The sequence below is a fragment of the Grampus griseus genome (assembly GCF_964374135.1).
Source record: "Grampus griseus genome assembly, chromosome: 6".
Lineage (NCBI taxonomy): Eukaryota > Metazoa > Chordata > Mammalia > Artiodactyla > Delphinidae > Grampus > Grampus griseus.
The window spans coordinates 62,780,277-62,924,455 of NC_139000.1; the positions used below are offsets into that span (position 1 = coordinate 62,780,277).

Here is a 144,179-nt window from a genome sequence, read left to right on the forward strand (position 1 = left end):
ACCAGTCTAACCTCTATGCTGCTGCCAGGGTGGTCTTTCTAACATGCAAATCTGATCACACCATTCCTTGGCTTAAAATTCTTCAGTAGCTCCCATAACCATGTTTCCCAAACTAGTCTCTCCCTTAGAGATTCTGAGTCATTAGATCAGAGCCAGGGCTTATGGTCCTGTATTTTAATGAGAGCCATAGGTGAGTCTTATAATTAAGCAAGGTAACATTAATCCACAGAATTAAATCTCAACTTTTTGCATAGCATGTAAGTCTACCTCATCTCTCCTGCCTTCTATCCCCAGAACACTTCAGTACACACACACACACACACACACACACACACACACACACACACACTGCAGTCAACTTTTAATTACACTGAGTCACACAGAATGCCCCCAAAGTGCCATAAATGCTGTGTTCTCTTACACCTCAACACCTTTGCACATGTTGCTACCACTGCCTATCATGCAGTCTCTAGGTTATGAAACTAGTCCCGCAAGTCTCAGGACTAGCTCTTACCTCATCTATGAGGACTTTTCTGATTTCCTCAATCAGATTTAAGGATACCTTCTATTATAGTCCCATGAGTTTTGTGTATACCCCCCATTATAACATTTTAGCATCCCCATCATTGCATTCTGTTTAAATGTGTATTGACTCACTAGACTGGGGGATTTGAGAGAAAAGAAACTTTTACCTTTTATCCATAACACTTTACACAGAGCCTAGTATTAAATGAATATTTAGGGCATTACCAAATAAATGACGGAAAGCCATGTTAAGTAGAAAGGACTGGCTTGGGCCCTAGCTCCATTCTGTCAATCACTAATTGTCTCATCACAGAACAAGTAACACACCCTCTCAGAATCTCAGCTTCCTCATATATAAAAAGGACAAGTTAACACATGATTTCTATTGGCCTATTTTTTTTAACATTTTTTATGGAAAAGTTCAAACATATACAAAAGTAGAAAGAATGGTATAATGAATCCCCTTGTACTCACACCTAGCTTCAATCACTGACACATAGCCAACATTTTTTCTTTATACCTCCAGCTACTTCTCCCTCTTCAGATTATAGGCAAATTCCAGATATCATATCATTAAAGCCATAAATATTTCACTATGTATCTCCAACAATAAAAACTAAACTTTGAATATCTTTAACACCATGCCATAATCTTATGATTCATCTTGGTAGATCAAATTTATGGTCATAATTCTTCACATACATCTCCTTATTAGAATTATTCATCCATACCCTTGCCTTGGCCTCATGTATATCCCCACTCCTTGAATTTGGGTTTGGCTATATGAATTGCTTTCATCAAAGAGATGTTAGCGGACATGACTCAAGCCAATCTTGAAGTGTTCTTGCACATTTGGGCTCATCCTTACATGTTCTTGCTTTTTGGACAAGAACATGCCTCTGATAACTACTGGTTCAAGGAGGATAAGAAACATGTGGAGAAATTTTGAACCCAGCTTGAAGCTTGGAGCCACCCCAACAAACTCCTAAATTTACAGCCTACAGCAAAGCTATCCCAGACGATTCGCAGACATGTGAGCAAGAAATAAATGCCTATTGCTGTGTGACACTGATATTCTGTGGTTGTTATTCAGAAAAACCTGAAACAACAAGTTAAGATTAACAGTATTTCCTTAATATCAAATATACAGTATGTTAACCCAATTATTTGTTTGTGTAGAATTCTTTATATCTTTAGAGGTAGAACTGACATACAACAAAATGCATAAATCTTAAGTATATTATTAAATGAGCTTTGACAAATAGAATATAACTCTGCAATTCAAAACTCTGTCAAGGTAGAAATATTATGATCTCTGAAGAAAGTTCCCTCATGCCCCATCCCAATCTACTCCCACCCATCATCTACCCCTTCAGATAACCACTGTTCTAATTTTCTTTTTGCCTGTTCTAGAAATTCATTGAAACAGAATCTTACAGTATGTACACTTTTTTTTTTAAGGCTTATTTAACTCACCATAATGTCTTTGAGATTCACCCTTATTGTTGTGTGTATCAGTAATTTGTTCCTTTTTATTGATAAGTACTATTCCAAGTTATTTATATACCACAGTTTGCTTATCCACTATTGATGTACACCTGGCCTGTATCCATTTTGGGCTCTGATGAATAAAGCTTCTACGACCAAGTCTTGTTGTTTTTCACTTATCCTGGGAAAAGACTTAGTTGTGGAATAATTGAATCATAGGTTAAGTATATCTTTATTTTTATAAGAAACTGCAATTCCTCTTTCCAAAGTGGTTATATCATTTGACACTCCCACTAACAGTTTATAGAGTTTTGGTTTCTGCATACCCTTGACAACATCTGATATTGCCAGTCTTTTAATTTTGACCTTTCTGATAGATTTGTAGTGGTATTTTATTGTAGTATTCACTTGCTCCTCTCATTCCCCTGATGATACTGACTGCTTTTTGAATGTTTTTTTGGTCATTCATATATCTTCTTTTGCGAAGTGTCTGCTCAAATTGCCCATTTAAGGACTGTTAGAATGCACTCAAATTTAAAGATCATCAACTTAAAATAATAATGTATATATGTATATATAGGTTGGTATATATGAACTTCATGGTAACCACAAACTAAAAACCTTTAATAGATACACACACACAAAAGAAAGGAATCCAAACATAACACTAAAGATAGTCATCCAATCACAAGGGAAGAGAGCAAAAAGAAGAAGAAACAAAAAAGAACTATAAACACAACCAGAAAACAATTAACAAAATGGCAGTAAGTACATACCTGTCAATAATTAATTTTAAATGGACCAAATTCTTCAATCAAAAGACAGAGTGACTGAAAGAGTTAAAAAACAAGACACATCTATATGCTGCCTTTAAGAGACTGACTTCAGATCTTAAGGCACACACAGACTGAAAGTGACAGGATGGAAACAATTCTTTCATCCAAATGGGAATGAAAAGCAGGCTGGGGTAGCAATACTTATATCAGACAAAATAGACTTTAAAACAAAGACTAACAAGAGAGAAAGAGGAACATAACATAATGATAAAGTGATCAATTCAACAAGAAGATATAAAAATTATAAATACACATGTATCCAACATGGGATCATCTGAATATATAATGCAAATATTAACAAACATTAAGGGAGAAATTGACAGTAACACAATAATACTAGAAGACTTTAACACTCGATTTACATCAGTGGAGAGATCAACAAGAAAGAAAATCAATAAGGAAACAATGGTCTTAAACAACACATTAGACCAGAGAGACTTAATAAATATAGAAAACTTCTTTCAAAAGCAGAATACACATTCTTTTCAAGTGCACATGGAACATTCTCCAGAACAGATCACATGCTAGGCTACAAAACAAGTCTCAATAAGTTTAAGAAGATTGAAATCATATCAAGCACCTTCTCCAACCACAACATTATGAGACTAGAAATCACCTATAAGAAAAAGACTGCAAAAACACAAACATGTGGAGGTTAAACAATATGTTACTAAACAATCAATGGTTCACTAAAGAAATCAAAGAAAAATTTAAAAATACCTGGAGGGACTTCCCTGGTGGTGCAGTTGTTAAGAATCCACCTGCCAATGCAGGGGACATGGGTTTGAGCCCTGGTCCGGGAAGATCCCACATGCCACAGAGCAACTAAGACTGTGCACCACAGCTACTGAGCCTGTGCTCTAAAGCCCATGAGCCACAACTACTGAAGCCTGTGCACCTACAGCCCCTGCTCCGTCACAAGAGAAACCACCGCTCACCACAATTAGAGAAAGCCTGCGCACAGCAACAAAGACCCAACACAGCCATAAATAAATAAATAAACATTTTAAATACCTGGAGACAAATGAAAATGGAAGCATAATGATCCAAAACTATATGGGCTGAAGCAAAAGTAGTCCTAAGAGGGAAGTTTATAGCCATATAAGCCTACCTCAAGAAATAAGAAAAATCGCAAACAATCTAACTTCAAACCCAAAGGAATTATAAAAAGAAGAACAAAGCTCAAAATTAATAGAAGGAAAGAAATCATAAAGATCAGAGCAGAAATAAATGAAATAGACACACACAAAAATAGAGATCAATGAAATGAAGAGCTGGTCTTTAAAAAAAAGGAAAATTGATAAACTGATAGGCAGATTCATCAAGAAAGAAAGAGAGGGTCCAAACAAATCAGAAATCAAAGAGAAATTAAACCAACACCACAGAAATGCAAAGGATCATTAAAAATTACCATGAACAATTACATAGCAAGAAAATGTACACCCTAGAAAAAAAAGAATAAATTCCTAGAAATGTAAAATCTTCCAAGACTGAATCAGGAAGAAATAGAAAATATGAATGGACAAATTACCAGTTAGGAAATTGAATCAGATTTTAAAACTCCCAACAAACAAAAGTCCAGGAACAGATGGTTTCATAGATGAAATCTACCAAACATTTAAAGAAGAGATACTACTGATTCTCCTCAAACTATTCCCCAAAAATTGAAGAGAAAGGAATGCTTCTGAACTCATTCTATGAGGACAGCACCACCCTGATACCAAAACTAGACAAAGACACCACAAAAAAAGAAAATTACAAGGCAATATCACAGATGAACACAGATGCAAAAATCCTCAAAAAAGTATTAGCAAACTGAATTCAACACTATATTTAAAGATCATACACCATGAGCAAGTGGGACTTACTGCAGGAATGCAAGGATGTTTCAATATTTGCAAAATCAATGTGATCCATCACATTAACAAATTGAAGAATAAAAACCATATGATCATCTCAATAGACGCAGAAAAAGCTTTTGACAAAATTCAACATCCATTTATGATAGCTCTTCACAAAGTGTGTATAGAGCGAACATACCTTGACATAATAAAGGCCATATATGACAAACCCAGAGCTAACATCATACTCAACAGTGAAAAGCTACAAGCTTTTTCTCTAATATCAGGAATAAGACAAGGATGCCCACTCTCACTACTTTTATTCAACATCATATTGGAAGTCCTAGACAGAGCAATTAGGTAAGGGGAAAAAAAAGTAAAAGGAATCCAAATTGGAAAAGAACAAGTAAAACTCTCACCGTATGCAGATGATATGATACTATATATAGAAAATCCTAAAGATCCCACCAAAACACTATTAGGAAAAAAGAATTTAGTAAAATTGCAGGACACAAAATTAATATACAAAAGTCTATTGTGTTTCTACACTACAGTGCACTGTCAGAGAAATTAACAGTGCACTGTCAGAGAAATTAAGTTAATTTCATTTACAATTGCATCAAAATAGTAAATAATAAATAAAATAAATAATAAAAAACAATACATAAAATAATAAAATACCTGGGAATAAATCTAACCAAGGAGGTAAAATCCTATCAAAATAGCAATAGTATTCTTCACAAAAATGCAACAAATAATTCCAAAAGTCATATGGAAACACAACAGACCCAGAATAGCCAAAACAATCTTTAAAAAGAAGAACAAAGCTGGAGGCATCACTCTTCCCAATTTCAAGCTATACTACAAAGGTATAATCATCAGAACAATATGGTACTGGCCTAAAAACAGACACATGGATCAATGAAGCAGAATAGAGAACCCAAAAATGAACCCACACTTATATGGTCAATTAATCTTTGACAAAGGAGACAAGAATATATGACAGGGAGAAGACAGCCTCTTCAATAAATGGTGTAGGGAAAACTGGACAGCTATGTGCAAAAGAATCAGACTGGACTATTTTAAGATGCCATATATAAGATATGGAAGCAAACTAAGGGTCCACCAATAGATGAATGGATAAACAAGATGTGTATCTATCTATCTGTCTATCTATCTACCTACCTATCTACCTATCTATCTATAATGGAGTATTATTCAGCCATAAAAAGAATGAAATCTTGCCATTTGTGGACAACTTGGATGGGCCTAGAGGGTTTTTTCTAAGTGAAATAAATCAGAGAAAGGCAAATACTCTATGATTGTACTTACATGTGGAATCTAAAAAACAAAACAAATGAACAAACAACAAAACAGAAACAGACTCATACACTCAGAGAACAAACTGGTGGTTTCCAGAGGCAGGGGTTGGGGAGATGAGTAAGATCAACAGGCACAAACTTCCAGTTATAAGTCACAGGATGTAATGTACAGCAGACGGAATACTGTCAATAATACTGTATTATAACAACTTTGTATGGTGATAGATGGTAACTAGCCTTATTGAGGTGGTCATTTTGTAATGTATAAAAATAGCGAATTGCTGTGTTGTGCACTTGAAACTAGCATAATATTGTAAGTCCATTGTATTTCTATAAACAAGGAAAAATTGTTTGCTAATTTATTATCAGGGTGATTGTATTTTATTATAGAGTTGTAGTTCTTTATAAATCTTATATACAAGTCCTGTGTCAGGTATATATTTTTAAGTATTTTATTTAATTCTGAACTATATTCAGATATTAATAGTTTAATTTTAAAATTAAACTATTTATTTTGAGTTAATTTTCTTCCCAAATGGTAACCTTTTGAAATCTATGGCACAAAATCACAACCAGAATACTGAGGCCCATAAAGTCAAAAAAAGCTAATGAAAAAATAAAGAGAAATTCTAAAAATATATTCAAATAATCCTCCAAAAGCTGGAAAGAAGGAATAAAGGAAAAAATGGAATAGAAAATTAACATGAAAAAGGTAGACCTGAAGCCAGTCACATCAATAATTACATTACATTTAATTGACTACACACGTTAATTATCCTAGCAAGTTTCCTGAAGGAATTGAGAAGCTGGTTCTAAACTATATATACTTATAAAAGACCTAGAATGGGCAAATCTTTAAAAGAAAAACAAAATTGGAATCCTGACACTATCTGACTTTAGGACTTACTTTAAAGCTGCACTAAATGAAAGCAGTATGGTATAGATCTATCCTTAGACCAATAGGACAGAATTCAGAAGTAGACTCAGACTTACACAATCAACTGATTTTTTAACAAATTTACCAAGGTAATTCAATGCGGAAGGTTGCTTTTCTCAAAAAAAGAAAAAAAAAGTTTTTTCGCATGAGGAAAAAAATGAAAATGAAGCCCTTTTCTTTTTGCAACACATACAAGAAATAACTTGAAATGTATCAGAGACCAAATAACAAGAGCTAAAATCAAAGTTTCTAAAGGGAAAAAAAGGAGAAAGTCTTTGTGACACTAGGTGAAATAAATATTTCTTAAACATATTACAAAGAGCACAAACTATAAAATAAAGAAAATGATTAAATGAACTTCTTCCAAATTCAAAACATGTGCTCTTTGAAAAACAAGATTAAGAAAGCAAAAACAAGACCCATACTGGGAAAAAATATTTACAAAACATATATATGACATAAGTTTGTACCTAGAATATACAGAGAAAACTTACAACTCAATAATAAGACAATCCTATGAAACTTATGAATTTTTTAATGGGCAAAAGATTTGAACAGACCTTTTACAAAAAAAGATAAACAAATAACAATTAAATACATGAAAAGATACTTAACACCATTAAGCATTATAGAAACACAAATTCAAACCACAATGAAATACCACTACTCATCACTAGAAATACAAAAACTAAGAAGACAAGACAATTCCAAGTGTTGACAAGGATACAGAGCAACTAGGACTCTCGTAGCATGATGGTTCCATATGCACAGTGAGTGAGGGTCCTTGGAAAACAGTTTGGCAGTATCTTATACAATTAAATATACACTTACCTATGTCCCAGCCTCTCCCATCATAGACATTTATCCAAGACAAATGAACAAATATGTCAAGAAAATTCATGGACATGGGTGTTCATAGCAGCCTTATAAATAACCAAAGACTAGAAACCATACAAATGTCATTCAACTGGTACATAAAGAAATTATGGCATATCCTTATAATGGAAAAGATTCAGCAATAAAAAGGAACAAACTACAGGTACATGCACCAACATGAATGAATTACAGAAGCATTATACTAAATGAAAGAAGACAGACATGAAGGTGATATAGTGCAGATCAGCTGTTGCCTGTAGCCAGGGTTTGAGGAAGGTAACTGACTGCAAAAGAGGTAAGAGAAAGCATTTTGAAGTCATGGAAGATACTTGATTGTGCCAATATCAAACTGCACATTGAAAGTGGGGCAATTTTATTACATATAAATTATACTTTGAAAAACTAAGAAAATACATACAGGGGAAACATTGAATCAGACAATATCAACACTAAAATCTCCTAATTCTGAAACTATTTTGTTTTTTTATTGTATGGGAAAAAATAATGAATGGGTGACTGAGCATGAGCCCCACCCATCCCTTCTCTTTACTAGAAATAAATGAATCAGTCTGGATGGGGTATTCATCAAAAATGATGCCATGCTAAAATGGAGCATAAGAGGAGTACAAATTAAAGTTATTTATATCTAAAAATTCCTTCCAAAGCTTCAGATGATTCACAAAGAGAAAGTTGACACAAGCATGTGAAATTCAATAGATATTTAGGCCTGGTTTTTCCATTCTAGTTCCCTTTATTTTGGAAGTGGGAAGTGGTTTATCACATCTTTAGCCACTCTCAAACACAGTACACACTCCTTTCCCCCAAGTACCACCTTGACCGGTATTGGAAAGTCATCAGTGACAATGTCATTATAACTCTTTCATCATTATTATGTCCTTGCCTCATTCATCTGAAAAAACTGACTCCGTGCTGCGTGACAGGGATAATGTGAAGAGGAATGTTTGGGAGTTATCCACGTAAACAAGAAAATATAAATTGATATAGGGGAGATATATATATATGTATACTTTTATACAAAATATTAACCATATATGCCAGTCTTTACTGGACACTATCTGTGGAACACAGCTGTAGCCGCTTCATAAAAATTATCCCATTTAATGTTCTCAATAAACCTAAAGATTTATATTATTATCCCCATTTTACAGATGAGGAAATGGAGGATAAAAAAGTAAGAAACTTGTGCAAGCTGTGCATAAATGCTATGTTCTCTCTACTAAGCATGTGTTGTCTATTCTACATATTATAAGAATACCAAAAATAGATAAATGAATAAATAGATAATAAGCGGTATTGTTCCTGCCTTTAAGCAGCTGACAATCTTATAGTCTAAGAACTCAGAATAGGTACTATGACTGGCTTAGAGCATAAACAACACACTGAGTGTATGTGTATGAATATACATACGCATATGTAACAGGTGGGTACACGGACAGACACGTCTAAAGAGACAGCTAAAGGCACCATTTAAAATAGAATACCCACAATTCAAAATTAGATGTTCAAATTAGAAGTTTCTCTTCTCAAGGAATCTTTCTGAGTTGCCAGGCATATAGCCAAAATCTGATGGCAAATACCTTTGCTTTATTTTCAAAGTTTTCATTTTACTTCTTCTGTTATAAACTCCTTAAAGATAGGTGCAGTGCCATATAAGTACTTTGAAGTCCCCACAACGTCTTATCGAAGCTCACGTGAAAATATTGTCTAAATGCTAACTGAGTACATGGGCAGGTTTTTAAGAAACAAAAATGGTCATTTGGGTTCTGATTCTTAGTAACCCCTATTTATTTTAATCTAACGTTGGTGTCCTCTTGTCCCTAACACCTATATTCTAATTAAATTCACACTAAAGTTTCAAATTCATAAAAGAGAATACAGCATGCTTGTCACACAAGTGGCTTCAGGGAGAATCATTTCAACCTGAACACTAATAGACTAGCCTGGGGTCCAGGAAAAGAAACAAAAAGTAAGGAAAAAAGTATTCCACTTCCCCAGACTGCTGTTTTTAGGGAAGTACTTCCAAACTGAGGTTTGCTTCTTATCCACCCATCACTTCTGTACTTTGTTTTGACTGTGAACTCTTAGTCAAATCATTAACCTCCCAGAATCCCAATTTTCCCATCTGCAAAGTGTAGGTAATTACAGTAATCCTAATTTTGCTGGGCTGTTGCGCGGTTTATCTGTGGCAATATGTGTGAAGAAAAATGAAAAAGTCTCAAATATCTTACGAACATTTACCTGTTCTGAGAATGTGCATTTAAACAGCATTGCTACAGCCGAGCTCATGGAGGATAAATGGAGGACATTAGCTTATGTGAAATCTAAGTCTCCCTGATTCTTCCCTTTAAGAAGCCTAAAAGTTGGGTGATCCAGCAGGAGAGGAAAGTGACACTCAACATGAGGATGGAGTGAGATGCAAAGATAGGAAGAGAGTGGAAACAGGGAGAGCATGGGGAGAGAGACTGTTTAATGTTTGAAACTAGTGCCAAGCTAAATTAGAAACATGAGTCTGCATACCTGTAACTTACCTCATCGGTATATAATCTGTAACCTGAGATCCCCTCACAGAGAAGTAAAAATAGCAAGGCTCTTCAGAGCCTGGGGCTCTGCTGAGTGGGGGAGGGCAGGCACGGGGAAGGACAAAGGGACCAGAAAGAGAATGTCAATCCTCTGGTACGGAGAACTCCTCCTTCTCTATCCCCTGGGTGATGGCAGGGGGAAAGTAGCCAAGAGAGGGAGCATCAAGGACAGAACAAGGCAACCTTCAGGGGGAGAGGAGGTCGTGCTGCTCTGGCGTCCCCCGTTTCTGTCACAGGCGCTATGACATTTCCTCAAAGTGAAGTGTCACTGAAGTCCCAAGCCTGCCTGTCCTGCCTTCATCCAGGAGAGTAAACTAGTCTCCAAGAGGTAAGTGCTGGTGCAGGCGCAGAGCGCACCAGGCTGCCTCTCCAGGCATGGAGGTGGCTCCTAGCAGGGTGGAACCAGCCATTGGCTCAATGGTTGCCCCACCTTCCAGGAGTACTTATTCCCTCACTGGGTGAGTGAGCTTGAACAGCCCCAGCGAAAATTGTGTTCCCGGCCTTCAGTTTAGGGTCTGGACTCTCTCACACCAACTGTATGCCACATTTTGTCATCAACTGCACAAGGATTTGAGGAAAGCTTTGTCCTTAGTTAGCTCCTATTATATGGAGAAAGTAACTGAGTAGCAGGGAGATGAAGCTAATTTTTAATTAATCACATTAAAAATTAGCACCTGGGAATGCCGTTCCACACTTTTTGGAATGATCATATATTGTATACTATTAAAAGCATGAAAACACACTACAGAATTCCTAATGCTGATTCAACCTTACTTACATTTTTTAAGAAACAGTATCACAGAAGATGTTAGATCTCAGGATGGTCCCAGAATTTCAAACCCTCTAAAAAATTAAAGCCAAACCAAAATATTAAAGTACATAATCTATGCCCTTTGGCTAAGCAAATTTCACTCTGATATTTCAAATATGTTTTAGGCTTACTTTGTAAAATCTGTCTGTTCACGTAAACGGGCTTTGTTCATCCACTTTGCGAACTCAACTCATCTTCCTGTTGCCATTTGAAGAGAAGGTAGAACCTTGGTTTCAATCTTCCTCTTGTGCATAAATAGAGTTATCAAAGCTTTATTTACTTTGAAGAATTCACACAGAAGGGCTGTGAGCTCTCCCTGGCTCCCTTAGAAGAAATATCAGGGAACAGCTGGACAGAGTAAAAAGAGAGAGAACCATACCCACCTGGCCTGGAATGCTGGCTCTGCCTCACAAGCTCTATAACCCCCAGAGAGTTAAATTACATTGTGAACTGCATTCAGTTACTTCTCTTGTAAAAATGGAAAGAGTAGTGCCTACCTCATTTGGTGATTTTAACGATTTAGTAAAGTGGCATTTGTAAAAGGCCCTAGAGCTACATTATACAATAGAAAGATACTACAAGCCATCTACATGATTTTAAACTTTCTAGTAGCCACATTTTTTTTTAAGGGGAACTGTAATGACAACAAATTTTATTTAATTCAATATATTTGAAATATCATTTGAGGACCTAATCATTAGAAAACTTTACGTCAATGAGGTATTTTATATTCATTTTCCTATTAAGTCTTTCAAAGCCAGTGTGTCTTTTATACTTACCACACATCTTAATTGAGACACTAAATTCTAATAGAAAATGCCTCATCTATATTTATATTTCTTTAAACTTACATTTGAAAAAGCAGATTCACATACCTAAGTTGTTCCAAAAGTGATTAAAAGTTTTCCAAAATTGAATCAGGTATCAGTGTTTTAAATTTAAAACAATTAAAATTAAATAAAATGAGAAAGTCAGTTTCTCAGTCATACCAGCCCGCTTTCAAGTGGTCAATACCCACATGAAACTAGTGGCTACTGCACTGGACTATGAAACCATAAAGTAATGTCCAGCACTTAGTAGGTAGTCAATGAATGAAACATTTTCATCTATCCACTAATATCTGATTTCGATGTTTTCTCAGCACTGAAGTTTCAACTCTGAGAGCGGTATAAGCAACATCTATAACTGGCTTCCCTAGTTTGAGAGTGGATTCCCTAGGTTGAGGAAGACTGAGGTGGCATAATTTCTATTCGTCATCCCACGTATTACCAAAACGGTCTTCTGGAACTGCAGCCATTAAGTTGCCCTAGTTTTTTGCTGCATTTCAGTTAGCCTTACCACTCCTGCTATACCGTCCTGGCTTCCCATATCTCAAGTGGCAAATAATACCAATGTCTCCATGGCATGTAAAACATGAACACACAAGAGAGAGAATCAACCAGACACCACCAAACACCCCTGCTTTGGAAATTCATGAACTCCGGGCTAAAAAAAAGTATCCATGTGCCACTGAAGGGAATCCATAACTCACTTTTTAAAAAACACTCCACGTTAGAATTTCACAAAGAACTTTTTGAATGTCACAACTATTAGTCGGAAGCTGTCCATCCCATGGATACATGTCTCACTTTTAAGAATGCAGGCTGCTAAAAAGACTAAGTCCATTCTTCTTTATTCCTCAAGGATATAGAAATCTGAGAAACAGAAACAGAAGATTCAACAGTTTGGCCAGATCATCAGCTCACTCTGTAAGTCTGTGGTTCTTACAAGGGCTTTGTACCTCAAGTCTTAAGGACCATGACACTTTCCTCAGATCTCCTGAAAAGATACAGAGCTCTCAGATGTTCAAAACTACATGGCACCATGGTTCGTATCTTCCTAGATGCAATGAATATCTGCTGTTGCTGCCTGCCCAGCAACCCTTCCCCCCCATGCCTCTGGTACCATCTCCCTGATAGTACTCGGGAGGAATGAACCTTCCACTGGCTGTAGCCTTGTGGGACTCTCAACTTGTTTCATCCTCCCTGCCAACAAGTATGTGTTTAACTCAAATTAAACCAACCAGGCTCTCTATCCTTGAAATCTAAATCTTAAGCAAACTGTCACAAGGATGTTATAAAGGATGTTACGAGGATGTTCAAATGGCTAGCGCTCTTTTATTCTGACATGTTGACATTTTGACTTTAAAGAGATTCCCCAGAAATTTTGCCACTAGATCCCAAGAGCTTTTGTGCTGCTTCTCCTTTCCAAAGACTGGTCTTAGTCTTGGACTTTTTCTTGAATCCCACAGTCCTCTAGCCTTCAATAAATTCTTTCCTTTTGTTTCTGAAGTTACCCACAGTTATTTTGTTGCTTGGACTCAATGATTCCTAACTGAAATAACAGGTAACATTCTGTTATCAAATAGGAAGTCTCTCAGGCCCAGGCTTGCTTGGCCAAAATGAACTTCCTGTTCTTTCTCCAATCATGCAGACAGGGAGATGCCCATTAACGAGCTCATGAAGTTGAGTAATAATTTCAGACAACTGCTTTTCAGTCTCCCAAAGCCCTGATTAGAATCCTTTATTTGTCTTCAACTCAGGCGAACTTTGCCATGAAGATGAGATCCTTGAAGGACGTGAGGAGAATCTTCACAGTATTCTGACCTGAGAAAAACCCTTCAGACTGATTCTAACTGATATCATTGTAAAATACAGCCACATTGAAAAGTCAAGCAAAACTAAACTAGATCCCAAGCAAATATTTTTCCATTTTTAGGGCATATTGTCTTCATATGGAACTCCTCACTCATGTTTCACCTCCCTGCTACTGTTCGTTTTTCATTATCAAGTCGTACAGCCTTTTATATTTCTACCTCAGTAGTTACTTTGGGAGGTCATAGAGCTTTAAGCTGTCTATACCATCTGAAACCAACAAAACCGTACAATAAAATGGAATATTGTCTACCAGCAAAACATTTACTGGCTTCTTTACAGAGAATACAGAGACACTGTTAATGATGGAAAGATATTTGTGTGCTCAGAGAAATACAGGCCTAATTGTTCTACGAAGCATAGCAGAAAACCACTGCCAGAAGTTATACACAGTACAGGGTACAAGCTAGATTTTGTCTGTCTACTTTACCAAAGATCATTATAAAATTAAATCTCATAATTCTATAGCTACCCCCTGCTTGCATTTACGTTTCTTCAGGAATGTTTATTTTTCCTCTGTAGCATTAGTACCAGCACCCCTATTTCAAGCACCTATGTTGATCTGGAGATCAAGCCACAGATCCTTCTCCTTCCTCATTAACTGAAGAGTTGCCTGGGATCAACCACGTTTTACCACATTCTTCCAATTTATTATCCATGTTTTCATAATAAATACTCATTTGGAAGTTCCATAAATTCTTTCAAGTCATTCAGGTCCCATTTGAAATCCTAATGTTATAATTTGCAGAGCTGAAGCCCAGGGGCCTATAACGGTGACTCGAATAACAGTTGGATGGTAAGAGCTGCACAGACTCAACTTAGGCAAGGAAGAGTCCTGCCCAGTAAGTCTCCCATTACCTTCATGCATCTCATGCATTAACCCCATTCTTGGGGACTAATGTGGAATGAACTTTTTATATTAGGAAAAAAAAACCATTATGGAATAGTCTATCTAAAGCACTTTGTAGAAAGATAAAGTACTTAGGTATTCACTTTGGAAAAAGGAGTAGTTACTTCATTATTACTTGTTAAAAATGGTGAAGGGTTGGACTTCCCTGGTGGTATAGTGGTTAAGAATCTGCCTGCCAATGCAGGGGACATGGGTTCGAGCCCTGGTCCAGGAAGATCACACGTGCTGCAGAGCAACTAAGCCCGTGTGCCACAACTACTGAGTCCACATGCCACAGCTACTGAGCCCACACACTGCACCAAGAGAAGCCACCGCGATGAGAAGCCCGCGCACCACAACGAAGAGGAGCCCCTGCTCACCGCAACTAGAGAAAGCCCGCACGCAGCAACAAAGACCCAATGCAGCCAAAAATAGATTAATTTTTAAAAATTGGTCAAGGGTCTGAGATTTTGCTCTTCTTGCAAGCTAACAAATTAGCCTGCCACAGTTTTAGGGATGGTGGCAGAAGACACAAGACTGACTCTGACTGAGTCAGAAACAAAGAATTTTATTATTTGTAGCAAACATCAAATGTCAAGAACAATATATTTGCAACAGTCCCCCTTACCCCCAAGTATCACAGAATGACACAGATGGGCCCGCTGGGCTGCATTACAGAAAAGGAACACTGACCTTAGGGAACTCACATGTTTTATAATGGGCAATAGGCATACTTGCCCTCCAGGCATGCTCTGGAGGTAACATCATCTTTATCATACTGAAACATGCCCTTCACTCAAGAGGGAGATACTGTGTCTTCTGAGGCTTTTCACTATATAAACATCTTTGTAAATAGGGTTCAGAGTCAAGGCAATCAGTGCCTCTGTGCATAAGACGTGCAGAAACACAAGAGACCCAAGAGAGGACTGTGTCCTCATGTTACCGACCTATATCCAATTTTCTGAAAATTTTAGAGACTGTTTTTAAAGTGTGACCAAAATTGCCAATACCTATTTAACCTTAGTTCTCAAAGAGAGACCCATAACTTAGTCTTCCCACTCCAAGCATCATGATCTGAGATATAATTGTCAGAAGGACCCATCTGACTCAGGAATCTCTCCTTAAGGATAGCTGCAAATCTTTTTATTTCCTTTGAGATGTTAAATGTGTTCTGGTGAATGACTGACCCTACCCTGTTGAATTAACTTTATATATGATTTACTAAAAATGTAGGTATACTTGCCATTTACTCTGAGAATAGCATGGTACTCACTGTGGTGAACACTTCATACACATTACTTTTTTAAACCTTTATAAAGATCTCAGTGTTATCTCCACTGTTGATATGTAAAAAAGCCTCAATAAGTAAATCACCCAATGTAACTAGTAAATGACAAGATTGGGATTTGAACAGAGGTCTGGCCAGCCCAATTTGAGTACTTATCTACCTCTCCAAATAGCTACTTAGTGCTTAAATGTATGTGGATACATGGGGAAAGAAATCATAAAAGCATCAATATAATGAGAATCTGTTATTAACTATCAATCCTATCTTTCTAAGGTATTGGTAAAACTCTTAATTGGAAGCAACTCTGTCATATCTTAGTTCTGCAGCTCAAGACTGAGCTGTAATTAATGATCCTTACTTAAACTCATTTCTATACCCTCAGGGCTGCAATGAGATTCCACCAAAAAGGTTTGCCCAGTCAAAAGTGCTACGATACCTTATACGCTGGAATAAAAATTAGTCTCCGTTTGATCACTGGCCAGAATCAACTTGCTGATTTTTCTTGAATAGTACAGATATGATAATAGTCCAGTGATAAAATTAGAGTTTGTGTTTTATGTCACATGTTAATCATCTTCAGCCTACAAATCTACATCCCTTCTGATCTCTACAGGTTCCTTGGAAGTAATTAATTTTTTGTCCAAGGTTACATATCCAATCAAAAGTTACCGTTGCATTGGAAATTGAGAATGGAGTAGGAGACAACATCGCAGTATGATTCTTCATCAAAAAAATTTAATAGAAACTGGTTCCATACCTTGATCAAACAGGGAGAGGAGCCATTAAACTCATCTATTATTGTTACACCAAATCATGCTGACTCAAGGTCAGCAGGAACAAACACACACCCCTCCAGGCAAAAACTGAAGACTATTGTTTCAAAGGACGAGGCCTGAGCTTTGATAAGAGAAGAAATATTCTCTCATCAACACAGATGGTCTTCCCTTCCAGAAGAGAAAATGTTTACCTTTGAGAAAATATTTGATAGCTCCACTAATAAGGAAACCACCATGTCCCTGTTGGAAAGTTTGAAAAGAAACTTGAATTTGTATCTATGTTTACCCTCGCTCATCGGACTGAAGTCCACCCTTCCATGCTCTGCTCCCACTTCGGGGGACAGCAAGAAGTAACGCCTTTCTGGCTAAAGCCCCGGGTACTCACAAAGGGGAAAGATTTTGTGCTATGGAAGAAGTGGCAAATTTCTCTAGGGAGCTGCTGGAGCTGTCAGTGTGAGAGACTTGCAAAGGGGGCATGTGGAGTTTGAGTACCAACCACAAGGCAGGAGAGCCTGGTGCGGAATGTAGGGAACTCTCAGAGAGCCAACTCCTTGCAGAGACCTAAGGCTTAGGGAGTTTTCCTTTCAGGTAGAAAATTGAGTCTGCTAGATGTATAACCTTTGTTTCTCCGACATTATAATGTTCCTCTGAAATTAGTCTAGACTTTCAGTAAGTAATCTTGCATGTGCCTGTGAATTCTAACCAATGAGACTTTGAGATTGAAATAATAGGACTCCCCCCCATTTCCTCCTACACTTAAATGTAGAAGGCGATTGTACCCCTCAGAGGGCCCAAAGTCACACGCAACAGCTAGTAAGGACCCTGGATCCTGCAATCATGTTCTGCAGGGAACAGCATGTGATTATTCCCAAGTCTAGTAAAGGCATCTTTGGCAAGAGGGCTCACTGACCTCTAGGCTACATCTGCAAGTCTCAAAATTTAGCTTTGAAAGTGCTTTGTGTAACTGTTATTGCTGTAATCCTTTCTGTGTGTTTGCCATTGCATTTATTTCTGCTAATGTTGGACTTGCAAAGTGGTGAAACCCAGAAATGATGGGAAATAAATGCCCCTTCTTCCAAAAGAAGACACTTTATAGATCCATTTGCCTTTGCCAGGAAGAAAATTGCGTGTGTTTTACAAAACTAGGATGAATCAATAAAGGAAATAATTAAGAAGAAGATGTGTCAACAAGGGACTACTATTTAAGGTCTCTTGTTAGATGCTTTATTTATGTGAATTTAATAGTTCAACCACACATTTGTGTTTCAAACTGGAGTACTAAACAAAAGAACAGAGGTTCAGCAATTTTCGATGATGTACTCAAACTCATATAACTATTTAGGGAAGACCTAGGATTTAAACTGAGGTCTGAGCTGAAATGCCACGCTAGTTCTACAACCGCTTGCATGTATTTTGTAAACTGTAGGCGTAAAATATCTCATGAAGGTGGGCTTTCATGAATTTGTCTTTGGAGAGTTTTTCAGGAAACAGAGAAGAGAAATTTGGAGCTGGCTTGACAAGGGAATAAAATGATTTCTGACAGATATATAGCTATCCCATCCTCCCTCCAGATAAGGGAGTGCTTGAAATCCATAGTAAATACCTTTAAAAAAAAAAATTCCAGATCATGGCCAGCTTTGTTCTCAAGCAAACCTTTCCCTACTAAAAGAACCCCAGGGGCTTGTCAGGTGACCTGACATTTCTAACCCAGGACGGATAAAGTCAGCAGAATATAGGGCCAGAGACAGGCGTGAGAGTGTCTCAGCAGTATTGTTCCTAGATCTTTTCACCAGGCATGGAAGGTGTCACCCAGCCCTAGAGCTAGCAATATTTAATTACTAGCCACCAGGGCTCTGGGGATCATTAACGTACAAATAATTGTTCAGATGTGCATGTCAACAGCCAAGTGGTGAAAACCAGACGTGATGGGAAACCGGAAGACCATGAACAAGGTTCCTAAATAAAAGCATTGAGGGAGGGTGGGAGATGGGTGGACGGCTGGCAGTCCGCGGGAGAAGCCAGGAGCGCACAGTTATTTTCTCGTTTTCCCAGTGTGCAACTTAAGATGTCAGCGGAACACTGCCCATTCTCCCCAGGATCTCTGCTCTATTCGCTGTGGACTTTCCAGGGGCTGAGGCCAGAGATCAGGGAGGTTTTTAAGGAGCCGTGATGGTTACCAGCCAAGGCTCCACTCTGGTCTGGAAAGCAGTTTCCGGAGAGGTTTTCTCCAATGGTTCCACGGAAAAATTATGGATCCCTAGCGTATCATGTTCTCAAAACAATTGGTAAGGGGATTATGACATGTGCATACAATGAAATGTTTCACCTGATCTCAAGCCTTTAGTTTATTTATTGACTGGTTACTATGTGCCAGGTATTCGGCTAGGTGCTCCTTGTGCTACATAAAAATATCTCACCTTCACACACACACACACATACACACACACAACCAAAAACAAACCCTCAAGGGGCTATTACTATTCTCATTTTATGCACAAGGAAACTGAGTCTCAGAGAGATTAAGAACCAAAAAAAAGAACCAGTTAGTGGTGTGACTGGGTTTCAAACCCATGTTAGTTTGATTCCAAAGCCAGTGCATGTTCCATTACACCAACAGCTTCTTGCTAGTGGGGACTTGCAGGGGGACACGGGGGTTGCTGGAATTATTTTTAAGTTTTGTATTAAAATTCTTTAACCCAAAGAAATGTATAAATGCATCTGTAGTTATGCATTTTCAAGCACCAGTGATCAGAGAGTATTTTCAAAACGAGTAAGGAATATTCTCGAGAGCCGCAGGGATGAAGCCAGCCAGGTCTGGGGACTGAATCTCTTAGTGGATTAGCTGCACCCAGAAGGTAACGAGCCTTGGGCCAAGTATTTGCACATAGAGAAAAATAGATCTTTTGACTTAAAAGTCTGACACCAGCCCTCTCTTAAAGGAGGGTGGCAAGGCCCTACTCCGGAGACCTTTGAGCCTCTTCCACTCAGTTGCTGTGGGCTCCCCCTGACTGAGCCAACTCCCACCCTATCTGTTTCCTCCCAGGAATGAGTGGAGGTCCTGGGTCTGGCCTCGGGGGACGCAGCCGCTCCACGTCCTTGCCTAAACTGTGTTCCAAGCAAATCCTAGAACTGGTGTCTCAAGGAGCAGCTGCCCTTTTCTCCTTTGTGTAGCCGGTGTCACAGAAGGATCAGAAGTCCTTTCAGAGATGAACTTGGCCTTACTGTCCATTTGTTCCGGTCACACCAGCCATCTCTCCAAGTCCCAAACGTACCTCACAGCTTAATTCCTCAGCCTTTGTACACACTGTTTCTTTCCACTCAGTGCCCAAATGCTCTGTCTCCACTGAGTGAAAAGCAAATGCATTCATTTTCCTTTTAAGCATCAAACTGTCCATTTTCCCACTGCTGGATTGGTGAGCTTGGCTTGGAGCTATGACCCAAGCCTAGTCCTTGGGACCCACCACAGGGGAGAGTCAGGAAAAAACTCCAGAAGACTGCAATCAAATTGGATGAAAAAAAGGAGAAAATACCTTTCTATCTACTGTTACACTCTGTGGTGGGGAAAAATAGGATGATTTAATTTGGGGATTGAATTTTCTCTGATAACCAGGGACTGGGGATCCTTTTCCAGCTGGCTTCATGAACATGTATCAAACCTAGCAATGTAGCAGCTTGAGGTCTTCTCATTAATTTACATGCAAGTTTTTACTAGGAAATTTATTACTTCAACCTATTGCTTTATAGCCTTAACATTTTTAGGAATCATATCTGGAAAGGATGTATAAGTGTTATAATATGGGTGAATAGTACACAGAATGCTCAAAATTTTAAATAACAGCTAAAATTATTTAGCACTTACTACATGCCAGACACTGTTCTATACACTTCAAAGAGTAATTTGTTTATTCCTCCCAACAACCTATGAGGCGGGTGCTGTAAATATCCCCATGCTGTAGTTTAGGGAGCTGAGCAACAGAGAGGTTAAATGTGTGCCCCAAGGCCATGGCCAGCTGGGATTCCAAGCCGGGTGCCCAGGCCTTAGAGTTCTTATTCTTAGCATTACCTACCTCAAGTCTTTAATTTTTAGATCCTCCAACATTAAACTACAATTAGTTTCACTTCTGCTAGCATGCCATAAGGTCTGATAATGACAGAGTAAGTATTAAAAACAAGAAGAACAGACTGAGTAAGGTTTACTTGTTCATGCATCGGCTCTGTAAGTCGGTTAACATTTACCCACTGGCAGTTCCATGCCGAGTATGAGAGAGACAAAAATGACAAGACTCAATTCTGGTTGCAAGAAACTCAGCCAAGTGGGGGAACTACCAGAATTCTGAAGTTTATAACCAATTGCTTCACTCCTCTTCCTCTTTTCTTGCCTCCCTCCTACCTTCAAGCCCATCTGACTTTAACATGACTCCAGGAACATAACATTGTGAGCACAGCTGGAAAAATATCACTTGATGGAAAAAGAACCCAATTGCTTTTACACTATCAACTCTAATGCAGATTCTCATCCAAACACACACTTATTTACGTGCTGGGCTCATTGGTACTGGATTTGCACTGAATATTCTATTCACAGTAACTTGCAAGACAGGCATCACCAGCTATCATTTTTCAGAGAAGGTAACTCTGGGAAGCTCAGGTGAGTTGGATGGCTTTCTGAGGCCACAATAAGTCACAGAGCCAGGAGTCACCTGACACTAAAATCCCAACTCTTTCCACCAGGCTGTCATGCCTCTTCTTTACACATCTGTGCGTATCCAGTCTTTTCTCCTGAATATGGTTTTGGCTTTGAACGTCGGCTTCCTTTCCTTCCGTGGTCAGACTGAACAAACTCCTGTGGTACAGCATGTATAACATTGGACTCAACTGACCTGGAAGGAAACCGTAGCCTCCTTTGCCAGCCTCCTCGTGGAGGCTGGAGCCAGCCTGAAACAGCCGGATCCCTTCTTCTCTCATCTGAGACTCACCCGGGCCCGCGTCGAGATTTCCAGAGCCAAGTGTACCTCCCAAGCAGCAGGCAGCCTCAGCCAGACCTGAGTCTATGTGAGAAGCATGTGCCTCTGCGTGTGAGAGAACGGGGAACGATCCTTCTGCCCCCAGCATGGGGTTTGGTCCCATATCCTCTGGACTCTTGAACTCAGGACCACCACACAGCTCAGGCTGGCTCCCTGAGCATCCTGTCCCCCTCCTCCACAGAATGTCCTTGCGGCCACAAGCTCCCTCTCGGAGGGGCCGGGGCCAGGGAAGATGGTGTGGGCCAACCCACCACACCCCTTCCCCTCTCAGGTAGAGCAACGCAGCCTGGATTTCCTGTTTGGACTGCTCACTACATATTCCCACGTCATTCCGTATTTCAATAGCTTTTATCTAACCCTGGAAGGCACTCAGAAAACCTTATCCTTGTTCAAGCTCCCCACTTAAATATGAAAGGATTGGGCCGTAATCTTCTTTGGTCTGAAATTCTGCCCTTCGATCATATTCTTTATAGCATTTAGCCTAATAATCAAGCTGGAAGCATCAGAGTCTAGCTTGGAACATCCAAAATGAATGACCACCTCTACAAGGGAGAAAGGGAGGGGCTGCTCGTTGCAAGAAGAGTGAGAAATGACCCTGGTCCACTGTACCTTGAACTTGAATCCTGAAAACTGAATTCTGCTTTTCACCATGACCTGGGTCTCCCTCTGCAAGACTGAGTTTCAGAGATATGCTGATTCGTTTCTGTGAGTTTGTGCTTTTACACACGCGCACACACACACAACACCCTAAATCTTCTCAAAGAGTGGAAAAACATGACATTTCTTAAGTGTGCCTGATTGTTGTATGTACTTCAAATACATTGTCTCAATAAACCTTCAGAATGACACAATTATCCCCATATTAAAAATGAAGAATCTGCACCTAAGCAACATCAACTAACTCACCCACATAATAAACACATATACCCAAAATAAGAGTTGGGACTGAGGATTTAAACAGAAGCATGTGCTTTTGACCACCATGGAGTTTTGCCAGTGCAGCTACAAAACAGAATGACTTGCTCAAAGTGGCAAGTACAGTGGAAAAGTACAAGGGAATTGACATTTGCTAAGGACCTACTATGCATCTGGCACTGTCTTCAACCTTCGATTGGCTTCAAATAATCCATGCTTGCAGGATAAGGTGTTACTGTATCCAGGTGGCAGCTGCCCCTAAGGTTTTGTGACATGCTAGGAAAGGGGAGATTTAGGGTTCAAACCAGGTCCGTCTGATTCCCAAGTTAGTTCCTCGTGATGAAGGATGCTGTGACTAATTTCAAAGCTGACTTTAGGCTGAGGTAGTTTATTAGGTGGAAGGCTCTCTCTGCTTCCATATTTCTTCCACACTGACATCAGGGATGCAGTCATAGGAGACAGGCTCTCCCTTATGTTTCTATGACAAATGACTAAATTATGAATTTCTTGAGAGTATGCATCATCTCCTCAACAACTCCTAGTATACTGTCTGAAGCTAAAATGAGCTCAAATATTGGATGGATGAATAAATGAATATGTATTTCTGGACATATTAACATTTTCTATCCCAATACCTGTATGCAAATTTTCATTAAGTGGTCCCCTCAATTACCTGTATCAAATTCATCTCATGTACTAGTATAATTGATTTATCAACACATCCCAGACCTCTTGAATCAGAATCTCTGAACTGAATCTCACGAATGGCTGCATTTTAAGAGGTGATGATTCCAAAGCATATGAAGTTTGTAACCTTTGTTGTGGAACAAATTAGCTTAGCAAACATCTCCTTTGGAAAACAGGAGGCTGGAGTAAACCCCAGGCCTCTATACCTTGGACTGGTCTTACAAAGGTGTAAAGGAGAGCAGAAAGGGGAACCTCTATGTCAACATCTAACCTGTGCCCAAGCTGATCAGCAGGTTGGACATTGGTAAATTGCCTTGATGTAGTTTTAAATCGTTTTCAACCTTAATTGATACTTTGTTTTTAAGTAAATCGTGATTCTTATGAAAAGAATACATATATATAATTTTTAAAGTCAGATTGTGCTAATAGTCTTGTAAAAAGACACTTAGTCCCCTCTACTTCGTGTCTTCCACATCCTTCTCCCAGAGGTGACTACTTCTAAAGTTTTAAACTTTTTTTTTAATGTATCCCTATTTCTCTAGAACCACATGTATTAACTCACATACCTCAATTCCATCATATTTAGACTTTGTTAGTCCTATTTTAATAACTGAGGAGTTTATACTGTCTCTTCCCCTCCCCCTTAGAGTCATGTCACAGTATTTTCATTAATAGATAATGTGAATATTGTTCAGTGCTCAGTCATGTAGCAGACTATGGTTATACATCTTTTCTTCTATAGCTCTTTGTTTTTCCTGGGATTAACAATTCCCTCATTTGAAAAAAATTCTATGTGTCCATTCAACTCTCTAGTTAAATCTCCCCTTACCTACTAAGATCTTTGAAATATGTCATTTAATTTTTCATGTGATCAAGTCCCTTATGTAATTTATCACTTTAATTTTTTTTAATATAGATAATCCTACTTGGATTCTCCATCCACCTGCTCCAACCTATATATGTTGCTCTTTAGACTTTCGCTCCTATTATTTTGTAACTTCCTTTTGCAAATTTCCTTCCCTTCTGACAATCTCTATTGGATCCTACTTCTGGTATTTTTTTCTTTCCTGATTTATTCTTGTTTTAGTGGAAAACATCCTCGAGTAACTTACTGAGAAAGAGTATATTGGAATGAAAATGGTTTAGAGCTTGCACGTCTGAAAACACCTTTAATCTACCATCACATTTGATTTGCAGTTTTTATGAGCAAAACATTATAAATTGAAGATCACTTACTTCCAAATTTTGAAGTATTATTGACCTCTCTTCCAATAACGCTGTTGAGAAGTCAACCGCCATTCTCCTAGCAATCTGATTCCTCATCCATTTTATGTGTGAATCTACTTTCTATTCTTTGGAAATTTTTAGATGCTTGTTTTGGTTTGACTGCGTCTCGGGATGGAAATTCAGAGGGTTCTGTCAGTTGGAAGATATTTGCTCTTTGGGTTTCTTGTTTTCCTTCTTTGGCATTGTTCTTTTTCATATTTTTGCCCTTTTTTCATCATTTATATTAGATTTATCCTCTAATTTCCTTACTCGTTCTCCTTGTGTCCGTCTGTTTTGTTTCATTTCTGAATAACATAATTATACAAATATTTTTCAGTGAGGGTTTTATTTAAGCCATTATATTTTTAATTCCCAAGAGCTCCACATGATTCTCAGATTATCTTTTTATAAAACACACTGTTCCAGATTGCAGATATCGCCTATCCAGTTCTACGATTATGTTTTTCCTTATTCTTTCTTGTTGATTTGAGGGAAAAAAGAGTTAGAAATCTTTCTACTGCAAAATTTTAAACGAATCTCTTCATTCTATAGGTGCTAAGTTTAAAAAGTTACATTTTACATGCCTATTTTTCACACGTATGATCAAATAGAGTTTCACAAAATGCCCTAGGAGGAAAGCAAGAACCCAGTTTGTTATTAGCGTGGAAAGTTGAAGTGATTCTAGTTGGGTGGAGCTGGCAGTAGACACCAGGTGTCCTGAATCCCAGTTTAAGGCCTTACCGTAATTAGAAAAATGGTTCCCAAAGTTTATTCATCATTACAGTTACCTAGAGCTTAACAAAATCCTAGGCCTCACATCAGATCCACAGAATCAAGAATCCTTTAGTGTGAGACCCAGATATTTGTAATTTATTTTAAAGAAGTCTCCCAGAGGACTACAAGGCCAAGTTGACAAACTACTGCCTGGCTATAGTGTTGTATCCTCAAACCTTCTCAGGTGATGGTGACTAAGCCTTTTCATCTGTTTCTCAGAATAATATTCCCTCAAGACTAGCTCGTTTGCAATTTGGAACAAAAGGGAAGGATTACAGCTATGCCAAAGTTCTATTGCATCATTTCTTGGATGTGCCCATAAAACTGCAGTCTCCTTTGCCTTATATTCTATTTGTCATAGACTGAGAATAAAGGTCTTTATCTGGTACAACTACATTTTATTTTTCCTTATCCAGCCTCATCCAATGCCACTGTTTTCTATTTTGACCCATAAGGCTCCTCCAACTCAAATGAAGAACATATATTCTGTACTCCAGGCTGACCGTCTTCCTGCCTTCACCCCACCATGACATGGGCTATCACATGCCCTTGTCTTTCCACATATTCCAACAATAAATGGTGTGGTGTTCATGTCCTATTCCCTGTGCTTTATCTTTCCAAAAACTCCATGATAATATGTGGGATAGATGAGGGTAAGGAGCTCCCACGTAACATACAGTTTGATCTCAAGTACCCCATTTTCAGCTTGTTCTATCCCCTCACCCCACACAAAGCTCCCCAGCTATTTTTACACGCCTCCAGCATGACATTCACCAAGAGTGTCTCTGCCTCCTTCATTCTTATCACAGTCACTGGGAGTCAACAGCCTTAAAACAACCGTCACACTCCAAATTCATATTTGTTAAGGGAGACTAACCCTAATGCAACAGCCTGACACTCATTTTATTCCCTCAGCCTTGAACTGCTGGGAAAATTAAGACATTATGTTACTAGTCTAATCTTGAACTTCCAACATAAATAAAATGTGACAGCAGATATCACTGTTGAGAATCAGATCCTTAGTTACTTAGGACAATACTCTAACAGGGAATTTGCCGGGAAAAAAAAAAAATATATATATATGCTTTTAGGCAATAGATCTGTCCTTTCTTCTCATTGCAAACAGAGCCGATGTAACATAATGTCAGCCCCTCACCTACTCCCCAGGCAAAACTCCAAGGCTGTAGAGTCAAAGTTGTCATCGTATGATAATTCATAACTGAATTACACTTTCCTTTGCCACACATAAAAAGGGGCAAAGGTGGAAAATCAGCTGCGTTTAGAAGTAAAAAGGGTTACTGCCGTATTGTAGGGAGTTAGAATTAGAGAAGGGTTTTCACTAAATGACACTTTCCACGACCAATTTAGAGTCAGTAATACCAGATAGTATTTGTAAGGCCACGGCCTCTCAAAAAGCATTCGAAAGAAATTGCCTGAAGTGTCTATATGTGCATAATTGTTTATTCTCAGAAACGCAGCCCAATCCTCTACACATATACTGGGATATCACTGTTTGCAGGCACACACAAGCCTGGGGGCAGCCAAAAATAAAACATACAGTTCCCTGTGTAGGTAATATTCTATGGCTAAGAAACCTCCAGAACATGTCGAAACGTTCTCGCCCTGGAGAACAGAGATCTTAGGAGGGCATGGGCATGTAACCTAGAGGTCATAGACAAGAATACTAAGAGCTTGGAGGAGTAATGGAGACTGCCTAAAAGTGCCTTAAAGATCAAGGTCCCCATGAGACGGCTGCCATGGGTCAACCTTTGGGCCACACACTTGAATAAAGAGGTAAAAATTATTAGGAAGTAAGCCCCAGACTCAGCTTGTCCTCTCGATGTCACCATCTCTGGTACCATGTAATTACTAAAACCTGGTTCAACTGTGCATAATTATGAAAATCTACTTAAAGCACAGGGCAGGTGTGAATTCCTGAAGATGTGCACAGTTCATACCAACCAGGAACCAGAGGTCACATGGGAATCTGAATGAGTATTGAGGCCTATGGAATTCGGCCGCTGTTAATCATTTGCATACCCAAACCCCCAAAGTAATAAGTAACAGCTGATGTGTGCATAGCATTTCATAACACTACCCCACTTGATCCTCACTTCTATGTGGTCTGAACAAGGGACTATCAGTTCCATTTCACAGACGGGAAAGCTAAAGGAATTATCCGCGATCACATAGCTGACAGCCGAGATTCCAAGCTACGTTCTCTGACCTCAGAACTAAAGTGTTTTGTTTTCTTTTTTAATCAACAAGGAAAAATTTGATTTTAAACAATTCTAAATTTTTTCATGCCTTCCCTCACATCTCCACTCCACACCCTTTCACGATAATGTTTCACATGAGAATTTAACTGTTTAATATTTCAGGCTAGAGGAGACCATCCATTCACTTGAATCCCAGCAGCACTAACACTGCATTAAGTCATCTGCAAAAGCGACCAGTGTTGTGCACTGGCTGAGGCCTCCCTCTTTGCTGTACGTTGGTGTGAAATTCTGCAAGAGGTGACATCCTACAGAATGCAGAGTGTTACAACTTTCCCCCACCATGGGTTCCAACCCCACGCTCTGACTGCTTTATACAGAAAGCAAACGCAGGGGCTGACCTCCGTTAATGTGCAACCCCCATTCTAACCACCTCTGACAGAAAGTGGCCTTGGGGTGCCCTGCCTGAAATAAATAGGGTTGGATCAACGCATTGGGCTCTTCTGGCACCACAAAACCAGAGACGTTCCTCCCCCAGTGATTCCCTGTGCAGCATTGAAAGTATGGATCTTGGATGCTGTTTCAGAAGGAACCACGAGCCATTTATTCTCAGTCTGAAATTGGCAGCCTTTCTATTTTGGGGAATTTTTAATAGGACTAGCAGGGGAACCAACATTAGGGCTTATTCTCTCAGTGTGGGGTTAGATGTGTAACGCATATGTTTGCCCTGAGGACCCTAAACCACGTACTATAAAACTTTGTTAAAATGCCTTTCTCCTCAACTATTAACATTTTCCTGTGTACACTGTTCGTTTCGAACAGTCCCGGCCAAAAGCTCATAGCGCTATGTTCCCTCACAGATCGTTACTTTTGTGCTAATTAATTAGTCAATCCAGTATCTCAGATGTGAAATTCCAAGCTCCAGTTACTCAATTTGGCTGAAAATCTGTTTTTCTAATTATTGACTACTTTCTGCTACTTTAAGTCCACCACCTAAGTTCTTGGACAGAGCCAGCTTGGGGGGCTGGGGAGGTCTCCAGGGGCAACGCCGTCCTCGTTGAATGGGGGAGTGGGAGGAAGGCCTTGCAGCTGTCAGAGTCACTGAGGATTTGGGAGGAAGCAGGAGGGAGAAAAAAAAAGATTTGCCGGACAGACTTAGGAGAAACACTCAGACCTTTTGACAAAATTTCAGGGAGGTGTAATGCTCTGAAATTACGCACTGACGCTCTTAATGGCAAGGCAGTCTTCAAAAGGTACCTGTCAAGGGAGTAACGATTTAGACTCATCTGGAAAAAATCTGCATATGTATCGGTGTTGTGTTCTTCTGCCTTTGAGTGGTTTCATTTTATTTCTGAATTCCTGAAGCGGACTGAATTTTTATTACTAATTTGACAGGAATTCAGGCGGATTGTTTTCTCATTACTCCCAGTATTTACAATTTACATTGCATATTTGATTGTTTACATTTGGGGATATGCATGTACACACACACACACACACACACACACACACATATGTATATATTCGTATATACATACGGGAGAGATTTTGAACTCTGCCCAAGATGTAATTCAGTGCACTGTCCACAGAAGGAGATTTGACGTGGCACAATGGGCAGTGATTTGTGAAAAATCAAGCTGTAGCATGTTTTTACCCCACTAAGCTGAACAATAATAAACTACCTAACTGTCACCTAAAAAACAAACAAATACAAACAGATATGTATCAGTAAAAATCAGGGGTCTATGAGGAGATATATGTACATAATAAATGTGGGAGATAAACATTTATCTCTCCTATGTTATTTTATATATAGCCCATGTTTATTATATAAATATAATTATAATTACAGTAGTGATGTTATATATACATACATATAGCTATATATTCTTGTATTTCTTCTCTGATTATGTTAATTTTATGAGGATAACAGAGAACAGGAAAGGTCACTAATGTTCCTTGAGCACAAACCATGCTGCAGGCACTGGACAGCATGTCCTGTGTATGCTGTTTCATTGTGACTTTCTAACAACCAAAGAAGTAAAAATCATTATCCCTCAGTGACAGATGGCAAGCTCAGAGGTTACATAATGTGTCTAAGGTCAGCTTCCTAGAATGTGGTAGAGATAAGACTTGAACTCAGCTCTGTCCTGAGAAACACCCAGGCTCTCCCCTCTAACAAATGTTTCTTGGAAAAAAACAGTTGCACAGCACACATATGCACACAGAGTTTGTTCTTAAAATTTCACTTTTAATTCTTATTATGGATGTTGATGTATAACACTCAAAGACCAGTCTCTGAGTACACACAAAAGCATCACTGCCAGAAGGTGTTTTTACAGTGGTCAAATGGGGGAGGCCATTCCTTAGCAGCAGCCAGTTGTAAGTCAGGACTTAAAAATTAAACAGAAGGACATCCTGGAGCAATAAAGAAGGGGAATAGAGGACAGAAGCACCACAGTCGGAACAAGAACAGTTAGGGACCAAAGCCATGGAACTGCCGTGCTTCAGGCATTTTTTCTGGGGACTCCATCTCCCTTAGTGCCTGGTGCCCTCCCTGGCACACATTAACTCACCACTTGTCAGGAGGGTCTCGAGCTCCAGAGATGTCCTAAGTTCACAATACAACCCTACAGCCACCAATTCTCTAATAACAGGAGAGTGGAATCTATTAGTGACAATACCTAGCAAAAAGCTAACCTCTTCTCCCTCACTTGCAGATGAGTTCTTTAGCTTTCAATAGAACTTAGAAAGCTCTAGACCACAAAGATAACTGTTAGCTGTTTTAGGCATCATGATAGAAATTCTCTCATCATTTGCATTTTAAGTGTTTCCCAAAGTTTAATGATGCTTGTACCACCAGTATGATTTTGCCCTATTCTATTACAGGTTTAGTATTTTTATTTAGTTTTTTAATATTGACCCCTATTTTTTGCTGATGTGTATTTCTTTTGTTTTGTTGGTTTTTTTTTTTTCCCTTTGTTAGGTGAGAGCTGAGTGGTTTATTGAATTGTCTCAGCTGAGTGGGGTAAGATCACGCTCATTTTATTTTTCATAAATCACTGCCCATTGTGCTAAATCAAATCTCCCAATCCTGTCGACTGAGGCCTGAATCACATCTTGAGATTTCAGGATCTTCCTGGCACACTTGGTTATTAAAGTTATCATTTTCCATTTGCAGTTATGAGTTATTATCTAGTTTAACACTTCCTTTTCCATCCCACCTAAACATGTTGGTTCACCCACTGCAACCCCAAGTGGGCTGCTTCGGGGACCTTGTGGGCTCTTCCACTCTCCTCACCCATCCTCGACCTTGTTGGCCCAGGGGTGAGGCTGGGGTCCGTGATCTGCTCTGGGACACATCCTTCACTTTCCATCTTCAAGGCTTAGTTCCTCTCAAGGTTGGATGTCTCTATCCTCTGGCTGTTGTCAGTCTGGATACAGGGCCAAGAAACTCCAACTTGTCCTCCTCCAAATCTATGCAGCTCTGGGCTCCAACAGAACACCGCACGGCAGAACCCCTTCCACTATTTTCCCCCAACACTTCAGTGGTTTTAGGATATTTACTATGCTGTGCAACCATCACCGCTCTATATGTTTGTTTGAAAAGAAAGCCTTATATCACAACTGAATCTTCTTTAATATACTGTCATCGTTAGAAGGCAACAGTAGACAAATGTTACAAGACCATATTATTCGGTTCTTGCTAAATAGTGCTTCCCATCAAAGGCCTTGGGCTTCAGGTCTGCTCAGTTTGCTGAAGAGAGAAGTCATCGAGGGTTATATTGATGTTGAAGACATATCAGTAGCAGACAGATTTTCCCCTTTCTCATGAATTGTCAAAAGGGTCCAAAGTGAAATATTTTTTCCGAATATGTGATTCAATACGAGTATTATTCAATGTTCGGTCCACTTAAAAATCACTGATGACACGTGTTGCACACTATGGGAGACGTTGTGCCCGGTATTTCCTGCTGTGGGTAAGCCTGGTCTTCCCTTTGTCAGGATCCCTGTACCTCCCTAGTTTTCTTTAGCACTTTTCATGTTTGATTCTTTACAATTACACCCTTGTGGGCTACACAGTGAAGCCCACATGGAGAGTCACTGAGAAACCCAGCTCACAACCAGAACCAAGGCCTCTGACGTACGGTCCCGTCAGGTTATCCCAGCATCTCTAGCCATTCCAACCATGGTCCCAGTCATCATGGCACAGTGATGAGCTGACCATCCCTGCTATTTCTGAATTACTGGCCCATAAAACTGTAACAAAAGAGTTATCGATTTTTGGCAATAGAATTCGGGGTAATTTGTTCCACAAAAGTAGATAACAGAATGACAGATTCATAGGGTGACCATTTGCCCCAGTTTGTTCAAGCAGTCCCAGGATACATGTGTCATCCCGACACCATTAGGAATAGTGCTGGTCTTACCCTCCAAAGTATCCCCATTTGGATAATTTTACGTTCACCATTCTCAAGTGCCATGTTTGGAACTTGAACCACGGTCTTGCCAAATTCTTTTGTCTTATAATATCTTAAACTCTACACAACAGGAGGAAGAGACACAAGCAGAATGTTGCCTATAACTGAGCATACGCATCACTTTTGAGCTTTCATGATTCTTTAAGCAGGCATGTAAGAAGCAAAAGCGTTAAAGGGAGATGTAAAGAAAACTTCAAATGGCAGCAGTGAAAAGGCAACATACTAGAATTTTGTTTACACTCTGATATTGGAGAACAAAGAGGCACGAGGAAGAGAAGTCAGACAACATTTTTAAGATCTACAGGACTGAAGGACAAATCAAGAGCTCAAAGATGAAGTACAGTGTTGTTCATACTTCCTAAGAGCTATTGTTTCTTCCATGTATCTATATAGCTGGCACAACCGCATACATTATTTCGTTTAATCCTCGCAACAACACTATGGTGGTTGGTATTATTATGATCCCTATTTTACATATGGGAAAACTGAGGCTTAGAAATGTTAAGTAATTGGCATAAATATCCAATGCTGATAAAGAGCCAGCTTGCCTACCCAGCAAGTCTGATTCCAGAGCCTGTTCTCTTAGCGTTTAGCATGAAATACCTCTCTGCTAAAATATAACCTAGAAAAATGAATTTGTAAGCACATAAAATATCACAAGATACTTGATAAAATATTTATTATTTTCTGAAGAACATGAATCCACATTTTCAGATTAATTTATTTCCTTTAGATGACTCTAGTTATTGTATTCTGACAAGTTTTGCATGCATTGCAAAATCAAACGTCATTAGGTCTCTTGTCTGTGGTAACATCAATTTTGAGATGCTTGACACTTTACCAATAAGTTAAGAACATTTTATTTAGATTATATACTAATTATAGCTGTGTATTACACCACCTAGAATGTACATTATTCATAAGAGGCCACATCAGTGTCTCATACAGTTCTTCAGGGGTTGGTTCTCTCAGCCTGACACTTCACAACCTTTTTTTTAACTTGAAAAAACATTCTTCTGATATTCCCTGTGATACTGAAAGTGATACAGAAATCATATTTGAGTCTTAAAATGACACAGATGGAAGACTAAACGGCTCTAAGGCAAATGCTCAGGAACTGAATATTTGAAATAAACATATTTGCACATATATGCAGTGTTTTATTCAACTATATGACTCACCTCAGGAGAAAGGGGAATGGCTACAACTCCTGGAAAAAAGGTTCACTAGTAATTCACAGGAAGAAACTCAGTCTCAATACCTTTCCTCCATGGGGAGAAGGAGTTCACCTTGAGCTCAAATCTAGATAACACTCTTCCCAGGAAAAAGGACCCAGTACACATCTCCTTTCGTTGCTATAACATGGGGCAGGACTCTTCCTTTGGCCAGAACAAAAGAGGAGAGGACAGAGCACTTCCATTAGAGAAAGACAGACAACTTCAGGCTGTACGGATAGAAAAAGCAGCCAGACATTCTGCAGAGGATTACAGTTGCATAATAATAGCCAATATCAAGATAGAGTGACTTCCATAGCCATGCTCACTTCTAAGTACCTGAAATATACTAACCCTTTTAATCCTCTTTACTAAGTGTTAGGGATGATTTCCATCCCCATTTTGCAGAAAAGTTAAATAAATTGCCCAAAATCACAGAGCCGAGATTTGAACCTACCCTGTCTGTGTTCATAACCACAACATCATGCTACTTGTCAGGGGAAAAAAATGCGTCTATTTTAAGTGAACTTTGAACAAAATATGAAAGCCCAGTGGACAAAGCCAGAGAACATAAACCAGGTAAAATATTTAGGGGATCAGCAGATCCTAAATGAGGAAAAAGAGAGATCTGGATGAAAAAGAACACCACCATCCTCTTACCTTGTATAAGAGTTTTGAAAAAATCTCCTAGTTCAGAGGTAAGGTGGAAGGCAGAAGGAGGGGAGAGGGATAGACATTGAGAGAGAAGGGCTGGAGGGGGCGGAGTAGACATTAGAAATAAATACCAGGACCTCACAGAATAGAATTTACAACGGCCCCTGTAGAATTATGTTTCAGTAAACCATATTTTGTGTCATCCATAATCCCATTACTCTCAATAAATCCTTTTGTTTTCTGAGTAAAATGCTGAGTTACAATTCCATTATTTCAGATATTTATCCTGGGCAGACCCATATGGCTATTGGCAGTCAAAATTGGAGTGCTTAAGTGTTCAGCAGGGCCCATTAGGGAATGTGGCCTTCACAGAGACTAATTCTCTCTCTGCTTGTGCTCTGTATTTTAGAGAGGGATTCAGAAAGATCTCCATATCACAATAGCTAAAGCTTAATACAAGCCAACAACTAAAGCCTGGGGGCTGGGGGTGGGGGGAGAATAATCATTTTATTTGTAGGGATAGACACGATAATTAAGTTGCAAAGAACTCAGAGGTGCCAGGAGAGAACTCTCAACCTCATCAACAATGATTCAACAGAACCCACAAAGAAGCAAAAAGAATCAGGTTTTCTAAGCAGAACAGGAGGCTACAGAGTAACAGTCTACAAATGTGAGAGCAAACATTATGCCTTAACTTGGTGACATTCAAGTTCAGGGTGAATTCCTGACTCCAGGTTTTGTAAAGCACTGAAATGTGTTCCAAAAACAGGTAAGCATCCCCAAGTCAGTGATTTTTTTCTATTTCATCTTTTGAAATAACGAATACACTGGCCCAGGGTGATTTGAAGGCAATCTTCCCTTGAGACTGGGACTTGGGGAGCTGGTGTTTCAGGGTCCTGTGATGCTGACCATCGTGGGACCGGCTTCTCTAGAAGCACAGCAAGTGTTGGCAGGCACGGCTGCACCCTCCGTCCCTCCATGGGCCATGATTATCAGAACCCACAACAGTGCCAAGAGCAGATTTTTTTTTTTTTTCTGTTGCCACTGGAGTAGGGTCCTGTATCCCACACATGTAAACTAGGATTAATTAGGACTTTTATTTAGAAAAGAAAAAGTTCGCTCTTAAGGGGAAAGATTCTGAAGGACCTCCCTCAATACTATATAGCAAAAAACACAGAACACACCATCTGAACCCTGCTTGGGAAATTTAAATAAGGAGCTTTAGAAACATAACGTGATTTGGCAAGAGCCTGGTTTGAATGTGGTTGTGAGGTTCCGCTAGCAACATATGCTTTTACTAAGCTGCACTGTGCCTTTCTTTCGCAGCCTGCACTTTCCAAACGTTACTTTCTTTATTTTCTACGATTATCATCCTGAACCCGAACCAGAGTACTAAACTCTGAATATAAAACGATCCTATCATGAAATTAGAGTGCATCCTGAGGAAGAGAGGGGGGAAAAGACCTTTAAATGTGACCCCTTTCTCTTCTCTCCACCCCTTCTAAATACACTCACAAAAACTAGAGCAGTGGAGGGGAGAAGGAAGGGGGAGAAGTCTGCTTATGATTATGAACTGAACTTTGAACCGTTCCTATTGTTCCTGCCAAGGATTTTTGAATGCTAATGTAAAAAGATATATATAAAGTTAGATCTGCTAAGGTATTTTAAGAGTCTACGGTAATGCACCAACCTTTTTTTCTTAGCCTCATTGTTAAAGATAATATGCCTTTCTAACAAAAATGCTTTCAAGATGTAACCATATTTTGAAATGAGTATCATAATACATCCTTTGCAAGCCTGGAATTTGGAAACAAAGAACTTGCTTCAATCCATTTTTTGTTGTTTTTTTTTTTCTCCCTACCTGACAAGCAGGGTGACAAGGCTGCTGGAGGGCGTTTAGACATGTCCCCAGTCTCACTTGCTTCTTTTTTTCTCCTCTTTCTTCATCATGTGGGCCCTGACAACTTTTCTTTCTGAAGCCACATAAATTAACTAGGGTTAATACTATCGGCTCTCGTCCTAGCTCCAAAACAAGCCAAGATAAGACAGGATCCTCCAGTTGACAGACTTGCAGTGTCTCTGCAGAACCAGTAATGCCATCAACTCTCCCTGCTTTCCTCCATGAAATAAAAGCTGCGAGAGCCTAGGCTTTCTGCCCTTTTCCTCCCTTTTACTTAGTTAAAGGGGTATTTTCGGATTATGTACGAAGGAAAAATAAGCCAAATGTGTAGTCGCCTCTGTTGTTAATTCCCATTCTGTTTCTCAAATGCTTCTAGTATTGGAGTATCACCTCCCACGAAAGTCAGCCTCTGCATGGCAAGTCCTGACTGAAGGGACTTTGCCGGTTGAAATGGTTTTTAAACATGGGTGAGCTGATAGTTCCCCGATGAAGTCTGGGTCAGCAAAAATAATTTGTGATTTTTCAAGTAGGTACATAGAGAGGGACAACCACAGAAGAAGGGAGATGTGTCTCAGTTTGTGAAGTAAATGATACATCAATATACCCATCTGATCAGGGGGGATAATCAGTGATGACTCACTGACAGGAGGGATGTAAACGTTCCTGGGAAAGGACTCAGGGACACAGACACTTCCCAATATATTTTAGTTGAATCTGGATCTCAGATCAGACTTTAAGAACCAGATTTCCATATGGGCCTTAAGAAAAACTTGGTTTGATTTTCCTAAAAGAGGTTTCGGTTAAGATTTCAGGCCTTCGGAGGACAACTTAAGGATCTAGTTTATTCACAGAGAGTATTAGTCACGCTAAAAACTTTCCATTGTCAACACCCTTCAGGCCTCTAGAAAGAAGAACACTGTTATGAATTGCAAAGCCTACCAATCTTCTCCAGCAGTGTACTACATCGCATTAGGGGAAACCTGATCTCAAATAGAATAAATCTCTCTTACTTCCAGTAGACATAGGGACTTACATAAGGGGAATTTCTAAACAAAATCATTTTAGGGTCTTGGCGTTTTTCTCCTATATTCTGCCTAATTATTGGTGGTATCTAGGTTCCAATAAAAAGCCCCTGCCATGGAAAGCATATGAGCCCCTCTTCTTCTTCCAGCCAGACTCAAAACACCGGCAATATTATTCTAACTTTGTGGAATTTAGCAAAACCACTGCATTACCAGACAGTTATGTATGCAATAGTGTCTAATTGGCTAACTTCAGGAATAATAGAAAACTGTGATAGTCACATTCTGATGAAATCTGGATAAATGTGGCTTGAATCAGGCTATATGATGACCCTAAATTTAAAATTTAAAAACAAAAAGCAAAATGAGTAGTTACAGACTTTCTTCTTTCTTTTATTTTCTGTGGACATTAAAAACAAAACAAAAACCTGCTCAGCTTTTCACTACTCTGAAATGGTATAGATTAGAGAAGATTTTGGACGTTTTGAATTTAAGGCAAAAATAATCCTGTTAAAATATATTAAATATATTAAGTAATTTCCATACATGACCAAACTTCATTATCAAAATACCAAAATAACGATGGAATAAGTACAAATGGTAACCCCATATTACACATAAGGACACCAAGGCTTAGAAAGGTTGAGTGGTCAGTCAAAGATATACAACTAGTCATTGAGAGTGACCTGAAAATCATATGTGTGTGTGTTTGAGAGAGAGAGAGAAGAGGTTGAGGGAGAGAAGAGGTTGAGAGAGAGGCTCTTGCTCTTCTCTACTTTGCTGTTAGCACCATCTATAAAACATTAAATCTTTGAGGGATTATAACCCTGGGCTTGCAAACCACTCCCAACATCACTTAATTAATCCCCACCCCCTAATTGATAGGGTGTTATAATTTATGATAGCATTTTCCACAGTACCTTCCTGGAGGAAAGGAACAGAGAAGAAACAACAGCAACAATGACGACAACAAAAACCAAAAACCAACTCTGAGAGCAGAGGAATCCATCACCAGAGGGAACCATCAGAGACAAGAACAGGGTGCACTGCCTTGGTGTTCCCTCCTTAGCAGGGCCTCAACTCCCACTGTGAATTCCACATTCCTCAGGGTGGAAGAGAAAAGAGTTTTCTTTTTCTCTTTGAGATAGCATCATTTTCTCCAGAGAAATGGACCTTTGGTAGACACTTGGTCAGCATTCCAGCCAACCATGATGAGGAAAAACAATCAGCTATAACAAAATAAAAATAGAATGTGTCAAGAGATAAGAAGGTGTCTGGTTTGAACTTCTGACTCGCTTTTTTACCCTATCGCAGTGTGATCTGTTCCAAGTACTGAGAGCAGTGTGTTGAATGTCCAACTGAAGTCAGTCTTCACACATCACTACATCTGAAAATGGCAGGGGAAGCAGTTAAAGAAGAAGTAAGAAAAGGAATGAGATGGCACAGGCACAAGGTATAACGCTGCTGTATTTGCTGAGATCCTACTCTGTGCAATACATGGCATCTTATAAAAGAAAAGTGGGTTTGGGAGCTAGTGAGAAATAGGCGCCAATCCCAGTGTTAAGATCTCGTACATGTGTCCCATTGGGTACGTTATGTCACCTTTGAATATCAGTTTCTAACGTCAAAAATGGGGAATGAGAATCCCTAATTTGAAGAAGTGTCAGATGGGAAAAAATTTCCCTTTCTTTGTGTGGGGAAATCTGATGGTTGTCACCAACATCCATCACCCCCCTCTTCCATGGTAACTGAGTTGGATTGTAGCTACTCGGCTAGAAACTAAATTTCCCAATGACCCTGGCAGGGAGGTGTGGCCATGTCACTGAGTTCTTGCCAGTGGAATGTGGGTGAAAATGATGTGTGTTTCGTCCCAGCTTCATCCATAAAATTTGCACGCATACTCCAACCACCGTTTCATCTTCCTGCTGGGTGGCATTGCATGGCACAAAGTAACCCTGAGGATGACGAAGTAGGTCATCCCGGAATGAGAGCCCAACAAGGAGGGCTGCTGAACTGTAACATTTTCCAAGGACAGTTTTGAGCAACAACAACAAAATGAAGAGGTTATATTCCTTAACATATTAAATTATAACTGAGTCTGTTTTTACAGTAGCTAATCCTAACTAATATACTACAGGTTGTAGTACATACAACCTCATTCCTGTCTTGAGGACCTTGCAGTTTAGTTGAGCATTTAAGATGGACCCCAAAACAGTATGTGGACAAGGGTAAGCTAGTGGTATGGAAAAGACAACGCTCTTTGTTAAACACATGATTCCATTTTTCCTTTGGCCACCAAGCATTTCTACATTTCCTAGCTCTCTTTATACTTCCATGGGACAATGTGACTAGTTATAGCCAACAGAATGTGAGATCAAGTCACGTATGCCAGTTCCAAGTCGGACTCCACAAATGCCCAATGAAATCCTTGCACTGACACTTCTTGCTCTACTAACTGGAGAAAGTCCATCAGAGGCCTCTGAGGTGACCTAAAGGACGTGGTAGTGGAAGGATCCTACCTCCTCATGGAGGTATGCAACCCAACAGAGCCAAGAAAGTCGGTGCTGGACCTCACCTCAAGGAGAAATAATCTTTCCAACATGATAAGCCAGGGAGATGTGTTTGTTACAGCCATCAGCCTATCCTGACCAATACAATGATGTAAATAAGTGATGAGAAAAAGAAAATCCATTGGGTTTAGGAATGATCAGAGAAAGTTTCTTTAGGAGTTAGTATTGGAGCTCATGTAGTTAAGCAGAAAGGAGGGAGGAGGATAGATGGTGAGTACAGTTACTGGGTTCAGATTTTATTGTGGTAATTGTCCCAGGTTCTCCAGGCCAAAAGCTTACTGGGTAAAGCATTTTCCATTTAACTTCTCAGAAGTTTTTAAGGCAAGAAACCCTTCTTTTCTAATGAAGTCTCATATAAGATCTTAATATTTCAAGAGATACTGGTGGCGTCACTAGTACTGAAGTGAGGACAGGACTCTCTCTGGTAGTTCTGCCTTCTGTGGACACTTTCTTGGATACTTTCTTGGAATATTTCAACTAACCACATGCCCCTGAATCATTCCTGTGGAACCCTCAAATGCTGAGGAAGAGAGCTTGCCCACCACTGTATCAGACCACATTCAGATATGATCTAATAGTCTTCCTCTAACTCTTCATGGGGAATTACAGCGTGAAGTAGATTATAAAGAGCACAGTGGCAAACTCTGGGGTTGACCAGGAGGCCAATCCAATTACCCAGAGGAGACCAGCCTAAGACAACCTCATCAACAGAAGTTAATCTACTTGAATTACCTAATCTTTTTATTTCTGTACTGTGTGCTTTTGCTTTTTAGAGTTAAATTCTGCAAGGCTTTTCTATGAGAATAATCATTTCAAAACCAAGTTGAAGTCCTCTCAGAAACAGCTGTTTTTAACAGGTCTGTTATAAAATAACCAAGTCCTGGGGGTGTAAGGTACAGAATGGCAACTGTAACTGATCAACTGTACTACATACTTGAATGTTGCTAAGAGGACAGATATTAAAAGTTTTTACTACAAAGAAAAAAATTCTATAACCACGTGTGGTGAAGGATGTTAAATAGACTTATCATGCTGGTTATTTCACAATATATACAAATATCAGATCATTATGTTGTACAACTGATATGATGTTATATGTCAATTATACTACAATTTTTTAAAAGCCAGTCTAGAAATGGAATATATGAACACAGTAGGGAGAGGAATTATTTGATTTATGTTTGCTTCTTACTCTTTATTCTGAATTTTCTGAAAATGCGATTACTACAATCCCCTGTGTTTGCATAGAACATTCCAGTTAACCAGGTGGATTTTCATTTACTGGTTAAACTGATTCCATGAGGTATGTAAAACAGTGGAGGAAACCAAGGTGAAGTCAGTAAATGCTGCAGGTAGAACAGGAACCTAGAGCTCTCTGTGTTTATTCAACTCAGCGGTTCTGCTTCCACAAGAAAGGATGGGCACTTTCCCATCTCCACAATGATGTTTTCTTTTTTCGTTTTTGCTTTTGTTTTTCCTCATCTCACTTTTCTGTGATTTGAGCAATCTAGAAGCAAATATTCCTATTACGGCAGAATACAATAATACATCATTGATCTCAGAAATGACACCATTATGAGAAAGTGTGTCATTCCTGTATTCTCAAGGAAGGGAAAGTTACATGATAAATATTTTGGCAAGCAGCAAAAAATTTAGCATTTCAAAAGCAAAGCTTCTGTTCCCTAAAATTCATTTATAGGGACCTCTTTATTGCCTATGGCATGTAAATAAATTATATCTTTTTTCATATTAACGATAATAATAGTTGCTGTCTATTAGTTGCCTACTCTTCGTGAAGCTAGACATTAACCACCAAGCCTTACAACAACTCCAGAATTAAGTATTAATATCCCTGACTTACAGGTGGAGCAATTGAGGTTTGGCGAGACTCTCTCTTTTCCAGCTCTACCCAGCCGCTAAGCAGTGAAGTTGGTATTCAAACATATCTCATCTTTATTCCAAGAATTATACACCTTCCACTGAACCACAGTTGCCACATTTTTTTCCACTCAGGGAGAAATAGGTTTTACAGGTGCTCACCCAGCTCATTTGCAAAACACATAGTAATATTTTCTGTAAAACAAGCAGAACGTAGACCTGTGCTGTTGCTGTGAAAATGGAGTGAAATACAAGCTCTCTCATCTGTCAATGTCAGAGTGATGACCAGAGGCCCAAATGTGAATGCTGAGAAACAAAACAGTTATTCCTAGCATCCTCTGCTGATGTGTTCTTGCCGTAAGTCCTCCCACACTGCCTCTAGTAGTTTTTAATATCCTGAAGTTTCTTAAGAGTGAATCACACTCTTTTTAGAGTGTAGAGTTCTTGGCTATACCTCCAGGAGGGACTGCACTGGGTGAATGACCCACAAATGTCCTCAAGTTGAGACTGGCTCTTCGTCTCATCAATCCATGACACATTTGATTCGTTCTGGTTTCAACTTTTCCATTTCACCAAAATTTGGTTCCTCTCTCTTAGAGACCTTCATCATAGCCCCACCCAATCTAACTCACACCAAACCCTCCCACTGGGTTTGAGGATTTAATGTTTACCTACGGGCCCTATTTCAAAAGCTATATATGTTGATAGAAAAATTCAGTAGCTTCTCACACCTGGAATTTAAGCGTGAACGGTTGAGGGTAGACTCTCATGGATGGGGTTCTTTGGACGGCACTGGAATTAGGGGCTTTTATTTGTACCTGCCTTCAATGGATGGTTTGTAAATTTCAAAGGTAATGTTTTATAGGTAGTTAGGCCCCCTAAGACTCTGAGAGAAACCAATTCCTTTCCCCAGAGAAATGCACACACACCCAAATTTTTGGCAATATTTTCAGGGGACTCACAGAACTACTGAGGTTTCGAATCCTAGGTTAAGATTACTTGCTTTTAAAGGGTAGAGAAGATAAAACAACTCCCATTCCCCTTCTTACATTGACATGAAGCCAACGAGTTAGAATTTTTTTAAAAGAGTGACCTACAAATGCGCCATTTATATGATGTGATGCCACAGAGCAGAGAGAAATGAGAGCACCCCTACCTTCAGCCACTCCAAACAGCCACATTGAGGACCTGGGCACATATCCTTCTATGCTGGAAGCCTTACAAACCAATTCAGAAGGCAATGGTCTGGCACGTTTAGAGAACTATTCATTCATTCATTCGTTCGTTCCTTCCTTCCTTCCACAGATCAAGTAATGTTTACTAAGTGCCCATGCACCAGGCTAAGGCAATACACTGAGGATTAAGATGAGATGAGAAAGCCCCTGATAAACTCTCTTGTCAACCCCTTTCCTTCTCCACTTTGTGCCCAGCCTTACTTTCCCCTCCTAGAACTTTCAGAGCCAAATACTTGTCAAATGAAACAAGGACAGTCTTGAAGCTTGAAGATTTTTCACATATGGATAAGATAAAAAAAAATGTCGGGGGTGTTATTCCTTACCCTATAACCCACTGCATCTAGAAAGGTACCATGGAGAGAGCTAAAAAAACGGAGTTGAACCTATGAAGTTAGAGGTGGGTGTGACTATCAGGGAGGACAGTAGCTCTTATAAGCCTCGATGAGAAAGAGGAAGCTGACCTAGCTTATCACACCTAGATGCAGATCTGATGATAGTCGGTGATTATTTCAAGTAGCTTAGTTTTCAATAACAGCAGCACCAACTGTTCTACAATTTATGGGACACTTACTATATGGACGGCACTGTGCTAAGTAAGTGCTTTACATAAATCATCTAATGTACTGTTTATAACAATCACGAGTAATAGACAAGGATTCTCTGTGTCTTAGAGCATTTAAACAGGTTTGCCAAGATAGTAAAGATACAAGATTTAGAACAGAAACCCAAACTCAGTGCTGTTGGACCCAGAGTCAGTGCTCTCAACCATTGCAGTATTTTTCTGCTCTCAGCAGAGCCCAGGGGGAATACTACATCAATCAGATACATTTTTAAAAATTATGAATAGAGTATGGAAGAAGAGTAGACAAAATTATGAGTTACCTCTTCAGTGTATGAATCCATGCATGTGTGTAAGCAAGAGGGAGTAAGGGAATGATTTTGGTGAACTGAACTGAATACCACCAAAGCTGTTAACATCTATAGGTGAGGAGAGACAGAGAAGAAGTGACACAAAGGAGCACAGGGATTGCTGCACACACGCACACACACACACACACACACACATCACTTTATTAATCTCACAACTGTGCTGATAACACCCCCTTAAAAGGATAAAAGTTGTGGGTATCCTAATAGCCATGAAAAAGGCCATTTTGAGACTCCTCTGAAGTATTTGGTCAACTCTAAGGTTAAGGACACTCCATCCATGTTGTCAAGCTATAGCAGAGATAGAGTGACTATCTTCAACTTAAGGACAAAACTTCTAGATGAAAGCACTTTTCAAATGTCCTCTAGTAACACAAATACACACATAATCACACATACAGTTTCCCTTCACAGTTGGATAAAAGCCAATCTTTCCTGTACATTCTTTAGAAAAACATCAATAAGTAATATTTAGACCTGGTAAGAGTCCTCTGTCAAGAAATGTTCCAGAAATCCTGGAATGTTGGAGAACAGTGTTCACAACTAGATTTGAGACAAAGGAAACATTTTGCTTAAGGGAAGCCAAGTGTTGTATGTCTTGAAATATACTTGTTGATAATGGGTTCTGATGCACCAGATAGAAAAGAAAATTGTCGTCAGCAGATTTTGCCCTTTCTCACTCCAACTCCCATCCCTGGGCCCCTGCAAACCCTTGGGAAAGGCTTAATTCCATACACACTGTTTTAACTTCATAACATATTTCTTATTTCCTTAGCCTAAAACTCAGGTCATAAATTACTGATTGTGCCTCTTTAAGTCTCTCCCCCTTCTCATTACCACTGTGCATATCACATTACTGTGGAAACTAAGGAACTAGTGAGAAGTTGGGGGAAACTATTCAGTTTATGCCAGAGTTCAAACAAAGCTACTAATCACTGGCAAACCCCTTCAGGAGTGACAATGGTAATGAAGTGATTTCTTAGGGAATTCCTTAGGAAAGAGCAAGTCACAAAAAAAGAAAAAAGGAAAAAAATCAAATGGCAGAGCCTTAGATCCTCCCTGTGCAAACCAAGGGGCCCCTGCCATGTGTGGGATTCCTCATTTGTCAGAGAGGTGGCAAAGGGTTCCAATCAAAGGCCTTGGTTTTTTCTTTCCATTTCCTAAACTAAAATATAATCAGTAACACTTAATTAACATTTTTTGTCAATGTCTTTCCTCAATCCTAAGGGTAAAGTTATAAGCTTCTCAACTTCCCTAAGCACTGTTAATGCCATGTGTACCAAGTTGGAAAGTAGTAACTCTTTGTTTGGATGTAATAAGTGAGTTATTGCACATTAAATAATGTGCTTATTAAATAATAAGCATCAAAATGCTCATTAAAGCCTTAATAAGCATTTAAATGCTTAATGCTTATAAAGCCTACTTAAGGGATAACAAGTCATATCAATTGCATCGCATTTAACCCTCAGTAATTATGTCATTTGTAATCGATTGCCTTTTTCATCAGTCCTATTATTATATTCTGTAGCTGGTTTCTATTACATAAATGTTTGTCCTCAATAAATATGTTTTAATATGCAGTTGTATTTATACTCCATGAAACAACAGTCAATTAATCTAAGTTGAATACTCATTTGGGAACTTAAACTCGAAGTCCTGCCAAACATTCTGTAAGCATGATTCATGTCAAGTTGAATGACAAAAGGTGTGCGATGTGCTAAAAAGTACGTATTACAGTAACTCCATTTCACGGGAAGGTTGTGGAGTAAGTTTTCTTATTTTTAAATCTGGTGACATTTCAGAGGAGGAAAATACATTTCTTAAGACTTCAGGAGGATATCCCTATAGGTTCCCTATATGCTACTTAGCAAGGATGCATCACTAAAACAAGAATGCTTTGGCTTATTATTTTTGGTTCTCCTACAACCAAACTAGACAAAGCTACTTTATAATAGCACAGAAAGAGAATGGCTTTTTTTTTTTTTGGTAGTTTTGACACATGAGATTTTTGGACAGCATCGTTTTACGTAGAGTTAGAGGTAAAATATCAAATTTCATTTAACAAAATTTGTTAACCAAAGGTAAAAGTATATGGTTCATTTTTCAAAACTGTTAGACTAAATTGACTGGCAAAACAGATTCATCAGAAAGCAGTTTTTCTGGTAACTAGTCTGACTTTTCTCAGGCTGTCCTAGGAAATTAAAAACTAGAAGGAGCAGAAGACATTAAAAGAAAGAAAAAGAAAAGAAACAAAGAACAGTATCTAATTTTTATTTTTCATCAGATAATCAAAGCCCCCTTTGTGCTGCACTCTGAAGAAGTTCAGGACATTACGAGATGAGGAATGTTCTAGAATTACTGAACCAAAAAAAAAAGGCCGAGATATTCCTGTGGGGAACATACTTTAAGTTCATTTGATATGTATCATACATACATCGACTTAAACCAATTACATGCAACTGATGGCAAAACTGGCCTGTGGGGGACTTTGAAAGAGGGGACCATGTGACCAGGGAACATGACCTGACCACAGAAAGGTTTGCCCAGGTGGGAAAACACACAAGCACACTAAGATCTGGGAGGAGCAGAGGTTCTCGGGCAGATCATTTTACTCTTGGAAGCCCGTTTTTAATATTTGATGGCATTTCTGAAATCCCTCAGTGCATGTTAATATTGCTTTTCAACACATATTTTTTAAATGTCTAGAACCATCAAATAACGTTCAGTGATTTTCGTGAGGTCATGTTAAGGTTAGCATAGAAAGAGGACCACCCACACAGCCAAACTGGCATGTCTCTCTTCAATTTTCATTGTCAAAAGGACAAAGGAACTGTTTTAATGAAGTGTTTCTCAGTTGTCTTTTGTTTCATATTTTACACAGGAAAAAGGAAAATGTTTCCTTAGTTCAGGTCATCTGAATCATATTTCCAAGGGGACAGGCATTTTCAGGACAGTAAGTACTAAATTATTAATAACTTTCAATAAATTAAACTATAGTCGGGATTTTATTTTTCTTCCTTGGAAACATTTAGCCTTCAGAGGACTTAATTGTTCTTCAAGATAAAACGACAGTTGCTTCTCAACTATATAAGGCAATTGGGCATATGTCAGTTACAAAATAGTGACAAGATAATATGGTACAACATACTTCAGCAAGAAACTCCATTTAACCAATGAATGCAAATGTATTCTAACTTTCTGCCTCGTGTCAACTAATCCAACTTGCAAAACTGGACAAGCTCTCTGTTAGTGGTTTGAAGACCATAACAACCCTTGTTATAATCCAATGCCATCTTCCCGCATATAAAGTGAAGGAGACAAATGAGGCAGTTATCCTGATAATCAGAGGCCAAAAAAATGAACTGGTACCACAATGGTCTACATGTTTTATGTGAACATGTTTAGGCTCTAGTATTCTTCAGTTAAGTTCCTGTTCCTATTTACTTTTCATCACGGATATTACCCAGAGTCGTATCTGTGCAAAATGAATCCAATAGTCTGTACTATCCAAGTTACACGTACTCAAATGGATGGAATTAGATCATACGTACAAAGAACACAACTCCGATTTGCCCATCTTTCTCAATTCTGTAGGGAGGCAATTTTAAGAGTTTTCTCAAGAGCTGGGGATTTCTCTCAAATCCTGCCTAGAGGAGTATCATTTAAAAAAAAAAAAAAAGACCAAACAGGGGCAGTAATTAAGATAGAGAACTGCTAACTTTTGAGGTTTCAGGAATCAAAAGAAGAAACAGTTTTGGACTGGGGCCTTTTTCTTACTCTCCAAATTCTCTCAAAATGTACTATGTCAGTAGTGGTCCACCTATAAAATCAGCCATGCTTAGAAGCCTCTAGGAGTAGAGAACGAAGGGAAAACTGCATTTATTCTTCCCTTCTACAGCTCAACCAAATTTTATTTCTGTGCTATTGTTTCAGAATACGCTTGCAACCAGTTTTTCCCAACTCCCCCCTCATTTCCCTTTCATGCCTATAACTCAACACCATCAGAAAGTATCCCTTTCGGTACTGAAATTTTGAAACGCTTTCAGCTATAAGCAAAGCTGCGTACTTAGAACGAAGAGCTACAAGTATGAAGCGGCAGCATATAAAATCGTGCTGGGGTGGGTGTGTAGAAATAGGATAGAGGAAAGGTCAGCCTTTTCAGGCATTTCACATAGGGATTCCATTCCCTCGATCCTGTGTGAAAGCTATTCCTGGCCTTTCTCACTAGGATGATTAGAGCAAGGAATGTCGCTTCATTTGTCTTACCTCCAGTACCACCTTAGTTCTAGGACTAGAAGCTTAATGTTTGATGAATGAATGAACAAAAGAATGAATAGAATATAGCAAATAACAAGAAAAAAGACGAAGACACAAGTAGAACAAGAGGAGATGGAGCAAGACAGTAGAGCTCATTGTTCCTACAAGATCAGGGCCACACTCCCTGAGAACATGAGCCAGTTTTCTTGACAACCGGGCCGTAATGCAGAGTTTCTACCGACAAAAGATAAGCACTGCTTCCCTCTCGCTTCTTCTCCTACTTCCCTTCCCTTCTTTCCTAACTAGGGAAGTTTGTAAAAGTATGTTACTGCACAGACCACTGGGCAAACGGCCAACTGTCCTCTAGGGAAAGGCAAACTTGATTCTTCTTTTAAATGGATACTGATTTTATGGCCCTAGGTGACAGTAATCAGAGAATACACGTTGAACTTGAACACTCTCAGACATGTCCAAAATTTTTGCACTGTATCATGTGGATCTTTTCAACCTGAAATTTTCAAGTCAATATAATTATATGAGCCCTAGTGTCAAAATATTAAGATTATAGAGACATGTACCACAGGGCCCATATCTGCAAAGTCCTCTCCGACTTCCTTCAGCTCTGCTATAATCCCCCCTCTTCTGAATTCCAGAAGCACTTGATCCACATTCTCTGATAGCCTTACCACTTTCCACTTGGTATTACTGTTATTTAGGTGCAAGTCTCATCACCTCAACTACAGCCAAGCTAATTGAGGGCAATGTCGCCCACAAATTCTTCTTAGTGCCTTATTCCCTTGCTCTTTGCCATTAGAAGGCCCTCACATTTTTTGGGTTGTTTATACACAAATGAGGAAATCTAATTGTAGTTCAGTTCAACCGTTGGTCAAAGAGCTTCACAAATACTTTACAGTTCAAGATGTATTAGAATTAACCCTAACAGTTACCTTTCCTCGAGCGCTCATTTTGCACTCCACGGTATGCGACGCACTTCGTTTGCATTTCCCCATTTTACCCTCCACTGGAACGCTGTCAGGTAATGCAATGCTCTTTATAATTGAGGATGCTCAGTCTTAAAGGATAAAGTAATTCTCACAAGTTCACCCTGCTAGGGAATTAGCAAAACTGGGTTTGAACCCAGACCACGTGGCTCTAAATTCCATGCTCATGGTCGTTGCGGAACCCCACCTCCTCTTCAGTAGAGTGAGGCCTTCCAGGCCCTTCTTCCAAGAGTCCTTTCTTAGAAAGAACCTGGGCACAGCTTACACACAAACTAGCCAGCTGCTATGATCTGAAAAAGCAGCAAACTTGTTCCTCCCCCAAAGCAACAAGTTCTTTAAAGCCTCTGATAGCTCCTCCTCTGCAGCAGAAGTGCCAGGACTTTTGAAGGGAGAGTGACAGTAAGTCAGGTTTAAACCCAGGGTGACCTGGAAGCCCAGATTGACTGCAGGCTCCTGTGATACCCAAAAGCCTATTGTGCTGTAAAGTTATCGTCTGGGAAGTTGAGTTTTTGTTTTTGTACAGGAAAAGGACTTCAAAGCCTCTGTTCCTGCTGGAATAGATCTTTCGTAACTCAATTTACCCAGATTTATTTTTCATGAGGTAGGAACTTTTTCTTCCAGGGAGATTATTTTTCACCATTTCCTTGTAAGTCATTTTCTTGAAGAAAAAAAATGCAATTAAACATTCAAGGCCTTGAGCTAGTATGTAAAAGAATTCATGCTTAAGTGAGGGTGATCTGCATTTAGGATCAGGGTTACTATTGAAGCACAACAGGTATGAATTATTACCCAATCTTTCATGCTCTAACATGTCTTTCTGCTTAATTGGAGCAGTAAGTCCTAGGATTCACTGGGGTTTTTTCCTGACTGACGTCACCCTTCATTCTTGAAGCGAGATACTTACAAAGAAATACTCAAAACAACAATGGAATATTCATTCATGTGTACCAACTTATCTCCAGGTGTTACTTAGGCAATGTGCAGCCCTGGGAATCTTCTTTGTCCTGAAAATGCCCTGTGAGCTGCCATTACTTTTTCCTTCTGGCACTTTCTGGTGCTTCAGGTGAACGAAATACCTGAGGTACAGGGATTTGGTGAAATTTAGAGGTTCAGATTTGTTTTGGTACCATGGGGTGTGGTCCTTTTTTCACTCTCCCTCTTGCCTGCTGACTTTACTCTCACTCCCAGGAAACACCTAGACTCTCCGGCTTTTGGATCACAACTGTTCATTTTTTTAAAGTCCTTTCTGGACTCAGACCAGAGTCTGAAGTGTTCTCTCTTTAGGCATTTGAGGAGTAAGAGGTTTTGTTCCCTGCTAAAGGTCGTTGGGATACTGGTGAACACATGGGGTAAGCATTTGGGGTCTGGGGTTCCTTGGGACAAGGTCTACAAGAACATTACCCAAAGCAGCAACACAATCTGCCTGGATATAAAACATGACTCTCAGGAACTGCGTGAACACCAAAGGAAAGACGATCTCCTCATAAAATGAATGATGTCATAATTTTTTTGATGTTTACTATGTGCCGGTCACTATCCCAGGGGCCTTATTTGTGTTACCTCATTTAATCCCTGGAAGAACACCTTGAGAAGAAGACTCTTGTTGTTCTCATTTCATAGATCGCTTAAGTCATCTGCCAAGGTCACACGAGTAGGAAGTGTGGAGCAAGAATTCAAAAACCCAAGGAGAGTTGATGTTGTGTTAGAAGTATTACCTCTCTGATCCCTTCCATTCATGGTTTGGTCGGCTCGCTGAAAGAAGGAAGGAAACAGACGAAGTGGAATATGCAGCTTCCTCGTTACTTACTTCCCAGTTTTCCTTCTCTCTTTTTTAAGTTTAGAAACAGTCTCCTCCCTATTCCCTGCCCCCCGATGGCCTAGAATCCCTTCTATTGAAAGGATGTACATTTTGTTTTTATGAGGACTAGAAATTGTCTGATAGCCAAGAAATAATAGGAGGTCATCTGTGCCTCGGATCTCCCTTGATGAGGTACCAAGTGACTGTCAGACAAGACTCAATGGCTCCTCATGACATCAGTGAGAGACCAGAAGTGCTGAACAATGCTGTGCTGCCAGTCTTGCTGGGAAGGATGATCCGATTTTGAGGGCCAGGAGGGCACTTTTTGAAAGGTTAACCAACCAGTCAGCCACTTGTTTAAAAAAAACAACTCAGGAATAAATCAACCCGCAAGTATTATCAGAATCCTAGTAAGTACCAAGTACAGTTTTGGTCTTTAGGAGACAAGAAGGGAACATATCAAGGAAGGAAGCAGAAAGGGGAGGAGAGGAAGGCAAGAAGGAAGCAAGGAATGGGAGACAGAAGGGAGGAAAAGAGGGAGGGGACCCCCAGCAGCATCCTCTTTTCCGCTCATGACTCTTTGAGAAGAATTCTTAAGAAATCCTTCATTATCCTTAAATATTCTGTCTTGATATTATAGATTTCCATATTTCTTTGGCTTATTACTAATGAAGAGAAGTAGAAAACAGGTACAGTTAGCCTTTCATCTTTAAAGATCACTGTAGTTATGTTCCTGGACCCTTGTGTACTGGCTAAATGACCCCAGGCTGCTTCGAAAACCCTGTTTACTAAAGTTTTATAAAGTCTTTCTATGTTTTTTCAGTGATCTTCTTAACACATAGTGTGATTCTTTCCTTCTGTGGGTGTTTTCACTATTGACCCAGATTATATCCCAGGGAATCTGACTTAGGAGGCATAAATGAAAAAACATCTCTCCTATACAAGGACATGGAATGCAATTTGAAATTCGACAATTATTTTGTGCTCTCTTGTCCTATGACAAAAACGTCAATATTCTTCTATTTACTCTCCTTTCGCAGAAACCTTTTCTCTAAGGTTCAGTTTAAAAATACTAATCTGCTGACAGGAGTCTAAAACTGAGACTGATTGGTAAGCCATATAGTCTCATGAAACTTGGATTTCACCAAGGAGGATCCCTGTTCCTGTTTGCTTAAGACAATCCCAGTTTACCTCTGTGATCCTGGTGTACTAATTAATGGCACCTCCTCTCACTCCCAAACTTGTTCCAGTTTGGATAACAAATTTCATGGCTACCTAGAACTTAAATCTGAACATATGCATAGGAGAAACACATTTCATATTGCAGTAGAAAATATGGGTGCCTTGGACTCAGTACTTCTTGTACAATCTTACACAAGTTATTACCGCTCTGAGCCTTGGTGTCAGTGTTATAAACTGGGAGATAAAAGTATCCCTTTAAAATACTGTGTGAAGATCCAAAAAGACAAGGTCTATGAAAGTGCTTTATAGATTGTAAAGCTCTCACAATTGTTGGCAATCGTTATTGTTCTAATCTAGTTTTCCATAAATTATACGGAAGAAAGAACCAAGAAACCACAAAACCTGCAGATCTGGGGAAATATGACTTCATAAGATAGGTAAATCTGTCTTGAGACGGGAACAAGAGAAAAACACTTCTACGTTCAACTTCTCACCCATCTTGGCACTCAGAAACTAACATTAATAAACACATACAAATTTGTTGAATGTTGTCCAGGCTATGTATTTTGTCTTTTATAATTGATAACATCTTTATTCTTAAGAGAGTGCTTTAATTCCGTTTTACAGATTAGGGAACTACGGCTAAATCAAGAGCTTTTATCAAGATGACATTTCTAAGAAGAAGCAGAGTTGTATCCTGATCCCCTTCATAATGCATATCTGGAGGGAGCTTATCTGACTAAACCCTATCTCTGTGATGTGGTAACATTTGATTTCTTGATTGCTCTTGTATTCAGAGACCTAAGGTATTGGTAAATTTAAATTAATCTGAAAGAATCAAGTCGAGGTGATCCCATTACTACCTTCTAGGTATTTGCACTAGGTCATATCTTTTTGTTTGTTTTTTTGGTTTTTGTTTTGTTTTTTTACAGTACGCGGGCCTCTCACTGTTGTGGCCTCTCCCGTTGCGGAGCACAGGCTCCGGACGCGCAGGCTCAGCGGCCATGGCTCACGGGTCCAGCCGTTCCGCGGCATGTGGGATCCTCCCGGACCGGGGCACGAACCCGTGTCCCCTGCATCGGCAGGCGGACTCTCAACCACTGCGCCACCAGGGAAGCCCCACTAGGTCATATTTTGATAATAAATGTAATCAACGGTGCTATTTAGGGTACTTGATAGAACAGATTTTTATTTCTTCTCATATGCCATGAAGATTTTAATGGTATGGGATGTTGGGGCCACAGGAGTCGATTTCACTAATGCCAAAGAAATAAGCCCATCTACTTAATTTTGCATTAGGAAAGCTCAATGTGTTTTGTGTTTCTTCTCCTGTTCAAACAAGTTAGCAGATAGGTGCCCTATTGGTTTTCTGAAGGGGTCACTTCTTTGTCACAATCCAACACTGCAAGACATTGTGATCCTCTTTTATCCAGTTGGTGCTGCTAGGAACCTCTAAGCAGTAAGTGAGCCAAAACGATAACGGTCCAACTTGTTCTATTCTGGTCAGCGGGCCAAACTTAAGTCAGCTGTTCAACTTGCTTTAAAAACAAAAGGTAAACAAACAAAACAAAATGAAAAGACTTGAAGATCATGAAAATAGCCTCCTTTCCAAGCTTTTTAAATTATTTATTTTGAACTCTAAGGGGTTTTTTGTTATTTTATTTTGGTTATGAATTTTTTCTGCTCAAGAAGAGAGTATATTTGGCTCCCGGTCCCAGAAAAGAGAGGAATTTTTGGCACTGAATCATGACAACAACATAGTTTTCTAGTTCAGGCCTACCCATTCTCTAGATTAGAGAGACATTTATTTTTAAAGCAAATCTCGATCCTTTGTAATGAGAGGTGGTAATACTGCCTGATAAAGAATCAGTTTGAGGATTAACCCACTAAGCAAGTGGCTTATGGTGAGTAAACTGGCAACCTGGAAATATATGAGAATCTTATCATTTATATGTAGTGCTTTTCTGCCATCAGTGTTGAGTTGACAGGAATCAAAAAGTGGAAAATATACACAAATATTGGCTCTGGGGACTTAAACCAGCAATGCCACTGGGAGTAATCCTAGAATCCCTTTGCCTCTTCACTCTCTAAAGCTCTTCTACAAGTTCTGTTGATTTTACCTTAGAAGTGATGTTTGAATCCATCCCTGTCTTATCCATTCTTCCTGGCACTCCTCACCAGCACTTAGAAATCACTGTTGCACCTTCCAAATGGCTCACCACACGCTAGTTTCACCAACCCTTGGTCCCATGGTTTGCCAAACCATTTTTAGCTGTAGAAACCCTTGGTTAACCTAAAATTTTAGGTGAATGTTCAATATGGGAAACAGAAAAGGAGATGCTTTGTTTGAAGGAAGTTTGGGAGAACCTGTACCACAGGGTAGTTTGAAAGTCAAAGCTCTACTCCAATTCGTTTTCTAATCTTAGTGTCCATCAAGAATCATCTGAGAGGCACAACATACACATTCCCAAGGGGTCTGTTCAATAGGGCTGGGGTTACACTCAGGAATATGAATTTTAACAAACATCCCCAGGTGATTCTGATGCCTCTGGTTTCATAACCATTTTTGAGGAGTACTACCAATTCTGTCCATCTTCTTATATTGATCATGTTACTTAAAGAATCCCACTGGCTTCCCAAATATTAACTAGCAAGCAACATATGAGGCTAGACCCTTCAAAATCTGATCTCCACCTACCTCCAGAACTCTCTCTGAGCATAGCTCCACTGGCCCAGATTTCTCATTCTTCCTTGAGCACAGCTTGCCCTTTCATACCTTTGTTCCTTTATACAGTCAGTTTCTACCACCGCCTGCCCTTTTCATACCTTGTTCCTTTATATATTCACTTTCCTCTACCTGAGATATTCCTATCTGATAATTCCTTTAAGGCCCAGTATAAATATTGTTTTTTATAAACCCTTTCCTGATCCTTCCATTTCCAGAGTTAATCAATCACTTCCTCTTCTGGGATATTCAATTTATGGTAGCCCTTTTCACTTTGTATCAGAAAAAAACAACCTATTTTGTTAAATAAGTTTTTCTCTCTTCCACCAGACTATGGGATCCCTGAAGCCAAAAGACATCATCTTAATCATCTGCATTTCCATGGCACAGCAAAATCCTGGTACATGGTAGGAGATCAACAAATATTTACCAAGTTAATTAAGTGATCCTTTGCATCATACAGTAGAATAGTAGATAAAGCAGTGGACATGAGTTCCAAAGATCTGAGTTGCTTTGTTCTTCTGCAACTTACTAGTTTTGTGAGCACAAGAAAATGACTTTATGCTAATAGATTTGACAACTTAGATGAAATAGATAATTTTCTTTAAAATCACAACATTCCCAAACTGACAATTAAGAAACAGGAAAAATGTGTGTATATTAATTGCCTTATATCTGTCTATCTATCTCTCTATCTATGAATGAATACACTTATATCTGGCAAGGAAATTGCACTTGTAATATTTTTTTAAACATTCTCAAGGAAAATTTCAAGCCAGGATGGTTTTGCTAGTGAATTACATCAAAGATTTGAGGAAGAAATAATACCAATCTTACACAAATTTTTTCAGAAAATAGTTTTGGGGAATACTGCCTAACTTGTATTACCCATAGTATTACCCTGATACCAACACCTGATTTAAAAAGTTATGACAACAAAACTAAAGCCTAATCGAATGAAATATACACAAAAACCCTTAGTAACATATTAGGACATCAAACCCAGCAATATATAAAAAAGGTAGTATATTATGCCCAGGTAAGGTTTGTCCCAAGAAAGCAAGATTAGTATACACTCTATCAATAAAATGTACACTTTTAAAATAGTAAAGAAAAAAACCATATGATCACTCAATAGATGTACATAAAGCATTTGGCAAAATTCAATGCCAATCAACATTAAAAACTCTCAAAACTAAAATAGGAAATCTTTCTCAATTTGATATAATAATATCAGCAAAAACCTATGGCTAGTATAACTAATGATAAATATTGAACAATTTTCCATCAAGATTAAGAAAAAGGCAAAATTGTCTCTTCTGACTACTTCTATTCAACATCGTACCAGCAGGTAAGGAAGAGAACAATGGTAGGAACAAAGAGATGAATCAAGATATGCAAAATGTTTATAAACACTAAAGCTGGGTGACAACTGTTTATGACAATTATGTTATTCACTCTACTTTTACATATGGAATTTTCCATAGTCGAAAAAATGTCTCTCTGTAAAAGGACTAGCTTTCTCTGTTCTGTTCACTACTCTACATTGCCTTCATAAAGGCTTGAGCTGGGGTTTGAATGATGGAGAAGGCCAAGAAGAAAGAAAGGAAGGATAGGGCTAGGAACAGAAGAGAAATGAGAACAGATTTTCCATAAGGTAAAGGTAGATGCTTTTTTTGAAGAAGAGGATATGAGTTGTGGAAGAGAGGGGAAGATGTAGAGTATGTTTGGAAAAGTTGGGTTGAAGTCAATCATTAATAACCTTGAAAGTCAAACAAAGAACAATCCAACTTCTTGTTCACCTTAATCTGCCACTGAAGTCTTTAGGGAGAACCTTCAAAGGCCTAAGGAACAATTTAGCTCAAATACCACCACAACAAATATCACTAGAACAAAAACAAACACACAAACCTCTTCCCAAAAAGAGACTAGTTTTGTGGCAAAAAACAAATTAATACCTCATCTGTTACAAGCAATTCTTGATTCAACAATATTTCAGCATAACCAAAATTTGGCCCTCCTTTGGAGTTTACTGTTTTGGTGACTTGTGGAAGATATAATAATGTCAGCTCCTATAGATTCTGAATTCACCAGGATTGCGTACGAGAGACAAACTGTTGTAGACTAGAGACTGAATTCCATGACCTCCTTGCCATAAACTTAGGCAGTTATTTAATGTCTTCTTGTGTGTAAATAGAAATGATAATGCCTCCCACAAAGTTTGGTGTCTTTAAATGAAGTAAAGAAACATAGGGAAAGGTAACATAAGGGACTTAGCACAGTGCCTGGTACAGAGAAATGTTTTCTTTAACTTTGACTCAGTGTCCAGTAATCTAACCCATTGTCACATCTCAGAAGCTGCCTGCCATAATGAATAATACGGAAGTTTGATGGCAAAACACCCCATTGACCCTCCCCACTTGCTTTCCCTCTTTTGAAATGTCCCCCACCGCTTAAATGCCCATTGTAGTCAACCAAGAAAGGCCAAATAAACCTGAAGCCCAATTAGAAAGTTTTCCCCACTTCCAAAATCCTACCCTAGTAGAATGCTTGCCAATCAAAGACTACCTCAGTACTTCTTTTGATTCTATATAATGTTCTTTCCCTTTTAACACCTTTCTACACCTGCTGGAACAAAAGTGACTACAAATGGGTTCCCTTGATGCAAGTTTATGAGTAAATAGCCATCGTGAATTTTGTCCCAGACATAGTTTTGTCTCTGACACATTGCCTTCCCCTGGCTCTGAAAACAGGGGCTGATCAAACTGAGCACCGTACGGTGAAGTGTGGTCTCTACCCAAAGAGGTTCTGGAGCTTGTTTGACACTGTACACTAAATGTGTTCCCACACCTTAAAGCATCATAGTGGTCATTAGGATATTAAAGGCTTTTGTTTAAGCTGATGTATTCTAAGTTTCTTCCACACCAGGGAATCCTTTCTTCTCTCCCACATAATGCTGTAGTCAACTAATCACCAACCTCTTCATTCTGGGGTCACTGTCACACGGCTTAATAATGTACCCAGAGGCTACTAACTAGCTCGTTAGAGTAACATGGGTACAAACAAAGGATAAGTTAATAGAGGAGAGAAAGAAGGAAAACGGTGGGGGGAGTCAATGGAATGACAGACAGCTAGGGCATATGTGGGAAGAAATAATATATTAGAAGAAATCATGTAAGTCTTTCCAAAATCCTAGTAGGTTCAGGGATACTGCATTGGAATCACTGAAATGTCAATTATTTTAGTCCAGCAGAAGTTGAACTCCTTCCCCTATTCTTTGTTTTAAACTAGTTTTTGGTCATCCTTTAGGCCTATGTGAGGATAAATTTCAAATTAGGGCTTTAAAGTTGCCTGGCTTTGAAGAGCACTTAAGCTTACAAAAGAAATAAATTGCAGTGTCAAGCTAAAGAAATAAATTGCAGTGTTAAGCTAAATAGATGATTTATTGACACTTTTTCAGAACTACTTTAGGTTATTTTTTGTGGGATGTATCCAAATGGAATAGCACCAAGGTATTTATATAGGCTCCGATTTCTACACAACTCCAATATCTGACATGAAGTATTTGTATGCCATATAACCTTGCCCTCTGAAGGGGTGTTTGGTCATCCTTTAAACTGAAAGTTGATCAGTATCTGGATATTTGAGGAGTTACCCTTCTATCCAGCTTCTTGCGTGGCTGGAGGCAAACAGGCAGACAATTACTTTGCATTGCTCTTCTTTGCACCCATTAAGGAGGCCGGATAGCTGCCATGCTTAGAGGTGAGTATAAGCAAGGATCTCTCCTGATTCCATGTGTACTCAAGGTCTTGCCCAACAGAAATGTCCACGTTACTCCATTCAGGGTCACTGTGCCTCTCTGCGCAAGTACTTTCCTGTACAAGGCGCTAAACTGGAGGGCAAGAGGTGGGGCAAACCAGATCACCTTCTTGACAAGTCATCCGCCCGTGGGGCTGTGTAGGCCCAAATTCAATTTTTTCCCAGTTTGCACAAAAGTGCCATCCAAATGAGCAGCAGCACAGATTCCCTTCATTCATTCACTCAGTATTTTCTGAAGACATGTTGAGTATAAGGCACTGTTCTAGATACTGGAAAAGATGTAAAGATGAAACAATGCCGTCTAGGGAGACTGAGCACGTACAGAAATATAAAGTAAAAGAGGACCGAAGAAGTAAAAATGAATTCTTAGGAGTGGGCCTTGGACATAATATGTCTCTTCTCCTAACTTTGATCATCTCTTTCTCTTTTCTGTCTCTTAATTATTAACATTAGGGATCAAGAGCTGGTCTCAACCTACCTGGTCTTGCCCCCTCTTCTGCCACGTTTATAGCATGCTAGAGCTTATCTATCATACGTTTGTCCCGCAACAGAGACTCTCTCCTGTCTTGTGACCTAGACCAGTGGTCTGCAAACTTTTCCTGTAAATGACCAGACGGTAAATATTTTAGGCTCTATGGGACAGCTACTACTTAACTCTGTAGTTATAGGCAGAAGTAGTCATGGACAATACATAAACAAAGGAGCACAGCTGTGTTCCAGTAAGACTTTGTTTATGGACACTAAACTTCAATTTCATGTAATTTTTAACAGGTTTTAACGTATTATTCCTCTTTGAATTTTTTTAACAATTTAAAAATGTGAAAACCATTCTTAACTCATGGGTGATACTAAAACAGGCAACAGGCTGCCTCCTAGCCCAGAGTATATGTAGGGGACAGAGCAGTCCTGAGCTATAGGGATGCAAGCAAGTAAAGCAAAGAAGAAAGGAAGAGTTATGGATAGAACTCTGTCATTTGTAAGCCTGCTGGGAAGTTAAATCTTAGAACATCCTTGTACTGAGCTCAGGGGATTTTTACATATACAGAACTGGCATGGTACAACAGGCGAACTTCATGTGAAGGCAGACAACTCTTTTCATAAAAGAGGTTCTAGGTTAGTGAGAATACTAGCTATTCACCAAAACTCTGTTTCCTTTTCTTTACGGTCAAGCAGGTAGAACGCATCTCCCAGCCACACTTGCAGTTAGCTGTGGCCGCATAACTGGTTGTCACAAAGGAACGTGAGCCAAGGTAAATTGAGTCACACTTTAAAGGAGGTTCTCGCTTCCCTCATCTACCAGCTGAATGTCACTTGGTAGATGAAAATGGGGCTTCAGTTGATGATGGAGATGTAAGTTTGAAGGAGTCTTGGTCCCTCAGGGAAGACACAGAGAAGAGCTACTCACTGAGCAGGAGAAACTACCTGAAACCAATATAAGAGCTGGCAATAAACTTTTGCATTTCATCAATTATGTATGCAAATTTAGTCCGTTACAGCAGCTAGCACTACCGTAATTTAGTGTCAAGTGTGGGCCCACGTCTTATTAACCTTTGCGCTTTCAGCATCTGTCTCAGGGCTTGGTACGTAATTGTTGTTGACTAAGTGACTGAGAAAGCATTGCCATGTTGTATTCTCCTATCCCCCACTGAGCTCCCTTTATCTCCTCTCCTGAATGGTACCATTGCCCTCATGATGCCACTTAGCCGCCCAAGTTTTCTGCATCGTACTAACCCCTCCAGTCTTACCAAAGTAATGTTCTCGGAACAACATTTTTATTTCTTTTTTTTCTAAAAACGTATGCTTATTCAGCTAAACAGAGCTGTTAAGCTCTTTCATGCTAAGGTATAAATGACTAAAATGGTTTACTGTGTGATTAATATTCACAGAATACAAAATATGTATTCAAATTTTTAAAAAGGGAAAATTATGCCTTATTATGAAAAACAATCACTGAATTTTTTTTATATCAATGAAGGATTCAAAGAGCTGTATTTTGTGACTCACAATATAGATGACTGTTTCCCACCTAAAGAGACAGGATGCAATCACTGGAAGAAGTAAAGACCTGTAATATGCCTACAGTAGCCAAAGGACAAAAAACTTATTATCAGGTTTCCACTGTCCACAGATCCTTAGGGTACTCTCCACTCTTCATTTTCGTAGACGTGAAATTTTAGATTTTGAAAGGATGTGGATGTCATCAGGCCCAACCTCTCACCTTGAGGGACATACATGTTGCCATGATCAATAATATAATCCTTTACATAGTCAAAGAATTCTATCCCCCATCTTCTCTTCACCGGGCTAAGTATCCCCAATTCCTATAGGAATTTTTTGCAAATATATTTTAATCCATTAATCTTTTTCATTTGTCCTCCAGTTGTTCGCTCTTTCTCAGATTACAAGGTTCAAAAAGGGACATGAGATTCTAAAGAAAGACATAAGCAAGGAGGCCAGCCAGCCAGGCCTATGTATAGACAGAGTTGAAAGCTGCCAGCCTGGTTTGATTTGAGATGCAGAAAAGCTCCCGGCTCTGCTCCCCTCCAGCCCCACTCACCCAGCCAAAAATAGCTCCCCAGTCTCGCCTGCCAAAGCTGATTTTCCCATCACCCAGGGGCCTCTGGGAAAGGGGCAGAGGAAAGGCAGCTGCTGTCTCTTAAGAAAATGTCCTTGGCTCTATGCTGGAGACCTTATATACATTATTTCATTTAAACTGTACAAGTATTTTAAGATGTTATTAGCGCATATAATATAAAGAGGGCAATAAGTAGCCAGGGAAAGATAAGAACATAAGCTCTCCAGTCAGACATTGGTTTGAAGTGTAGCTCCAACATTTACTGGCTGTCAGATTGTAGCTAATTTGTTTCCCCCCTCAAAGGCTCAGTCCTGACCTACACTGACTACTAAACCTACCACATAGGATGTTATGATAAAAAAAATGAGATAATCTATATGCACAGCCCAGTTCCCACCTCCTGACAAATACTCAGTATATCTGAGCCACTGTTAGTATCATCCCTACTTTAGAGATAAGGAAATTGAGAGTCGGAGACATTAAATCATTTGTCTCAGGCCACAGAGCCAGGAAGTAGGAAAGACAGAATCTGAACCGAACTCTGCCTCCACGGCTTGTGTTCTTTCCACTAGTGTTTCCAAAAGACCTCTCGTAAGTTCATCTGAGTTTCCTGTGAGAACTCACCTAACAAGATGTTCTGCTAGCCCAAGTTTAGACTGTCCGACTTAGGAACCCAAGTATGTAGCCTTGATATGATATTAGTAAGCAAGTAAACAGATAAGCCTCCAGGATTGGAGAGAATGAGTCAGAAGACAAGTTTCCAAGAAAATGTGGCTTCAAGAGAGGGGGGAGCAAAAGGGCATGAGGGAGCTGAATGGTGCAGGACCACTGGGCAGGGACACTGGGAACATTAGATAACTGAGCACCAAAGGCAGGGTCGGGCAGACAGACTTCTCTTAAGTCACAAAGGTTCAGACAGGAACTTGGGAGTTTCCCAGAGTCCACACTCTGACCCTGACCTGCCTCTGAAAGCATCTCCAATTTTCAAATTGATACAGGAGAAAAGTCTTAGGTCCTTAGCCCAGGAAAATGAAGACAAAAGGGCAGCCTGAAGGTGAGGTTACCTTGTTCGCTTTCTTAGTGTTAGTTGTCAAACTAGAATCCCTACCTTGAGTTGATATTTGTTTCAGGCGTTGTACTTACTATACAATGTCTATTCATTCAAAATATAGTGATGAAATTTTTGACTCCCAATCTGGACCTGCAGAACTCAAATCCTGGTTGCTTCATTCATAGCTGTGTGATTCTGGGCAAGTTACTCTATCCTCTGTGTCCCAGTTTCCTCATCCATTAAATGGGGCTGATAAGCGTAACTGTTCCATAGGACTGAGTGAGTTTTCAGCAAGTTCAAGTATATAAGATGTTCAACAGATTTTAGCTGTTACTATTCTCTCATTTAATCCTCACACTGAGTCAGGAAACTGAGACTGATGGTGGTCCAGGGGCATGCTCAAGCTTTCCCCAGCGGGCAATTAGAGGGATGAGAACCCAAAGAGAGAACTTAAGTATAGTCGTCTTCTATCTTACTAAGCTGCTTCTGTTACAGGAAAAGATGTAACGTGTAGGAAACCTCTCAGTCTCTTTCCAAATAATCTGAAATTTCATTATGTTGTCATACAGTCAAGGCTGGGAGTCCAGGGCTTGTCTTTACCCAACAGCTAAATGGCCATTCACATGTGGCCAAATGCTCTCATTAGTGACCAAGAGTCAAAACATCAGCCTGCTTGCTCATAATACAGAAAAAAATGGATTAAAAAAATGGGGAGGGCAGAGGTACTAAGATACACTGGGCACATTGTTTTCTGAGTTGCGACTTCTAACGGCAGTGCCGCACCACGATGATGAAGACATCACCACGATCTGTCTCCCTCTTCCCCACTGCTTAGGAACTCGAGTGGTGGATGGGCCCTGGCTAAGATAATAAATGGTGCCCCTTCAGATGCATCACTTTCAAGTTTCTGGAGGGGTCACTGTGTAGCCAAGGGAATGGCTATGAAAGCAAGGAGATGGATAAAAGGAACCAGCACAGCTCTACATAAGAATGTTAGCTGCTTTGTGAAAGAAGCTGCCTTACAAATTATGGGCAGTTTCTCTTCCTCCCTATTACTTAACAATTGTTCTCAAAATGTGTGTGTGTGTGTGTGTGTGTGTGTGTTCCAACAGCCATTGGCTGGACGTAAATAAGCATGCAACCATGTCTGTAACTATACTGGTGGGGATACCTGGAGAAGGTGCGTGCTTGCAGAGGCCACAGTCATCTCACCCTTCGGGAAAACATGGAGCGCCAATGGCCACACTAAACTGTTCCATGTAACATCTGGAGCATTACTCTGGACAAACTGGACAGATTAGGTCAGAGTTCAGGAGGTATTAACTTTACACACACGAAAGGAACATTTTCACTGGTCAAAACTTGACTATCAGCCACGGCATGTGGTTCAGTTACATATATTGCTAGGATAATGGAGATGAATCCTGGGGTGAGATTAATCCCATTAAACAGGAAGCAGCGTTTCCCAAGTGGTAGACAGTAGTGATTAGAAAAAAAGTGCTTCCGTTGTAGAGAAATGTGGGCCTGTGCACATAAGATTTACTTTAGCCACTGGAGTGCACCCCTGCCAGACCTTCCATTAAAGGATTTGATAACAAGAGGCTACCCTTGGACCAGAGGAAAACTCATGTTCAGTGTAACTTTGAATGTCTCTTTGTATAATCAAATTTCCTTTATTTTCTCCCAGAAAATCATTATAAACCTCAAGATGTCTATCTCTTCAGGAGATGTGGAAAGATGAGAGTGAAAGTACAGCTCAGTTTGAATGCGAGACACTGGACTCTCCCAAACATTCTAGGCTTCTAATCCCTACTGGCAAGAAGAAATAAAGTCAGGCGAGTCAAAGCACATTTCTACTGACCAAAATAAATGGTCAAATATTTTCTCTCTTCAGTTTTCTCTGGAACTTCAGGGCTTCTCTGGGATCGGCCCATTCATTGACAACACTGTCCCTCACTAACCTCTGGCGGGCACTGGACTTCATTAAAAAGGGAGGAGAGATGAAAAGCAGGGCTGGAGGTGGGGGGAGAGTTTTCTTAAAGGGTCTTCTTCACACAATGTAAAGATGAGATCAAACTTGCCAAGTCTTACCCTTTGGCAAAATCAAGTGAATGCATTCAGTTAGAATTCAGCCTCTTAGATGAGGGGGCCAGCCATGATGGCTCTGCCTACCCAGTTACGTGGCTCCGTTTTTGAAAAGCCCCAGAGAAATTTGCCTCAGAGAAATGTTCAGTGTTTCTTTGGTGCTGCTTTTCTCTGAAACACAGAGGTTTAACCCAACCCACAGTTCTGTGCCTCTATAAATATTCAACCCACTTCCTAGGAGACCCTCGGTCAGAAGTTCTCACTTAGTGCAAGCCGGGACGAGGAGCAAAGAGATGCCAAGTGCAGGGGGAGTGAACCCCTTAACTAAATGGTGGCGAGAGAAATGAGCAGTATAGCCTTGGTAGTGGAGGAAAGCAGGCATCTCCGGCTACCGTACTGGCCTCCGCAGTGACACATCATCACCTACGTGATCATCTGAAACCCTGAAAATAAAGCTGACCAACTTGGGGTTTGCCTAAGGGCCACAGACCCAGAAGTCCAGCCAAGGTCAACATAGGCTGGTAACTATGGAGGCCACAGGCATGAGCAGGAATAAGGACATCCACTGTCTACCCAGCATCCAACGTCACAGACCTAACGCCCAAACCTCCACATCTGTCTGGCTTGAGCTGAGCTTGGAAATAAAGGATTTAAAAGATCATAAATCATCTTCCCCAGACTGGAGGTTACACAGGGCAATTCCTAGATGAGCTTATGTGTTGAGAACACTCTGGAACATTTCACAAAAGTATGTGGCCAGAAATATGCTCCCATGACATCTTGGGTACATGATTTTGGGGACACGTTGCATTGTATTTTCACATGCCTGTCTTTCCAATTTGTCAAGAAGATTCTTTAGAACAAGAGCCATGTCTTAAATATCTCTATATCAACATGCCTGCGATAGAGCCTGACACATTCTAGGAACCCAATATATGTTTATCAAATGGATGGATGAATGAATGTTCAATTTTACAGCAGTGCTGAAAAGATGTCCTATCTTGACAGTAAATACTATGCATTGCTTTCCTTTTTCTTTAAAGATATGGAGAGTTCTGACCCCAAATAAAAGACATGATATGTACTTATTACATTCCAGCCTAAGATCCACATTTGGTACTAAGTATATTGACAGTGAAGAAAAATGCAGAAAGAAAATAAATAAAATACTCCTTGCCAGGACACACCAGCCATGAATGAAGAATATCATCCCATCTTGCTACAATAAACATTTCAGCTCCTCCTGTGAGGGCTCCTATATGGCTTCCTGTTTGGGGGAGAGTATAATAAGTGGTATGTGGTTAAGCAATGTCCTCAAAGGATCTGAAAGAGCTCTGAGTAATACAAGCCTCAATAGGTCTTCAAGAGCTTTTAAAAGAGAAAAACATTCTCTCCGACTTTCCAAACAACTGACTTTCCGAGAGTCAGTACTTTCTGAACACAGTGAACACTGACTGATAGGTGATAAGAGGAAACACAAAAATGTGACAAGAACACTATAGAATAAGGCATGAAGGATGCTAAGGGTAGGAACACAAAATCATACAGTGAGAAGAATGTGTTGCTTTCAGTTCAGATCAGGTAAAATAGGTTCATGGCAAAAAGAAGAAAAAACAACCCTAAAAACAAAGAATCCAGGAGAACGAATAAGCAGTTTGGAGATTCAGATTTTATAGTTAAGAAATTTCAGGAATGCTAGCCAAGTAGAGATAAGAGAGTGCCAGGGAAAAGTAATACCCAGTGAAAGCAAAAAGAAAAACCAGGCATTTTACTTTGCCTCCCCATACTGAAGTTTTTGTAGAACTTTAAAAAGCATATTGAAGGAAAATCATACTGTTTCCTTCATTATGTAATTTTAGATAGCTTACACTCACTGAAAGCAGTATCTGGAGGCATTACGTTAGAAAAGTCCATAGTAGAAATTTCAAAAGAAAATTTTTAAATGACCAGTGAGTTTGGCAATGGCTACAGAAAGAAAAAACACTTCAGCCCTAAAGCTGAAGTATTTATCGAACTACAATGATATCAGTGTATATTTGAGATAATAGGAACCAAATATGTTAAGGAACATGTTCACATTTCTGTGGTATTGACCCTTTGAGGATTTTGGAAAAAAAATATTGTAAGGATTATTCGAGATTGTTTTAATTTCTTCCTTAATATTTAATAGAGTCAAGCAAATGGTCCATGGTTCCTACTTTCCCAAGCATGTAATTACGTACTTCTCTGTGGACTTGAATTAGTGGAGATTGATTGCTTTACTGTTCATATCAACAATGTTAACCAAACCTGTTTCAAATTTTAACACAGCCGCTCTAATCAAGGCTGACTGCATGAATTACGCAAAATACAAAATGGAGACTAAGTTACAATATGAATAAGTTTCAGGGTTCCAATCGATAACACAGTGATTATAGTTAATAATACTGTATGTATACCTGAAATTCGTTAAGAGAGTCAATTGTAAGTGTTCACACCACACATACAAAAAAGGTAACTGTGAGGTGATGCATGTGTTAATTAACTTGATTGTGGTAATCACTTTCCAACGTATGTGTATACTAAATCATCATGTCATACACTTTTTAAAAATCATGTTGTATAAATATGTACAATTTTTATTTGTCAATTGTAACTCAGTACAGCCGGGGAGGGGAACAGTATAAAACTGAAAATGCTTTTATATTAAATGACTGAAGTTCACATTCTATTACCAATACTATCAACAGAGTAATCAGAAAAATAATCAGAGATATTTAATGTGGTTTAAAACTTGAGGTATTCAAAAGAAATTTGCATGGCTATTATAGAATAAATGCCAATAACGTGTGGGCAAATGGGACTAGGCTCAGTTTTTCCGTAATCCTCTTTGTTTTCAGCAAAAATTAACCCAGACTAAATCTCCTGGATTAGTGGTGGTAAAAGGTGGTAAAAACAATACCAGAAAACAAGAAGAGAGAAATAGAGTAGAATTAAGAACAAACCAAAAAAATCCCTGAAGAGAATGTGATTTAGAAGTCTGACACTTTCTGGATAGCAAATAGGTTATAATCTTGACTAAATGTTGTGTTGTGTTTTTAGCATCTTTTATCAGAACATCCAAAAGAAAGGACTGAAGTTTATGCACTCATACATTAGTCGCATGAGAAAACTATTTGAGTATTGTCATCCCTCTTTTATAATTGAAAAAACTTACATATGGAGATTATTATGAGGATTACCTATGTCATAAAAAAAGTGGTCTCAGTCTTGAGACAATTTTTGAGTCAATGATTGTATAAACATGTTTTATTTACCTTTTTAATTGATAATGTCAGGCAAATGCCCTACACATCTTTTATTTAAAATATTCTGCATCTAAGAACAAATCTAGATAGCATTTGAAGCTAGTATTATTAGAGGTATTAGACACTCTTCCTGGGCTTCTTCAATTCCTTTTAGTATTACCAAACAAACACCAGTAATGTCTCTGTCTTGAGGAGGCTGAATTTGAATAGAAAATTACTAGCTTTATTATAATCACTTAGAGACTTTTAAATTAAGCTGTCAATATTTTCAATAATGTATTTCACTCTTATTTTAAAATTCTAGTTAGATAAGCACTTCCTTTCTCCATTTGCTCAGCTATTGCTAATTCAACATAGTCATTGAATAGGGTATCATGCTTCCCCCAAATAAGCAAGCATTAAAGACACAATCCACAGGCAAGAGCTCATTATTGATGGCTTGCTTAGTCCTTGGAATCGATCACATTTAAAGCAGCAATTTAACCTGATAACCCTCATCAGCTTAACTACCTCCATCACTTATTCTAAAACTATTCCTATCCTCATACCACTGCAACTTGCCCCAAATTTTTTTAGAAATCTGACCCTATGACCCAGCTTTTTTCTGTAGGCTGACACCCACTGAAATTCCCATGCAAAGAAATGTCTTTGTACTTAGACTGTTCCAGGAGAAAGTTCCCAGGATACAGCTTTGTCATAATATATCTGATATAGATTAACACCAATATAATTTAAGGAAATTTCACATATTTTGGTATGTGTTTGTACTAGCTGTAATTTTTCACTTTGATTTCTCCATGTACACCTTTATGAAGGGAGGACACGAGTTTCAATTAAACTGTTTTAGGCATCATGTTGATATTAGGAGGATAGTTTATATCAGAATTCTTAAGAATTCAACTTATATATTTCGGTAGAAAAAAAACACTGGACTTAGTGTATAGAGTCTTAAATTTGAGCTCTTATCACTAGACCCATTCTGGGTCTCAATTTCTACGTATTTTAAATGAGTGGATTGACTTAAATGTCTCTGAAGTCTCCTCTAAGTCCAACATCCTGAGATCATTTAAGATTTTGATGAGATGGAATGATTTCGTTTTTAAACTGGTGATCATGAACTCTTCCCTTGAGCCCCCGCTTTCGGAGAGTTTGTTTTCCTTATATAGTTAAGTTCTTTCATTTGTTGAGAAAAGAAATAGTATATACAGGACACTTGATATTCCAAAATGCATGGCTACCTGATTTTTTTTCTTGCCAATATGTTTGGTTATGGTCACATAAAAAATAAGTACATAAGTGCATGCACTTAAGTTAATTGGAGTATAATTGTTTTACAATGTTGTGTTAGTCTCTGCTGTACAATGAAGTGAATCAGCTATATGTATACATACATCCCCTCCCTCTTGGACCTCGCTCCCACCCCCCACCCCATCCCACCCATCTAGGTCATCACAGAGCACCGAGATGAGCTCCCTGTGCTATACAGCACGTTCCCACTAGCTGTCTATTTTACACACGGTAGTGTATTTATGTCAGGCACCTGGGACACAACTATCACTTAAAAGACTCAGGTTGTAAAATGAACTATCTAATAGCCTAAATGAAGCTTCTTATAAACTGCTCTCCCTCTTTCTCTGTAGACACTATTGATGCCATCTGAGACCTAGCTAAGTGCCTGGGCACATAAAAATCATAGTGTGTGTGGATTGACTCCACTGTTTTCTCAAAATCTGGGGTTCACACCTTCCTAACCAACTTCAGAAATAACTTATCACTGAGTTCTGCTAATAAGTAACTCAATTTCCTAAAGTCAGTGGTGAGGAATTAGTCAGCTTTGGCTGGGAGAGAAGAAGGTGGGGAGGAAGGGGAGAGGAAGAGGAAGAAGAGAAAGGGAAAGGAAGAAAGAAGAATAAAAATAATTCCAATCTTGTGCATTGCTGGTGGGAATGTAAAATGGTATGGCCTTTGTGGAAAACAGTACGCCAGTTCCTTAAAATTTTACATCATAAAATTGCCATATGATCCAACAACTCTATTTCTGGGTATATACCCAAAAGACTTGAAAGCAGGGACCTGAACAGTATTAGTGCACCAGTGTTCATCACAGCATTATTCACAGTAGCTGAAAGATAGAAACAACCCAAACGTCCATGAACAAATAAATGGGTAGACATCCACTGCAGAGATATGGTACATCCCCACAACAGAGTATCACTCAGACTTTAAAAAGGGAAATTCTGACACATGCTAAAACATGGATGAACCTTGAAGACAGACTTAGTGAAATAAGCCACTCACAACAGGACACATTTTATATGATTCCACTTATATGAGGTACCTAGAGCAGTCAAATTCATGGAGACTGAAAATAGAAGGGTGGTTTCCAGGGGTTGAGAGGAGGGAGGAATGGGAAGTTACTGTTTAATGGGTACAAAGCTTAGTTTGGGAAGATGGAAAAGTTCAGGAGAGGAATGTGATGGTTGCACAACAATATGAATATACCTAATGCTGCAGAACTGTATACCTAAAAATGGTTAAAACGGTAAATTTTATGTTATGTGTATTTTACCACAATAGAAAATTACTCACTGCAGTGTCAAAGTTTTCTTTTTATTCATTTTTATTCCCCTCATCTGGGAAAGTTGAATACACGCTCTACTTCAGTGTTGCCCCATGCCAGGAATTGCCGAAAAATAAACTTGATGTTCCAAGCAATTCCTCCATGGTTTAAAGAGATGAAGGAAAAAAACCAACTGGTTTAAAAGCAGTCATAGAATCTTCCACATGAGTCCCATGAATAGACTCAGTGCACACATTTAACATGCAATAAAAACAGGCACCAGACCAAACCAATGCTCACGATGGAATGGACATGTTCATTGTTAAGGTTGTTGCCAATTCCATAGGAATTTGTGGACTCAGAAGACGGTTAGATCCCCAAAAAAAAATAAAAGAGAGAGAACCTGAGACCAGGATTAGAAGTGAATGAAGTAGAATGACAATGAGATAATGAAGAAATTGAAATTTGAAATTCTGCTGCAAAGTGGTCCTGGATAGAATTCAATAGAATTCAAGCAATTATTCAGCTAAACTGAAGAGAAAAAGAATTTCCACCATGCTATTAAGAATAAAGGCATTGTGGAGATAAATTATCCAGATTGCCTTTCATATTGATTAAATTGACTTATTGAGTATGAAACTCTGCTCAATTTGTCCAAAGCCAAAGACTAATAAGATGGTAGGATGTCAGAGGAGAAGGAACCATACATCTCATCTTATTCCATCACAACATGTGGGAGATAAGAGAGCTGACAGAGTTTAAATGATCTGCTTAAAAATAGAGAGCAGAGTCCAAATAAAACCCAAAGTCTTTGAATCTCCTAGCTACTTCATTCCACATTACACAACATTAGTTAAGTAATTGCACAGAAAGAAGATGAATATCACGAGAATAAAAATCATGTTCACAAAAGAGGAATGCAGTTGCTTCATTTAGTCAGTTATCATTTTGAAACCATAATGTTAAATAGGTTTAACCACAAAGTAGATAGTTCTAAAAAGTAGTATAATGCAGCAAAGAAGAAACGAAATGATGTTAGATATGTATCCATAAATGCTAATCTCTAAACGCAGACTTTTTGAAGATTCATAGTTTTCCAATGCTGATATTTTATACCCTTTGTTTAAAAATCAATTGGAAAGGAAGGCATAATGAAGCCTTTACTGTCTGTGATTCTGATTTTTACACTTAGGAACATTTATTGGAAACATACCATCAAAACAAATCATATGTTTTAAAATCTTATCTGTAAGATAAGATTTTAAAGCTATAAATTAGCAGACAAGCCAAGGCACCCATTTCTAAGTCATTCTAATAACATTTCCCCATTTCCCTAAAACACATAAGCAGAGTATGGAGAAAGCATTTGAGTGAACCAATGAGTGTGTGATTGTGTGTATGACCTCTCAACTCTGCATGATGTATTTTTCAGACGTTTGATAACGCCTATTACAGCTATAAATTCACCTGACAAGGAAAATGAGACTACTTGAGAGAATAATCATTTTACTCCAAACACTTAAAACAGTAGAAGGTCCAAGTTGATCAGGTGATATCAAAGAGAGCAAAGCACTCTAGCGGGCTTTACTCCCAATGTTAGTATAATCGTCACATTTATCTGTGGCTCCTCACTGAGGTGGGGCAAAGGCATGGCATCTTCCACTGTCAAATCTGAAAGGTGCTTCAACACTGTCATCATCACCTTTATTTTACAAAAGGAGAGAAAATTCACAGCTTCACAGCTAATTAGTAACAGCTCAAGAACCAAAATCTAGTCCTTCTGACTCCCAAGAGAGATTCCGTATTTTCCCTATATATCTCGCTTTCTTATTTTAAAAAAATGGCTCCAACAGTCTTGCAAGTTGGATGATATTTTTTCACCATAGGCAAATTCTTTAAAATTTTTACTTAATAGAAAATTGGGCAAAAATCAGATACAGATTTTTGTGTGTGTATTAAAACCTTTTCTATGGCGTGGAAAAGTATAATATCAAAAAGTCTGATAGATGAGATCTGACTCCATCTGCCATGTTGGGACTGAAGCCTTTCACCTTACATAGACGATGGATATTTAGAAAATGTGGATGTTTGAATCAAATGTCTCTTAACCCTAAAAGATCTGCTGTTAACTAGAATTCATTGAGGACTAGCTTGAGCAGTTGAACTGGGATATATTAATTTCTGACATTAATGCTTTCTTCTCAGAGAGGTTTCCATCTGTTTCTCTCCCTTGATTCTGTTCTGTAGTTCATTAGCTCCAGTACTGCCTCCAAGACTTTTCCCCCATCATACAATGCTCTACCTTTGTACCTTCTTCTCTTCCCATTCTACTGTTGAAAACAAGCTTACAAAGAATGTTTTTAATCTTCCAAGGACCTTCCAACAGTAGGATCTTCCTCATTTGTGAGGTTGCGTTCAAACCACTACCACTCATACTGCTCATCCAGGTTCCCGCCTAATGCCACTGCTGTCCCTTCACAATTTCTCCCCTGGACACAAGCCACTGCTTCCCAAGCAAACCACTTTCAGCCAGGACAAGCAACAATGGGGCCAACAGACAGACCCAAACACTTGTCTGTTAGTAGAGCTAAGACATCAGCCATGTCAGGAGATGCAGCGAGTTAGAAAACCCATGTAGGTTATTACTTACGGAGGCAGGGGGCAGGGCTGATAGGAATGTTTTTGAGTGCCTAACACGTACCAGGTCCATAGTCTTGACAACAACTCTGTCAATAGATATTTTCTTTATTTTACAGTTTAGAAACTGAGGCTCAGAGGTTCTCGAGTGTCCAGTTTGGGTCCGTCTCTTTAAACAGAGCTAGCGCACCCCCTGAAAATGGCAAAAGACTTGCATAGCATTTCATTTTAGGTTAAGGTTCCCACAAGCAAAATTAGAACCACCTTCTGCCATTCATCAAGATGCCCTGCTCCCCTTCATCTCACCTCTTGCCTCTCCTGATTCTGACCTCCCTTTGGCTTCATTCTTCCACTAAAGATGTTCATCACAGGCTCCCTTGTCTGTCAATATTTTCTGGCTACACCATCCTGGACATTCTTTCATAGGCAAGTGATACAATGGCGAATAATGATTCACATCCCACCTTTCACAGATGTGTCATGAAACCGCCCTACCTGTTAGCTAATGCATATTGAACTCCCTTGACTTTGTTTTCTTATATATAAACCCCACTATGAAGGAGATGTAACTCTGAAAAACAACTTTTTAAAAGACCACATGCAGGGTCTTCAAAAACTGTTTTACGTACTTCTAAAATTTTAAATAACTTAGCTTGTAGACATGGGAGCAAAAGATAAATGGAATTTAAAGCAAATTCATTCAATTTGATAATTCTTCTGAACAATTATGTATAACACTATTTTTTCCACTACTATAAAAAAATGGGATCTGCTATAAATGTGCAGGTACATTGACTGAAGAAGTTGTTTTCTGCATTTATTTCTAGATGAGTTCAAATTATTTCTGTCTTCCCTAAAATCTTGGTTATTGACTAAGTTTTAAAAATAGAACAGAGACTTTATGAAAACAAAATATTCAAATAGGCAGTAAAGATATTGTTCATATTTATACATCCACAACTCACACTGCCTAAAATATAGACTAAACTGAGGGTCCATCTTGCAGCTGTTTCAAATAGGCTGAGGGAAATGTGTTATTGCAGGTAAAGAGGATGGGTAGCGATTTCTATATTGATAAACAAAATTGTTGACGGAGACTGACAGTCACCAGGTGAGGGAAAAAGTGCAATAATTTTAAACTATCAATGAATATATATGTATACTCATTAAATATGCAAATATTTTTGGATATCGCAAATATAATTGGATGTGAAGATACATGCACGGCATGCCTCCAATCCTAAAAGCATAGCAATAAGATCAGGTTGAACCACATAAAACAGTCATTGCAAAGACCAAAACTTATTGAATACCATGCTTATATTAATAAATTAATGAATAAATACGTGGAGAAGGAAAACTTTCTCTTACTGTACAACATCAACCAATAAAGGAAGGCAGAATGATAGGGTTAGAAAATCATCACTGGATGGGTGAAGTTTGATGAGGACCAAGATACTTACATGGTTTTGAAGTATCTCTCCACAAATTCCTAATTATTAAAGACAAAATGATAACTGTAGAGAAACTTAGTTCCATCCTAATCAATGAGGAAAAGTAACATCACTGACATCACTGACACTAGGACAAACCGACATCACCTGCCAACTGATAGGATGCACTGAGAAGGGCAAAACATCACTTCTGTGGTATTTCTTACAAAAAGCATAACCTGAATCTAATCATAAGGAAACTTCAGACACACCAAAATTGAGAATCATTCTACAAAACAACTGGCCTGAACTCTTAAAATATGACAAGGTCAGGGAGGACAAAGAAAGGCTAAATAACCATTCCAAATTAAAGTAGACTACAGAGATATAAATAGAGCATGACTCTGGATTGGATCCTATGCCAGGAAAAATTTGTTATAAAAGATATTGAGACAATTGATAACATATGAATTCAGACTGTGAATTAAATAAAAACATTGTATCAATGTTAAATTTTCTGATTTTATAATGGTACTGTGGTTTCATAAGAGAATGTCCTTGTTCCTAAAAAATAAAAACTATAGTATTTAGAGACAGAAGGGCAAAATGTCCCCAACTGACTCTTAAATAATTCAGAAACATGAATATATGTGAATATATAGAGAAAATGGTAAAGGAAATAGGGCTGAATGTAAACAATTCATGATTATATGTCAAAAGAAGTTACATCAGGACGAAGTGGGAGAGTGGCATTGACATATATACACTACCAAATGTAAAATAGATAGCTAGTGGGAAGCAGCTGCATAGCACATGGAGATCAGCTCGGTGCTTTGTGACCACCTAGAGGGGTGGGATAGGGAGTTTGGGAGGGAGACGCAAGAGGGAGGGGATATATGTATACATATAGCTGATTCACTTTGTTATACAACAGAAACTAACACAACATTGTAAAGTAATTATACTCCAATGAAGATGTTAAAAAAAAAAAGAAGTTACAAAGAAGTTTTCAAAAGTTGAACTACCCATAATATCATACGGCTCAGTCCTATATAGAGATGTTTATCAACATAACCAGTCAACTAGAAACTGTAAGTTAGGAACTAGAAATTTATTAAGGTAATACAATTAAAAGTATCAAGAGGTCAGTATGTGAACCTGGATTAAATTCAAATCAATACATAATCATGCTGAATATATTGTCAATAGTTGACATTTCACAGAAGATATTACATTCTTGAGATCATATTCTTTCAATAGCTTTTTGGCCCAAGACACAACACAGGAAATTATTTGTGTCGGTCGAGTGGGACATCCCCAAATGAGCAGTCACGTCACCGCTGATATTGCATCTCACTTCTTAATTGAGCTCATGGCATGGAAAAGTAATTCATCTCCCTGAATATGTTTCATAAGAAAAACAGAACTCTTTAAATTCTTTTCCAAGTAGTCCTGGAGCAATAGTAAATTCTGTATCCAAAATTTAAAATGAGCTTTTTACAATTTTCAGTCCCACCATCAAAATGTACTCAGTGAATTATTGAATTATTTTCATGAAACTAGAGGTCAAATAATGTCCAAAAATTTTTTTAAATAAAGCAAAAATTATAATCACCCATAAGCTCAGCTTGCAAAGATAATGTCACTGCTAAAATTTTGGTATGTTTCATGCCAGCACCAATCCATCCATCTCCCCATCTTTCTGTTTTTATGTGCAAGATAAATGTATTGTAGACACAGTTTGTACACTGCTATTTTTCCAAATATAAGCATTTTTAAAATTTTTATATTCCTGTCATGCCCACACAAATGGAAGGTGGAGCATTATTTCCAGGACACAGAAAAGCAGCTGATCAATGGTGATGTTTAAGGACCTTTCTCAAGTTTTGTTCACCACCGGAAAGTCCTAAATTGAAAGTCAATGTTAAGACTACAAAAGAACCATGAGGTTCTTCTTCCTTTTTCTCCTCCCAGCAAGGCCACACTGAGAACTGACCTGCACAGTTACGGAATGCACTGTAACTCTGTATTGGGGCTTCTACCCTCCCTGTGTGGCATCTCTTGGCCCATAATCTCAATAACCCAGGAAGGCTAAAGTTATAGTTTCTATGATACATTTTTTTTCCTCTGGATAAAGCTAGCTGACCTATACAAGCATCCCTCCCATTCCACTTGCCCTGGTTCCATTAGCACTCACCACTAAACAAACAGCCCACACCACCATTGACCTTAGCTTTCTTTCCAGCAGCCCCTTCTTTCCGTATCTCAAACACCGGGCCCTTTTCTCTAGCCATTGCTGCTTGAACATACCCACTGTTCTCCCATATCCCCCTCTTCAAGTCATTCTGTGCCCGCAGAATGTCCTTGGTCTCTTCTCTGTAAGTTGGAATTAGATAAATCACTCTACTTTCATTGCCTCTCCTCACCCTCCCAATCAGAATTATTTTCCCTCCTCTGCTCTCCCAGAGCACTGCTGTATCTCAATTAACGCGTTTATTCTTTCAAGCTATTGTTATAAGTGTTTTGGTGTTGCTGTTGTTTGGGTTTTTTTTTTTGTTTGGTTTGGTTCTCGGGTTTTTGTTTTGTGTGTTTTTTTTGTTGTTGTTGTTTTCTTAATGCTTCAGTCTCCCTAGAGAGAAAACTTCTCATGTTCCGTCTTTGCCGTTTCCATGGAAATTTTAAAATAGCATCCTCATCATATTAAATGTTTATGTAATGAATGAGCTGATGAACTAAAATAGGAAAATATTAAAAGGCTTTGGACCAAATAAACAGAGCAAACTATAGAAAATCTGGTGCCCTATGGCTAATTACTGAGTACGAAAAATGGCTGAGTTAATTGTGCAACTTTAGATTTTCAGAGGAAGATAAGCCTCAGTATATATTTTCTTCAAAATTACAAATATTTCTAGAAATAATCTTGGCCCAGGAGATATCAACCTATTCAAAGTTTTGTATTAGCTCTACTACCATTTATATTTTTTACTTTGCAATTCTCCTTTTCAGGAATGGCTATATAACGTGCAAAATAAAATCTTGGTGCCCTTTGTTTAGAACTATTAAGAGCTTCAGGATGGTGAGAGCAGAGCATTAAACCAAGCGGAAAGCTTCTCTAAGCGAAGGGACCTGTTGGTCTGCACATGTCACAGCCCATGTAGCCAGCACCGTCTGTATAAAATGTCTGCAGTTTTTCTTGCTTTCTATTCAGCTAAAAAAGAAGATTCTCACACAAAGTGAACACTGATTTCCTAATAAACTCACAAAAAAATGGAACAGAAAGAAGCGTCCAGAATTTTAAAATTCTTCTAGACCTATTATCCAAATTTCTTTCCTGACCTGTGCACAGAACATCCGGATTATGTATTTAGATCTACTTTTCAGTTACTCTTTTCCAGGCTCTCAATCACGCCACAAAATACTTGCAAACTTTTTCCAAAGGGAAGATGAGGGATGCTTTATTACATTCCAGCCTCAGTTGATGAATGTTTTCCTTTTTTGTTGTGAAACCTGTCCATCTAAGTTTTTGCTAAATTCGGGGGTGGCAGGGAATGGGCTTTCTCACATCATCTCAGGCTCCAACACAAGAAAATCCCTTTTGTAAAAAATTCAAATGTACAGAATGGACTCTGGCTTTATAAGACCCATTATTTTTCAAAGCATTTCATCTGAGTACAGCCTGCAACCTGAGCCTTTCAGTGGGGGTGGGAGATGGGGAAAGAGGGAGAGGGAACCCCAGGCCAATAGGAGAGCCCGTCCGAGGTATGCTGGGTTATAATTAATGGCGTGAGGTTACAACTTGCAGCTGACATCGGTTACAGTAAAAGGTCAGCCTCCTGCAGCAATTTGCATTTACTGATTTGGAAGGGAGTCACCGCAGTCTTCCCTTCCCCCCACTCCCTCGGGTTGCCTGTCGAGCTGATCCCTTTTGCATTCCTTTCTTTATTCCACCAAAGATTCTTTTTCACCCTTTACACAAACGCACACCCACACCCATACCCACACCCTCACCCACTCTCTCCCACAGATGCATGTGGGTTCAGAGACAGAGGACACTCCCACGGTTTGTACAGTCAGGGAAACCATGGTTTTTGGAGGCTGCTGCCAAAACCAAATCCAACCTTCTGCCAAGTCCCCTTCCTCTTCAGTGACATTTGAAAGGACAAAGAGAGCAAGTGAGAATAGGCCTTATTTCCAGGGAATAGGACATTCGCTGTGGAGAAAAGAGCAATTTGGGTGTCGAAATCATTTTCTCTGAAGTTCTCAAAGCCTTGACAAATCTCTACCTCTGGTGGAAGTGAACAGGGGCAGTGAAGGTGGAAGAGATTGTGAGGAAACAGGCAGCTGGAGAAATCCCAGAGCCTTACGCTGCCAGGGCTGGGGCACACATGTTCCGGGGGAGCTGGGTCTCTAGGATAGCAGGGGTTTCTCTCATCACATGAGGCTTGCCTCAGCAGGCTCCCCTCCCCTCTAAAATCAATCCTACTCCATGATAGAACGGGCTTGCAGGCCTCAGTCTCCTGTGCTGCCCTTCATTCCCACCCCACTCCCCCACGGGGTGCCCTGCCACCTACAGCTCCCCAGGGCACCTTCTTAAAGCCCTGATTAGTCCCATCATCCATCCTGATGTGTCCTGAGATTCAATCATTTATGCACCATTCTTCATGACTTCTGCTCAGTTATCATGGATATCATTATTTACTTGTTATTTTTCTTTTACTGACATGCTTTTTAACTTAAATTCATGCATTTTTAACAGAAATTCTCATCACTATGAACTGGAAACCAGTATCACTTGCAAACAATAGAAGAGAATATTAAAATAAATACTAGATTAGAACAATAAAAAAAGCATTCATTCGAGGACCTCCAAAAGCCATCTTGCTTTACACCCCTCTTTGGGAAGCACTATTTTTATCTGGGCCTACTTGAGCCAACCGGCTAATCTAATCAATTTGAGATGAGGTATATCTATCACCTGGGTCTTTACCTAGCATCCTTCTCAAATAACAGCTTCATATTCCTGGATGCCTTCATGGTCAGTCCAGAGGAGAAAAGTAGAAAAGTCAGAATTCTCAGAATTAAGCCATTTAGCTCCTATGACTGGTAACCCTCCTCCTCTCTTCACCAAGCTTTAAAGACTTAGAAAAGAAAGGAGGAAGGGAAGTAGGGAGGGATGGAAAGAAGGAGGGAGGGATGGATCTCAAATGCTGAGCCAGGTCAATGGGAAGTACCTTTTGGATCTTATTTTCTGCCAAACCCACTTGTTTTTTTTCTTTTCCATTATGGTTTATTATAGGATATTGAATATAGTTCTCTGTGCTATAGAGTAGGATCATGTTGTTTATCCATTCTGTATATAATAGTTTACATCTGCTGACCCTAAACTCCCAATCCATCCCCTGCCCCTTGGCAACCACAAGTCTGTTCTCTACGTCTGTGAGTCTGTTTCTGTTTCATAGAGATGTTCATTTGTGTCATATTTTAGATTCCACATCTAAGTGCAAATCCACTTGTTAGTAAGGACCCTCTCTATACAACCTGCCCATAAATATAGGGCTTTTCATTTATTCCATATGTATTTATGGTGTTCAAGTGAGGATTTGAGCCTGCTGTCCAGGATCTCACTAGAAACTCAGAATGAGAACTCATAGATTAGCAGAGAAAGAACTGGACTTAGGAAATCCCAAACCCCTTTGGTCTGTCAAATCTGATGACCTTCATAGGTGAAAAAAAGACCATTTCAAAGTTCAATTCACAATTCACATGGCCATCTTTAGATATGAAATTCAAGTCCCCAGCCCAGCACCCAGCTTCTCAGTACAATGGTGGTCAACACAGATACCGAGAACAGCCCATCCCAGCTCTGAGCATTCAGACCCTATCAGCACAGGGGGATCTGCCTGATGGATGGCTCACGGTCAGGAAAGGTGGCTACACACATGGATGGGATACACAAGGTGGCTCATAAAACTTATGAGCCATGTTCTGAGCTGTGACCTGGGTGAAGGATGGTTCAGCTTCAGTGGAGTGATAATTGAAAACAATTAAGTGTCGCTGGAGAGGTGGCAGAGTTCAGCTCAGACTTCAGGGGTATACAAACTCAGTCTGGGAGAGGGCCAGGAACCTAAGGCCCATGTCTTATTTACTTACGGAAAGAAAAAGATGGTTGAGCTATGGACAACCGTGCGTATTGATCCATTGATGCCACTCACTGGGCCTCATCTAATAGGGTCTGAAAAACCTCGTTGCCCTCCCATATTTCCAAAGGTGCTGGGCTGCCTGCCTGTGAGAGGCACACCCTGGGGTTCCTTCACTGTATCCCCAGACAATCCCTAGGCAAAAGAAAAGAGAACCAGTCACATCCATTCCTGCGTTACTTTCTCTGATTTCTTGGCTATCATCTTAAGGAAAAGGGCCCAAGGGTACAGGGTAAAGGACAGAAGAAAATGGTCTGGAGGAGAAAGAATGGAGAGAGACGGTATGTAAGGACAGACAGTTCTAGGTAGAAACACAAGAGGCATGGGATTCTGGGGGATAGGGTGGAACCAAGCCAGGAGAAGGCAAGGGATGGGTGCTGCTTTAGGATCAGAGCCAACATAAACCATATATCACCTTGATTTCTTAGGGAACTTAGGGAATAATACTCAGAAAGCGGTTGCAGCACCTAGTAGGTGGTCAATAAATGGTGGCCCCTCTGACAATCACTTATGATTACCATTTCAGTACTCTAAATATTACAACCTACTCGACAAGTTTGAGTCCCTCTTTTAACTCTAACTATAGTCTTTCTTTGGGGGTGAAATAACAACTGTCATCACACCATCCCCTCCAGAATGAGATAAAGAAGATGAAGGCCTGACTTAAGATTAAATATGCCAAAAGTCTCTGTAGAAAGCAAGAAACTAGGGATTCTGGATACTGTACTCTGGGTACTGTATACTGGGTATTGTACTGTACCCAGTACTGGATACTGGGCTCTGTACTGCTTGCACTCCCGAGGGAAAACAAGAGCAAAGATTTCACACATGGTGTTAGTTATTCTCCATCACCACCTACTTAGAGTTTAAGGTGGGTGGGGGAGGTGACGAAGTTTCTATATCACAGCCATCAGGTTATACTGTATGTTGTATTCCTTCCAAGGGAAGCAAAGGTAAGAATTTATCCAGCCCCACCCCAGACACCTCAAAGGACTTCAAAGGTTTTTTAAAACTATCAACAGAGAATAGAACCTTTGTTTTATAAGCATAAATGAATTTCCTTCTGAAATAAATAGGAACAGTCTTACAAGGGGAAAGTATATACAATATGAATAGTATCTAATATTCACTCATTTCACTTTTGACCCATTTCCTATATGCCTGTTGGAGTGATTCATCCAAAATGAAAACACAATCACCTCACAGCCTTGATGAACACTTCCGTACACTTCATAGCTCTTCTAAGGCCAAAACCCTTCACCAGGCGCTTCATGATCCAGGCCCTGTCCATCTCATCAGTTGCATCTCACCCCCTTCACCCAACACTCACTGGGCCAGATTAGGACACTGGGAGCAGGCAGGCCCGTCCCACAGGACCTGCATCTCTCTCCAGTTCACTGTGCCCCTGCACCTGACCTCACTGCAGTAGGTAAGCCTTCTAGAACCCCCACTCCTGGTCAGGTCCTCCTAAAGCCACCTTGTACTTCTCCCTTCATAGCATGTACCCCAAGTCAAAGTAACTAATTACAAAATTAATTATTGAATGCTTATCTTCTCCTGATAAAATACCCATTAGTGCTGGGATGGTGTTTGTCTTATCACCATTTTCCCAGAGCCTGGAAGAGTGTCTGGCAGATAAAGTCACTATTTATTGAGCACTTACTATGTGCTAGGCACTGTTTTAAGAGCTTACATGCACTAACTCAAGTAACCCTAGCCACAGCCTTATGAGTTAGGTGTCATTATTATCCCTATGTTATACCTGAGAAACAGCAAGGCATAGGGAGACTAAGAAGTTTGCCAAAGGCCGTGCAGCTTTGTGTGGTGGAGGTGAAACTGGAACCCAGACAGACTGACTTAAGACTTCTATTTTCTTAATTATAATTCCACATTACCACATAGTTGGCATTCAGTATTTGTTAAAATTTGTTAAATTGGTCTGTCCATTTGGCAAGCCAAGCTCCTATAGCCAGGCACTGTACATGATATGGAGCAGAGAGTAGCAAGAAAGACACAAAGAACCCACATTAGGTTTGCAATTTCGTTCTTAGGTCTCTGGATTCACACCTTCCTTCTACTTTTTCATCCCTGATGGTCCTTCTTATCCTTCAAGCACAGTTCAACAGTTACCACCTCTGTGTGGTATTCATTAACTATGTCACAGATCTGTCCCAGGATTTATGCCTTTGGAGAGTTTTGTTAAATGAGTACCATATTTATTTCTGAGCTTCATCCCAACTTGCAACATTAATAATAAATGAAAAGGAGGAACAGGAGTGGAATGGTGATTTGTATTCATTTTCCGAGAAAAAGTATCTTTACTCGGGAACTCTTTCTAGTGCCCTAAAACTCTAAGTGACATTGGACCACACTTGGGCAAATTTGAACAAGCACTTGCTGAAGATAAAAAAAAAACAATGTCATTTTACCTCCATTCAGCAGAAGCTGAGAAAATTCAGTTCAACTATAATTTTATGACAGCATTTCTAAGGCTGGAGTCCTGACCCAGCATAGGATGAGTACTTGCCAATCTGAAGTAGTAATTTTTTCTTTGCCAATAGTTTGCAATATTTTTAAAAGCTGAAAAATTATGAAACCTCTTCACCAAAAAGTGGATTATAGTTGTAAACACAAACACATGTGCCCTCACGCAGATTCAGTTTTGCCTTCAATTGGAGGGAGTTTATAAACTTGAGGGACATTTGTGGATCGAGAGAGTCCCAAATGAAAAATTTCGGATCTAGAGGCATACACGGTTACAGTGTCTCCTAGACCAGCGCTGGTCAAAATTTAATAAGCAAATGAATTAATGAATTGACTCAACAGATGAACTTGTTAAAAATGAAGATTTTGATTCAGGAAGTCAGAGTTGGTATCTGAGATTCTGCATTTCTAACAAGCTTCCAAGTTAGATCACTGCTACTGCTCCACAGACCACACGTTGATTAGCAAGGCCCGAGACAATCTCTTAAACATCTATTTGAGACTTTTGTTAAGATTGGAGGGTAGTTAGTGTGAAATTGAGCTCTATGCTGAGTAGCTATAGTCTAAGCTGCCAGGAGCATTAATTGAAAAGAGATTCATTTGCTTTAGACTAGGCTTGCTAGAAGCACCAAAAACATGACTTGATTTCTTGCTTTATGAAGATTTCTTACTTCTGCACAGAAGTGGCCTTCAGGACAGTCTGCATACACGGCCAACATTGTCCTCAAGAAGCCTTTGGATTTGCCAGAATACTTGAGTACAGAAAACAAGGGTTTTCTGTCATAAGATACGGTTTTCAAACTATTTGTGGCAACTATCACCACCATTCTTCATACGAAATCTTTGATAGACCCCAAATCAATAAAATAAATTGAAATGAATAAGGCAAGGACGTCCTGTCTCACCACTCCTATGAAACACTGTACTCAAAGTCTTAGCTAATGCAATAAGGAAATAAACTGATGATACCAAATGCTGGTGAAATATGGAACTCTCAATGCTGGTGAGGATGCAACATGGTACACCTTTATTTCTTAAATCACCTTCACCCATTTCATTACCTCCCATTCCTCTCCCATTTATTGCAACCACCAATCTGTTCTATTTATGAATTTGGTGGGGTTTTTTTAGACATTATTAACTTTTCACGTACTGCTAGAAATTGTAGGGAGCAGGCACCAGCAGCTTAAAGTGGTGAAATAAAGGAAAGGAGGAAAAAAAGGAGAGGAAAAAACTTTGCAAGACAGCCGGGAAGTTTATTACAAAACTAAGCATACTCTACGGTATGATCCAGCAATCGTGCTCCTTAGTATTTTCCCAAAGGAGTTGAAACTTACGTCCACAGAAAACCTTGGACATGGATGTTTATTGTAGGGTTGTTCATAATTGCCAAACTTTGGAGGAAACCAAGTTGTCCTTCGTAGGTGATTCGGTAAGCTGTGGTACATCCACATAACACAATGGAAAAGTATTCAGTGCCAAAAAGAAATGAGCTATCAACTCATAAAAAGACATGAAGGAGCTTTCAATTCATATTAAAAGTGAAAGCAACCAATCTCAAAAGATGACATATGGTATGATTCCAACTATATGACATTCTAGAAAAAGCAAACCTACAGAGGCAGTAAAAAGAGCAATGGTTTCTGGGGGTTGAGGGGTGCAGGATGAATAGGCAGCGCACAGAGGATTTTTAGGATGGAAAGACTTCTCTGTATGATGCTATAATGGTGGATACATGTCATTATATGTCTGTTCAAACCCATAGAACGCACACAAGAGTGAACAATCACCTAAACTATGGACTTCAGGTGATTACAATGTGTCAGCGTAGGTCCATCGATTGGAACAAATGGACCACACAGGTGGGCGATGTTGATAATGGGAGAGGCTATGCATGCGGGCGGGGGCAGAGGGTACATGGGAAATCTCTGTACCTTCCCTTCGATTTTGCTGTGAACCTAAAACTGTGCTAAAAACTAAATTTTTACAAATAAATAAATTGGAAAATACAACTGCTGTTGTTGTAAGCTGGGAGAATGTGGAGAGGGGAAGCCAGAGTCCTCCCTTTCTGGAAACACCTCCCCACCCAGCCATACTGGTACCTCTGACGTGCCTCTTAAAAAACTCTCCAGTTCGCTATGAATGCACCTTGAAAAACATCCCAAAATCAGTTGGAAAGAATGATTTGGATCTATGTTCCTAGCAGGTCACTTCAACAGACAGCTTCTGAAGGTTTGGCCTGGATGCCAATGCATTCACTTCAGGGATTAAAGAGTTAAACAACTCCAGAATTGAGAGGTCCTTCCCACTCCTGCTCTGACAGTCTATGATTCCATTCTTCTCTAGCTTAATTAGGTCTGGGCGTTTAAATACAGCATTAAACATTTTGATATTTGTCCATCCTTCCATCTCCCAAGATAAAGAAGCTGTTTTGTTAGGGGACTCTCACCAGCCAGAAATCACTGGTAATGAGTCTGATAATTATATTCCTGCTGCTGAGAACCCAGACCTGCCCATTCTTTTCCCCACTTTCAATTCCGGTGTGCGTTTTTTGTGTGTGTGTTTTTTGAGACAGTATTAACTTTTCACCTAACTGCTGGACATTACAAGCAGCAAACAGCAGCAGCTAAAAGTCGTGAAACAAAGCAAAGGAGAAAAGAAAGCAGGGAAATGCTCTGCTGCTGAGGGTTTTTTTTTTAAGGGAGGGAGACAAAGATTGTGTATTTCATAACAGAGAGCATTACCACGCGGTAGCCACACACAATGAAAACCTCGTATTTCATTAAAATGAAAACGCTCACTCAAGGCCTCCGTTACTCATTTCTGGAAAGAATGGCAAAACTTCAAGTCTGAAAAGATTCAAGTAGCTACAATCAAACTTTCCCTGGTAGCAGCTGATAGCACAGCACTTCCCAGAAATCCATTTTGGAGACTGTACAGCTCAGATCTTTTCAGGACTCTTAGAGGCTGAACTCTGCACAAAAGGGGTACCAGCACAGAAAGCCACAGGATACCTCCTGCTATAAGAGTCTGGTCCCTATTTCAGGGCGAAAACCGGTGGGGGACGCGGTGGGTGAGTAAAGAGGGAACTACCATCACGCAAAGGTCGAAGTCGCAATACCTCCATCCTCCCACTCAAAAACAACAACAACAAAAAAGGACCAGGGCCAAGCCGCCCCAAAGCCTACGCACCGTGCTCAGCTTCTCCGTCACCCAGAAGACCGGCATTCAGAGGCGGAGGTAGAGATGTCAGGTAGCAAACAGCAAACCTCCTGCCAGTTCCTCATTTAAGCTAGAGGACAGGCACCTGGCCTTCATTAGCGTTGCTGCTGTAGTTAATGCGTTGCAGGTGTGAAAGTGTGTGGCTGAAATCTGACAAAACACCTGTCTTTTGTGGCATCATTAGATGCTCCTAGTGTGGGACACGACCCCCTCGGGTGTGCTTTCCCCTGCCTTGAAAGCCACAGTAAGCATTGTCCTGTAATTACAAAATCAGAGTCATCATTGCTGGGAAGAATTCCTTAACAAATTATACCTAATTAGTCTGAAATTACCTTTAATTCATGGTGAAACCATAGGCTTAACTGGGTTCTATAACACCTTCCTTTTTATCTTTATGCAAATATGATTATACACTATCAAACTGGCACCACCAGGCATAAAAAATAGCGGCAGCTACTTCTTTGGTTACTAAATGGGAACTGGACGGGTGCCATTGATCATGTTTTCTGGAATGCTGCATCAAAAAAATAATAATAATATCAGCCTGTTCCTTCCCTGCGAACCCCAGTCTTCTCTCCCACCCACGGGCTCCTAACTGAAAGCTGTGAGATTGATCTCCCTTGCCCAACCCCCCTGCACCTCCTCACCACATTTTCTGCAGACACATGTGTGCATCTCGCTGTCACCCAATTTTTTAGAATGTCATTAAGTGTCAAAACATGTCTCATTTTACTTCTGATCGCAGCATCTTGTCGTGTGGCTTCTTCAGTCCCCATTATTCCCATCTCAGGGCTTCACACATCTTTTGATTCAAAGCTCTTGGGTTCATGTACTTTGGCTTCAAAGGTTACTTGCATGGGTAGCATTGATCTAAGAGCTTTACTTGGACTCCCCTATTTAATCCTTGCTACAAACCTAGACACTAGGACTACTATTATCATCCTCATTTTGCAGATGAGAAAACTGAGGCATAGAGAGCTTATGTATCTTGCATGAGGTCCGACAGCCAGGAGAACCAAAACCCGGATTCTCATCCAAGCCATCTGTCTCTAGTTTGCCCTTATCCACTATAATATGCATTCCCACTGATGCCCATGGTCTCTAATTGACCCTCATCATTTCCAACTCTCCTATGACACATCTAAACACCGCACTGTAGGGATACTTTTCCAGTTAGTTGGCATGGAAAGGTATAAAGTATCATCCTCATCAGAGGAAAAAAATCATGGCTACCTTCTCATTTGGTTCCATACAATTTGTTTAGTCACTGTATTCCTTCCTCTACCTCCCATGAAAGCGTTATCAGAACCAAAGTTATGTTTTCTGTTTCTATCAAAACCGAACAATGCTGGGTGGTATCACTGGTATATATACAACAGAGAGCATTACAAATTTATAGCCCATGTGTGTATACATATATATATGCACGCATCTTTTAATTGGATCATACTTGGGTAACTTTTGCTGTAGTATGAGGATGTTTGAGATGCTTTCTCAAATTAAACCAGAGTTTAATTCTTCAGACAGCAATTAAAAATATGAAATGCTTTTATCGATTTTAAAGTCTGCTTTTTCTTCTTCCATTCTCTGGATAAATTCCTTGGAAAGTCAGCATTGGCTTTCAAACAGTCATTCCTATCCTACAAACAATGACAGCCCATATTATTCCTGACTTAAACCCAACCCCAGGTTCTCTGAAGACTGTTAGCTTGAAAAAAGAAACCCAGACCACATCTAAGTTATTTTCCAACAAGCTATGCTTTTGCAAGTAAAAAAGAGATTAATTTCTTGAACAATTTCAGGCGTGGTATGCAAACCCAAACACACGTCAGGTGCGGACATCGTACCAGGCACCTCTGTAGGAGGTCTTGACATTCCCCTGGAATGCAGTGGTGAACTGGTTAAAAAAATAATTACAACAGGACTAGCAATAAGGTTTTGGCTGAATACTACTTTTGTTCAGTATCAATCAATTAAAATAAAAGCATTTGCTTGATGGTTGCTCATAACAGATATCCAGACCCATCTGTGGCTATTTTATTTATGGCATTGCTGCTCTTAGCCAACAAGCTGGCTAAAACTCAGATTTTAAAATCTTAATCAGAATCCAAACGTTGTCTTCTTATTTAACGCCTTCATTCAAGTTCATGTTACTGCCATGCAGAAAATGGAATCTGCTTTTTGGAGGCTGACCCCAACTCCTGCACCATGGTAATATACACAGCCGGCCCACAGCTGCGGGATGAGCTGTATTTCTTCACAGTATTTTTATTAGGCTGATTCCCACAAGTTTAAGAACATTGTAATCGGAGACAGTTCAGGGTCACATTAGACTGAGCCCAATAAAATAAGAGGTGGAAACTAAACTCCTAACTCCTTTCCATGAAGTTTAGAATTTTCAACTCCTTTTAAAGCAGAGGATGTCCCTTTCCACGTCTTTCAAGTTTTGTAAACACTGCAAGTGCTACTGGCTTCCTTTTAATCAGTAAGGGCCACCAGCTTTTGTTCATTATTCTTAATTATTAGACCCTCCACAGGAGAACATTACTGCTGGAAATTTATCTTAGTAATGATGCAACTTGATTGTCAATGGTGTAATCTCCTCCTCCTTTCTTCCCACTCTTAATTTTTATGACCAGCTATAACCTTCACACTTTGGTGTGCCATGTTTTTTCCCAAAATAATTTTCTGTGACACTAGGTAACAATTTGGAATTCCTATAACCATGACAGTACTTGATGCCGAAACATCCAGTTGGAAAAGGGGGGAATTTGGTCCAACATCTGGATGTTTGAGCTGCATTAGGCCAAACATCTGGATGTTCCCAAATATTTTTTTTCCTAATTTTTGGAAACTTCCACAGATTTTCCCTCATGTAGACAAAACACCCAGATGATTAACTGAGTGTCTCTCTTTTCTTCTCAGTGTTTGGCCACTAAATGTTCTTTGACTCCTCTAGGTAGGGATAACCATCTAGCCGCTTCACAGGCCATTACTACACCAAAATAAGGGGGAAAACATTATCCTGTCGCTCCAAGACAAATCTTAATCGCTTTTCAATAATTTTTAATAACTTTTCAAGAGTTCCACTACTCCTAAACACAAATTACCTCCAGAATGAAAATCTTGCATTAAAAATAAAATTCTTCACAGTCCAGTATATCCTAAAATCTAGGAAGAAAAGAGTTCAAGTGTTGGTCTCAAAGAAGGAAGTTTCTTATCCAGTTTTCCCACCTCACAAAAGTTTTTTGTTGCCATTAAAAGTAATTTTTGAGGCTCCCATCTCTGTATTCCTTTCCCAAGAATGCTCATTGGGCCCCCACCAATTGCCTTGTATCCAGAGACTGACAAAGCTAGTCTAGGAGGTGGGCATATAAAGTATTTAACACTCTGGTTAGATGAAGTTAACTCAACATTGCACCAATATGTAAACTAAAGAAAATGAAATCAAAGAAACAAAAAAACCAGGCTCTAACCCAAAAGCTGGTTATGTGAACTCTCTCTGAAATTGTTTATAAACATTTACATAAATATGCATCTTGTGTGGAGGAAGAAGAGGGCCTAGAGATTTCTTCAACCCCTCAAGGACTGTTTTTCCATGAGCACCTTCGCCTTAATGGTCATAGTTTCAGTATTTTCTAAAATTATTTGTGAGTTGGGAGAATAGATGCCACTGATTGTACAGATTTTATTCCCGCAGTTGGACTGTATTGAAAGATAACATGAAAAGAATCCAAAGACACTGTATATGTAGTCACCCACAGCATTCATTCCCTCTTGGCCATGGTTTGGTAGACAGCAAGAAGTTGTTATCCACTCAGACTTGTGAAGGACAAGGAGTTTAGCTTAAGGAGTCAGAGTCATCTCTGGGAAACAGATGGCAGGAAATATAACTGGGCCCCACAAGGGATTCGAACGAGGACCTGCAGAGCCCAGAGGCCCAAGGGAGGCACTCTTCTCCTCCCTGTCCTCCTGGGACCACATGGGGTCATTCATCTCTCTGACCTCTGCATCCGTCTTCGTCTTATCTCTCTGTGGCTTGGTTTCTTCACATATAAAATGAGGAAAATGGTAGCATCTACCTTAAAGGTTCAACATGTCTATGAATGAGTTCATTCATATAGGGAGCTTAGAAGAACGCCTGTCACATAATAAGCACACAATAAATGGCATACATTGTTGTTATTATCAATTATTCCCTTTGCAAACCAACTCTCCTGCTTCCTCGTGCAAATGACTGCTGAATGGCCACACTCCAATGACAGCCCCCAGCTCCCCAGGTTTGTCTGTCTGTCTGATCCTTATTCTCACAGTTAACTCACTGGTGCTTCCAAATCCCAATTTGAAATTCTCAGGAGAGAGGGTCTAAATAGCCTAGCTTGGGGCAGGTGTGTACCTTTGGCCCCATCAGCTGTTGCCTGACTTCAGATACAAAGGTGCCCACTCACGCATTCATGAGCAACCTGGACGAGGTCCTAGGGAAAGGAAAGTGAAGCAGGGAGAAAACAGAGGGCATTCCTAATGCAGTTATCAAAAATTTAAACATATTCATCATGTCTTTTTAGTCTAAACTTAGAATATATAGTTGAGCATAAAGAAAAAAAATTTTAATCTCTAATCCTTACTCAGGAAAAAATAGATTTGTAATATTTTGGTATATATTTTCTCATACTTTTTAATACGTATATTAATACTTTTTTTTTTTTTTTTTTTTTTTTGCGGTACGCGGGCCTCTCACCGCTGTGGCCTCTCCAGTTGCAGAGCACAGGCTCCAGACACGCAGGCTCAGCGGCCATGGCTCACGGGCCCAGCCTCACCGCGGCATGTGGGATCTTCCCAGACCAGGGCACGAACCCGTGTCCCCTGCATCGGCAGGTGGACTCTCAACCACTGTGCCACCAGGGAAGCCCTATTAATACTTTTTACAAACATAAAAATTATGCTCTGCACTTTGTAGTCATGTTTTCCACTTAATAACATGCTGTGGACATTTTCCATGTTGCTAAGTGTTTCTCCACAATATTTTTATTAGTGGCAGGATAGGATTTGATTAAATAAATATAAAATATAGTATAATACAATAGCCTGTTGAACATTTTGATTATTTCCATTTTATAACTTGTAACTCCTGCTCTAATATAGCTTCTTCAGCATAAACCATTGTACATATCATTTTCTTTAATTTTTTCTTTTCTCTTTTTTATCTCATCCAGTTCTCCCTCATCCAACCCAACACCTCTAGTAACCACAAATCTGGTCTCTTTTTCTGTGAGATTGATTCTCTTTTCTTTGTTTTTGTAAGTGTAATTGACCTACAACACTGTATTATTTCCTGTTATACAACATAATGGTTTGATAATTCTATACATTACAATATGATGACCAGGAATAAGTCTAGCTACCATGTGTATTCTTTATTTTTAATTAAATGGTCATTTAATGTTCTGTTTTTCTTTATATTGGATTGCAGGGGTCCCCAGTCCGCAGCCTCTTAGGAGCTGGGTCACACAGCAGGAGGTGAGCGGCGAGCCAGCAAGCGAAGCTTTGTCTGCCGCTCCCGATTGTGCCCCGTCGCTCACATTACTGCCTGAACCATCCCTCCCCCACCCCCCGTCCATGGAAAAATTTTCTTCCACAAAACTGGTCCCTGGTGCCAAAAAGATTGGGGACCGCTGATCTACGAGTTTATTTTCTTTCTTTTTTCAAAGAAACACCTCTTGGATTTATCTATCAGTCTATCAGTCATTAGGCTGGCTTCAATGAGGGTCAAGCTGAATGAGTTAAAGGTAAAAGTCAAGAACATAGTAAGATTCAGGATATGAGGAGGCTGTCTGTTGAGTATTTTATTCTTTTTTTTATATGAATTAATGGTCTGTTCTTCTGGTTCCATCAGAATTTCTGAAACTGCAGTTACTCTACCAGAGGGAAAATTTCAAGGCTATGTCATCTACCCACTTATAGAGTGCAAAGGTCAATATATGACCAATAAATCAGTATTGTCAATTTTATTACTTGGATATTTATTCATTCATTCATTCATTTATTCTGCCTGTTCCATGTCTCAGTAGAAAGGAGAGGCCTAATAGAGATTCTTACTACTACTGGACCTCATCATTTCTCCTTGTTTTTTGACATTTTCTGCATTATCTATTTCCATTAGATAGAAATAGAATCCATTATAAATTCATTGCAGATTGAAAATTCAAATACTTACACTGACTTTCCTTTTCCTATGTATTATTAGTTGCCATCAGTTCTCCTCAGTCATATACCAATATTGCTAACGCTGTTTTTTCTGTCTGACTTGCCCAAGATACTGTTCCATTTATACTAATCAGAAATGATCAGTTTTGCTAAAAGAAGAATTTCCAGACAAGTTCAATCCTGACTTCCATGGGAATAGAGAAAGGACTGCGAGTTAAAGATGTTATTTAACTCATGAGGGACCCAGACAATGTCATAACCAGTTCAAAGAGGATCTGAAAAACAGATCTACTTATGGATCAGGAATATTGACATAAATGTATAAATGGAGGCAAAGTGGTTTTGGGGGGGAACTAGTAAGGCAGTTAGACTGACCAGATCAGGACAGAATTTGCATGCTTATAGACAAGAATTAATTTGCGTTGCTATCAGTTACCTACAGCTTACAGTTGTAAAATAACTCAAAGGAAATTCTAGGCTAGAATTAGACAAACTGGAAGGGTGTGCTGTCTGGAGACAAGGCACAGTTTTCCATTAAAGCACATGATTCCCTACAGGTTTTCTGCTTCTGCCACTTTTGATGCTTTCTGTTTTTCCCATCCTCCCTTGATGTTTTATTTGCTTTCTTGTTTATTCAGGTTATGTTTCTCCCTCTCTCCACTCTAGATATTTATAAGAAATTAACCTCCCACTTGTACATTTTTCAACTGTATATATAAATTTATTTTCCTCTAATTATTAGCTTTAGATAGAAGTAGATTCCTTAGATGAGAAGATGACAACTTTCACTTCTTCCTACCATTTTTTGTGGTATAATCCAGGATTTGAGGTCTAGTTTCTTGCTTTCAAATAGTCATTCTTACTTTAAAATGTTTGTATTTTAAGAATTGTTAACATTTTATTGTTTCCTTAATTTACCATTGTTAAGATCAATATTTTTATGATAATAGCCCTCATCTTTCTGCATTTCATTACTTCTCTATTCTTGAGTATGCGTCTGTTATTCATCTCTTAGTTGTTAGGAAAACTTTGTGTACACGTAATTCATGCCTTGTAAGTCACTGTATATCCAATGAAGTGTTTCTGTTACTTTTGTATGTGAATAAAACCTAGCTATGGTATAGAAATCTTCTGTTACATTTGTTTTTCCCCTTTAAAACTCTTAGGAAATCACTTCATAGTCTTATGGTGCTTCTTACCACAGAGGAAAAATCTGAGGCTGGATGTCTTGACTTCTTTTTTCTTCCGCAGATTGCCAGTCTTTTCTGTCTAGATGCATGTCAGACTTTTTTCTTTTCAGCTTGAAGTTTAAGACTTTCATCAGAACACATCTATTTGTTGTTGAACTATTTTCATTAATATTTCCTGGAATTTGTTGAGCTCATTCCATTTGGAAAACCAGAACTGTATTCACTAGCTCAGCCAACTGTTATTTTGTTTTTTAAATATTTCTTCCCTTCTACTTATTCTGACATCCCCTTTAGGAACACTTACTCTCTATAAGTGGGATCTCAGTAACATACCCTCCAAATTATTTACCTCATCTCTGATTCTCCTTATTTCTCTGTCATGTATCTCTGAATTCTGGGAGATTTTTATCAAGCAAATATTCAATACCGTTGATTAAATTTATGATGGTTTTATTTGTACCCTTATTGCCTTTTTAAATGCTGTTCTTAAATGTCTACTTTAAAATAGTTATTTTTGCCTTGTAACTCATTTTAAATTTCTGCTTGTCTCTCAGATCAGCTCCAATTTCAAATCTGTTTATTGTATTAACATCTCATCTTACAGATTTTATTTTATGGAACCCATGTTTTTTTATTATTTGCAAGATAAAAAATAGTTATTAAAACATATATCTCTTTCCTTTAATAATTTTTAAAATATGCTTTTCTGTATGAATAGTATGATACTAGCTGTGTGTTTGTGTGTGTGTGTGTTGTGTGTGTGTGTGTGTGTGTGTGTGTGTGTGTGTGTGTGTGTATGATATGTATTCAAAAAACTGAAACCTAAGACCGGAGGAAAAGAACAAAATGAACCAGCAAGATAATTTTGTACCCTACAACCCTAGAAAGTCTCATAAATTGATTATTCCAGGTACTTCAAAAAACAGAATTATAAGGGAAAGTTAAAAACAGAAGAAAGGGTTGAAAATCTCTGCCACAGGTGTCTTCTGACATGCCATGTATTCAGCCGAGAACCTTATCCTACCCTAAAGGACCCTCCCTGGGGAGACTATGTCCCCAGAGAGACAAAAAACACTGAGAATCCAGAGTCAGAGAACTCAGGCATAGCTGAGGGTGAAGATGAGATCTCATTCTGAAAATGGGATTGAGGATCCGAACAAACAATACATGTTAAGCTATAAGACCACCAATACCCAGGCAAGAAACTGAGGCTTCCTCCTAGAAATGGTTCCCTAAAAAAGAGATTCAGATAGTGACACTTAGAGGTGACCAGCCCACAGGCCCTGCCCCGTACACAAGAATTCCAATCTTCATTTTAAATATGAACATACAGCCAAAGTACACCACACATTTGAGAAAAGCCTCGAACAGGAAAGATTGGCCAAAATAAACAAATAAAATATACCGGGAGGAAACAAAGACAATGCAGCAAGCAGAAAAAGTTTTAAAATTAAAAAAAGAGAACAGGGCTTCCCTGGTGGTGCAGTGGTTGAGAGTCTGCCTGCCAATGCAGGGGACACAGGTTTGAGCCCTGGTCTGGGAAGATCCCATGTGCCTCAGAGCAACTGGGCCCATGAGCCACAACTACTGAGCCTGCGCGTGCCACAACTACTGAGCCTGGGCATCTGGAGCCCGTGCTCCGCAACAAGAGAGGCCGCAACAGTGAGAGGCCCGCGCACAGCGATGAAGAGTGGCCCCCGCTCGCTGCAACTAGAGAAAGACCTCACACAGAAACGAAGACCCAACACAGCCAAAAATAAATAAATAAATTTATTTTAAAAAAAGAAAACAGTATTATTAGCCTCAAAGTAATCAGGGAAGATTTTTGCATCATGAAACAAAAACATGCAGGTATTTTAGAAGGGAACTTTCAGAGAATAATTAACTAAAAATGTAAAAAAAAAAAAAGGGAAGATAACCGAGAAAATGTCCAGAAAGTAAATCAAACACTCAAGGAAATATAGGAAATAAGGAGGAAAAAAAATTAGTAAAATGAGAGAAGGGGTCCCAGAGGTCCAACATCAAGATAATAGTAATTTCACAAGGTGGAAAATTTTTAAATGATAAAGAACAAGAAATTAGCACAGAAACAATACAATAAAACGTGCTGTCTCTGAAGAAAATAGGTTTCTAGATTATGAAAGTCCAAGTGTCCCATAAAGAATAGACCCACTACATAGAATATCTTTGCGAAATTCAGGATACCATGAAGAAAGAGAACAGCCCAAAGGTCCCACCCAAAAATAGCAGGTCACTTCAGAAGGATGGTAAGTAAGAATGACATTTGGCTTAGCAACACCCAGAGCTAAATGATAAAGGAGCAAGGTCTTCCAAATTCTGTCAGCAATTATTTCCGAGTCAGAACCCTAATTCCAGCCAAATTATAAACCAAATGTCAAAGCCAAATAAAGATAGGTTCAGGCGGTCTGGGTCTCAAAATACGCTCTCCCATGCTTTTGAGAGAAGCCATTCGTGGATGTGCACCATCAACACACAGACGTAAACCACGAAAAAGGAAAACATGGAAATCAGGAAACTGGAGGTCCCATACGGTTAGAAACTATGGGAAATCCAGAAAAACGGTAGAGCCCAGGATTAGAACTGTGCAGGAAACCTAGATGGGGGCGGAGTGGAGTGGCCGGGAGCTCTGTGCCAGAACTATTTGACTGTAATAAGGAGATTTACTTTTAATTTGGAGAATTTAGTGATGAATTAGTTATACATACATAGATACTAAGCAAACAAACAGAAAGGAGGCATTTATTACCTCCAGCCAAAACAAAAAGTCGTGCAAGAAAGGAAATGATACAAAAGTGGCTCAGCTGTGAACATTATTTACATACTCATAACAGTGTGCATGCTGGTTAAGAAAGGGTTGATATGATTATAATGAGAGATGTAGGGGAAATAACTTATTTTCTATAATAGGGAATAATATCTAAACCTTAAAAATAAACAGCATAATGTGGTGGTTACATTTGGAGACAGCTACTAAGAGTTACAAGCGATTGCCTTAGAGGAATGAGAATTGGCAATGAGGAACTGGAGAGGGGATTTATAAATCTTTAAACTATTACTAAATACATTACTTCGATAAAAATTTAAATTTACAATAAAGAAAAGCTAAAAGGAACACAGTCAAAATATTTAAGATTCAGATTATTCAGATTTAAGATTCAGATTAAACTCTATGCTCATTTCTTTATGATTCAGAATTATTTACGGGATCCATTTTTTTCCTAGTTTCTCATATTTGAAACAGTAAGAAGCCTATTCAGGGCTGGTATTTCACTCAGAAATAGGGTGGGAAATTCTTCTTGGCTTTCAGTTCGAGGAGACCTTTCAGACTTCAAGGTGATGGGCTTGAAGGTCATAGGAACAGAGATGAGGTCCGGAAAGGCTCGTAGGATGGGGGAAGGGTTTCAACACAGACGATGTCTTCGACATTCCTAGTATAGCTGCTGTTCCAAGGTTAGACCACCTGTGGGGCTGCATCCTTCCAGGAACATGAATGATCTCCTTGACTGTTCAAGGGGAGTTTCTTTACCATTTTTGTCAGCCCTCTGCTTCCAGTGCCCTGAAGATCCCAGGCCCCGTTCTCACAAGCAGCTCACACCACATTAAGGAAGGAATGTGCTCCCTCCAGAAGCTGCTTCTCTAGACTACTACCCCTGCCAAAGCTGGCATTTTGATACATGAATCTGCAGGTCAGATTTCTCCATGAAGCTCCCTGCTGCATCAGTTAAGATCATTTCAGCCTCAGGAAATGACTTTTCCAGAGCTGCTCCAGCAGTGCTTCTAGAAGCTTCTGCTCAGTTCATCCAGCCATCCAAAATTCTCACCTCAATTCTGCTGACAGTGGGTGGGAAAGAGGCTCCAATTGCTGCTTTCTTCATCATCTTACACCATTCTCTGTCTCCAGTCAGGTTTCTCCAAGTTCTACCATTGTCCCTAAGGTTCAAGATTTCTTCTTCTTGCTTCTCACAAAGCCACAAAACTCTCTTGCACATAGTATTCTACCTTGCAGGGAGATCCTTTTTTTTAAATTTTTTTTGACCTCCATTAAATCCAGTAGGAATTTCTCATGGTTTCTGGCATTTGAATAGCTCTATTTCTAGCTGTCAGTGCTGAGGAACATTTTTTCATGATTTTTTAAATTTAAAATATTAAAATTTTAAAATATTAATGTCAGCATAAATTAGGAGACAGTAAGCATCTGTTAGAATTAGATTCCATTGAGTTACAGAAAACCCAAAACAAGGTTACTTAAACAACACAAAACAAGATTCCTCCCTCACATGAAGTCAGGAGGTAGGCATCTGAGATGATACAATGGCTCTTTTCATCTCATGGCTCTGCCATCATCCCTAGGAAGTTGTGCTTCTACTCATGATCCAAAATGGGTGCTAGGACTCCACACATCAAATCTGTGTTCCAGGCAGGAAAATGGAGAAAGAAGCAAGGAACTTTGTGAAAACTCCCTTTAAAGTACACCTTCTAAGCAGCATCCAATTCTGCTTACATCTTATTGGCCTGGGTTTACCCAAGTGGCTTCACTAAGCTTCCAGAGAAGTTGAAAATATTAGAGTCATGAAAATTCCTTACAGATGAAATTGAAAATAGTGGTTCTGAGGAAGTTAAGTGTATTGCATAAAAAATTTTTTTTTAATAAACTACATGACCTTCTGGTATTCACAGGCTTTGACCTATTAGGAGAATAAACCACAGAATAAAATCAGATAATATAAAGAGAAGCAGAAAGAAGGGGAGGAAAATGTGTTGTTTCCACAAGAAAACTAAGCTTTCATTCTCTGGGTCTCTCCATAACTGAATTTGGGTATATTCATACAAGAACAAAATGGCAACTCCTAAATAAGTATAATGTCAGAATAAGCAATCATAGTTCGCTCAATATATATTTAGATTAGTATATTACTTAATTTCCGTCAAACCCAATTCTCAACACTGTAATAATTTCTTACAACTTAACACCTCCCAGGTTGGAGCAAAAATCCTAGCACCAGTAAAAGACTAGTAAATAAATAATAACTAAAGAATTGAGTAAATGGAAATTTTACATGTATATATGTGTATACATACACACAAAAGTATATATATAAAACTCTGTTGACATAATGACTTTAATAAAACATTTTTGCCATGTGCTAGTTATCAAGTGTTTATGAAGCTTCTGTTGTATGCAGAGTATAGTTGATGGATAGTAACAAAATATAAGAAAATAGAATACACGGTTAATGCTATTCTGAATCTTAAAACCTGTGGAGTACCTTAAAAGCAATGTCAGGAGGCAAATAATGTCACCAGTCCTATCTCCTACCACCAAATCTCTGAGATGAGTGCCAACAGGCAGGCATAAACCAACATATTATACAGTTCAATGGAAATAAAGAAGGTACAGAAAATGTAAAGTCTACTTATTAATCTCTGACCACTTTTGGTCAGAGTCCATAGATTCTGATCAACTTGAGCCTCATAGTGTAACCTATCTGCAATGGCCTTTTCATGCTGCCCACAGTGGTAGGAACTTTTCTTATTATGATTAGGCTCTCAGCATCACAAGATGTTTACAGTTGTTCCCAGTGAAAGCAAACGATAAAGCTTCACAACATAAAGTTATTTCTAAAGAAAGTCTTCTCCTGCCCTTGGTTTATACTTCCTTGTACTCTTGCCACAGTGTCTAGTTCTACACTAATCCCGACAACATCCCAGAGAGCTCAGGACTTGAACTTCATCTTTGACCCCCACGACCTCAGCTCTGTGATGAACCTTATAGAGTCACAGTCTCCTTTCTGCCAGTTGAAAGAGGTAGAGGACACAGTTAGGAACTGAGACACCAGGACAAATGAGCAAGGGAGCCTGAGTCATCATCCTTTTCACACATGGCCCCTACGAGCAGCACCTTTGTCTGACCCACAGGACAACCCAAGTGCAACCTAAGAGTCAACCACACTCTAGAAATGGTTTCTGCGATTCCTGCAGCCTGATACTTTGATTGCATTGTGGTTGCTCTAAAAGCCCTAATGCAGACTGTGGATTCTTCTCTTTACTATGTGGTTTGAAGCTGGGCAGAGGGGAGGAGATGTTGGAAAGAAAAATTGCCCAGTGCACCATGACAGCTGTATAATTAGGCAAGGCAGGCTGGTGCTTATGGCATTTGTCATTCAACAATTGTTCATATTCCAGGTTCTCTAGCCAGGTGTTCTGAACAATGAGGTGATGATAATGTCTTCATGTGACCTGAGCCTGGAGAACATTCAAGTGCAAATAGACCAGGCGGAATCCCTGGTGGAGTAAGACGAGGACTGCCTTATTTTCTTAGTGTTCACCAGCTGATTTGCTATAAAGACAGAATGGGGTTTGTTAGCAACTTTTGAACATTACTAAAAAACCTATTCAACAAAAGGAGAGCTCAAGCAGAGATTTGTGATTTTTTTGTCTCCAAAATTTGGAATTCAAGATGTGTGATTCTATTTGTGAAAAGAGGGACGTAATGCCACCTAATAAAGAAGGGCTGAAAGGGGGAGCTGGTTCATGAAGAGTTCATGAAGCTGTCTTCGTTTCTCCTGGCTTCCATTTACCCAGACAAAGGAGAATCTCTTCCATTTTTAAAGAGATAAGATGGTTATCTCTTATGGTTAACTTATGGTTATTTTGTTAAACTGTTAAATACTATCAAAAATGTTTATTTCTAACCAGTGCTTATTTCCTCTTCTAGCTGTACACAGAGGTGGCAAGCAAAGGTAAAAGTCACCAGGAGGCTTTCTTAAGCCTTCTGCCTCCATCCCGCCCCTCCTCCATGACATTTCAGGCTTCTGACGATGCTCTATGTTAGTCCATCTTGAGCCATTATCTCCTAGGACACTAAGTGCACCAAGAAGAAATTATTCCCTCAGTTTCTCACAGCTACATTTCGCTTAATTCATGTCTGTACTTCACCTCCCCCTTGCCTTAAACCATATTGCTTTTTGAACTTATCTTCAATTTGTTTCCTTCCATGATACTCTACCTTTTCATGGCCTACTGGTTGGAATCAAGGTTATTTTTCTCTCATTTTTCTTCTTTTACTTTCAGTATCCCTCATCATGTATTCATGCTCTGGACTTCACTGGATACCTTGTAGTAATGCCATACGGTAAGTCCCCTACACACGAACTTTCAAGCTGTAAACTTTCAAAGATGCGAACGTGTGTTCACGTGTCCAATCATGCAAGTGAGTTCATATGTCTGGCATACACTGTCACATGCATGCATCCTCTACAAGTGGTTGTGCTTCTGTGTACTTTATAGTACTGTATAGAGTTCAGTCGTACAGTATCTTTATTTCAAGCTAGATCTGCAAGAGGACGACTTCATTGAACTCCTTGCTGTGCAACACGAGGAGCTTACTAATGAAGACCTGATGGAACTGGAGGCCCAGAGAAAGGACGAAGAGAGGCAAGAGGAAGAAGTAACTGAAGAACCAAAGAGATTCACGATGCAGGAAACGGCAAGGGGGGTTTCTTTGTTTGAGGAGGCACTGTTAGTTTTTGAGGCACAGGACCTGAATATAGAATGGTACATGAAGGTTGCACCAGACATTCAGAATGCAATCCAGTGCTACTGTGTCATCTATGACAAGAAAAAAAGAGCTACTACCCAGACATCACTGGATCTTTTTTTTTTTTTTTTTTTTTTTGCGGTACGCAGGCCTCTCACTGTTGTGGCCTCTCCCGTTGCGGAGCACAGGCTCCGGACGCGCAGGCTCAGCGGCCATGGCTCACGGGCCCAGCCGCCCTGCGGCATGTGGGATCTTCCCGGACCGGGACACGAACCCGTGTCCCCTGCATCGGCAGGCGGACTCTCAACCACTGCGCCACACTGGATCATTTTTTTAAGAGGGTGGATTGAATTGAATGCAGCAAGGGACCAGAACCTGTGCCACGAACGTCAGGCGTGGGTGAAACTGCAGCCTGCCCTCCGTCCCCTATTGCTGACGATCCTTCAGCTCCACCATCTCCCACCTCCTCTCCCTCCTCCAGTCAGTAGCTCTTCTTGCCTGTTCACTCGATGCCAGCCCTTGTACGCCAGCTGTTGTACTGTACGGCTGTACTTTTCAAGGTACTGTACTGTAAGATTAAAAATGTTTTATTTTTTGTGCTTGTTTTTTATGTATTATTTGTGTGGAAAGCATTATAAACCTATTACAATACAGTACTACAGAGCTGATTGTGTTAGTTGGATATCTAGGCTAATTTTGTTGGACTTATGAACAAATTGGACTTACGAACATGCTCTTGGAACAGAACTCATTTGTATGTAGGGGACTTACTGTATTTAATGATATCTACAGATCCAATACACCGTAAGCTTTTAGGATTTTAACCTGCAATTAATTCCTATATTGAGAATGAACCCAGCTCACCCTCTTCTCTAAAAATTGTCTCTTCTCGGGCTTCCCTGGTGGCGCAGTGGTTGAGAGTCCGCCTGCCGATGCAGGGGACATGGGTTCATGCCCCAGTCCAGGAAGATCCCACATGCCACAGAGCGGCTAGGCCCATGAGCCATGGCCGCTGAGCCTGCGTGTCCGGAGCCTGTGCTCCGCAACGGGAGAGGCCACAACAGTGAGAGGCCTGCGTACCGCAAAAAAAAAAAAAAAAAAAAAAAAAATTGTCTCTTCTCCACCCTCAGTGATAATCTCACACAGTCTTATTTTTACTACATGACCCCTCCCTCTCTCCTCCTCTATCCCCCCCATGGCTGGTGGGCATGGGAGCCAAGGCTGTCGATCAGATTCTCTCACCAGGGAATATGGAAGGACACAAAGGATGGTGGAAAATCTGAGACAGTATCTGGAACTAGCTTATGTGAATTTGGGAGCTGTGGAGTAGTAATTCACATAAAGAAGCAGAAATAGCCTGTTGAAAGAGAAATGGGAAAATGTGAATACATAATAAGCAAAAAGAGGCATGTGGCCTCAGAGAGAGCAAGGAAAGACCAGAAGACAGCTGACCTGACCACCTTCCAGTTCTTCCTCCAATCTTTCCAGGGCCACTTGTCCTACATTTATGTTCTAGGAGATTCCCCTCTGATCTAATCATCATTTCTAAGGTTTTCTTCATTCTACTTAAGCTAATTTGAGGTGGGATTCTGTTTGCTTCTTTTGATGTGGAGGCGAAAGTTTTATTATTTGAAAATTTCCAAAGAGGAAATTGTCTTTCTTTTGAAAAAATACCTTGATGACCTGCTTGGATTAGAAGGTGAGATCCGAGGACATGGCAGGTGTTTAAGGCAACAGAGGAGAACGCTTAACTCCTCTGCACGAGCAGGATTTTCCTTTTCTTCTGAAGGAGAGGAGATAAAGAGAAGGAACAAGCAGAGGAAAGAATAAAAACAGCTATTAAGATGGCTCAAGGCTGAAAGATTTCACAGAGTGTGTTGAAATTCCCTGGTGGTGGAGGCGTTAGCCCATTTTCAGCACGGTCAGGTCTAATGTTCAAATTGAAATTCTCTACTGCTGCAGTGCAAGGCCTCCCTTTATCCACATCCCACCCTCCTATCTTCCACACCTACGCTTTGTTTGCATGTGAATTTTTGTAGAGAGGGAGCAATGGGCTGAGTTCACATCTGTTTATTATGTTATGGAATTAACTGTGAGATAGCAGGAGCCCAAATGTAGAGGTAAGCATGACCACTTGGTCTAATGTTTTAATTTCTACATAGTGTAAAATAGGGATTAAAGACCATTTTATTAGAACTCACCGAACCCTGCCTCATGTATGCAAACCCAAGGACCTTGACTCAGATATAGCCTCTCCTCTGCATGTAAATTCATTTGACTGCAAACTTATTAAGCATTTCTATATTTGATTTAAATCTTTATGGATATGTAAATCTAACTTGAATCATCGACATCTATACACTACCAAATGTAAAATAGATAGCTAGTGGGAAGCAGCCGCATAGCAGAGGGAGATCAGCTCCATGCTTTGTGACCACCTAGAGGGATGGGATAGGGAGGGTGGGAGGGAAGGAGACGCAAGAGGGAGGAGCTATGGGGATATATGTATACATATAGCTGATTCACTTTGTTATGCAGCAGAAACTAACACAACATTGTAAAGCAATTATACTCTAATAAAGATGCTAAAAAAAAAAGCAACACTCAAAACTTGCAAAGCCTTTTGAGGTCTTCAGGGATAATGTGCTAGAGAAGAAAGCAAGATGAGGACAGCAGTTGAAATAATACGCTCAATGGCTCCCTGAATTTGGAACCAAGATGTATTAGAATTAAGATTTCATTTTAAAAACAGATTTTTTTTTTGCTTTCCAAAAAGATTCATGCTAGCTTTCCTTTAAATAAAAAACTTATCTAATGCACTTAAAATATGATTTCTTTATGCACAATTGAATTACAAGTAACTTTTCAGGAATCCAGCTATTGACTAAGGAGAGGTATATGTGTTATGCAAAGCACTGTACTTAAGTACATTAAGGAATAAGCCCAGTCCATTATTTCTTAGCCTATCTAGTGGGTATTTGTATTTGTTTTGTTTTATAGCTTTTCCCCCCTCTTTGATTTACATTTACGAGACAATCAGGATGATGAAACGGTTTTTATTTTTATGAGCAAAAGGAACCGCACCAACCACAAGTAACAGAACACTGCCACAACTGAATTATGCAGGTCTCCCCAGTGGAATGAAAATTAAAAGGGTATTTTGTCCCTATTTTCACTTCTTATAGTGAAGTCATGCCCTAAGGATGTCTACTGGACAACTCAATTACAAATAGAAAGTTGTGGTTGCACCTACAGTTGTTACCAACCTAACTTGAAACCAATTTAAATGTATCAAACTTCAGGTAAGCTTTGTGGGGGGTTTGTAGTTATATGCTGGCAACTGACATGACCCTAATTAATCAGTCAAAATAACGAAGAATGGCCCAGTTCACCTCTTTCATGACTCCATGGGAATATATCATGAGAGTGTTGAGTTGAAATTTAGATGTGCCCACTCTTCCTAAAATAAAGGTGAACCTCAAGGCCATGTCACATTTGCTTCCAGTTACCTAAAGCTATGCACAAACATATTTAACACATTCATTACATATACCCCATCATCAGTACTACCCTATCTTGCCTACACACACACATACACACACACACAAACATACACGCACACCACCTCTGTTTCTCAGAGGGTACAAATGGGCAGCCCATGAGCCAAACCCAGCCCACAGATGAGCTTCGCTTGGTTTGTACAATAGTAATCACATTATTATAAAAGCCTGGGAGTTAATATTTGAAAATGAGATGTCACATAGAAATTCACATTTCTAGCTCTCTTAAGATATATATTCCACATGGAACAATCAGCTGGAGCTTAGATACAAAGTTCCCCTGTGAGCCCCCTTGGCTTTGCCAACGTCCCTACAATACCCCATTATACCTCATTCAGCTCACATGGCACATCTGGATTCCTAGCCTCTATAAGCATTGGGGTTTGTCATTTCTGTCCCCAAAAGTTTCCCTCCTCTGTACTGTACCTTGAAAGAAACTTCTCTTTGAACACACTAAAAGCTATGCTGCTTCAATCAGTGAACCTCAGGAAATCTGAGTCCCTGTTTTTACTTTCTACACTTCTAAAAATTCAAACAGATATCCCCATGTGTAACTTTAAGTCTTAAAACACAGGTGTATAGCTCTTAATGACACAAATTCTAGCCATAAACTTATTTAGGCATTTTTTATCCAGCAATAGAAGTTTTCTTCTACCTAAATGATTTTTTTTTTTTTTTTGCGGTACGCGGGCCTCTCACTGTTGTGGCGTCTTCTGTTGCAGAGCACAGGCTCCAGACGCGCAGGCCTAGTGGCCATGGCTCACGGGCCCAGCCGCTCCGCGGCATGTGGGATCCTCCCGGACTGGGGCACGAACCTGTGTCCCCTGCATCGGCAGGCGGACTCTCAACCACTGCGCCACCAGGGAAGCCCTACCTAAATGATTTTAATCCAGTTATTAAGAAAGTAACATATTTGTTTAAAATGATTCTCTTTTGGGAACTAACATGGAAGTAGAAAAATTAAGCATTGTACTTATAGCTTAGTGTGTAGTTTGAAAAGCACTGTGCTTTTCTGTATATAATAAAAGGTAAAAAAGTTGATTGAAATACGTAAGAGAAAGCCTGCATTAACAAAAGTGCTGTTTATGCTTGGGAAATGAAGGCCATTATTTTTAGGAAAAACTCAGTGTAATCAAATATTGGATACAGACAGGGGATGCTAAAGTGTTATAGCTATACACTTACTGCCATAAAACACCTTTACTATTGAAATTCCTGCATTCAAAATAATAATAGTAACTTTGTTACTGTGCCTCTGAAATGTATAACCCCCAAACATTTCTTTTCCCATTGAAGCAATTGTTCTATGATGCATGCTTTCCAGAGAGTTCTCCTATTGCCCTTTGGCAAAACATACTGTATTGGAGGATATGGTTTGCATCACAAAAATGTTATTTTTGCTCCAATTAGGGATTGTAATATTTTATACTGAGATTTCTCTGGTATTTTCAAAGTATGGCTTACTGAGGAAATTTTATTTTTATATCAATATAAGTTTTCAGGTTGCTATATACTTAGTAAAATACAGCGAAATGACACAGTATTATCTAAGGTGCTCCAATTCCCCGGGAAACCATCCCCTTGGTTCTCACCGGACGTATGATGAAATGCACCATTATTATTCTATATCAAATGACGGGAGTAAGATTCTAAGTTATCTGCTCAATTCATATGGCAAATTAAAGAAAGCAACAGATTCTGTGGAATAAAGGCAAATAGTATATCTAGTTCTCTGTCTTGATTACCTATAGATCTAAAACTCTGTAAACAATTTTAAAATAAATTTGTCTTTGTAGAGGGCTACAGTTGTTGGTCCCATAGACTAGTGAAGAAAAAATTTGAAGACATATTGGCTTGGAATGGAATCTAGCCATGTGAATTTTATCTCTTAGTCTCAGTACTCTCAGCTGTGAAACGGGTGTGACAATTCTTCCTCATTAGTTTTGGCAAAACTTAAATAACTGCTTTGTTATAGCAGACTAATTTTACTCAAGATCAGTAGTTAGAGTAGTTAGCTACCTACTATTCAGTTGTTAGTTATCTAACTACCTCACTAATCCTCATATATAAGCAAGCATCAGAATCACCTGGAAGGCTTATTAAAATGCACATTACTAGGTCCCATCCCCAGAGTTTCTGATTCAGTAGATCTGAAATAAGGCCTGAGAATTTGAATTTCTATCAAAGCAAAAATAAACAAATGGGAAGTAATCAAACTTATAAGCTTTTTCACAGCAAAGGAAACCATAGACAAAATGAAAAGATAACCTACAGACTGGGAGAAAATATTTGCAAACAATGTGCCCAACAAGGGCTTAAACTCCAAAATATACAAACAATTCATACAACTCAATAACAAAAAAACAAACAACCCCATCAAAAACTGGACAGAAGACCTAAATAGACAATTCTCCAAAGAAGACATACAGATGGCCATTAGGCACATGAAAAGATGCTCATCATCGTTAATTATGAGAGAAATACAAATCAAAACTACAATGAGGTATCACCTCACACTGGTCAGAATGGCCCAAATTAAAAAGTCTATAAATAGCAAATGCTGGAGAGGGTGTGGAGAAAAGGGAACCCTCCTACACTGTTGGTAGGAATGTAAATTGGTGCAGTCACTATGGAAAACAGTATGGAGCTTCCTTAAGAAACTAAAAATTGAGTTGCCATATGATCCTGCAATCCCACTCCTGGGCATATATCCAGACAAAACTCTAATTCGAAAAGATACATGCACCCCAATGTTCATAGCAGCACTATTTACAATAGCCAAGACATGGATGCAACCTAAATGCCCATCAACAGATGAACGGATAAAGAAGATGTGGTATATATATACAATGGAATACTACTCAGCCATAAAAAAGAATGAAATAATGCCATTTGCGACAACATGGATGGACCTAGAGATTAGCACACTACATGAAATACATCAGAAGGAGAAAGACAAATACCATATGATATCACTTATAAGTGGAATCTAAAATATGACACAAATGAACTTATCTACGAAACAGAAGCAGACTCACAGATATAGAGAACATACTTGTGGTTGCCAAGGGGCGGGGGGCATGGGGAGGGATGAACTGGGAGTTTGGGATTAGCAAACTATTATATATAAAATGTATAAACAATGAAGTCCTACTGTATAGCATAGGGAATTATATTCAATATCTGGTAATAAACCGTAATGGAAAAGAATATGAAAAAGAATATATATATATAATGTATAACTGAATCACTTTGCCATACAGCAGAAATTAACACAACATTGTAAATTAACTATACTTCAATAAAAAAAATTTTTTTTAATAATTTTTTAATTTGTTTGAATTTCTAACCTGTTCCCAAATGATTCTAATGCATCCAGGGCACCCACTTTGAGAACCACTGCTTTAACACTGTAGCTAAATCACACTAAATATAATGCTTGGAACCGTAGGCCCTCAAAAAGTCACCATTATTTCACTGTTTATTGAAATCCAATGGACAAATACAAAATTAGTTACAGGTCTTCAAAAGAAATTCTAATAAAAGTAAGGATAAAATAGCGATATCAGATGTACTTTAATTCCTATTTTCTTCAGTAAATCACAGATTTGGCAGAATAATAACTTATTATCTGTCCAAAGCAATATGTTGACTTCACCATTGTTTTCTGATTCTGTTTCTATAGGTAATTCTGTGATTTCCCCAATTCCGGTGATTCAACGGAACTCATAAAGGATAGGCCCACCTATTTTACTGAATATAGTTCTTGATATAGATGATATTTGGTTGATTTTATATTATATGAGTGCATGAATAACTCTGGCATTCAGAAATGATAATATTCTCCATTCCTAGATCAAATCAGAAAGCCATGTGCATTCAAATGAGTTTAAAAGAAAGAAAACCTGCCTGTCTCAAGTTAAAGTAAAGCATGACTAATGCATTGGAGGAACATTTTTACAACAGTTCATCCTGGTAAAAATATTACTTCTGTAGCCATGCCAAGGTGAGTGTCGGGTTAGGTTATCTGCAATTCAAGCGCCAGATGTGTGTGTGCACTTGTGTGTGCCTGCCTGTGGGTGTGTGTGCATGTATGTGAACTCCCCCCTAGAGAGCTATAGACACTCCCAGCCACGACTTCACAGAAAGTTCTCCTTACAGAGAGCGATGTTCAGTCCTCTCTGGGTAATTTTGTGCCCTCTTCATTCTTTCCCTATCTTCTCTTGACACTCTTTGTTGAACTAGCAACTGTTTTTCTCCAACACGCTAGCTTTTCAATAAGTTTCCTGTTGTGCATTGGGATAGCAGTGTTCACGGAAAATTGCTTTGCCTAGGTGATCCAAGCCAGATCCCTCCCACCTTTTTTTTTCTTAATAATTTAGAGACAAGTAACAAAGTGCTTACAGTGCAAGAATTTACTCCAGAAGACTCCAAACCATTCGCTGACTTTTTACAGTTTAATCCCAGCTCCAATTTCATAACTGGCGCTCAAAGCAGAAGAGATGAACAGAGGTGTGCAGTTGAAAAGACACTTACAGCTTTTCATTTGAAGATTTCAAAAACATTAACCAATGCACTCACATTGTTCTAAAATTATATGGAGAACTAGTACAGTCTGCTCTACAAAGAACTTGGGGAATGAGAGCCAAGAATGATTCAATAACTAGTTGTGAAGGTAACAGAGATTGAAATCAGAATTTTCACAAGAGCCTATTATTGGTAAGAAAACCTGGCGAGTTTAACTAGTTCATTTTCCAGCCTCCAGACAGGACTCTATCCAAAAGTATCAGTTCTGAAAAATACCTATTTTGGCCTCCATGTCAAATTCTCTGATTGATGGGGCTTCAGCAAAATGACAACAAAGTTAGGTAGCACATGTGTGCTATTTTAAGAACTTTACGTGTCTTAATTCATTAAAGCCACATAACAGACCTGTGACTTAAGTTTTATCATCCTCCCCACTTTCCATTTGAGGAAGCTGAGACTCCCAAAGATAAGCAACTTGCCCAAGGGTCACAAAGCTTGTAAGGGGCAGAGCCAGGATTTGAACACAAGCATTGTGGGTCAAGAGACTCTCACAGTGGAAGTTCCTTGGGACAGTGGAGAAACAACCCCCAAAAAATCCTTCCCAATCTGTATCATGGGAAAAATAATGAAATACATGTAACCTAAGCCCAGAGCCCTACTTGCTTCCTTTTTTCATTTGATTGGTGGTCAAATTCCCATCTAGCCTCCCAGGGAGGTTCCTGAGAAGCAACTGACACAAACAACACCAACTACCCAGAATCACCTGTGCTACTGCCAGGTAACTAGTTAGCCTTTTTACCTCATTATCTTAGGCCCTAAATTAGGGCAAAGACTAGAGGCCACCAGGCCTCAAGGCCACCTTGCCTCCAGGCCATTGCCCTCACACCCTCCCTTCTGGATCTCACAGCTCTGGTGGCCAGGAGCACAGAGACAGCTACCAAGAAGGAAAAACGATTTTGAATTTATGTTCCTCCAACCAAAGCTCCATCTCCAGCTCCACTGTCTGACCTGAAAACCCAATTTTGACCTTACCAAACACCAGAAAACTCCTTCGTGACTTTAGAATACTGAGGAAGGTGTTGTGTCAGCAACACAACCAAGGAAAACCAGTGCTACCTTCCATCATTCATGCCCCCTGAGATCATCTGCGTAGCTCAGGGTAACCAAAGAGACTTAACACTGCCTCAGGCCCTGCCTTTGACACAGAAACCATCAGAGAAATCACTTTTACTCAGACACTTATTCCACACAGATTTATTGAAGGCCTAGGCCAGGTTGATGCTAAGACAGTTAAGATCTAACACTCATCCTTAAGGCGTTCTGAGTTTATTCTTCTCCGTGCCTTGTTGTCTTCCAACCAGAAACAATAACTACCCCCAACTCCTTCCCGAAGGTGCCACTCCGATGTCTGAGACATGAAAACTGTGAGAAGGAAAGTTTCAGCAAAGCCCCGATCCCTAGAAAAGCAAATGTCGCTGCGACAGTCCACAGCACACACACTCCAGCATTACTCTACTTTAATTCCTCGCTTCCCTGAACACTTTTAAACTTTTTCTCTGGAGTCGACCCAAGCTCGGCAGAATTTCCAGATCCGTGGAAGTGCAGCACGCAAGCAGCCCCATTTCCTGACAACGCTGCAAAGCTTCAGGGAACACATTTTGTTATTTCCACATTTATGAGTTGAGCTGAAGCCCTGAGCCTGACTCCGGACCAGCCCGCCCCAACCTGGGAGCGCTGCAGGCGTGGGGTGAGCGGGGTAGAACAGCGCTAAGGAAAGGAAGGGGCACGCGCAGAAGAGTTAATGAAAAGGAATGTTCCAGTGGCTGCTTAGACGGGAACACTGGCATCAATGGGGATCTCTAAAAGGGACTGAGGTGTGGAGATCATTTTCTGAGCCCTATTCAAGACTCTTCCCGTGATAATATTCTGGCATCAGTGCAAAGAAAGCGAACTTGTGAGAAATGTGTTTCATTCTCTAAATGAACTCTTTCCTTTTTAAAGCACTCTGAAAGATGAGGCAAAGGGACTATACAGTATTTCAACAATAACAAAAATGCTCAGCACTTAATATATACACAATATCATGCTAGGCCCTGGTGGATGGTCCAAATAAAAATGTAACCAGGGAAAGCATTTTCGAACGTCTATAAGGTGTCAGACATTTGGTTAGCAACCAGAAATGCCAAGATAGATGAGACACGGCTCCCGCCCTTTGAGGAATTTTTAATCTAGTTTTAGAGAAATCATATGGAAAAGAAAGCTGGCCATGTTGACTGACAGTATTTAAGGGTAAGTCCTTAGATCTACTCTTTTCTTTTCTTTTCTTTTTGTTGTTGTTGTGGAAGTGGCTTGTCGAGAAAAGAAAATGTCTTTTTACATACAGATTGCCAACAGACACATGAAGAGATACTCAACATCTCTTATTACTAGAGAAATGAAAATCAAAACTACAATGAGGTATCATCTCACACTGGTTAGAATAGCCATCATCAAAAAGCCTACAAATAATAAATGCTGGAGAGGGTGAGGAGAAAAGGGACCCTTCTACACTGTTGGTAAGAATGTAAATGGGTGCAGCCACTATGGGGCTTCCTTAAAAAACTAAAAATAGAACTACCATATGACCCAGCAATCCCACTTCTGGGCATATATCCAGAAAAGATAAAAACTTTAATTTAAAAAGATACATGCACCCCAATGTTCACGGTAGCACTATTTACAACAGCCAAGACATGGAAGCAACCAAAGTGTCCACTGGCAGATGAATGAATAAAGAAGATGTGGCACATATATATATACAATGGAATACTACTCAGAGATAAAAAAGAATGAAATAATGCCATTTGCAGCAACATGGATGGACCTAGAGATTATCATACTAAGCAAAGTAAGTCAGACAGAGAAAGACAAATATATATCATGCATATGTGGAATCTAAAATAGGATACAAATGAACTTATTTACAAAACAAATAGACTCACAAACAGAAAACAAACTTATGGTTACCAAAGAGGGGGGGTGGATAAATTAGGAGTTTAGGATTAACAGATACACACTACTACATATAAAATAGATAAAAAATAAGGTCCTACTGTATAGCACAGAGAACTATACACCAGAAACTAACACAACATTGTAAACCAAGTATACTTCAATTTTTTTAAATTAAGTAAATAGATAACATTTTAACTTTCAAATTAAAAAAAATGTCTTTTTGTTGAAAAGACAATTAGGAAGGAAGGATCCCACACCATTTGTAAATTATAACTAAAATCTTTAAATGGAGGACAATGAAATTTTAAAAGGTGAGTCAAAAACAAAACTGGAACTAGCAGTGTACCAGCCCCCATTGAACTTCACCGTGACAGTATGGCCGGTGCTATCAATATGGCTGATGCTGCCATATGCCTGGAAGCTGGTATTTGTTATTAACATGTATCGCAAGATCAAGTAGGACTTTACCTGTCACCCTAGGGTTTCAACTAAGATGCAGTCTGAGCACCTGAGAGTAAAAATCCCCCACATTCTAGTTTCAAGGAATTTAGGACCAGCCACTTCTCAAGGACTTACTGAGAGGCACCAGAGCAGAGCCAGCCCCATGGGTGACACCTCTCTCTCCTTCCACTCCATTCCCTAGGAAAGGAAGACTGAGGGCTGAGAGGAGTTGAACTTCTGTGGGAGGGCAGCATTGGTGAACACAGGTTAATTCCTCACTGCTTCATTACAAAAATGTTGTACAGAGCTTCTTCCTCGTGGGAGAGAGACACTTTGCCAGAAGCTGTCATGCAGTGCATTGCCAGGGACAAAATCCGATATGATGTGGAGGAAGATAGGCTGGAGTCCGAGCTCCCAAATCAGGAAACCTGCAGTGGGAAGCTTCTGTAGGTCCTCTGAACAGCCACATACTCAACCCACCAGTGCTGGAGCACTTGGATATCTGCAGCACAAAGAGGCCATTGATGGAAGCCTTGACCAACCGACCTTGCCAAGGAGATGTCTGCCTCCTCATCCCACCTCCACCGTCTGACAACAGAGAAGAGGAAGAGCTTGGGTGGTCTTATCATTTGTCATGCAAGCCAGGGCAAATCTGAGATGGAAGGGAGTTGCTATTAATAACTACAATAGAACAACAGGTACAAACCGGAGCTAGCCCTGGACATCTGAGATGTATGATCACCTTGGTGGGGGGCAGTGGGTGTATAAAGAGCAACGCTGGCATCCTTCCATCTCTTCCCATCCTCACTACAACTGCATCTACTCGACCATAAATAGGCCCATCTATCCTGGGGGGAGAGGAGAGGAAAGGATTCAAAGCAAGTCTGAGACTAAAGTTTAAAAGCGAATAAGTGTTGGAATGAGATTTCTCTAATGACAAAAGTGGCTGAAATTGATAGGATCTGTCCAAGATGTCATTAAGGGAGCTGCCACCCTTAATGTGTGATTTTCAACATAACACAGTTGCAGAACTAGAAAAAAAAATAAATCATTTTTAGGTTTATACCAAGAAGTGGAGACTTCAGTAAATTGGTTTCAAATACATGGCAAAGCACAAAAACCCTTACTGGCCAAGCGGGCCAGTAAATATAGCCTAAAGGAATAGCAAATGCACACTGACAAATATAAGGACACCCATTTAATGAAAAGCAAACAGCAGCATGTGAAAACATATTTCCTTAAAAATGAGCAAGACAGCATGGAGGTTCCTTATGAAACTAAAAATAGAGCTACCATATGATCCAGCAATCCCACTCCTGGGCATATATTTGGAGAAAAACAGGGTTTGAAAGGATACATGCACCCCAATGTTCATTGCAGCACTGTTTACAATAGCCAAGACATGGATGCAACCTAAATGCCCATCGACAAAGGAATGAATAAAGAAGATGTGGTACATATATACAATGGAATATTACTCAGCCATTAAAAAGAATGAAATAATGCCATTTGCAACAACATGGATGGACCTAGAGATTATCATACTAAGTGAAGTAAGTCAGACAGAGAAAGACAAATATCATATGACATCATTTATATGCAGAATCTAAAAAAAATGATACAAATAAACTTATTTACAAAACAGAAACAGACTCACAGAGAATGAACTTATCGTTACCAGGGGGGAGGGCTGGGGGGGAGGGATAGCCTGGGAGTTTGGGATTGACGTGTACACACTGCTATATTTGAAATAGGTAACCAACAAGAACCTACTGTATAGCACAGGGAATGCTGCTCAATATTCTATAATAACCTAAATGGGAAAAGAATTTGGAAAAGAATATATACACATGTATATATAACTGAATCACTTTGCTGTACACCTGAAACTAACACAACATTGCTAATCGACTATGCTCCAATATAAAATAAAATTTTTTAAAATATCTATCCTGTTAGCAACTTTCAAATATATACGTTAAAAAAGAAGAATATACTGATAGATACAAAAAAAAAAATTAAGCAAGACATAAACATGCAAAACACCCAGTAAAAGTGCACAGGCCAGCAAATGGGGTTCAAAATCTATCCCTGTCCGTTTCTCACTGGGGGATCTTACATGAGTTTCCATTTCCACATCTGTAAAAAGACAATCATAAAATTGTCTCAGAGAGTAGTGAATTTATATAAGAGAACTGACGACAAGGGCTAGTTGTGTTGTGGTCAGCAAAGGCTGGTCTTCGGCTTGCCCCTCCTCTAGTTTCTCATAATAACACCCCGGCATTCTTTGGAGAGAGAATGAGATAATGTGCTTAAAAGTACCTAGCACAAGCCTTAGCACAATAAATATTCCCTTCCTACTGACCTAGATTACTGAGCCACCATGCAGCTGGACTCTTGACAGTACCCAAATTTTGTGTTCTTCCATGCCCATTCTGCGTGCTCCTACATGGTCTAAGATCTTTGAACCAATCTCGTGAATGTGTGTGTGGACTTTGGGGCATAGGGAGGAGAAAGTTGCAGGTCCTCAGAAATGACTCCTCCTCCATGTTCACCCCTGCCCTCACCCCAGAAAACAGGTGTAAAGGATCTAGGCTCGGGCATGGAAAGGATCAGCCCTTATAGGGTTCAAGGAAAAGGAAATTAATACATTCTTTCTTCTTCCAACAAAACCACAGACACAGGCAACACTGGCTCAAAATAGAGTCAGTTTTAGTGTATAAATGTAAAATAAGATCAAGCAAACAAAGATACACCATTCAACCCGAGAACTGTGTGGCAAAGTGGAAAATCTACCATCTTGGTATTGAATATGGGTGTGGGAGTTTATGGAGGAGTGGTACATAAATGAGTCTGAACTCTTTGCTTGCATCCACGTGGGCATCCTTTGGACATTCCCCAGTAGAATCCATTTGATATTGAGCAGCGACCATGCATCCAGTTTTCCAATAACATGTGCCAGACCCTGTAAGATGTTTCACATACTATAGCACATTCCAGTATATACATGGCTCTGTAGGGCAGAAGAGAGGAAATGGTTGATTCTATCCAGGTAGGACTCAAAGCAGAAGCAATTCCTAAAAGAAAGACCCTGAGCTATTATAAAATTAAAAGGTGACAAAGCTTGGATTCATTTCTAAATGTTTTATGAGAAAAATGATACTGCCCAAATCACATGTTCAGTCTCGTTTTAAAGGTGTCATGGGTATTACCTGGTTAAGGTATAGTACTGTAGTGAACGTTCAGTGACCCAGACTGGGTGATCTCATTTGCCTCTGCATGTATTTGTGCGTCTGTGGTGGGAGTGGGGAATAGTGATAAGTCATTACAAGATGCTCTAGGGAATCCCAGCTGGGCCTTCAGTAATTCTCATTCTGATGATGATACCACCCACTGGGAAGGTTTATCAAAGTGTGGGGGTCTTTTTGTCATCGAAACTAAAACCGGGCATTTGAACTGACATTTAGTAGGCCGGGGCCAAGGAGGTTAAAGTCATATGACGCACAGATCTATCCCAAAGTAGAGAAGGTTAAGGGAGAAAAAGAAGACTTCTTAAGTATTTGCTTAAATACCAATAATATGCCAGATGCTACAGTAGGATGTATATACATATATAAATTAGTATAATCTAATTTAATCTTTAAAATTTTTTCTTTAATTTTTTAAAATTGAAGTATAGTTGATTTACAGTATTGGGTTAGTTTCAGGTATACAGCAAAGTGATTTAGTGATATATGTATTTTTTTTTCAGATTATTTCCATTATAGGTTATTACAAGATACTGAATACAGCTCTCTGTGCTGTACAGTAAATCCCTGTTGCTTATCTATTTTATGTATAGTAGTTTGCAACTATTAATTTAATCTCTAAAACAACCTATGAACTCTTCCATCAAATATATCAATCTCTCCCCTACCAAGATATTTTTCTAAGTCTTAATCAGTTTCCATCACCAGACCCTTTCCAATGGACCAGGCATGTCTCTCAAATTGGTGCCTGAAATTGACTATGAAAGGATTTCACAACCCATTGATATATATTTTTTAAGTATGTAAGGGGAATCATCTGCTCTCACCACCATTTCATAAAAAAAGAAACACCGAAACATCAAACAAGGAAGGAGAACATAATCTCAGAATAAAAGATGGTCGGTATTGAATGCGTTTAGTTGTCAAAAGCTCACTGGGCCATCCCAGTTTTTCTCACTCCACCACAGAGCACTGACAACCTCATCAAGGTCCATGTCCCAGCTCTGGATCAATATTCTGAGACCGCTGACCTAAATATCTTGGGCAATTTGATCTTGGCAAGACCACTTCTTAAAGGGTGGGGCAAAAAGTCAGACTAATTCATGGTTCAGGGAAAACAGAAAGGCCCCAAACCAGTGACTCTGAGCAAAAGAAAGGGAGCTGGGGGGGAAGGCCAAAAAAGAAAGAGCAAGTAGCCATCTTTGGAAAAAGGGGTATCCAGGGTTTCCTAGAGCATTCCTCTGCTTTTTAATAGGATTATTAGAATCAGAAACTATGCTCTGGAAAATTCACACCTTAGGAGTACTGTTTTCTTCTTTCTACACTTCGTCAAAAGCTTAAAAGCTTTTCTCTGATTCACTGTCTTTTATGATTTCCGTTGGTCTTTCCTTCTTTCTTTCAGCCCCTTTGTTGCTCTTTCCTCTCCCCACCCCCCACCATGATAGCAACGTTTTCTTGGCAATTTTGTAATCGTCTTCTGACTCCCAGTAGCTCCTTTCAACTAGCTCTACAGTTTAGTAAAAACAGTCAGGCAAGGCTGCCAGCAGAAGAGGTCGAATATATCAGCAGCAGAATGGAAGATCCATGGGCTTTGCAGAAGGTAGGCACAGCCTGGTTTTGAATCTCAGCTAAGAGTCCTTGGCAGCATTATTTAACCTCTTTGAGATTCAGCTTCCTTATCTGCAAGCTGTGTTTAGCACTACCTAACCCACTGGGATGAAGATTAAATAAGTGTATGGAAATTAAGCAGAAGTCCCTTTCAAGAAATGCCGGTTTGTTCTTCATCTCCCTTTTTCCCCTCTTCTGGATTTTTCAGAAATGTTCTGCAGTTGCCTGTTTTGTAGGTCTTTCTTGGTCTTTTAAGTTACTCATTTCCTGTCATATAGGCTCACTGTGACAGAATTTAAGCAGACTACAGCCAAGAGATTCACCCACTGGCTTGCATAAATAATTTTCAAGCACAGCTAACAGCTCACAACTTGCTTCTTCTTGAATTCAGCGCTTCTTCTTGAATTTCAGCGCTCAGCTTCACCTCAGCAGCCTACATGACCAATTATCAAGGGCTCATCCAACTGAAAGAAAGACTGAAGAGGATTCAGTATGATTTTATCTGGATTGATGTGATTTTGGGGGTTTGGGGGGTGCTTTTGTTTGTTTGATATTGGATAAAAGCTCATTTAAAAGAAGTACCCATTTCAACATAAGAACTAATTCTTTTCTTTCTGCCTGTATTTCCCCTAATGAGAAGCAGTAAATCAATACACAGTTCTTACATAGAGGCAGTAAATCTTGGCAGTTAGCCAGTCAGTGTGGGTTTAAATTCCAGCTCTGCCACTTACTATGTGACTGTACAAATTATTCAATTGCTCTGTGCCTCAGTTTCCTCACCTGTATAATAGGGTAATAGTATTTACCTTATGGAGTCACTATGAGAAATCAAAAGTCAAAGTGAAATGTTTAGGACAATGTCAGGTACATGGTAGGTAGTCAGAGATTACCACTATTGTTAAGTAGTAGCTTTTCAGCAATAACTAGTGAGTACCTACTAAGTGTTAGGTGCAGTCCTACAGCTATGAAAGGTTAAAAAAGGATCCCCAGCTCTTCTTTGCTTTCAGGAATCTCATAAATAGGGAATAAGGGAACTGGTGAAGATTGTTTTGTAGCTTATAAAGCACTTCCCAGAGGCAGGTGGTATAATTATTATTATCCTCCTTATTGTGCACATAAATAATAGATGGTTTAACATTAAGTGTCTTGCCCAATGTCACTTAACTAGAGAACATCAAACCAACAGTGTTTCAGGGATTCTGGACTCTAGATATCCATGCTATCAATATTTCACCTCCAGCACATTGTGACTCACAAAATGTGTCAGAGGGTGTTTCACCTTCCTTATTCTTTTTAGAATTTATTTGGTGCCTAACAATTCAAGTGAAGCCATAGCAGTTAGGCAGAGCATTCTTTATCCCCAGTTATGTGGGCACCAGGAGCCCAGGGCATCTTCCCACCTCAGGGAGGAGAACCTGGAATCGTGGACCCTGCCTTGTCTGGACCACTGTCAAAAGCCTTCCTTGCCCACACTGAGTCTAGAACTACAATCCACACTCTAAAAGAGCACTAAAAGCTTTGGATCCATACTGAGAATGAATAATTGAGTCTTTCAATGATTTCTGTCTATGGGAACAAATTTATTTATTGATGTTAACATAAGAAAACACCATTGGTAAAGGAGACACAGTTCATGTGCCACTGCTTCTGGAATCTCCAGCAAATGCTTTTGCCACCATAACAACTCCAGCATCGAGCACAGCACATGGCACATAGTAGGTGCTCAATAAAAAGTTCTTGGATGAATAATGACTATATTGTATACAAAATGTTGAAAAGGCTTTAAAGTCTGCTTTAGGCTTTTATTAAAATGAGAAACCTGGTTAGCTTTTAAGAATATTTTGTAGAATTGCAATGGCTAATCCTAAGTGTCTTTCCTTTCCTTCTTTGACTGTGAAGAAGCAGCATGGCACAACTGAAAGGGCACTGGACTAGGTGTGGGAAGCCTGAGTTTCCTTTCAAGCCTTATAATGGAATTTATTTTGTGACATAGAATGAAACACATTAAGACCTCCTCTCCAGATCTTGGTTTTCGATTCCGTCAAGTGCAAAAGCTAGACTGCGTTACTTCAACTCTCACTGTCTGTGCATTCAAATATAACTTTTATATCTGTATAACCTGAAAATACAGGATGAAAAATATCTGATGAAAGTAAAAAATAGACAAACATTGTCCTGTGTGCACCTCTACCCCTTTTAAGACAACTTCCTCTCTGGAGCTTGCCCTGCCCTGCCTGAGGTCTTTGCCCTCAAAATAGGTTTTCGTTTTATCAACTACTGCATAACAAATTACCCCTAAGCTTAGACGCTTAAAACAACAAACACTTAGTCTCATAGTGCCTGTGAGGCAAGAATCTGGACACAACTTAGCTGAGTGCCTCTGGTTCAAGGTCTCTCATGAGTTTGTAATCAAGCTGTTGTCTAGGGCTCCAGTTACATCAGGCTCAGCTGAGGCTGATGGATCTGCCTCCAAACTCACTTATGTGACCGTGGCCAGGCTGTGGTTTCTTGCCATGTGGGCCTCTCCATAGCCTATCTGAGGGTCCTCATGACATGGCAGCTGGTGGTCTGAGAGGGGAGAGCCATAGGCTGCCCAAGGCAGAAGCCAAGGTCGTTTCAGAACTATTCTTGAGAATGACATTCCATCACTTCTGTCATATTCTTGTGTTGGAATCAAGTCAGCAAATCCAACTCACACACAAGGATGTGAGTACCAGGAGGGACCATTGGGCCCATCTTAGAGACTGCCCACCACAGCTATCACTTACACACTCATATGAACTTCAGATGTTAGTGGTAGTCAGGGCGTCTTAGTCCATTCAGGCTGCTGTGAGAAAATACCACAGGCTGGGTAGCTTATGAACAACAGAGATTTATTTCTCATAATTTTGGAGGTGGGACGTCTAAGATCAGGGTTGGCAGCATGGTTGGGTAAGGCCCACTTCTGGGTTGCAGACTTGTTGTTGTATCCTTACTTGGTAGAAAGGCAAGGAAGTTATCTCAGGCCTCTTTATGAAGGCATTAGTCTCATTCATTAATCACCTCTCAGAAGACTCCACATACTAATACCATCGTATTGGCCATTAAGATTTCAATATATATAGGGCTTCCCTGGTGGCACAGTGGTTGAGAGTCCGCCTGCCGATGCAGGGGACACGGGTTCGTGCCCCGGTCCGGGAAGTTCCCTCATGCCGCAGAGTGGCTGGGCCCGTGAGCCATGGCCACTGAGCCTGCGTGTCCGGAGCCTGTGCTCCGCAACGGGAGAGGCCACAACAGTGAGAGGCCCGCATACAGCAAAAAAAAAGATTTCAATATATGAATTTGGGGGGAATACAACCATTCAGATAATAGCCCAGGGGTATTCATTTTCATTGTGGGACACCAGCCTCTGTCCACTCTACGAGGAATTTCATACGTGCTTGATGCAGGGCAGAAGTTAAGTGGTGAGGTAGGGAATACCATGGGGAGGAAAAGTATACAGCTCCCATTAAAAGGGAAACCATAGCCATATTTATTGTGTCCATTTATATATGGTGTCCAACCATAGACTAAGCATCATACGGTGGACACACAGCAGATAGGGTTATATCAAATGTATTCACCTACCCCAAGGAACAATATATTTGCTCTTGGCTTTGTCCCCCAGATCTCCACCGCCCCACAAAGAGAATTAACTGAAAAAAATTTCTCAACCTACTTGAAAACCAGAGGCAGAATACTATAGTGATTGGAAAATCCAGATCTCTTGCACCTTCCTAGTTGTGAGTGTGCCATTTAAATTCTCGAAATCTAAGTTTCCTCGTCTGAAAAAAATGATGCTATCACCCAACCTAAGTATCTCACAGATGTATGATGAAGAGTCATTGCTGAGAAAGTGCTTTAAATATTAAAGCACCATCCAAACGGAAGAAGGTATTATGATTATGCAATTTTCTTGGGCACAGTGACGGAACCAACCCTTGACCTCTCCCCATTTTTCAGCAGATGTGTGCAAACCTCCACTGGTCATTAGACATTTGCAGAAAACATGTTATTATTATCGAAAAGTGTGAGCCTATCGGTCAACAATGCTCCACTAGTCAAAACTGCCTGAACTGTGCTATGGTGACAAATAACCCCCAAATCTGCGTGGTGTAAAACCACAAAGCATTACTTCTTGCTCATACTCTTATGTCTATCCCAGGTTGACTGACGCTCTGCTCTGTGTCATATCAGTTTGGTGGGTCTTGGGCTAATGCAGCAGCCACTGGTCCATGCAGCAGGAAGGGGGAAGGACAGCAACTCACACACTGGCTCTTAAGTGGTCCAGTAGTGACACACACCATTCTCTCTCACTGCACTGTCCAAAGAAAGTCCTATGATGGCCAAGCCTAACTTCAGAGGGTAGAGGGGCCATCCTCCCATGTACCCAGGAAGAGAGCAGCATTGTGGGAATCAGGAGGCAACACTGCCTTATGAGAAGATAGAGGTTTGTATTTCCAAGCTCCAGGGGACAATCAACCTGTGATGGAGTTCTACTTTGTAGGCAAAGCCTCTTATTTATGAATCATTTAAGATGATTTTTTCAGCAAAATGACTGATTACACCAAATTATTTTTTATTCTAAAAAATGCAGTGTTTATTAGGAAACCTTATCAACACTTCCTGCAGTGTGTCTCTAGGTCATCTTTTCACAGAGAGGAGTCTGAAGTGGCTCTGTGTGTGCCTGTGTGCGTGCATGTGTGAGCATGTTCTCGGGACGCTGGGAAATGGAAAGGCATGACTGCCTTAAGGTCAAGTTTAGTCGATGCTTATAAATTTCTATTTGCAAGGTTAATGACTTCGCCCCTTCTAATTTAGTGGCACTGAAACTTGTTAAAAACTTGTTAGTTCGGTTGCATCTGTTTTAGATAGCCCTTCAAATAACAGGCTACTCGCATTCCCCAACCAAGCCTCCTCTCCCTGGGATTCCTAGCACCATGCTCACCCGAAAGCACAATGAACCGAGCCTTCATTAGTTCTAGCCTCTTGTCCCAGCTCTTCCATTAACTAACGCTATAGCTTTGGGAAAGTTGCTTTACCTCTCCAGGCCTTATCTCTAACATGAGGGAGTTGGCTGGGAGAATTCCTTCCAGCTAAAAGTGCTTATGGTTCTAAGTAAGGCTGTGAAGCCAGAGAGAGAGTACGTGTGTTTCTTCCTCTTTCCTGAGTTTATCAGCAACGGAAGAGGCTATCTCAGCAAAAGCATAGCCTCCCAGCAGACAGCAGAACGCCTTTGAAGCTCATTCACAGTTCAGTACCTCTCAATCTGTTATTTCCTCAGATCCCTCCTTGTAAGCCTTGGGGTTTCTAACTCCAGTTTTGAGAGGTTTTGTGGCGGTGGCGAGGTTGCTGATTTGAACCACAGGTTAAGGTTTTAACCATAGGTTAAAGCCATGAGTTTTGTTTCCTCTTTCATATATTTTAGGGCCACATATGTAATAACTGATGGATTCAAAACATCTTGGAGCACAAGTCTAAGAGAATAGGGTCATATCCATTTGTATGGTTTTGTTGATATGAGGCCACAGAAGAAATGATTTTAGGAGACGAAAAATATCTCTTGGGTGCCCAACTATAAACAGTTTCCCAAAAAGTGGCTTTAGAGACAAGTTAATGTTTTACTAGGAAATGTCTTCAACACCTTGAAAATGGTTGATCTCAGATTCACAGTCTTTCCTGAAGTTTCTAAGTTTCAATGAATAATTTGGAAAGTCTAAATATTTTGGTGTCACGTACATTTCAATCCAAATCCTAGTGACTAACCTCAAGCAAGTTACATTAATTCTCTGAACCTCAATTTCTTCATCAACAAAATGGAAAGGATGCTTATCTAACGTATTATTATTAATATAAGTAAAGCTCAGAGTATAGAGACTATATACGACAGATGACCAACATCTTCATTCATGCAAAATGATCGGGATAAGATTTGGATGGAATGAGGTTTGCAGTGTTATACATGTCAGCCTATTCCAAGCTTATATCAAAATATTAGGTCAGACATGTAAAGAGTGGGAGGAAAAAGGATAAACTGATTTTGGCAAATCTCTCTCATGAGTAAAGACAACCTTATATTTGGGTTTCGTCACAATCTAACTGGAGTGCTTTGAGCTTCCTTTCTGTTGATCACTGTGTTAGTAATATTCACCCCTGTTTTACTGTACTCTCTGAATTTATTGGTTCCAGAGTATACACAGAGCCATTGTGTGTGACTAGACTTGGGAGGAAATAGATGTAAGGCATCTATTTTCCTATATACCTCAATCTTAGGTGGGCCACCATGAAAAATAATGCACACATAACTCTTTTTATAAATTTTATAAACAACTTGAGCAATTTATTCTCAAGGATCAAACATTTCATCATCATCCAAGTAACTCCTCTAAGAAATGCCCTGCTAGTCACCTATTATACATGAATTGGGCTGTAAATCATCTTGTACTATCAATATTTTCAAATAGAAATCCTGAGAAGACATTGAACAAAGTAAAATTTTGCCCTAGCAAAGTTCTATCTATACTTCTACTTAGGATCTAAACAATATTCTTTCTTAATCTCCACTGGTCAAGTTTATAATTCAATCTTTATTCCATGTCTTCAGTTCGTTCTGTAAATACCTTTATAACTTCCTCCACCATTTTCTGAGGAAAAGAACCAACGCTACTCAACTCTTGAGTTTCATGTCTTTTTGAAAAGCTCAACTCAGGGCTCTGTTTCCAGGTATCTGCTCATTTCCATCCATTAAGATTTCTTATTTTTATCCCTCTTGCTTGTATTCTTTTGCTCCTCTTGACAAATTCAGCTTGGTTTTCTCAAGCCCCAACCAAAGCACTACAGAATCTTAGTGCTAAAAGATTTTCTCTAATCTTTCTATATGTGAGGAAGACAACACCTTGAGAAGTTACCTGTTTGTTACTTCTAGCTCCCTATTCTTTTTCATACGAACCAAGCTTGACCTCTCTTCTTTCTGGCAAGATAGGAAAAAAATTAAAAACTACTTGCTTTAACTTGAGCTTATAATTTTGATTCTGTGAATTATTTCCTCATTCATGACATTTGGGTATTTTGGTTAATGAGCAGTATGGAGGGAAATCGAAGGAAATAAGATTCATGGTATCTAATTCTTCTGCAAGTTCAAAATCTATGGTTAATATAGAGTGTAGTCATTTAATCTATCTAACGGGAAGGGGAGTTGTCTGACAGACTTCTTTCTTTTTGTCCATGTGCCACCTTACAGCTGTGGTCTTATGGTAACATGGCTGGTACAATTAGAAACCAAAATTAGAAACCAAGCAACCACAAGAGGAAAAGACTCAGGAACAACTCTAGGCCCTGACCCAGAATTTCCAGCCAAGGACACTGCAGGAGCTCATGCTTTGCTGCACACACGGGCTCCAGTCCGTGGCGCTCTGAACAGAGGGCAATCTTCACATACCTCACATGCATACCTGAAAACCTTCATGCTCATTTAACTGAGATTTTTCAACAAATCTCAGAGCAAAAGGAAACTAGGTAACCAGCTACTTAACTAAGGGCCATAACTCAACTCATCTTCAGGTGTTATCAGCAGTTTTGCTGCCATGATACACCATCTGAGAAATACCCAAGTGTTTTTCATCAGAACCACTGATATGAGCTTCCCGGACATTGAGCTACGGGCTTTATTGTTATTTTAAAGAAAAATTATTGTCAAACACATGAATTTTTAAACATCTGTTTTCATTCTGAATTCCTCTTTCCCAAAGAAGTTTCATCAGTGAGAATTACCATCAAAGACTCAGGAATTTGAAAATATTCACTAACTCATACACAAAAATTAAACAAGTTGTCAAAGTCATGGATTTGGGAGTGAAGGGGAAGAGATTACAAACCATTTGTACGTGGTGATATGGCCTCAGGAGCACCAAAGATAAAAAGGACCAGTCGGATTTTTCTCTTTCTATCCAATTGTGTAGTGACATAAGGATAAATTCCAAGATTCACCACCAGTTTAAAATTATTTCATTATGGCTCTCGGGTTGTCTGAGATATACATCATATGTTCATCCCCCAGAGAGCCACAGTGGATTGGAGGAATACTTCAGAACACTGCAGTCCAGAACTCCAGCCCCTTACCCACCAATGACACTCAGCTGGGTCAATAATACTTGCTTTTTAAAAAAATACAGGGATATGATATTACTCCTTTATTAAAACAGCCTTTTGAGCTGGTCTGTTTATGTGAATTTTAGAAAAACATTGTGTTGGTGAATTATGTTACGATTAGTGGAATTTCAGGAAGGAAAGCACTCAGGACGCGTATTTTATGGCCATGTCACCCGAAATATTATTGCTAGTGTCTGGTTTATCAACAATCTGCTAGAGGGATGATGTTCTTCTTCTGTATTTTTAGAAGAGCAGGAGGAAGACTTGAGTAGTTATGATGTGGTCAGAGACTGATTTATATTTTTATTATATTGCTTCCCATAGCATTCAAATAATTCTGAGCAAAAAAGGGAAAAGGGGTAATTGTAACAGTACAAACTTGCTGTAAGACATAGAGTGTTCTCTTTACACTGTTTCTCAGTGTGAAGTTCTGCGTGATGTTTAATACTGTGGCTGGACTTTCAAGTCTGCTGAAATCACAATTCTCACATAATTACACAAGGCACATCCTGTGGATCTGCAACCACAAACTAATGGCATAGAACCGAAGAAAAGATACCTGGGGCATGCAAGCATGTGAAATCCTTGTGTTTTTTTCCATCATAGCCAATAAGCAAATTAAACACCATCCTGACACCCGTGGTTTTGACTCAAATACAAGTACCTGTGGGTTCAAAGAATGCCACTGAAGTCCAGCTCGGGCCTGTTACTGACCATGTGTGTCTCGGATGATGTGTTTTAGGCATAGGGCTCCATGACCAGGGACAAGTTTAACTCAAACTACGCTGTGGTTTGGAAGAGCGTGCCTGCCAGGATCCTAATGCACTTATACCAGCCAGGGCTGGGTCAAGAGAGTGTCATTTGGTCCAAGGATAGGAGGCAAAGGCTATTTTAAGAACAATATGGTTTTGGGGGATCTCTGTGAAGTTTATGAGTCGTCAGAGAGGAGAACATAAAATTTGCTCTACGCATGTAATTAAAATACAGGGTAACTGAACTCAAATGTAAGTCAGAGGAGAGCAGAGTGGAGCCAGGGGATCATAATAAGCGTCCTGGTTGAAGTGAAAAGCAATTTGTGGTGGGGCTTTCAAATTCCTACTTTAGTGGACCGATTTGGAAAGCTCACAGAGAGTCTTCCTGGCTGGGTAGGTTTACTTTCAGAGGCCTTTCATTTCCAAAAAAAAAAAAAAGTCTCTAAAAATAGCAGTGGGGTTTGGTTTTGTTTTTTTCTGCAGGACAAATCACACAGTTTTATAAATGAATCCCTGTTTCTTGGGAGCAAACGGCTAAGTTGAACAGTAATCAGCATTCCTCTCCTCCGTCCATGATGGGGTGGGGGAGGGGACTAGGCCACAAACCCCATCTTCTCCCACACTTCCACCAGGCCGATCAAATTCCAAAGCGTATTCTAAATGGAGATTTATGAAATGGAGACAATGGAATGGGGGGGAGGAGACTTTACCTCCAAAAAAAAAAACACATGTTACTAACTCTCCTGGACTTTCCTGTTCTGTGGACCGATCATCTGCTTGATGGATGGCATTATTCACTTGGTCGCAGAAGAGTGCAGTGTCAGGAACCACCCATCCTCCTGTGCAGAAGGGGCCATAGGGATGGCTCCATTGTTAACCATGCTACCTGTTACCGCAAACTGGTGGGCCTCCTACACGAGCAAGACGTGGTGCCACATAGAAGAATTAGACTGTTACTTCTATTCAGCCCTATAAAACAGACCCCTCACAGCCAAAGACCAAATTTATAAAGTGGTTGGGCATGGGCAAGATAGAAGGTTACAAACAGATTAGGGAAGAACAAAGGATCTTCCACATGGTTTCGTATTATAAGTGATCTGTAAAAAGAAGAATTAAGCAAAAACTCCTAGACATGGGCCACTGCCTCCAGAATCTCAATGTCTAAACATTTTGGGGAGGATAGTTTCCCTTCTTTTAAGTGGACTATTAGCTTAAAGTATAAACTATACTGAAATGCAGAACATCCGAGTGGAAAGGGCCTTAGCCTTCATCTGGACTAATATCATCGTTCCCCCTCCTGGGAAAAAGCATCCAAAGATAAAGCACAGACAACTTTCAAAACTACAGACCAGGAGGACCTTCAAGACGGCGGAGGACTAACACATGGAGATCACCTTCCTCCCCACAAATACATCAAAAATACATCTACGTGTGAAACAACTCCTACAGAACACCTACTGAATGCTGGCAGAAGACCTCAGACCTCCCAAAAGGCAAGAAACTCCCCACGTACCTGGGTAGGGCAAAAGAAAAAACAGAGACAAAAGAATAGGGATGGGGCCTGCACCTCTGGGAGGGAGCTGTGAAGGAGGAAAGGTTTCCACACACTAGGAAGCCCCTTCACTGGTGGAGACTGAAGGTGGCGGAGGGGGAAAGCTTCAGAGCCACGGAGGAGAGCGCAGCAACAGGGGTGCGAAGGGCAAAACGAAGAGATTCCCACACAGAGGATCGGTGCCGACCAGCACTCACCAGCCTGAGAGGCTTGTCTGCCCACCCGCCGGGACAGGCGGGCCTGGGAACTGAGGCTCAGGCTTCGGAGGTCGGATCCCAGGGAGAGGACTGGGGTTGGCTGCATGAACACAGCCTGAAGGGGCTAGTGCACCACAGCTAGCCAGAAGGGAGTCTTGGAAAAACTCTGGACCAGCCTAAGTGGCAAGGGACCATTGTTTCGGGGTGCGTGAGGAGAGGAGATTCAGAGCACCACCTAAAAGAGCTCCAGAGATGGGCGTGAGCCACAGCTATCAGTGTGGACACAAGAGATGGGCATGAAATGCTAAGGCTGCTGCTGCAGCCACCAAGAAGCCTGTGTGCAAGCACAGGTCACTATCCACACCTCCCCTCCCGGGAGCCTATGCAGCCTGCCACTGCCAGAGTCCCATGATCCAGGGACAACTTCCCCTGGAGAACACATGGCATACCTCAGGATGTTGCAACGTCACAACAGCCTGCACCACCACAGGCTCGCCCCACATTCTGAACCCTTCCCTCCCCCTGGTCTGAGTGAGCTAGAGCCCACTAATCAACCTCTCCTTAACTCCCTCCTTTCTGGGTGAAGAAAAGATGCCAGACAGTGACCTACATGCAGAGGCAGGGCCAAATCCAAAGTTGAACCCCAGGAGCTGTGCGAACAAAGAAGAGAAAGGGAAATCTCTCCCAGCGGCCTCAGGAGCAGGGGATTAAATCTCCACAATTAACTTGATGCACCCTGCATCTGTGGAATACCTGAATAGACAATGAATCAGCCCAAAATTGAGGCGGTGGGCTTTGGGAGCAAGTGTAGACTTGGGGTTTGCTGGATGCAACTGACCAGTTTCTGATTTTCATGTTTATCTTAGTTTAATTTTTAGCGCTTGTTATCATTGGTGGATTTGTTTATTAGTTTCATTGCTCTCTTCTTTTTTTTAATTACTTTTTTTTTTTTTTTTGCGGTACGCGGGCCTCTCACCGTTGTGGCCTCTCCCGTTGCGCAGCACAGGCTCCGGACACACAGGCTCAGCGGCCATGGCTCACGGGTCCAGCTGCTCCATGGCATGTGGGATCCTCCCGGAACGGGGCACGAACCCGTGTCCCCTGCATCGGCAGGTGGACTCTCAACCACTGCGCCACCAGGGAAGCCCTTACTTTTTCATTTTAATAATATTTTTAATTTTTTTTATTTTAATAACTTTATTTAATTTTATTTTTTCTTTCTTTCTTTCTTTTTTTTTTTCTCCCTTTTCTCCTGAGATGTGTAACAGACATGGTCTTGGTGCTCCAGGCAGCTGTCAGGTCTGAGCCTCTGAGGTGGGAGAGTAGAGTTCAGGACAGGGGACCACCAGAGACCTCCCATCCCCATGTAATATCAATCGGTGAGAGCTCTCCCAGAGATCTCCATCTCAATGCTAAGGCCCAGCTCCATTCAACAACCAGCAAGCTCCAGTGCTGGATGCCCCATGCCAAAAAACGAGCAAAACAGGAACACAACCCCATCCATTAGCAGAGAGGGTGCCTAAAATCATATGAAGTTCACAGACACCCCAAAACACACCACCAGATGTGATCCTGGCCACCAGAAAGAAAAGGTCCAGCCTCATCCACCAGAACACAGGCACCAGTGCCCTCCACAAGGAAGCCTACACAACCCACTGAACCAACCTTACCCACTGGGGGCAGAGACCAAAAACAACAGGAACTACAAACATGCAGCCTGAAAAAAGGAGACCCCAAAAACAGTAACTTAAGCAAAATGAGAAGAAAGAGAAATACACAGTAGATGAAGGAGCAGGATAAAAACCCACCACTCCAAACAAATGAAGAGGCAGTCTACCCAAAAAAGAATTCAAAATAATGATAGGAAAGATAATCCAAAATCTTGGAAATAGGATGGAAAAAACACAAAAACTGTTTAATAAGGACCTAAAAGAGCTAAAGAGCAAACAAACAATGATGAACAACACAATAAATGAAATTCAAAATTCTCTAGAAGGAATCAATAGCAGAATAACTGAGGCAGAAGAACGGATAAGTGACCTGGAAGATAAAATAGTGGAAAAACCTACCAGAGAGCAGAACAAAGAAAAAAGAATAAAAAGAATTGAGGACAGTCTCAGAGGCTTCTGGGACAACATTAAACACACCAACATTCAAATTATATGGGTCCCAGAAGAAGAAGAGAAAAAGAAAGGGACTGAGAAAATATTTGAACAGATTATAGTTGTATAAAAAACTTCCCTAATATGGGGAAGGAAATAGTCAGGCAAGGCCAGGAAACACAGAGAGTCCCACACAGGATAAATCCAAGGGGAAACACACCATAATACATATTAATCAACCTATCAAAAATCAACTATAAAGAAAAAATGTGGAAAACAGTAAGGGAAAAGCAACAAATAACATACAAGGGAATGCCCATAAAGTTAACAGCTGATCTTTCAGGAGAAATTCTGCAAACCAGAAGGGAGTGGCAGGACACATTTAAAGTGATGAAAGGGGAAAACCTGCAACCAAGATTACTCTACCCAGCAAGGATCTCATTCAGATTTGAATGAGAAGCAAAGAAGCAGAGAAGCAAAAGCTAAGAGAATTCAGCACCACCAAACCAGCTTTACACCAAATGCTAAAGGAACTCCTCTAAGCAGGAAACACAAGAGAAGGAAAAGACCCACAAAAACAAACCCAGAACAATTAAGATAATGGTAATAGGAACATACATATTGATAACTACCTTAAATGTAAATGGATTAAATGCTCCATCCAAAAGACATAGACTGAATGGATACAAAAACAAGACCCGTATATATACTATGTACAAGAGACCCACTTCAGACCTAGGGACACATAATGAGTGAAAGTGAGGGGATGGAAAAAGATATTCCATGAAAATGGAAATCAAAATAAACCTGGAGTAGCAATTCTCATATAAGACAAAATAGACTTCAAAATAAAGACTATTACAAGAGACAAAGAAGGACACTGCATAATGTTCAAGGGATCAATCCAAGGAGATATGACAATTGTAAATATTTATGCACCCAACATAGGATCACCTCAATACATAAGGCAAATGCTAACAGCTATAAAAGAGGAAATCAACAGTAACACAATCAGAGTAGAGGATTTTAACACCCCACTTTCACCAATGTACGTATCAACCAAAATGAAAATACATAAGGAAACACAAGCCTTAAACGACACATTAAACAAGATGGATTTAATTGATATATAAAGGACATTCCATCCAAAAGCAACAGAATACACTTTCTTCTCAAGTACTCATGGAACATTCTCCAGGGTAGATCATACCTTGGGTCAGAAATCACATCTTGGTAAATTTAAGAAAATTCAAACCATATCAAGTATCTTTTCCAGCCACAAGGCTATGAGACTAGATATCAATTAGAGGAAAAAAACTGCAAAAAATACAAACACATGGAGGCTAAACAATACGCTACTAAATAACCAAGAGACCACTGGAGAAATCAAAAAGGAAATCAAAAAACACCTAGAAACAAATGACAATGAAACACGATGTCCCAAAACCTATGGGAGGCAGCAAAAGCAGTTCTAAGAGGGAAGTTTAGAGCAATGCAATCCTACCTCAAGAAACAAGAAACATCTCAAATAAACAACCTAAACTTACATTTAAAGCAATTAGAGAAAGAAAAACAAAAAAAACCCAAAGTTAGCAGAAGGAAAGAAATCATAAAAATCAGATCAGAAATAAATGAAAAGGAAATGAAGGAAACGATAGCAAAGATCAATAAAACTAAAACCTGGTTCTTTGAGAAGATAAAATTGATAAACAATTAGCCAGACTCATCAAGAAAAAAAAGGGAGAAGACTCAAATCAACAGAATTAGAAATGAAAAAGGAGAAGTAACAACTGACACTGCAGAAATACAAAGGATCATGAGAGATTACTACATGGAACTATATGCCAATAAAATGGAAAACCTGGAAGAAATGCACGAATTCTTAGAAAAGCACAACCTTCTGAGACTGAACCAGGAAGAATTAGAAAATATAAACAGACCAATCACAAGCAGTGAAATTGAAACTGTGATTATAAATCTTCCAACAAACAAAAGCCCAGGACCAGATGACTTCACAGGCGAACTCTATCAAACATTTAGAGAAGAGCTAACACCTATCCTTCTCAAACTCTTCCAAAATATAGCAGAGGGAGGAACACTCCCAAACTCATTCGAGGCCACCATCACCCTGGTACCAAAACCAGACAAAGATATACAAAAAGAGAAAACTACAGGCCAATATCACTGATGAACATAGATGTAAAATCCTCAGCGAAATACTAGCAAAGAGAATCCAACAGCACATTAAAAGGATCATACACCATGATCAAGTGGGGTTTATCTCAGGAATGCAAGGATTCTTCAATATATGCAGATCAATCAATGTGATAAGCCATGTTAACAAATTGAAGGAGAAAAACCATATGATAATCTCAATAGATGCAGAAAAATATTTTGACAAAATTCAACACCCATTCATGATAAAAACTCTCCAGATGGTGGGCATAGAGGGAACCTACCTCAACATAATAAAGGCCATATATGACAAACCCACAGTCAACATCATTCTCGGTGGTGAAAAACTGAAACCATTTCCTCTAAGATCAGGAACAAGACAAGGTTGCCCATTCTCACCACTATTATTCAACATAGTTTTGGAAGTTTTAGCCACAGCAATCCGAGAAGAAAAAGAAATAAAAGGAATCCAAATCAGAAAAGAAGAAGTTAAGCTCTCACTGCAGATGACACGATACTATACATAGAGAATCCTAAAGATGCTACCAGAGAACTACTAGAGCTAATCAATGAATCTGGTAAAGTAGCAGGATACAAAATTAATGCACAGAAATCTCTTTCATTCCTATACACTAATGATGAAAAATCTGAAAGAGAAATTAAGAGAACACTCCCATTTACCATCACAGCAAAAAGAATAAAATACCTAGGGATAAACCTACCTAAGGAGACAAAAGACCAGTATGCAGAAAACTATAAGACACTAATGAAAGAAATTAAAGATGATACAAACAGATGGAGAGACATACCACGTTCTTGGATTGGAAGAATCAACATTGTAAATATGACTATACTACCCAAAGCTATCTACAGATTCAATGCAATCCCTATCAAACTGCCAATGGCATTTTTAACAGAAGTAGAACAAAAAGTTTCACAATTTGTATGGAAACACAAAGGACCCCAAATAGCCAAAGCAATCTTGAGAAAGAGAAACGGAGCTGGAGGAATCAGGATCCCTGACTTCAGACTATACTACAAAGCTACAGTAATCAAGACAGTATGGTACTGGCACAAAAACAGAAATATACATCAATGGAACAGGATAGAAAGCCCAGAGATCAACCCATGCACAAATGGTCACCTTATCTTTGATAAAGGAGGCAAGAGTATACAATGGAGAAAAGACAGCCTCTTCAATAAGTGTTGCTAGGAAAACTGGACAGCTACATGTAAAAGAATGAAATTAGAACACTCCCTAACACCGTACACAGAAATAAACTCAAAATGGATTAAAGACCTAAATGTAAGGCCAGACACTATAAAACTCTTAGAGGAAAGCATAGGTAGAACACGCTATGACATAAATCACAGCAAGATCCTTTTTGACCCACCTCCTAGAGAAATGGAAATAAAAACAAAAATAAACAAATGGGACCTAATGAAACTTCAAAGCTTCTGCACAACAAAGGAAACCATAAAGAAGACAAAAAGAGAACCCTCAGAATGGGAGAAAATATTTACAAATGAAGCAACTGACAAAGGATTAATCTCCAAAATATATAAGCAGCTCATGCAGCTCAATATCAAAAAAACAAACAACTCAATCCAGAAATAGGCAGAGACCAAAACAGACAGTGCTCCGAAGAAGATATACGGATTGCCAACAAATACATGAAAGGATGCTCAACATAACTAATCATTAGAGAAATGCAAATCAAAACTACAATGAGGTATCACCTCACACCAGTCAGAATGGCCATCATCAAAAAATCTACAAACAATAAATGGTGGAGAGGGTGCTGGGAGGGAACTCTCCTACACTGTTGATGGGAATGTAAATTGATACAGCCACTATGGAGAACAGTACGGAGGTTCCTTAAAAACCTAAAAACAGAATTACCATAGGACCCAGCAATCCCACTACTGGGCATGTACCCTGAGAAAACCATAATTCAAAAAGAGTCATTTACCACATTGTTCATTGCAGCACTATTTACAATAGCCAGGACATGGAAGCAAAGCAACCTAAGTGTTCATTGACAGATGAATAGATAAAGAAGATGCAGCACATATATACAATGGAATATTACTCAGCCATAAAAAGAAATGAAATTGAGTTATTTTTAGTGAGGTGGATAGACCTAGAATCTGTCATACAGAGTGAAGTAAGTCAGGAACAGAAAAACAAATACCGTATGCTAACACATATATATGGAATCTAAAAAAAAAAAAAAAAAAGGTTCTGAAGAACCTAGGGGCAGGACAGGAATAAAGACGCAGACATAGAGAACAGACTTAAGGACATGGGGAGGGGGAAGGGTAAGCTGGGATGAAGTGAGAGACTGGCATAGACATATATACACTACCACATGTAAAATAGCTAGTGAGAAGCAGTCGCATAGCACAGGGAGATCAGCTCGGTGCTTTGTGACCACCTAGAGGGGTGGGATAGGGAAGGTGGGAGGGAGACGCAAGAGGGAGAGGATATGGGGATATAAGTATACGTATAGCTGATTCACTTTGTTTTACAGCAGAAAGTAACACAACAATGTAAAGCAATTATACTCCAATAAAGATGTTAAAAACAAAAAACGAAACTACAGACCAACCTCTGTTTTGGAAGCAGAGTAGCGCGATTAAGAGAAGAGCACGGGTTCTGGATCAGATAGATCTGGTGTCAGATTCCAGCTCTGTCACGCCCTGGCTGTCACTTAACCTCTCAACCTCTCCATTTCTGTACCTGTCAGGTCAGGATAACAAGATCAAGGTCAGCAAAGGCTGCTCAGCCATAACTGTGGCACAAGCCCCTGCAAAGGCAGCATTAATGATGGGAAAAGTGGTTGAACTGGATGAGAAGAGTCAGGGAAAAATTAAATAAATATCTTTTAGTGGATTGGCAGAAAAAGAAAAAAAAACATAGAATATTCTGGTGCCGAAGTTTTTCCCAGAGCCCTGGGGTTTCTAAAGCCTGGTTTCCAAGACCAGAGCGGCAAAGAGAAGCTGGGAGGGTTGGATTCCAGGACCCCACACACACCCATTCCTACTTGCTCCTTCAACCAAAGAAGCTTTGTAACTTTCTCTGTGACATATTGGGCTTCTGAGCTACATCCCAATGGAGAAGATAAACAGATATCATCCTCCTACCCCCAACCAAAATGCTTGGGGAGGAAACAACACAGCACAGAACTGAAAAGGAAAAGCTGGGCAGCCTCAGACAACCCACCTACCATCTCTGCACCTCACATCTCACATGAGAGGTTTGGACCAACAGCGCCTCGGGTCTCCTTTTGGAGCCTCATCTCTTTCTCTTTAATGCGTAGCCCCTCTCCTCCCCTCCCGCCCCGTAAGGAGAATAGCACTTTCCTTTCCCTTCCTGATGGAGAGAAGCCATGCCATTCTCCCTCCTGGTGAAGCCAGCAGATTGAGACCCAAACTCCTTATCACTCACTCCTCTGTGCCAGGGTGAGGTTTATCCTTCCCATCTCTCCTTCCGCTGATGGCTGGGAAGAAGAGGAGAGGAGGGAAGATTCTCTCTGTTTCTAACTTGCACTAGCCCCCCACATATTGTCCTGGAGAGGAGAAGAAGTGGGGATGATTCAGCCCTCAGGGAGGCAAAGCGGCTTTGAGCCATCCTGAGGACGCTCGTCATCAAGAGCTGGCTGCCCGTGTTTGTTGAACTCGGAGACTTGAATAATATTGTGCACTTTATCTTTATAGCCTCTTTTATGCTAACAGGCCTGGGGTAACAAAAAAGGGCAATGTACTGCAGTCAGCTAAAAGCTTTGCCATTTGATTGCTTCATAATTTTACCATTCATCTAATTTGGAGTGCACATTCGTGCCACAAACCTGTCTGTCACCCTTAACAAGCTCTTTGGTACAGACCGGAACATCCCCCATAATGTAAACAGCCTTCTCCTTCAGCAGAGAAAGAAAGCACACAGCACATGTTTAACACTCACAGATGTAATGGCTTTGGACACCCCCACCCATGGTATAGGGTTTCTCAGTTCCCAGGACTCTTCATCAACGGATAGCTTTTAAAACCTTTTCCCTATTCTTTCTTCAAAACGATTTCACACACATTTTCTAACACCTTCTGTGCACAAGCCGCCATAGCAGACGATGCAAGCGATGGGACACCTGTTAGATCTGGACTTTGCTTCTTGGAGAAGAAGCCAATGTCTTAAGGACTAAGACACACGTGGTTTAGCCTTTGGTTCTTCCACTCAGAAACTGTGTCACCCTGCCAAGTTAATCATCCTCTTCCATCTAAGTTTTCTCATTTGCAAAGTGGGGTGCAGATATTATTTGCTAAAATTGGTAGAGATCAAATAGGGTAATATATGTGTGTATGTGTATAAGCAAATTATACATGTATATAATATATAATCCCATCCCACGACTCCCCACTCCACTCCCCTTCCCTGCCACTCTTTACTTCATAAACATATAATCAAAGACACACCCCAAGGGAAAGAGAGAGTGAGGGAGATTAAGAGCGAGAGAGGGACTTCCCTGGTGGCGCAGTGGTTGGGAGTCCACCTGCCGATGCAGGGGACGCGGGTTCGTGCCCCGGTCCGGGAGGATCCCACATGCTGCAGAGCGGCTGGGCCCGTGAGCCATGGCTGCTGAGCCTGCGCGTCTGGAGCCTGTTGCTCCGCAACGGGAGAGGCCACAACAGTGAGAGGCCCGCGTACCGCAAAAAAAAAAAGAGTGAGAGAAAGAAGCCTTTACCATCAAGTACATGTGGATTTCATTTCAGTTCCTCAACTGCTTCCCTAAAGATCAAGACCCTTCTTCCATTAATGGAATTTCCTAATTTGCACTATGTGATAGCTGACAAAATTCAATAGGAGGAAGGATAGAGAGTAGATCGTGCCACTTTTCCATCAATCTGTGTAAATTTTCAAATGTCTATAAGAATAGAAATTGTTTAAAATGAAGAAAATTCTCAAAAGAGATCTAGCAAGTCACATGGGAAAAATTGGGGGGATGTCAAATCAAAAATGACAATGCAAATTGTGTCTCAAAGTTAGCAACCAGCTTGATTGATTTATTTCATTGCTTTGACGAGGTTAACTATTGGTTTTGATATCATCAAAAAGCTCATGCTATATTGCAAATGCCATGCAAGTCATGGGACCTTTTCTTAATTATAGCCATCAAAAGTGGGTCAACAGGGAAGAACCTCCTTCTTGAATGAGTGAGTGAAAAAGTTGACAACAGATGACATTAAAAAACAGGGCCCTGGGACTTCCCTGGTGGTGCAGTGGTTAAGAATCTGTCTGCCATTGCAGGGGACATGGATTCGAGCCCTGGTCTGGGAAGATCCCACATTCCGTGGAACAAGTAAGCCCATGCACCACAACTACTGAGCCTGCACTCTACAGCCCATGAGCCACAACTACTGAGCCCGCATGCCACAACTACTGAAGCCCACGCACCTGTAGCCCATGCACTGCAACAAAGAGAAGCCGCTGCAATGAGAAGCCTGCGCACCGCAACGAAGAGTAGCCTCTGTTCACTGCAACTAGAGAAAGCCCACGCGCAGCAACGAAGACCCAATACAGCCAAAAAATAACTTAATTAATTATTTAAAATATTTAACTTTAGAAAAGAAAAGCAGGGCCCTGAATAGCTTCTCTATTTTATGTAAATATTCAATGGTGACAAAATGATGAGTGAGATAATGAAATATGAGGTGGATAAATTACTGTAGGAGGGCAGAGAATGACTAAAGGGTAGTTTAAAAACTTGATGTGGTCTATGTCGTTGAGCCTGGAACTAGGTATTTTAGGGAAGCTAAGGTGCTAATAGAGGGCAAAGGGTTGTTTGCTTGGGTGTTTTGCTTTGTTCTGGTTTAGATCTGCTGGAGGCTACAATTATAAATCTCATATCTGCCACTCCTACCAAACCAAGAGCTCCTGGAGATAGTGTCCCAGGGTCTAGAGACAGGCCTAGCTTATAGGAAGCATTTAATCATGATGATGACAGAGACTACAATGACAGCAGTAAGAAGAACAATAGCTAGTGCAACTGAAATAATAATAGTTAACATTTATTCAGCTCTTACTATGTTCCAGACACATTTCTAAAATTTATATGTATGTGTGTGTATACATATATATTCATTTAATATTTATGAGATCCCTCAGTAAATATAATATTAGTTTTCTACCATTTGCAGAATTAATTTAATGTCTTTTTGTTCTCGTTAATACCCAATTCCTTGTCAATCCACTCGTCCAATGCCAAGGGCCATGGCTGTCTAACTTGGATCATAGTGAGTCTGCTATGGCTAGAGAAAGGACCCTGGCAGAAAGAGGGCAAACCTGCCAGAGAGAAATGAGAAAGCCAACCTTTTCTGCCCTGAAGGTCATGAAGCCAAAATCTTAATTGGGGGTTATCCCTAAATAGAGGAATTGTGTGTAATTTTTATTTTTTTCTTATGTGCTTATTTATAAATGCCAAATACCAAACAGTGAATGTGTAAGACTTTTTAAATATGTAAAGAAAAACATTGAAGAACCATTTTTCAAAGAAAGAAATACGCTACAGTCTATGACATGAATTTGAATCAACAATAAAATATATGACGCCCAGACATATTACAACCAGTGTCACACACACACACAAAAAGACAAGAAGTAATGTCATTACAAACACTGGCCAGGAATTCAGGACTTACTTGATTTTTCTGTCCAGCTTGAGCCCTGAATTCTCCGAGCCCTGAAAATAGTAATAAAAATGATTTGGGGAAAGAAAAAACCTCTCTAGGAGGGTTAAGGAAGCTGGGATGAAGGAAAAAAAGAGAGACAACTTATCAACTGAATTCAAGTATATGAAAATTGTCATAAAAATGACATGGGGGCTTCCCTGGTGGCGCAGTGGTTGAGAGTCCGCCTGCCGATGGGGACATGGGTTCATGCCCCGGTCCGGGAAGATCCCACATGCCGCAGAGCGGCTGGGCCCGTGAGCCATGGCCGCTGAGCCTGCGTGTCCAGAGCCTGTGCTCCGCAATGGGAGAGGCCACAACAGTGAGAGGCCCGCATACCGCCAAAAAAAAAAAAAAAAAAATGACATGGACCAGCTGTTCACCATCCCCATTTAGGACAAAAGAAAACAAAGAAAGTCTCTCGTGGCAGTGAGAGTTTGGTGTACAACAAGAAGATCTTCTTGAAGATAAATGTGATAGACATGGAAAGTTCACAGCTCTCTATCGCTGGAAATACTTGAAGCTAATATACACAGGTGACTCTTCTGGGGTCTGCATGGAATAGTTTTGCATGGAGCCTGACAAGTTACAATCTTGCAATTCTAACCTTACTCTGATGGACTTAATTTATTGGCATTAGAGCTGGGATTCGACACCTTCATGTAGGGAGTGAGCAAAACAAAGTTTCTCCATGATGTGTTTAAGTGTTAACTCAGTTGCAACCACAGTAATATTCCATAGCTGAAACAGTTGACCAAAAGGTAGGCTCCTCCAAAATGTTCCCTCTGAAAGAAACTTGGTAACAGAAACTATTTTAGAATAATACTGGACCACCACTTGTGTCTTTTCTCTTGCTAAACTATATTAAAAACTGGAATTATAATTGGACATGGTAGAGTCATTCAACTGGAACCCATCAAACTGATGTTGCCAAAACCCTGATATGTTGGCTTCCTTTTTGGGGGTAGATTAAAAGAATATCCGTGTTCCTGCACAAATAAACTCAATACATCTAGATTCTTATATTTCCTATGTATGTAGTATTCATTTAATGACTACTCATTAAACATATCACAACAGGCCAAATATTTATGTGATACTTTACAATACTTAAAGAATGCCCCTATAGAAATCTTATCTGATCTTTACACCAACAATGCTAAACAGGGCCGGTATGTTATCATTTTAATGATTCTGAAATTAAGGTTCAGAAAAGTTAAGTGACTTGCTCATCTCCACTCGTCTAGTAAGCATCAAGGACTAAAACTGCTGGGAGTGTGTGGTTAATCTTTCAAGTCTTTTTTTATTTCACTTCACCATTCTATCCTGTCTCCATCCTTTAAGGGTTTACGGTATAGTTGGTGACATGCAGGTCAAAAATTTTAAAGTATTAATATCAAATAATTCCATAAGGCAATGCAAAAGTCACAGGAACCTATAGAATCGAATGGCTAAATAATGACATAAATCATAAGGGCAGCCAGAATTTAGAAAACAAAGAAGTCAAGATGGCTAGAGGAGTCCAGACTTGATGAAGGAAATAGACGTGATATCCTGAAATATGGATAAAGTTTTGTAGACTAAGCAATGAAGAAAAAAATGTTTCAGATAAAGGAAAGGGCAGAAGCACTGAGTGGGAACACCAGTGAGGGTTTCCGAGGACCGCAAAGAGATCTGCAGGAGTGCCAAGTTTACACAGTCAAAGGGATGTATGTTAGGATTGCAGAGAACTGTAAAGGGAGGTAGAATTAATATTGACTAAATGTCATTGTTCTAAGCACTTTATAAGTCTAATACTACTTATTTCTCATAGCTTAGAGGTGGTTATTATCCCTATTTTCCAGATGGGGAAGCTGAGATTTCAGCCATGTTAAGCGGTTTGTCCAAGATAGTTTGGCTGCTTTGGTGAATTGCAAAAAAAAAAAAAAAAAAGTGGCCACAATTTCTCCTGCCTGGAAAGCATCCCCCTTTTCAATATGCCTTTACCTCTCCTTCCGGAAAGAAGTGTAGTCGTTGGTGGGAATGTAAATTGGTGCAGCCACTGTAGAGAACAGTAAGGAAGTCCCTTAAAAAACTAAGAATTGAGTCGCCATATGATCCTGCAATCCCACTCCTGGGCGTATATCCAGACAAAACTCTAATTCGAAAAGATACACGCACCCCAATGTTCATAGCAGCACTATTTACAATAGCCGAGACATGGATGCAACCTAAATGTGCATTGACAGATGAAAGGCTAAAGAAGTTGTGAGATATATATATATATATATTTTTTCTGACCATATGGCCATCCATAATAAAGGCTACATTTTCAGAACATCTTTGTAGACAGTTATGACCACAAGACTAAGTTCTGGTCATTAAATTAGAGCAAACGTGTCATATGGGAGCTTCTTTTGCCCCTCTTTTCCTTGCCCTTTCACACGACTTCCAACCTGCAGCACAGGCACGAATCTCACACTCAGCTACCATCTTGGATCATGCAGACAAGGATCACACATTAGACTGAGTAGAACTGACAGGTGCCTGCACCTCTGATGTCCCCGTGGTGCCACCACACCAACGCTCCTACCTTTGCATTATTTTTATGTCAGAAAAAGTGACATAAAATATTATCTTGATTAAGCTACCAGTATTTTGGAATTTTGTCACATACAAGTCAGCTGCTACACTAATACATTAGTGGAGGGAAGGAAGCATCAGAGGACCGTGGTGTCTGTCCAGGTAGAGGAGATGAAGATGGTGTCTGCAGATGAAAGAAGCTTTGAGCCTGGGTGATTAAGGACCCTACCGCATTTTCCCTCTTTTATCTATTCAGTTCCCACTACACAACCAACCCACACCAGTGAGCTTTTAAATTGTGGGAATTTGTGCAGTCAGTCTTCTCCCTGCATACTTTTTTCATTGAAGTATAGCTGATTTACACTGTTGTGTCAGTTTCAGGTGTACAGCAAAGTGATTCAGATATATGTATCTTTTTCAGAACGTTTTCCATTATAGGTTATTACAAGATACTGAATATAGTTCCCTGTGTGATATAGTAAGTCCTTGTTGTTTATCTACTTTATATATAGTAGTGTGTGTCTGTTAATCCCAAACTCCTAATTTGAACCCCACAAGAACCAGGTCAGAACAGTTGCCCATTCCCAAAGGCAGCAAGGTGAGAAAGGGTTCACAGTATGCATAGGATGGTCATAAGGGAAGGTTGGCAAGGTCAACATTAGTGCCTGTCTTACCTGAAATAGAGTTGTTCATATCCCAGAAACACTATAAATCTGCACCATTTCATCAAAAAAAAAAAAGGGATGTCATACAGGATAGAAAGAAATGGTATTCAAGGTGCCAGGGACACATCAGTTGACACAATGGACAAAAACCTGCCTTCATGGACCTTCCATCCTGGAAGGGAGAGGGCAACAAAGAATCATAAACATGACCGATAAAGTCAACGATATGCTATGTCAGTGATACCTCCTCTGTTAAAGAGGAAAAGAAGGGTAGGTAGAACGAGGAGTACCCTCAGCAGGGCTCGGGAGGGAAAAATATCCATTTGGCAAGATCCCATACTTTTCTAGAAGGCACATTAGCTGAAGTATATGGAACTCTCTGGGGAAGAAGTTTGTACACATCCGCAAAAGATATGTGTTTACTTTCGATTAATTTGCAGGAATAATAATAAATGTATTCACTCTCTTTGTGTCAGTGAGGTCACCTGAGAGGTTGATCTAAGCATGGGTAAGACCCACATATTTCCCCATTTAGAAAAATAAGAAGCCCAATAGAATTAACATTACCAAATATACTGCTTGATAATTAAAATCGTATAATAACTATAGTCATTTTAATATAGCTCACATTTTGAGCTCTTACTACGTGACAGGCACCGTGTTAATGGCTTAACAGAGATGAACTCTCAGAGAAGATTGTACCTGAGGTAGAGGGATGCCTGTGGAAGCCCTTTTTCAAGAACAGAATCAAAAATGTGTTCCTAATTGCCACAAAAGTGTGTGTGCAAGACTTCCCGTGTGTGAGTATATGTGTGTGTGTGTACCAGCCTTGTAAATACTGAGGCACGCTTGCCTTGGGCACCTAAAGAGTTTGGTAAATATTTAGATGTCAGATGGTTAAAATAGCATTAATTGAAACCTTTTTAAATATCCTTTGGGATGGGGGATGGATTATGGTATAAATTTATTGGCTGCTATTTAAATGAAAAAAATTACAATGCACCATAATGTTCATTCTAATCAAGTGATGCTTGAAGATTGAATTTCAGACTGTAAATGTGGTGCACACATTTGTCTCTGAATGAGATTTCGTGTCCCAGCTGTCGAAACGTTTGTGGAAATGGGAAAGTTTTGTGGACTAATAGATTCCTGTGGCAGGGCATAAGCTTAATGCAGCAAAAGATGTTTTCACTGAAAAGACAAATCATCTCATTTTTCATATATATACACAGTCATTCTGGGTACACTTATGCAAAACATTCTCCCAAGAAGGGTCTTTGACGGTGGAAAAGAGATATCTGGGAAAGAAAAGCAATTTCTCCTCCTGAAATACAGGGGGTAACTTAGAAAAGTAGAATTTTGGACAACTCTGAAGATACTAGCTGAGAGTATCAAATGTTTTCAAGAAATTATTCAATTATCATGAAATACTATTTGTATTTGTGGCACAAATAAGCGAGAATAGACAAATGAGGTTGTTAACAAGGTACTTACTTATTTCTTTCAAAATTATGCTGAGTTAACCCAACCACAAATCTAAAGCAACCCCAAATTTTAAGTAACTTGTCCAAACGTCCATGAATTAGTTATTGCTGGAATTAGGACTGGAGCCCAGGACATCTGATTTCAAAACCAGTGTGTTTGACCAGTGTCCTTACAAGGAGGACATATACACACAAGAGAGGGAGGGAGGGAGGGAGAGAGAGAGAGAGAAAGGGAGAGGGAGGGAGGGAGGGAGGGAGAGAGAGAGAGAGAGAGAGAGAGAGAAAGAGAGGAAGGATACATACATACATAATGAAGTTGATTGATCAAATTACGTTTTTGTCCTTTAAACTTCTACGACTCCTGCAATAGATAATTTTTGGACTGTTGTTTAGACAGGCAGCCTCTGCTCCCTCTTCCTTTGATAACAGTACCCAGATTTTTCTCTTAGAAACAACCTTCTCCCAAATGAACTTCAGGCTGACTTCTCCTCCAGCTCCAAGAACATGATAGCTTCA

The 144,179-nt window shown here is 39.7% G+C and overlaps 1 long non-coding RNA gene across 1 annotated transcript; it reads left to right on the plus strand.

Moving 5' to 3' along the window:
* The first annotated feature begins 10,671 nt into the window (after positions 1 to 10,671).
* LOC309823672 lies at positions 10,672 to 14,151 on the plus strand. The gene is made up of 3 exons (XR_014296851.1): positions 10,672 to 10,753; positions 12,920 to 12,984; positions 13,818 to 14,151. It is a non-coding gene; the product is annotated as an uncharacterized lncRNA (long non-coding RNA).
* The last annotated feature ends 130,028 nt before the right edge of the window (positions 14,152 to 144,179 follow it).